General features: G+C 46.3%; 6 protein-coding genes and 11 long non-coding RNA genes across 174 annotated transcripts in view; 7 read left to right on the plus strand and 10 right to left on the minus strand.

Moving 5' to 3' along the window:
• Positions 1–20,390: 20,390 nt before the first annotated feature.
• LOC127932502 (uncharacterized) lies at positions 20,391–21,391 on the plus strand. Its single transcript, XR_008145666.1, has 2 exons — positions 20,391–21,040; positions 21,104–21,391. It is a non-coding gene; the product is annotated as an uncharacterized LOC127932502 (long non-coding RNA).
• On the minus strand, positions 21,314–28,743 carry dnajb1b (DnaJ heat shock protein family (Hsp40) member B1b). Of its 3 annotated transcripts, none has more exons than XR_008145559.1 (5): positions 28,132–28,743; positions 24,458–24,792; positions 24,061–24,330; positions 22,010–23,806; positions 21,314–21,927 (listed from the first exon to the last, which is right to left on the minus strand). XR_008145559.1 is itself a non-coding variant. In XM_052528249.1 (4 exons), the coding sequence occupies exons 1-4, from the start codon at positions 28,349–28,351 to the stop codon at positions 23,570–23,572; spliced, it is 1,062 nt and encodes a 353-aa protein (XP_052384209.1). In that variant the 5' UTR covers positions 28,352–28,743; the 3' UTR covers positions 21,314–23,569. The 3 variants fall into 3 exon arrangements, 1 of the variants encoding a protein (XP_052384209.1); XR_008145558.1 differs by having other exon boundaries at positions 21,314–21,968; XM_052528249.1 differs by having other exon boundaries at positions 21,314–23,806.
• LOC127932484 (uncharacterized) lies at positions 21,934–23,475 on the plus strand. Of its 50 annotated transcripts, none has more exons than XM_052528317.1 (7): positions 21,934–22,083; positions 22,192–22,407; positions 22,462–22,623; positions 22,678–22,839; positions 22,894–23,001; positions 23,056–23,217; positions 23,272–23,389. In XM_052528317.1, the coding sequence occupies exons 1-7, from the start codon at positions 22,072–22,074 to the stop codon at positions 23,350–23,352; spliced, it is 903 nt and encodes a 300-aa protein (XP_052384277.1). In that variant the 5' UTR covers positions 21,934–22,071; the 3' UTR covers positions 23,353–23,389. The 50 variants fall into 50 exon arrangements, with proteins under 50 accessions (XP_052384277.1, XP_052384289.1, XP_052384276.1 ...); XM_052528329.1 differs by having other exon boundaries at positions 23,110–23,217; positions 23,272–23,387; XM_052528316.1 differs by having other exon boundaries at positions 23,056–23,163; positions 23,218–23,360.
• A 684-nt stretch (positions 28,744–29,427) lies between the features above and the next one.
• On the plus strand, positions 29,428–69,229 carry LOC118377042 (very-long-chain enoyl-CoA reductase). Of its 2 annotated transcripts, XM_052528260.1 has the most exons (12): positions 29,428–29,585; positions 42,397–42,447; positions 47,589–47,640; positions 49,040–49,084; positions 50,705–50,808; positions 62,312–62,427; positions 62,671–62,776; positions 63,604–63,676; positions 67,408–67,454; positions 67,562–67,619; positions 67,739–67,827; positions 68,588–69,229. In XM_052528260.1, the coding sequence occupies exons 1-12, from the start codon at positions 29,571–29,573 to the stop codon at positions 68,759–68,761; spliced, it is 930 nt and encodes a 309-aa protein (XP_052384220.1). In that variant the 5' UTR covers positions 29,428–29,570; the 3' UTR covers positions 68,762–69,229. The 2 variants fall into 2 exon arrangements, with proteins under 2 accessions (XP_052384220.1, XP_052384219.1); XM_052528259.1 differs by lacking the exon at positions 29,428–29,585 and having other exon boundaries at positions 42,124–42,447.
• LOC127932491 (uncharacterized) lies at positions 29,592–33,481 on the minus strand. Of its 9 annotated transcripts, none has more exons than XR_008145625.1 (4): positions 33,127–33,481; positions 32,759–32,910; positions 32,461–32,612; positions 29,592–32,240 (listed from the first exon to the last, which is right to left on the minus strand). It is a non-coding gene; the product is annotated as an uncharacterized LOC127932491 (long non-coding RNA). The 9 variants fall into 9 exon arrangements; XR_008145624.1 differs by having other exon boundaries at positions 32,759–32,986; XR_008145621.1 differs by having other exon boundaries at positions 32,759–32,986; positions 33,057–33,481.
• Positions 36,166–41,748, minus strand: LOC118390762 (uncharacterized). 7 transcript variants are annotated; one of them, XM_052528365.1, is made up of 8 exons: positions 40,382–41,748; positions 39,428–39,498; positions 39,164–39,340; positions 39,012–39,073; positions 38,840–38,929; positions 38,469–38,752; positions 37,518–38,389; positions 36,166–37,422 (listed from the first exon to the last, which is right to left on the minus strand). In XM_052528365.1, the coding sequence occupies exons 1-6, from the start codon at positions 40,537–40,539 to the stop codon at positions 38,660–38,662; spliced, it is 651 nt and encodes a 216-aa protein (XP_052384325.1). In that variant the 5' UTR covers positions 40,540–41,748; the 3' UTR covers positions 36,166–37,422; positions 37,518–38,389; positions 38,469–38,659. The 7 variants fall into 7 exon arrangements, 5 of the variants coding, with proteins under 5 accessions (XP_052384325.1, XP_052384327.1, XP_052384326.1 ...); XM_052528367.1 differs by having other exon boundaries at positions 37,518–38,255; positions 38,354–38,752; XM_052528366.1 differs by having other exon boundaries at positions 37,518–37,633; positions 37,703–38,752.
• Positions 43,335–47,582, plus strand: LOC127932489 (uncharacterized). 3 transcript variants are annotated; one of them, XR_008145614.1, is made up of 3 exons: positions 43,335–43,368; positions 44,862–44,933; positions 45,044–47,582. It is a non-coding gene; the product is annotated as an uncharacterized LOC127932489 (long non-coding RNA). The 3 variants fall into 3 exon arrangements; XR_008145612.1 differs by lacking the exon at positions 43,335–43,368 and adding an exon at positions 44,564–44,618; XR_008145613.1 differs by lacking the exon at positions 43,335–43,368 and adding an exon at positions 44,633–44,678.
• On the minus strand, positions 44,636–45,844 carry LOC127932495 (uncharacterized). The gene is made up of 3 exons (XR_008145634.1): positions 45,696–45,844; positions 44,814–45,200; positions 44,636–44,685 (listed from the first exon to the last, which is right to left on the minus strand). It is a non-coding gene; the product is annotated as an uncharacterized LOC127932495 (long non-coding RNA).
• LOC127932496 (uncharacterized) lies at positions 47,810–48,921 on the minus strand. Of its 10 annotated transcripts, XR_008145643.1 has the most exons (5): positions 48,844–48,921; positions 48,550–48,801; positions 48,447–48,509; positions 47,988–48,197; positions 47,810–47,955 (listed from the first exon to the last, which is right to left on the minus strand). It is a non-coding gene; the product is annotated as an uncharacterized LOC127932496 (long non-coding RNA). The 10 variants fall into 10 exon arrangements; XR_008145637.1 differs by having other exon boundaries at positions 48,550–48,917; XR_008145638.1 differs by having other exon boundaries at positions 48,634–48,915.
• Positions 69,230–72,191: 2,962 nt separating the features above from the next.
• Positions 72,192–74,963, minus strand: LOC127932507 (uncharacterized). 2 transcript variants are annotated; one of them, XR_008145683.1, is made up of 3 exons: positions 74,698–74,963; positions 73,144–73,211; positions 72,192–72,310 (listed from the first exon to the last, which is right to left on the minus strand). It is a non-coding gene; the product is annotated as an uncharacterized LOC127932507 (long non-coding RNA). The 2 variants fall into 2 exon arrangements; XR_008145682.1 differs by having other exon boundaries at positions 72,215–72,344.
• Positions 74,964–76,646: 1,683 nt separating this feature from the next.
• LOC127932506 (uncharacterized) lies at positions 76,647–79,045 on the minus strand. 13 transcript variants are annotated; one of them, XR_008145678.1, is made up of 5 exons: positions 78,890–79,045; positions 77,664–78,751; positions 77,268–77,432; positions 76,740–77,201; positions 76,647–76,706 (listed from the first exon to the last, which is right to left on the minus strand). It is a non-coding gene; the product is annotated as an uncharacterized LOC127932506 (long non-coding RNA). The 13 variants fall into 13 exon arrangements; XR_008145679.1 differs by having other exon boundaries at positions 76,667–77,201; positions 77,268–77,399; positions 77,664–77,729; positions 77,862–78,751; XR_008145680.1 differs by having other exon boundaries at positions 76,667–77,201; positions 77,664–77,729; positions 77,862–78,751.
• A 6-nt stretch (positions 79,046–79,051) lies between these two features.
• ndufb7 (NADH:ubiquinone oxidoreductase subunit B7) lies at positions 79,052–81,765 on the minus strand. Its single transcript, XM_052528374.1, has 2 exons — positions 81,494–81,765; positions 79,052–79,224 (listed from the first exon to the last, which is right to left on the minus strand). Exons 1-2 carry the CDS (start codon positions 81,603–81,605, stop codon positions 79,052–79,054), a joined length of 285 nt encoding a protein of 94 aa, XP_052384334.1. The 5' UTR covers positions 81,606–81,765.
• A 9,260-nt stretch (positions 81,766–91,025) lies between these two features.
• Positions 91,026–134,540, minus strand: zgc:136908 (Transitional endoplasmic reticulum ATPase). Of its 2 annotated transcripts, XM_052528376.1 has the most exons (19): positions 134,135–134,536; positions 132,759–132,870; positions 126,108–126,280; positions 125,079–125,221; positions 123,862–123,992; positions 123,299–123,430; positions 121,373–121,475; positions 120,897–121,030; positions 119,156–119,291; positions 118,905–119,017; positions 116,858–117,022; positions 116,370–116,492; positions 114,610–114,688; positions 114,384–114,517; positions 111,691–111,869; positions 96,552–96,681; positions 94,870–95,028; positions 94,167–94,318; positions 91,026–94,009 (listed from the first exon to the last, which is right to left on the minus strand). In XM_052528376.1, exons 1-19 carry the CDS (start codon positions 134,155–134,157, stop codon positions 93,922–93,924), a joined length of 2,409 nt encoding a protein of 802 aa, XP_052384336.1. In that variant the 5' UTR covers positions 134,158–134,536; the 3' UTR covers positions 91,026–93,921. The 2 variants fall into 2 exon arrangements, with proteins under 2 accessions (XP_052384336.1, XP_052384337.1); XM_052528377.1 differs by lacking the exons at positions 91,026–94,009; positions 94,167–94,318; positions 94,870–95,028; positions 96,552–96,681 and adding an exon at positions 98,178–98,241 and having other exon boundaries at positions 134,135–134,540.
• Positions 96,533–107,834, plus strand: LOC127932509 (uncharacterized). 7 transcript variants are annotated; one of them, XR_008145687.1, is made up of 3 exons: positions 96,533–96,679; positions 105,244–105,274; positions 107,768–107,834. It is a non-coding gene; the product is annotated as an uncharacterized LOC127932509 (long non-coding RNA). The 7 variants fall into 7 exon arrangements; XR_008145686.1 differs by lacking the exon at positions 107,768–107,834 and adding an exon at positions 107,595–107,661; XR_008145685.1 differs by lacking the exon at positions 107,768–107,834 and adding an exon at positions 107,336–107,402.
• On the plus strand, positions 97,889–101,728 carry LOC127932508 (uncharacterized). The gene is made up of 4 exons (XR_008145684.1): positions 97,889–98,094; positions 101,189–101,302; positions 101,334–101,426; positions 101,682–101,728. It is a non-coding gene; the product is annotated as an uncharacterized LOC127932508 (long non-coding RNA).
• A 3,054-nt stretch (positions 134,541–137,594) lies between the features above and the next one.
• On the minus strand, positions 137,595–140,351 carry LOC127932510 (uncharacterized). Of its 50 annotated transcripts, none has more exons than XR_008145693.1 (5): positions 138,904–140,350; positions 138,576–138,862; positions 138,039–138,523; positions 137,873–137,996; positions 137,595–137,799 (listed from the first exon to the last, which is right to left on the minus strand). It is a non-coding gene; the product is annotated as an uncharacterized LOC127932510 (long non-coding RNA). The 50 variants fall into 50 exon arrangements; XR_008145696.1 differs by having other exon boundaries at positions 137,595–137,824; XR_008145695.1 differs by having other exon boundaries at positions 137,849–137,996.
• Positions 140,352–140,382: 31 nt separating this feature from the next.
• The window catches only part of LOC127932511 (uncharacterized), a 2,506-nt gene continuing 1,003 nt past the window's right edge, over positions 140,383–141,885 (plus strand). For 10 of the 12 annotated variants that reach the window (XR_008145751.1, XR_008145742.1, XR_008145753.1 and 7 more), the window contains exon 1: positions 140,383–141,602. This is a non-coding gene — a long non-coding RNA (uncharacterized LOC127932511). Of the gene's footprint in view, positions 141,603–141,664; positions 141,722–141,885 lie in introns of all 12 variants that reach the window. The other 2 variants (XR_008145745.1, XR_008145750.1) reach the window with 2 other exon arrangements.

Raw genomic sequence — 141,885 nt, forward strand, 5'->3', positions numbered from 1 at the left:
GTACATTATGAGGTGTCTACAGTAGTAGACTATGTAGCAGAGTGTTTAATGGTGCAGTACATTATGAGGTGTCTACAGTAGTAGACTATGTAGCAGAGTGTTTAATGGTGCAGTACATTATGAGGTGTCTACAGTAGTAGACTATGTAGCAGAGTGTTTAATGGTGCAGTACATTATGAGGTGTCTACAGTAGTAGACTATGTAGCAGAGTGTTTAATGGTGCAGTACATTATGAGTTGTCTACAGTAGTAGACTATGTAGCAGAGTGTTTAATGATGCAGTACATTATGAGGTGTCTACAGTAGTAGACTATGTAGCAGAGTGTTTAATGGTGCAGTACATTATGAGGTGTCTACAGTAGTAGACTATGTAGCAGAGTGTTTAATGGTGCAGTACATTATGAGGTGTCTACAGTAGTAGACTATGTAGCAGAGTGTTTAATGGTGCAGTACATTATGAGGTGTCTACAGTAGTAGACTATGTAGCAGAGTGTTTAATGGTGCAGTACATTATGAGGTGTCTACAGTAGTAGACTATGTAGCAGAGTGTTTAATGGTGCAGTACATTATGAGGTGTCTACAGTAGTAGACTATGTAGCAGAGTGTTTAATGGTGCAGTACATTATGAGTTGTCTACAGTAGTAGACTATGTAGCAGAGTGTTTAATGATGCAGTACATTATGAGGTGTCTACAGTAGTAGACTATGTAGCAGAGTGTTTAATGGTGCAGTACATTATGAGGTGTCTACAGTAGTAGACTATGTAGCAGAGTGTTTAATGGTGCAGTACATTATGAGGTGTCTACAGTAGTAGACTATGTAGCAGAGTGTTTAATGGTGCAGTACATTATGAGGTGTCTACAGTAGTAGACTATGTAGCAGAGTGTTAATGATGCAGTACATTATGAGTTGTCTACAGTAGTAGACTATGTAGCAGAGTGTTTAATGGTGCAGTACATTATGAGGTGTCTACAGTAGTAGACTATGTAGCAGAGTGAGGCTTCGTAGGCGGGCACATCGCTCTCCGCTCCCGAGTATACTACTCGCCAATGTCCAGTCCCTTGACAAAAAGGTAGACGAAATTCGAGTTATCAGAGTCGGTACAGCCACCTGGTTTCTTCACGTATCGCGCCGACAGAAACAAGCATCTGTCTGGTAAGAGGAAGGGCGGGGGTGTATGCCTTATGATTAAAGACTCATGGTGTAATCATAACAACATACAGGAACTCAAGTCCTTCTGTACACCTGACCTAGAATTTCTTACAATCAAATGCCGACCGCATTATCTACCAAAAGAATTCACAGCCGTGTATATCCTCCCCAAGCAGATACCTCGACGGCCCTGAAAGAACTTCACTGGACTTTATGTAAACTGGAAACCATAAATCATGAGGCTGCATTTGTTGTAGCTGGGGATTTTAACAAAGCTAATCTGAAAACAAGGCTCGCTAAATTTTATCAGCATATCAAATGCGCAACTCGAGCTGGCAGCATTCTGGATCATTGCTACTCTAACTTCTGCGACACATACAAAGCCCTCCCCCCACCCTCCTGTTGGCAAATCTGACCATAACTCCATTGTTGTTGCTCCCAGCCTATAGACAGAAACTAAAACAGGAAACGACCGTGCTCAGGTCTGTTCAACGCTGGTCCGACCAATTGGATTCCACGCTTCAAGATTGCTTCGATCATGTGGACTGGGATATAACCTAAGACAACAACATTGATGTATGCACTGACTCGGTGAGTGATTTTCTTAGTAATTGCATCGGTGACGTTGTACCCATTGTGACTATTAAAACCTTCCCTAACCAGAAACTGTGGATTGATGGCAGCATTAGGGAAACACTGAAAGTCTTTGCTAGGTAAAGCCCCACCTTATCTCAGCTCACTGGTCACCATAGCAGCAGTGGCACTGTGTTTGAGGACAAAACAGTGCCACTGACACGGCCTGCTACCAAAACCTGTGGGCTCTCCTTCACCGTGGCCAACGTGAGTAAAACATTTAAACGTGTTAACCCTCGCAAGGCTGCCGGCCCAGACGGCATCCATAGACGTGTCCTCAGAGCGCAGACCAGGTGGCTGGTGTGTTTACGGACATATTCAAGAGTGAACTTACCGTCTGTAACTTTGAGATGGACTTCAGTATAGGTGTCCTTCAATAATCTCTTCACTCCACACCAGTATTTCCCAGAGTCTGACTTCTCCAGTTTAGTTATGGTCACAGTGAAAACTCCATTTATTGTGTTCAGGATGGAGAATCTGTCTTTTTTTTTGTAATTTTGCTTACCATCGCTCTGAATGAGAATATCATTCTTGGAGCAGCTTTCCTTACAGAAATATTTGTCATTGTCCTCTGCCCATGAATAAGAACAGGTGATTTTGATTTGTCCTCTTACGACCCCCGTCACATTAATGCCAGCTGACTGCACAACACACAGAGCTGCAAACAGAAACACACAGTACAGTCAAAACTGATGACCTGTGATATATCATTTATTCACTTCACTATGGTAGGGGGCACTATTTTCACTTCCGGATGAAAAACGTGCCCAAAGTAAACTGCCTGATACTCAGGCCCAGAAGCTAGTATATGCATCCAGGAAGTGGGATTTTTTTATGTTTGCAGTTTTCTATTGAATGCCATTACAGTATCAAATTGCACTTCCTATGGCTTCCACTAGATGTCAACAGTCTTTAGAAATAGTTTCAGGCTTGTATTCTGATAAATGGGGAGTAAGACCACTCTGAATGAGAGGACCCTACAGTGTCCCAGAGGTTTTTCATGCACAAGACCGAGAGCGCGCCTTTCTTGTTTACCTTTTATATTGAAGAAGCTATTGTCCGGTTGAAATATTATTGATTATTTAGGCTAAACACACCCTGAGGATTGATTATAAACATCGTTTGACATGTTTCTATGAACTTTATGGATGCTATTTGGATTTTTTGTTTGCCTGTTGTGACTGCGTTTGAGCCTGTGGATTAAGGAACAAAATGCGCATACAAAACTGAGGTTTTTGGACATAAACAGGGACTTTATCGAACAAAACAAACATTTATTGAGTAAATGGGAGTCTTGTGAGTGCAACCATATGAAGATCATCAAAGGTAAGTGATTAATTGTATCGCTATTTCTGACTTGTGTAACTCCTCTACTTGGCTGGTAACTGTTTGTAATGATTTGTCTGCTGGGCGCAGTTCTCAGATAATCGCATAGTACGCTTTCGCCGTAAAGCCTTTTTGAAATCTGACACCGTGGTTGGATTAACAAGAACTTAATCTTTAAACCGATGTATAACACTTGTATGTTTTAGGAATTTTCATAATGAGTATTTCTGTTTTTGTATAGCCGTGGGAGGTAGGGGTGCTGAGGGTGATGCAGCACCCCTGATTAATATATTTTTAATAGTGAACTAGGCCTTTAATGCTCCTGTATGATCTCACAAAAAGGTTAACCAGCAACCCCAACCCAAAACATCTTCCCAAGGCCATGCGGTTAAGGATTAGGTATCGTTTCAGTGAGGTTTAGGGTTATGGTTATGGATAGTTTAAATTAGGTTAAGGGTTCATTTCAGTGAGGTTAAGGGTTAGGGCTAGTTTCAATGAAGTTAAGGGTTAGGGGTAGTTTCAATGAGGTTAAGGGTTAGGGGTAGTTTCAATGAGGTTAAAGGGTTAGGGATAGTTTCAATGAAGTTAAGGGTTAGGGGTAGTTTCAATGAGGTTAAGGGTTAGGGGTAGTTTCAATGAGGTTAAAGGGTTAGGGGTAGTTTCAATGAGGTTAAGGGTTAGGGATAGTTTCAATGAGGTTAAGGGTTAGGGGTAGTTTCAATGAAGTTAAGGGTTAGGGGTAGTTTCAATGAGGTTAAGGGTTAGGGGTAGTTTCAATGAGGTTAAGGGTTAGGGGTAGTTTCAATGAGGTTAAAGGGTTAGGGGTAGTTTCAATGAGGTTAAAGGGTTAGGGGTAGTTTCAATGAGGTTAAGGGTTAGGGATAGTTTCAATGAAGTTAAGGGTTAGGGGTAGTTTCAATGAGGTTAAAGGGTTAGGGGTAGTTTCAATGAGGTTAAGGGTTAGGGGTAGTTTCAATGAGGTTAAGGGTTAGGGGTAGTTTCAATGAGGTTAAGGGTTAGGGGTAGTTTCAATGAGGTTAAAGGGTTAGGGGTAGTTTCAATGAGGTTAACGGTTAGGGGTAGTTCCAATGAGGTTAAGGGTTAGGGGTAGTTTCAATGAAGTTAAGGTTTAGGGATAGTTTCAATGAAGTTAAGGTTTAGGGGTAGTTTCAATGAAGTTAAGGTTTAGGGGTAGTTTCAATGAGGTTAAGGGTTAGGGGTAGTTTCAATGAAGTTAAGGTTTAGGGGTAGTTTCAATGAAGTTAAGGTTTAGGGGTAGTTTCAATGAGGTTAACGGTTAGGGGTAGTTTCAATGAAGTTAAGGTTTAGGGATAGTTTCAATGAGGTTAACGGTTAGGGGTAGTTTCAATTAAGTTAAGGTTTAGGGATAGTTTCAATGAGGTTAAAGGGTTAGGGGTAGTTTCAATTAAGTTAAGGTTTAGGGGTAGTTTCAATGAGGTTAAAGGGTTAGGGGTAGTTTCAATGAGGTTAAAGGGTTAGGGGTAGTTTCAATGAGGTTAAAGGGTTAGGGATAGTTTCAATGAAGTTAAGGGTTAGGGATAGTTTCAATGAGGTTAAGGGTTAGGGATAGTTTCAATGAAGTTAAGGGTTAGGGGTAGTTTCAATGAGGTTAAAGGGTTAGGGATAGTTTCAATGAAGTTAAGGGTTAGGGGTAGTTTCAATGAGGTTAAGGGTTAGGGGTAGTTTCAATGAGGTTAAAGGGTTAGGGGTAGTTTCAATGAGGTTAAGGGTTAGGGATAGTTTCAATGAGGTTAAGGGTTAGGGGTAGTTTCAATGAAGTTAAGGGTTAGGGGTAGTTTCAATGAGGTTAAGGGTTAGGGGTAGTTTCAATGAGGTTAAGGGTTAGGGGTAGTTTCAATGAGGTTAAAGGGTTAGGGGTAGTTTCAATGAGGTTAAAGGGTTAGGGGTAGTTTCAATGAGGTTAAGGGTTAGGGATAGTTTCAATGAAGTTAAGGGTTAGGGGTAGTTTCAATGAGGTTAAAGGGTTAGGGGTAGTTTCAATGAGGTTAAGGGTTAGGGGTAGTTTCAATGAGGTTAAGGGTTAGGGGTAGTTTCAATGAGGTTAAGGGTTAGGGGTAGTTTCAATGAGGTTAAAGGGTTAGGGGTAGTTTCAATGAGGTTAACGGTTAGGGGTAGTTTCAATGAGGTTAAGGGTTAGGGGTAGTTTCAATGAAGTTAAGGTTTAGGGATAGTTTCAATGAAGTTAAGGTTTAGGGGTAGTTTCAATGAAGTTAAGGTTTAGGGGTAGTTTCAATGAGGTTAAGGGTTAGGGGTAGTTTCAATGAAGTTAAGGTTTAGGGGTAGTTTCAATGAAGTTAAGGTTTAGGGATAGTTTCAATGAGGTTAACGGTTAGGGGTAGTTTCAATTAAGTTAAGGTTTAGGGATAGTTTCAATGAAGTTAAGGTTTAGGGGTAGTTTCAATGAAGTTAAGGTTTAGGGGTAGTTTCAATGAGGTTAAGGGTTAGGGGTAGTTTCAATGAGGTTAAAGGGTTAGGGGTAGTTTCAATTAAGTTAAGGTTTAGGGATAGTTTCAATTAAGTTAAGGTTTAGGGATAGTTTCAATGAAGTTAAGGTTTAGGGGTAGTTTCAATGAGGTTAAGGTTTAGGGATAGTTTCAATGAGGTTAAGGGTTAGGGGTAGTTTCAATGAGGTTAAAGGGTTAGGGGTAGTTTCAATGAGGTTAAAGGGTTAGGGGTAGTTTCAATTAAGTTAAGGTTTAGGGATAGTTTCAATTAAGTTAAGGTTTAGGGATAGTTTCAATGAAGTTAAGGTTTAGGGGTAGTTTCAATGAGGTTAAGGTTTAGGGGTAGTTTCAATGAGGTTAAAGGGTTAGGGGTAGTTTCAATTAAGTTAAGGTTTAGGGATAGTTTCAATGAGGTTAAGGTTTAGGGGTAGTTTCAATGAGGTTAAGACAACACAAGGGTTGAATCAGCTTGAAAATATATGGCAAGACTTGAGAATGACTGCTAGCAATGATCAATGACCAACTTGTCAGAACTTGAAGAATATTTCCAATTATAATGTGCAAATAATTATAACATGTAGTTACCCAGGAGTGTGAATACCTTTTAAATTAGATATTTCTATATTTGATTTTCGATAGAAGTGACAAAAAAAATCTAAAAACATGTCTTCACTTTGTTGTTAAGAGGACATGTAACATGTTATGTAGATGGGTGAGCTTTTTTTCATTCAAGCCATTTTGATTTCAGTCTGTAACACAACAAAATGTGGATAAAGTCAAGGGGTATGCCTGCTTTCTGAAGGCAATATAGCTACGTGCACAGACACAATGCACACAAAACGAAATATTTCCTTCAAGCTAGCTAACCAGTGTGGCTAGTATTGGCATTATAATTAATTCACATGGGATTAGCTAAACTGTGTTCGAATATGCATACTGTATACTACATACTTAATGAGTATATGCTACATACTATATACTATTAGTTCATTTTAGTATACTGTAAACTAACGGAATCCTTTCAGGTGAGCGGGCAATGCCTGTCTTCCGGAAGTTGATACTGTTTGCTATGCAACCTCTTGCCAGCTTGTTAGCATAACTAATTACTAGCTAGACATTTTACGAAGGGTGTGTTCGTAAATTCAATCTGGAGTTCGCTCTGGGCGTTTGTAAATTCAGAGCGTTGGCAGATTTACTGTTTGTAAATTCAGAGCGTTGTCAGATTGACTGTTTGTAAATTCAGAGCGTTGTCAGATTGACTGTTTGTAAATTCAGAGCGTTGTCAGATTGACTGTTTGTAAATTCAGAGCGTTGTCAGATTGACTGTTTGTAAATTCAGAGCGTTGTCAGATTGACTGTTTGTAAATTCAGAGCGTTGTCAGATTGACTGTTTGTAAATTCAGAGCGTTGTCAGATTGACTGTTTGTAAATTCAGAGCGTTTAGCAGATTGACTGTTTGTAAATTCAGAGCGTTGTCAGATTGACTGTTTGTAAATTCAGAGCGTTTAGCGGGCACACTGGACACTGGTCGAGGATTAGGGTTGATGCGAGCGTTCTGACTTCACAACTGCAGTCAAGCACCCAAGCTAACAGGCTAACATTGGCTAGCTACTTCCACACATCACTCTGACCGTATTACTCGCCCTAGCAGAGCTCGTTAGGCTGTTTTCATATTTTCGTTGGTGACTGTAACTGTGCTACTTTAATTGCACTTTTTTTCCCCAACGTTTACTGACACCTGCCATGTTGAGTGTTTGTAAATTCACCAGTTATTCTGCGCTCTGGCACTCAGACGAGACTGCTCTGAAATCAGAGTAGATATTTAGGAACGCACCAAATTAACAATGTACATTGAGAATGCACAATGACTATATAGCACTTAGCTAAGCTAAGAATGCCTTGAATAATCAAGTCAATAAACGCTGGCTAGTTAGTTAGATAGCATATAGTTAATATACTGCCTGGCAAGTTAAATGTATTAGTAGCCAACTAACATTAGGTAGCTAGCTAACATACCGGTACATACTGCTGTAATGATATGCTATGAGGTTCGTAAGGATAGCGTAGCTAACAAATTATCAGCCAAAATAACATGTAACTTATTTGAAAAGTTGTTACTTTATTACATTTCTTAACATTTGTCATTTTAGTTAAAGGAATTCATTTGTATCCACTCTCGTCACACTTGGGCTGCATACTTTCCGCCATTTTCTTCATATCCGAAAGGGTGGTGAAGCCACGCCCATTTCCTGAAGAATTGTATTATGGGCCCAAAAAGTACAGAAATAGTGTCCATTGCGTATATACTTCGTATTTTGGTGAATGTAGCACGACATACGGGAACTTTTGGCATACTACCTATATTCATACTGTAATGACCTGACTAGATCATAAATGAACAATTGTCCAGACAGAGGCTTGAGTTTGCGAATTGACGGTTTATTAAACCAACTTTACACAGGCTACTGTTTGGGCCGTAGCACACGCCAAATAGATGACAGATAACCCACAAGCCAATCGTGACCTTCTCTTGTGAAGCCCAGACGTAAGAGAGAGAGAACAAAGGCTGAACCTGGTCTTAACTTCCAATGCTCCACCCCCCTGCCCAACCCCCCTCCACGCCACTCCGCCAACCACCAGGATGCCCGGCATCAGAACATTCCAGGCATTCCCGTGATTGGCAGATAGCAGGTTGATTGACAGGTCGGACCCCGCGAACACCGGGTACTGGTCAGTACAACACAACCACCTCCTAGCCTAACACATAACACACAGCTGTCTGTGCGGGTCGCTACAATACTATGACCAATAAGCATAGTACATACTCAATTTACATCACAAATAGTATGGTTAGTGAGGTTGGTATGAGTATTACCTTAGTATCCTTATGCACTATATGATCCAGACTGTAGTATAGAAACTGATACAGACATACAAACAGACAGACAGAACTCACCTGAGAGGAGACAGCAAGAGATAACATGGATTATCTTCATTCTGGACAGTTACTCCTCAATTACTATACTGTTAAAGTTACTTTACTACCACAGTTACTATACTGTTAAAGTTACTTTACTACCACAGTTACTATACTGTTAAAGTTACTTTACTACCACAGTTACTATACTGTTAAAGTTACTTTACTACCACAGTTACTTTACTGTTGAAGTTACTTTACTACCACAGTTACTTTACTGTTAAAGTTACTTTACTATACTACCAGCTAGTTCATGTCCACAACAGCTTGTCTGTCAGCTATGCATCTATTTGACAGCAGGGTGTTTCTGAAATGCTCTTTCTTCCCCGACTCCTCTCTCTCTTCTTCTCTCTCTCTTCCTTTCTCTCCCTCTCTCTTCTTCTCTCTCTCTCTTCTTTTCTCTCACTCTCTCTTCTTCTCTCTCTCTCTCTCTCTCTCTCTCTCTCTCTCTCTCTCTCTCTCTCTCTCTCTCTTCTTCTCTCTCTCTCTCTCTCTCTCTCTCTCTCTCTCTCTCTCTCTCTCTCTCTCTCTCTCTCTCTCTCTCTCTCTCTCTCTCTCTCTCTCTCTCTCTGTCTCTCTCTCTGTCTCTCTCTCTCTCTCTCTCTCTCTCTCTATCTCTCTCTCTCTCTTTCTCTCAATGTCAGAGATATGATGGAGGTAGTAATGATTGTTGTGAAGAGGGGTGGGCATTCGCCTACACATCCTGTTGATTTCCATGTAGTGACCTCAGTGTCTGCAGGTCTTTATGTGCTGCAGAGTGAAACTGGTTCAAACCGGCTGGAGGTTAGACTTCTAAACCACCAGAGAACTCAGCTATCTGTGGTGACTAAGTGTTAAAACTGTCAACTTCTCTGTTCTAAAGTTACCATGTTTATTTCAGCAGAGAAGGAACACATTGTTGAGATGATGACAATATAAAGTATCCATCAATATATTTTATGACATTTAATTGGTCCAAATACAGTCTTTGTAAATGATCAACTCTACAGATGAGTTTCTGAACAGAAGAAACATCCCTCCTCTTCAACCCAACTCCCCCTTAATGAATGACGTCATCACTCAACAGACAAGCTACTGAGATCTCAGTAAACCAACAGAACGACCTCCACAGCGCCCCCTACAGAATTTTATCAGTACTGAGGAATAAATCTACTATAATCTCCACCACCAGTCGTCTCTCTATTGATCCTGGGGGACGAGGTTATAGGCCTGCTAGAGATTGACCCTGTGAAACACACAATAGACTGTATATTATAACTCTGTGAGTGTGTGTGTGTGTGTGTGTGTGTGTGTGTGTGTGTGTGTGTGTGTGTGTGTGTGTGTGTGTGTGTGTGTGTGTGTGTGTGTGTGTGTGTGTGTGTGTGTGTGTGTGTGTGTGTGTGTGTGTGTGTGAGATATTGAAGGCATCTCACCTAGAGCTTTGCTGCTTTGCCAGCGTCTGTAGAATATGAGGGGGATGACAGCGTCTTTTTACATCAGTAATTTTTCAATACTCTTTCCACCCCTGGTGTTTGGTTAGTGATTGATTAGTGATTGATTAGTCCAGTCTGACTGGCTGAAAACAGAACTCATCTGAGAGGATGCAGCAGGTGACAACATGGAGGATCATGTTCTGACTCCCATGGAATCTACTCCCAAGACGAACTCCAAGACTCACACCATAGCACACTTCCTGCAATACTACAAATAATCAGATCAATTTAACTACAAAAATACACCTACTGTAAACCCCAAAGTACACTAACTGTAAACTCTAGAATACACCAACTGTAACCTCTAAAGTACACCAACTGTAAACTCTAAAGTACACCTACTGTAAACCCCAAAGTACACCAACTGTAAACTCTAAAGTACACCTACTGTAAACCCCAAAGTACACAAACTGTAAACTCTAAAGTACACCAACTGTAAACTCTAAAATACACCAACTGTAACCTCTAAAGTACACCAACTGTAAACTCCAAAGTACACCTACTGTAAACCCCAAAGTACACCAACTGTAAACTCTAAAGTACACCAACTGTAAACTCTAAAATACACTAACTGTAACCTCTAAAGTACACCAACTGTAAACTCTAAAGTACACCTACTGTAAACCCCAAAGTACAACAACTGTAAACTCTAAAGTACACCTACTGTAAACCCCAAAGTACACAAACTGTAAACTCTAAAGTACACCGACTGTAAACCCCAAAGTACACCAACTGTAAACTCTAAAGTACACCTACTGTAAACCCCAAAGTACACCAACTGTAAACTCTAAAATACACCAACTGTAACCTCTAAAGTACACCAACTGTAAACTCTAAAGTACACCAACTGTAAACTCTAAAGTACACCTACTGTAAACTCTAGTACACATACTGTAAACTCTAAAGTACACCAACTGTAAACTCTAAAGTACACCAACTGTAAACTCTAGTACACATACTGTAAACTCTAAAGTACACCTACTGTAAACTCTAAAGTACACCTACTGTAAACTCCGAAGTACACAAACTGTAAACCGGCTGCAACACACAGACACCGGCTGCAACACATAGACACAGGCTGCAACACAGACACAGGCTGCAACACAGACACAGGCTGCAACACATAGACACAGGCTGCAACACACAGACACAGGCTGCAACACACAGACACAGGCTGCAACACATAGACACAGGCTGCAACACATAGACACAGGCCGCAACACATAGACACAGGCTGCAACACATAGACACAGGCTGCAACACATAGACACAGGCTGCAACACATAGACACAGGCTGCAACACATAGACACAGGCTGCAACACATAGACACAGGCTGCAACACATAGACACAGGCTGCAACACATAGACATAGGCTGCAACACAGACACAGGCTGCAACACAGACACAGGCTGCAACACACAGACACAGGCTGCAACACATAGACACAGGCTGCAACACAGACACAGGCTGCAACACATAGACACAGGCTGCAACACACAGACACAGGCTGCAACACATAGACACAGGCTGCAACACACAGACACAGGCTGCAACACACAGACACAGGCTGCAACACACAGACACAGGCTGCAACACATAGACACAGGCTGCAACACATAGACACAGGCTGCAACACATAGACACAGGCTGCAACACATAGACACAGGCTGCAACACATAGACACAGGCTGCAACACAGACACAGGCTGCAACACATAGACACAGGCTGCAACACAGACACAGGCTGCAACACAGACACAGGCTGCAACACATAGACACAGGCTGCAACACACAGACACAGGCTGCAACACATAGACACAGGCTGCAACACAGACACAGGCTGCAACACAGACACAGGCTGCAACACATAGACACAGGCTGCAACACACAGACACAGGCTGCAACACACAGACACAGGCTGCAACACATAGACACAGGCTGCAACACATAGACACAGGCCGCAACACATAGACACAGGCCGCAACACATAGACACAGGCTGCAACACATAGACACAGGCTGCAACACATAGACACAGGCTGCAACACATAGACACAGGCTGCAACACAGACACAGGCTGCAACACATAGACACAGGCTGCAACACATAGACACAGGCTGCAACACATAGACACAGGCTGCAACACAGACACAGGCTGCAACACAGACACAGGCTGCAACACAGACACAGGCTGCAACACATAGACACAGGCTGCAACACAGACACAGGCTGCAACCCATAGACACAGGCTGCAACACATAGACACAGGCTGCAACACACAGACACAGGCTGCAACACACAGACACAGGCTGCAACACACAGACACAGGCTGCAACACAGACACAGGCTGCAACACATAGACACAGGCTGCAACACATAGACACAGGCTGCAACACATAGACACAGGCTGCAACACAGACACAGGCTGCAACACAGACACAGGCTGCAACACAGACACAGGCTGCAACACATAGACACAGGCTGCAACACAGACACAGGCTGCAACCCATAGACACAGGCTGCAACACATAGACACAGGCTGCAACACACAGACACAGGCTGCAACACACAGACACAGGCTGCAACACACAGACACAGGCTGCAACACATAGACACAGGCTGCAACACATAGACACAGGCTGCAACACATAGACACAGGCTGCAACACATAGACACAGGCTGCAACACAGACACAGGCTGCAACACATAGACACAGGCTGCAACACATAGACACAGGCTGCAACACAGACACAGGCTGCAACACATAGACACAGGCTGCAACACACAGACACAGGCTGCAACACACAGACACAGGCTGCAACACACAGACACAGGCTGCAACACACAGATACAGGCTGCAACACATAGACACAGGCTGCAACACATAGACACAGGCTGCAACACATAGACACAGGCTGCAACACAGACACAGGCTGCAACACATAGACACAGGCTGCAACACACAGACACAGGCTGCAACACACAGACACAGGCTGCAACACATAGACACAGGCTGCAACACACAGACACAGGCTGCAACACACAGACACAGGCTGCAACACATAGACACAGGCTGCAACACACAGGCTGCAACACATAGACACAGGCTGCAACACACAGGCTGCAACACATAGACACAGGCTGCAACACACAGACACAGGCTGCAACACACAGATACAGGCTGCAACACATAGACACAGGCTGCAACACATAGACACTGGCTGCAACACACAGACACAGGCTGCAACACATAGACACAGGCTGCAACACATAGACACAGGCCGCAACACATAGACACAGGCTGCAACACATAGACACAGGCTGCAACACACAGACACAGGCTGCAACACACAGATACAGGCTGCAACACATAGACACAGGCTGCAACACATAGACACAGGCTGCAACACACAGACACAGGCTGCAACACATAGACACAGGCAGCGAAGAGGCCCCAGCGCGTCTCCAGCCAGGAGACGTCTTCATACCAGATCACACTGTCATAACACCTTCATTACATCTACAGAGACAAACAGGGATCCGTTTATCTAGAAGGAAACATACTTTATTTACCTAGGAAAGTTATACATGTAGAAAATACATTCTGTTTATAGAACACTGTTCACAAATATAATACATTCTGTGTATAGAACACTGTTCACAAATATAATACATTCTGTTTATAGAACACTGTTCACAAATATAATACATTCTGTGTATAGAACACTGTTCACAAATATAATACATTCTGTGTATAGAACACTGTTCACAAATATAATACATTCTGTGTATAGAACACTGTTCACAAATATAATACATTCTGTTTATAGAACACTGTTCACAAATATAATACATTCTGTTTATAGAACACTGTTCACAAATATAATACATTCTGTGTATAGAACACTGTTCACAAATATAATACATTCTGTTTATAGAACACTGTTCACAAATATAATACATTCTGTTTATAGAACACTGTTCACAAATATAATACATTCTGTTTATAGAACACTGTTCACAAATATAATACATTCTGTGTATAGAACACTGTTCACAAATATAATACATTCTGTGTATAGAACACTGTTCACAAATATAATACATTCTGTTTATAGAACACTGTTCACAAATATAATACATTCTGTGTATAGAACACTGTTCACAAATATAATACATTCTGTTTATAGAACACTGTTCACAAATATAATACATTCTGTTTATAGAACACTGTTCACAAATATAATACATTCTGTGTATAGAACACTGTTCACAAATATAATACATTCTGTGTATAGAACACTGTTCACAAATATAATACATTCTGTGTATAGAACACTGTTCACAAATATAATACATTCTGTGTATAGAACACTGTTCACAAATATAATACATTCTGTGTATAGAACACTGTTCACAAATATAATACATTCTGTTTATAGAACACTGTTCACAAATATAATGCATTCTGTGTATAGAACACTGTTCACAAATATAATACATTCTGTTTATAGAACACTGTTCACAAATATAATACATTCTGTTTATAGAACACTGTTCAGAAATATAATACATTCTGTTTATAGAACACTGTTCACAAATATAATACATTCTGTTTATAGAACACTGTTCACAAATATAATACATTCTGTTTATAGAACACTGTTCACAAATATAATACATTCTGTGTATAGAACACTGTTCACAAATATAATACATTCTGTTTATAGAACACTGTTCACAAATATAATGCATTCTGTGTATAGAACACTGTTCACAAATATAATACATTCTGTTTATAGAACACTGTTCACAAATATAATACATTCTGTTTATAGAACACTGTTCAGAAATATAATACATTCTGTTTATAGAACACTGTTCACAAATATAATACATTCTGTTTATAGAACACTGTTCACAAATATAATACATTCTGTTTATAGAACACTGTTCAGAAATATAATACATTCTGTTTATAGAACACTGTTCACAAATATAATACATTCTGTTTATAGAACACTGTTCACAAATATAATACATTCTGTTTATAGAACACTGTTCACAAATATAATACATTCTGTTTATAGAACACTGTTCACAAATATAATACATTCTGTTTATAGAACACTGTTCACAAATATAATACATTCTGTTTATAGAACACTGTTCACAAATATAATACATTCTGTTTATAGAACACTGTTCACAAATATAATACATTCTGTGTATAGAACACTGTTCACAAATATAATACATTCTGTGTATAGAACACTGTTCACAAATATAATACATTCTGTTTATAGAACACTGTTCACAAATATAATACATTCTGTGTATAGAACACTGTTCACAAATATAATACATTCTGTTTATAGAACACTGTTCACAAATATAATACATTCTGTTTATAGAACACTGTTCACAAATATAATACATTCTGTTTATAGAACACTGTTCACAAATATAATACATTCTGTTTATAGAACACTGTTCACAAATATAATACATTCATGACAAATGTATAGAAAACTACGTCTGGTTGTAGTTTTAGAAGATTCTGTCCAGGGTCAACGTTTTTCTTAAAAGTATTCCTTGAATATAAAACTACATGATTTAAACATGAAAGTAGTTCCTGTTGTGAAGGAGAAATAATGGTCCCTATATGGAGGTGAGGGATCTTCCATTTACAGTTGTTTTCAGATTGCTAAACGACAGTGGACACAACTGGAGGCACATGTGCAGAACTCTAACTACAGTCTGCACAGCAGCAGTTCATGTGGACCAAACTCTAGTTTGTTTTTCATTGCTTGAACACAGTTTTCAAAACTCTACACACTTATCCCATGACTTTAACCACAACCTGCACAACACTGTGGATTTACAGCACTTTGTTCAAATGCTAACACACTGCTGTCAAAACTGTGAACCACACATTCAAAACGGAATAGATTTCAGCCTTGTGCCTTTCAAACACTGCTGATTGCAATTTCAGCTGAAAGGCTAAGCAGGTGTCTTGTTTTAGACTTGTTAGTGAACACACACATATATTACAGTATATATAGGTAGAGCTCAGAAAGACTCATTTTGGAAATGGAACAAGGGAGATGGGTTCGTGGAGGGAGAAGGGTGGCAGGGAGAGGGTGGATGCGTGGAGGAAGACAAAGAAGACAAAGAGCTGTTATTTCAGATGAAATAAGGGCTACACTTATAGACCATGTCGTGAACCATGGTCTCATTGAGAGAGGCAGGGTTGAGGGTGCAACCCAATCTGCAAAGATCCACAGTGGCATCTGTAATGCAAATTTTCCATCATGCAAACAGGTGAGAGTTACATCCTTACAGTAAATGAAAACATTACAGGAATCTATTTTGTATTGCAATTATAGAATATCTACACAGATATATATTACAGTAAGTTTGACTGTAAAATATATTTTTACAACAGGACCCAAAGGCTGCCCCCAACAGGGGGAAGAGGAAACATATTTTCAGATGCGCAGGAAAATGCTATTGTTGACATGGTTGTTGTCAACAATGCAATAAAACTGCGGGAGATTCAAGATAGAGTGCTGGCTGATAATGATATATTTGAAAATGTTAATTCTGTCAGCACAACAGCTATTGCTCGAGTCCTAAAGAAACACCAAGTTACAATGAAACAGTTATACACTGTACCGTTCGAGAGAAACAGTGAACGGGTAAAAGAGCAAAGATACCAATATGTCCAGGTAAGACGTCTGAGGTTACGTACACAGCTATACAAAATATTTACAGTAAAAAAAAACAACACTAGCATTTCTACAGTAAAACTGTGCACTTACTGTTTTTCAGAGAGTAATGGAGGTGGAAGCACTGGAAAGACCACATTCATTTGTATTTATCGATGAAGCTGGATTTAACCTTGCCAAAACACGGCGCAGAGGAAGGAATGTTATAGGTCAAAGGGCCACTGTGGAGGTTCCAGGCCAAAGGGGGGGAAATATCACCATGTGTGCTGCAATGGCCAATGATGGTTTGCTTCTCAACACACCACTCATTGGCCCATACAACACAGAAAGGCTTTCCTAGAACAGCTCTATGCTCAGCTAGTGCCAGCAGAACAGGAGGAGCCAGTAAGAAACCCACAAGTTTTTGTCATAGTTTGCGATAATGTTGCTTTTCACCACTCTGCAGCTGTCACAGATTGGTCTGCAGCACATCACAGATTTATGTATGGTTTTGTACCTGCCTGCATATTCACCCTTCCTCAATCCAATAGAGGAGTTTTTCTGACTGCATATTCACCCTTCCTCAATCCAATAGAGGAGTTTTTCTGACTGCATATTCACCCTTCCTCAACCCAATAGAGGAGTTTTTCTGACTGCATATTCACCCTTCCTCAACCCAATAGAGGAGTTTTTCTGACTGCATATTCACCCTTCCTCAACCCAATAGAGGAGTTTTTCTGACTGCATATTCACCCTTCCTCAACCCAATAGAGGAGTTTTTCTGACTGCATATTCACCCTTCCTCAACCCAAGAGGAGTTTTTCTGCCTGCATATTCACCCTTCCTCAACCCAATAGAGGAGTTTCTCTGACTGCATATTCACCCTTCCTCAACCCAATAGAGGAGTTTTTCCTGCATATTCACCCTTCCTCAACCCAATAGAGGAGTTTTCTGACTGCATATTCACCCTTCCTCAACCCAATAGAGGAGTTTTTCTGACTGCATATTCACCCTTCCTCAACCCAATAGAGGAGTTTCTCTGCCTGCATATTCACCCTTCCTCAACCCAATAGAGGAGTTTCTCTGACTGCATATTCACCCTTCCTCAACCCAATAGAGGAGTTTTTCTGCCTGCATATTCACCCTTCCTCAACCCAATAGAGGAGTTTTTCTGCCTGCATATTCACCCTTCCTCAACCCAATAGAGGAGTTTCTCTGACTGCATATTCACCCTTCCTCAACCCAATAGAGGAGTTTCTCTGACTGCATATTCACCCTTCCTCAACCCAATAGAGGAGTTTTTCTGCCTGCATATTCACCCTTCCTCAACCCAATAGAGGAGTTTTTCTGACTGCATATTCACCCTTCCTCAACCCAATAGAGGAGTTTTTCTGCCTGCATATTCACCCTTCCTCAACCCAATAGAGGAGTTTTTCTCTGCATATTCACCCTTCCTCAACCCAATAGAGGATGCCTGCATATTCACCCTTCCTCAACCCAATAGGAGTTTTTCTGACTGCATATTCACCCTTCCTCAACCCAATAGAGGAGTTTTTCTGCCTGCATATTCACCCTTCCTCAACCCAATAGGAGTTTTTCTGACTGCATATTCACCCTTCCTCAACCCAATAGAGGAGTTTTTCTGCCTGCATATTCACCCTTATTCAACCCAATAGAGGAGTTTTTCTGACTGCATATTCACCCTTCCTCAACCCAATAGAGGAGTTTTTCTGACTGCATATTCACCCTTCCTCAACCCAATAGAGGAGTTTTTCTGACTGCATATTCACCCTTCCTCAACCCAATAGAGGAGTTTTTCTGACTGCATATTCACCCTTCCTCAACCCAATAGAGGAGTTTTTCTGCCTGCATATTCACCCTTCCTCAACCCAATAGAGGAGTTTTTCTGACTGCATATTCACCCTTCCTCAACCCAATAGAGGAGTTTTTCTGACTGCATATTCACCCTTCCTCAACCCAATAGAGGAGTTTTTCTGACTGCATATTCACCCTTCCTCAACCCAATAGAGGAGTTTTTCTGACTGCATATTCACCCTTCCTCAACCCAATAGAGGAGTTTTTCTGACTGCATATTCACCCTTCCTCAACCCAATAGAGGAGTTTTTCTGACTGCATATTCACCCTTCCTCAACCCAATAGAGGAGTTTTTCTGACTGCATATTCACCCTTCCTCAATCCAATAGAGGAGTTTTTCTGACTGCATATTCACCCTTCCTCAATCCAATAGAGGAGTTTCTCTGCCTGCATATTCACCCTTCCTCAATCCAATAGAGGAGTTTTTCTGCCTGCATATTCACCCTTCCTCAATCCAATAGAGGAGTTTTTCTGACTGCATATTCACCCTTCCTCAATCCAATAGAGGAGTTTTTCTGACTGCATATTCACCCTTCCTCAACCCAATAGAGGAGTTTTTCTGACTGCATATTCACCCTTCCTCAACCCAATAGAGGAGTTTTTCTGACTGCATATTCACCCTTCCTCAACCCAATAGAGGAGTTTTTCTGCCTGCATATTCACCCTTCCTCAACCCAATAGAGGAGTTTCTCTGCCTGCATATTCACCCTTCCTCAACCCAATAGAGGAGTTTTTCTGACTGCATATTCACCCTTCCTCAACCCAATAGAGGAGTTTTTCTGCCTGCATATTCACCCTTCCTCAACCCAATAGAGGAGTTTTTCTGCCTGCATATTCACCCTTCCTCAACCCAATAGAGGAGTTTTTCTGCCTGCATATTCACCCTTCCTCAACCCAATAGAGGAGTTTTTCTGCCTGCATATTCACCCTTCCTCAACCCAATAGGAGTTTTTCTGACTGCATATTCACCCTTCCTCAACCCAATAGAGGAGTTTTTCTGCCTGCATATTCACCCTTCCTCAACCCAATAGAGGAGTTTTTCTGACTGCATATTCACCCTTCCTCAACCCAATAGAGGAGCATATTCACCCTTCCTCAACCCAATAGAGGAGTTTTTCTGACTGCATATTCACCCTTCCTCAACCCAATAGAGGAGTTTTTCTGACTGCATATTCACCCTTCCTCAACCCAATAGAGGAGTTTTTCTGACTGCATATTCACCCTTCCTCAACCCAATAGAGGAGTTTTTCTGACTGCATATTCACCCTTCCTCAACCCAATAGAGGAGTTTTTCTGCCTGCATATTCACCCTTCCTCAACCCAATAGAGGAGTTTTTCTGACTGCATATTCACCCTTCCTCAACCCAATAGAGGAGTTTTTCTGACTGCATATTCACCCTTCCTCAACCCAATAGAGGAGTTTTCTGACTGCATATTCACCCTTCCTCAACCCAATAGAGGAGTTTTTCTGACTGCATATTCACCCTTCCTCAACCCATAGAGGAGTTTTTCTGACTGCATATTCACCCTTCCTCAACCCAATAGAGGAGTTTTTCTGACTGCATATTCACCCTTCCTCAACCCAATAGAGGAGTTTTTCTGACTGCATATTCACCCTTCCTCAACCCAATAGAGGAGTTTTCTGACTGCATATTCACCCTTCCTCAACCCAATAGAGGAGTTTTTCTGCATATTCACCCTTCCTCAACTAGAGGAGCATATTCACCCTTCCTCCCTTCCTCAACCCAATAGAGGAGTTTTTCTGACTGCATATTCACCCTTCCTCAACCCAATAGAGGAGTTTCTCTCTGCCTGGAGGTGGAAAGTGTTTGGTCTCCACCCACATGACCAAATGTGTCTTTTGGAAGCCATGCGTGCCGGATGTGAGGACACGAGTCCAGAGGACTCCCAGGGATGGATAAGGCACTCCAGAAGGTTCTTCCCCAGGTGCATGGCAAGAGAAAACATTAGATGTGATGTTGAAGAAAACCTGTGGCCTGATGCTAGAGAGAGGCAGGATTAGCCCCTCAATTATTTGTTTGAATTACAGTATGTACTTTTAGTTTCTACCTTTTTTTGTCTCATTACTGTAATTCCGTAAATTACTACAGACTATTGAAGCAAACTGCTAATTTTCATTTACCTTAAAGAATTGTTCTAAAAAATGTCATAAATCATGTGAAAGAATGTCACTCTTTTCTTTGAAGGAAATATTACTTTGTATGAAGTCACTGAAATTGTTCAAACTATAAAGATGAAAAGTTAGTATTTTCTGTATTGGTGTTTGACGCTAGTGTTTTTACTCTCAGTGTGTTCTGAGTGACAGTGTGTGTTATCTCAGTGAGGGTTGTGCATAGTGTTTGGCTGCACTGAGCATGTTTTGAGTTGTGTTGCTTGGAATGAGTTTTGCAGGTGATGTTAACTGTTTAGCTCAGGTGACTGTTGGTAGTGCAGACTGTAGTTAGAGTTTTGCAGGTGATGTGAACTGTTTAGCTCAGGTGACTGTTGGTAGTGCAGACTGTAGTTAGAGTTTTGCAGGTGATGTGAACTGTTTAGCTCAGGTGACTGTTGGTAGTGCAGACTGTAGTTAGAGTTTTGCACATGTGACTCCAGTTGTGCCCACTGTCGTTTAGCAATCGAAAAAAAACTGTAAATGCATAAATAATTACAAAGCCAAAGTTGATATTCTTTTGCTCAATTAAACAGCTTTATATGAGTTCCTGAACAGTTCTCACTTACTGCATCAACAACAGGTGGCAACGATACATGTTGGGTATAATACTGAGTAAAGAGGAATGCTATGGGTTGAACATGAAAGCCTATATCTCCCATGGTTACTGTGCTAACATCCTATCTCATGATAGTACCCAACAGTTACACCATACATAGCCCAGATCCTAGAATAGATACATGAAAACAACCCATGATACCTAAACCCCTAGAATAGATACATGAAAACAACCCATGATACCTAAACCCCTAGAATAGATACATGAAAACAACCCATGATACCTAAACCCCTAGAATAGATACATGAAAACAACCCATGATACCTAAACCCCTAGAATAGATACATGAAAACAACCCATGATACCTAAACCCCTAGAATAGATACATGAAAACAACCCATGATACCTAAACCCCTAGAATAGATACATGAAAACAACCCATGATACCTAAACCCCTAGAATAGATACATGAAAACAACCCATGATACCTAAACCCCTAGAATAGATACATGAAAACAACCCATGATACCTAAACCCCTAGAATAGATACATGAAAACAACCCATGATACCTAAACCCCTAGAATAGATACATGAAAACAACCCATGATACCTAAACCCCTAGAATAGACACATGAAAACAACCCATGATACCTAAACCCCTAGAATAGATACATGAAAACAACCCATGATACCTAAACCCCTAGAATAGATACATGGCAGCAGAGGTCCAGAGTGACAGTTTCCTCAGTTCACTAGTGGTTCTGAAGTGGACTCACGAGGTCCAGAGTGACAGTTTCCTCAGTTCACTAGTGGTTCTGAAGTGGACTCACGAGGTCCAGAGTGACAGTTTCCTCAGTTCACTAGTGGTTCTGAAGTGGACTCACGAGGCCCAGAGTGACAGTTTCCTCAGTTCACTAGTGGTTCTGAAGTGGACTCACGAGGTCCAGAGTGACAGTTTCCTCAGTTCACTAGTGGTTCTGAAGTGGACTCACGAGGCCCAGAGTAACAGTTTCCTCAGTTCACTAGTGGTTCTGAAGTGGACTCACGAGGTCCAGAGTGACAGTTTCCTCAGTTCACTAGTGGTTCTGAAGTGGACTCACAAGGCCCAGAGTGACAGTTTCCTCAGTTCACTAGTGGTTCTGAAGTGGACTCACGAGGTCCAGAGTGACAGTTTCCTCAGTTCACTAGTGGTTCTGAAGTGGACTCACGAGGCCCAGAGTAACAGTTTCCTCAGTTCACTAGTGGTTCTGAAGTGGACTCACGAGGTCCAGAGTGACAGTTTCCTCAGTTCACTAGTGGTTCTGAAGTGGACTCACAAGGCCCAGAGTGACAGTTTCCTCAGTTCACTAGTGGTTCTGAAGTGGACTCACGAGGTCCAGAGTGACAGTTTCCTCAGTTCACTAGTGGTTCTGAAGTGGACTCACGAGGCCCAGAGTAACAGTTTCCTCAGTTCACTAGTGGTTCTGAAGTGGACTCACGAGGTCCAGAGTGACAGTTTCCTCAGTTCACTAGTGGTTCTGAAGTGGACTCACAAGGTCCAGAGTGACAGTTTCCTCAGTTCACTAGTGGTTCTGAAGTGGACTCACGAGGCCCAGAGTGACAGTTTCCTCAGTTCACTAGTGGTTCTGAAGTGGACTCACAAGGTCCAGAGTGACAGTTTCCTCAGTTCACTAGTGGTTCTGAAGTGGACTCACAAGGTCCAGAGTGACAGTTTCCTCAGTTCACTAGTGGTTCTGAAGTGGACTCACAAGGTCCAGAGTGACAGTTTCCTCAGTTCACTAGTGGTTCTGAAGTGGACTCACGAGGTCCAGAGTGACAGTTTCCTCAGTTCACTAGTGGTTCTGAAGTGGACTCACAAGGTCCAGAGTGACAGTTTCCTCAGTTCACTAGTGGTTCTGAAGTGGACTCACGAGGCCCAGAGTGACAGTTTCCTCAGTTCACTAGTGGTTCTGAAGTGGACTCACAAGGCCCAGAGTGACAGTTTCCTCAACTAAAGGTCAAGAGACACCGTAAGGAGAGTTGGCCGTGCGCAGTAGGTCACCTGATGGGTGTCGACGAACGATGGCGATTCAACACAGAATCGTCTGGAAAGGAACAGAAAATGGCGGTGATAAACGTTCTTTGGTCGATAGGGAGGACAGCCACATGTTGCCTTTCACTGTTCGTCTGCTCCGTCCGTTTTGTCCTGAAGACGTTCATAGTTTATAGCCATCAGGACGAGGGTGGAAGCACCTGTGCGATGGTCTCCTTGGCACTCTGACTCAGTCTCTCCGGAAACGCCACCTCGTACTCCACCAGCAGGTCACCGCGGCGATCGGGCCGCTTGGGCAGAGGAAGCCCCTCCCCTGTGATGCGTCGTTTCATCCCCGGACGCACCACGTCCCCTGTTGTCACGGTTACTGTCCTGCCGTCCAACGTGGGGGCGATGACCGTGCAGCCGCACAGCGCCTGAAGAGGGGAGGGGGGGAGAGAGAGAGAGAGAGAGCGAGCGAAGAGGCGGAGAGAGAGAGAAGAGGGTGAGAGAGAGAGAAGAGGGGGAGAGAGATGTTACACTTCATCACTCTAGTCTACATACAAACAGTTGTCTGTAGGTTCAAGAAGTCATTCTAAATGCTATCAATTTGTTTAGCGAGCACTTGGAGAGGATTGTGTAAAAACAAAGTATATTTAGTTTAGTTAAAGTTCAGATGACTCTGCCTTACCTCTCTGAGGGAGACCTTGGCGGGGTAAACGATGTCAGAGCCGTCTCGCCGGAACACCGGGTGTGGCTTATCCTTGACCACGAACACCACGTCTGCCGGGATGTTAGTCGGCGTCTCGTCCCCCTCTTTAGGGAAGGTGACCTTCGTCCCCTCCTTCCATCCCTTCTTTATCTCCACCTCCAGGATCTTGTCCTCCATCCGGAGGGTCCGTCTGTCTGCGTTCAGCCGCTTGTGGGATATCTTCATTCTCTTAGTGCAGCCTGAGAGCACCTTTACAAAAGACCACGATGGAAACGAGGCTTTATGGTGTTATCCTACACAACTTTTTAAATTGTATGATGTGCTGTGTGTATATGGATACCTTGAATGGTCAAATAACATAAGTCAACCAACCAACCTCCTCTAAGGTCACCCTGAGGTCGTGGAGCACGGGTGGGTCCTGGTGCTTCTCAACCATCTGCCCCCCCATCCCCCCTCCCCCCATCCCTGTGCTGAAGGAACGGGGGAACCCCCCCATGCCACCGCCCCCCATCCCAAAACGGGCGAAGGGATCATCAGTGTCCATGTTGTCCCCGTCTGGGCCCCCGCCGTTTCGGGTGAAGAACTGGTCGAAGGGGCTCCGGCCCCCGAAGAACTCGGCGAAGATGGCGTGGGGGTCGCCTTGGAAGGAGTAGCTGAAACTAGGGCCCCCGGGAACACCCCCTCCTCCTGGGGGGCCTCCTCCTTTCAACCCTGGAGAGGAGAGGGAGGGAGCGAGGGAGGCAGGAAGGGAGGGGGGGAGCAGGAGGGGAGAAAGAGAGGGAGAGTTAAACATTTGTGGCTCTGGTCCAGACTTCTTTCAATATATGTTGTGTAAACATTTCCTATGTGCAGTGGCACCCATGGCTGTGGAAACAATGAGTCCGTGTGGAGGGCTTGATGGGAGGAACGCTCTGTGTGTAGGGCTTGATGGGAGGAACGCTCTGTGTGTAGGGCTTGATGGGAGGAACGCTCTGTGTGTAGGGCTTGATGGGAGGAACGCTCTGTGTGTAGGGCTTGATGGGAGGAACGCTCTGTGTGTAGGGCTTGATGGGAGGAACGCTCTGTGTGTAGGGCTTGATGGGAGGAACGCTCTGTGTGTAGGGCTTGATGGGAGGAACGCTCTGTGTGTAGGGCTTGATGGGAGGAACGCTCTGTGTGTAGGGCTAGATGGGAGGAACGCTCTGTGTGTAGGGCTTGATGGGAGGAACGCTCTGTGTGTAGGGCTTGATGGGAGGAACGCTCTGTGTGTAGGGCTAGATGGGAGGAACGCTCTGTGTGTAGGGCTTGATGGGAGGAACGCTCTGTGTGTAGGGCTAGATGGGAGGAACGCTCTGTGTGTAGGGCTTGATGGGAGGAACGCTCTGTGTGTAGGGCTTGATGGGAGGAACGCTCTGTGTGTAGGGCTAGATGGGAGGAACGCTCTGTGTGTAGGGCTAGATGGGAGGAACGCTCTGTGTGTAGGGCTAGATGGGAGGAACGCTCTGTGTGTAGGGCTAGATGGGAGGAACGCTCTGTGTGTAGGGCTAGATGGGAGGAACGCTCTGTGTGTAGAGATAGATGGGAGGAACGCTCTGTGTGTAGAGATAGAAGGGAGGAACGCACTGTGTGTAGAGATAGAAAGGAGGAACGCACTGTGTGTAGAGAAAGAAGGGAGGAACACTGTGTGTAGAGATAGAAGGGAGGAACACTGTGTGTGTAGAGATAGAAGGGAGGAACACTGTGTGTGTAGAGATAGAAGGGAGGAACACTGTGTGTGTAGAGATAGAAGGGAGGAACACTGTGTGTGTAGAGATAGAAGGGAGGAACACTGTGTGTGTAGAGATAGAAGGGAGGAACACTGTGTGTGTAGAGATAGAAGGGAGGAACACTGTGTGTGTAGAGATAGAAGGGAGGAACACTGTGTGTAGAGATAGAAGGGAGGAACACTGTGTGTAGAGATAGAAGGGAGGAACACTGTGTGTGTAGAGATAGAAGGGAGGAACACTGTGTGTGTAGAGATAGAAGGGAGGAACACTGTGTGTGTAGAGATAGAAGGGAGGAACACTGTGTGTGTAGAGATAGAAGGGAGGAACACTGTGTGTGTAGAGATAGAAGGGAGGAACACTGTGTGTAGAGATAGAAGGGAGGAACACTGTGTGTAGAGATAGAAGGGAGGAACACTGTGTGTAGAGATAGAAGGGAGGAACACTGTGTGTAGAGATAGAAGGGAGGAACACTGTGTGTAGAGATAGAAGGGAGGAACACTGTGTGTAGAGATAGAAGGGAGGAACACTGTGTGTAGAGATAGAAGGGAGGAACACTGTGTGTAGAGATAGAAGGGAGGAACACTGTGTGTAGAGATAGAAGGGAGGAACACTGTGTGTGTAGAGATAGAAGGGAGGAACACTGTGTGTGTAGAGATAGAAGGGAGGAACACTGTGTGTGTAGAGATAGAAGGGAGGAACACTGTGTGTGTAGAGATAGAAGGGAGGAACACTGTGTGTGTAGAGATAGAAGGGAGGAACACTGTGTGTAGAGATAGAAGGGAGGAACACTGTGTGTGTAGAGATAGAAGGGAGGAACACTGTGTGTAGAGATAGAAGGGAGGAACACTGTGTGTAGAGATAGAAGGGAGGAACACTGTGTGTAGAGATAGAAGGGAGGAACACTGTGTGTAGAGATAGAAGGGAGGAACACTGTGTGTAGAGATAGAAGGGAGGAACACTGTGTGTAGAGATAGAAGGGAGGAACACTGTGTGTAGAGATAGAAGGGAGGAACACTATGTGTAGAGATAGAAGGGAGGAACACTGTGTGTAGAGATAGAAGGGAGGAACACTCTGTGTAGAGATAGAAGGGAGGCTGCCTCATAATAATGGCCAGAACAGAGCATCAGACACCTGGAAACAATGTGTCTGATGTATTTGATACCATCCTGCTCCAGTCATAACCATGAGCCCATCCTCCCCAATTAAGGTGCCACCAACCTCCTGTGGTCTACAGTGTCTGTTGCTATTCACGGAATGATGCAGCTTGACCCTTGAGTTATCTAGACTGGTCTTTGAAGACCACTGATAAGAACACAGCAGCACCGTTGTAACCGGGTGTAACAGTATAATTTTAGTCCATCCCCTCGCCCCTACCGGGCTCGAACCAGGGACCCTCTGCACACATCAACAACAGTCACCACAAAGCATCGTTACCCATCGCTCCACAAAAGCCGCGCAGAGCAAGGAACCACTACTTCAAGGTCTCAGAGCAAGTGACGTCACCGATCGCAACGCTATTAGCGCGCACCACCGCTAACTAGCTAGCCATTTCACATACTAAGGAGTACACAGCCACACTGTCGTTTGAGAAACTTGCTGACAGGCTAGCGCCAAACTGGCAAAGTCAAAGTCTCCGCCCCGCTGTGACGTCAGCGCCCGAACCTTCCAGTAGTGGGCGCGCACCTCTCCCTCGCCGCTCCACTCTTGGCGAGCAGTGTTATTATTACAGTGTTATTGTATCTATCAGTTTGTTTTCCCCTTCTCCATTCTTATGACTGTGCTGCAAGGGATTCTTGTTGGAACTCGCGAATCCCTTGCAGCTCAATCTGGAGAATGGAGGAAAACTGATAGATGCGATAAACCTGCTTGGTCTTGCTCTTGCTCGTTATAAAATATAGCTCACAAGGCTAAGAAATGTAGGCTTATAAACTGTTGCTCACACAAGCCGAGAAGGGAAGGCTTATGAGCTATTGCTTGGTTTGTTAGAAGCATATAGCGTTTGTTTTGGGAACTTCTGTGGCCCAAAGCGTTAGAACACTAGAAATACAACGATTTCAGCACTACTGAAGAATAGTAGATTATCAGAGGAAAAGAGGCAGGTTCTTGAGACAGATCTTGAAATGCCTTTTAGCCGTAAAACTCATCCATATATCCAGCGACAATGATTCAGCTTTACATCTTTATAATCGCAGCTTTGAAATCGTTTCCGATAGGCCTACCTAACTAAAGTACTTCGGAAAACAACGTGTATTTATTCATCACTATTAACAATAACATGTTGTGTCTGGTCAATAGAATACGTACCTTCTTCGCCGAATCGGTCGTAAATGTCCTTTTTCTTTGGGTCGCTCAGAACGTCATAAGCTTCAGCTATTTCTTTAAACTTGTCCTCGGCTTTGGGAGACTTGTTTTTATCCGGGTGGTAACGCAGAGCCTGCTTGCGATAAGCCTTCTTGATCTCGTCCTCCGTCGCCCCTTTCTGTATGCCCAGAACATTATAGTAGTCTTTACCCATTTTGACCATGTAGCTGTCGGTGTGTTAATTCCGAATAGCTGCGAGAAATAGTTTAAAGTTCCCTTGCTTGAGCCGGTGCTGACTGCCAATCAAATTCGCACAAGGTAGACGGGTAGTTCTCTTTAAATGCGCTGGTCCGGTTGCAGGTTGAAGCCTAACCTGAACTGTACACTTACTGTTGAAGAACGCTACCGTTCTGTCAGCTCCGCTTGGGACCCATTCTAGTTTATACCCGCGCAGAAAGTTCGAGAATGTTCTAGCAGCATCAGGAAGAGTCTGAACGCAGTTCAACTCCTGTCGGACGAAAGTTCCTGGGACCGATCACGCCGAACAGAGCGTCACTGAGTTCGACAGTTCGACAGGACACGCCTCTGTAGTCGAGCCGAAACTCAACCCATTATTTTTTATTTCTACTTTGCACATTCTTCCACTGCAAATCTACCATTCCAGTGTTTTACTTGCTATATTGTATTTACTTTGCCACCATGGCCTTGTTTTTGCTCACATCGTATATAGACTTGTTTATACTCCCTGGATGTATCAAACGATTCGTGTTAGTGAACAGAATGTTTCACAATGTGTCTGCAAACTGCGCAGAGGAAAACCTATCTGGATCCCCGGAACAAAACTGATTCCCTCATAATGTGGTTTGTCTGTCGCGTTTGTTGGAACTATAGGTGTAGTCCTCGCTACGCTTCAGGTTTATAGGTACTATGCGTTAGGTTATCTATTTAAATAATTACGTTATTTCAACTTTTACTAGCCTCTTCTTGGTCAAATGCCCACAGAGGTCCAGGCCTGTCCTTGGCAAACAGCCTTGCTGCTTTTGAAAACCATCGCTGACACATTATGCCCAATATAACAGTCAGTAATCTACGAAGTAAAATTGCTGATCTGTAAAGTCAGTATGTAGCTTGCCCTGGTGTTGATAACGTAAGATTTACTAACATAATCACCCGCTAATACAATTTATCCCGCATCTCCCATTTGTCCAAACGAATCACTCCATTTTTGAATCTACTCCCCCATTGGCTACAGTACGGGAAGTACGGCATATCTACTTAGCTTTCCGACCCATTGATTGGACGTGATATTAAATAGGTAACCATTGGACTTCCCAATCATTGGACCAATTGGGTACCTGAAAGCCATCACTGCTTCCTCTTGCTCTGATTGGAAGGCACGACCCGTCGCTCACCTTGGATGAGAGCGAGCACAAACTGCCAAGATGAAGCATTACGAGGTAAGATAGTATCCGCTGTAACTCGAAACCTTTAATCGGGATTCTGTACATTATATTTCTAGCTGTTTCATTACCGGTGTTGTAAGATTGTCAGTTCGTTTCCCGACGGTCAGATTTAGGATGGTAGGAAACGCTGGAGAACAGAGACGAGCTCACTCGGATGTCAAAGCCTCCAGCCCGGGTGGTGTGCTTTGCTTGTGGACTCTCTGGTCGAACTTGTAGTCTACTTGCCTGCAATTCACATATCATGGATATAGCCTATCACTTCTACTTTCACAATAAACAGCAAACCAACCAAACAGATCGGTTACTAGTTTATATATCTATATCTCCGTCGTTGTTTTCTCACAATGCATAAACGAGGCTGTGCCGCTGGTGGATTGGAACGCTGAAGAGTTCTTATCTCGGCATTGTTGCTTCATTGCGGGGCAGCGAGATTATCTATCATTGCAGGTGAACAGTCAAGTGCGCAACAAATCTAACCTTGTGGGGAGTGTCGTGTCGTACAATAATGTAGCCTCTTGGGTAGAAGTGTTGACCGTTACACTACTTTACTGTATGAACATAAGAGGCCACTGCGTCTCATATCAGACTGACTTGACAGTCTGATCTGCATATAGGAGAGTAAAGTGATGACACAACCAGGCCTAGCTTAAATCTAAACTCCTATTGCACATAGCCTCGTCGACTTAGGTTTTTCTATCACAAATACGAGACAAAGTTATAAACAGTGAGCAAGAAAGGCTGCATGTAAAGATGTATATTTAATCATATCACAGCCCACTGGTTACTGTGTTAAATTCATAGCAAACAGGCAATAATGGTAGTTACTATGTCCTCTGAAACACAGAACCACCTTCACTCTCATGGCTGTGTAGGCAGACAGACCCATAGACATTTACCTCTACATGTGTTGTCCTTGTGGCTCTCTCAGACCCAATACACACAGATCTAGGAGCAGATTAACCCCCACTAAACCTAACCTTAGCCATTTGGGGGTAATCGCATACAACCTGATTTTATATCAGTGTCTAGAGGGGAGTTAATCCTCCTACAGTCAGATTTTAAAACCGCTTTCTAGACTGCAGGCCAGCTAGCTACAGCAGGTGCTGTCATGGCTACCAGGACTGAAGCTACAGCATGTGTGCCGACCAAACCCAATGGACAGGATGTGAAGGAGCCAGTTTGGGGAGTTGTGTAGAGTTAGAAGTGCCCCGACCAGTGGGTTCCCGCCCCGACCAGTGGGTTCCCGCCCCTCCCCATGTCTCCTCCTCCTCGTACAAGATATTTGAACTCGATCCAATACTTTGAGAGTTTGCCCTCTAGCCTATCTAGAGTTGTAGATGGGTTAACGTTTGCAGCTATTGGACTATTCCATTGGTCTGTGTTAAAGCCAGGAAAGCTCAGTCAAGCAAATGATGCATTTGAAATAGTACTTCAACCCAGGTCTGTCTGATGCCTCTCTGCACTGGGAGGTTTTCATTCCAAGAACGTTTTCTCTTTCTAATGTAGTAATTGAGGGACAGAACAGCTATAGAGGAGCTGGGACCCGCTCGCCTGCTACAATGTAACCTAGTGTTCTGCCGGAAAGGTCCAGAACTCTTGAAGACCGTAGTAAAGCTGACATACCAGCAGGCTACAGTAATATCTAGATTAGTCTGCAGGAAGCCCAATATAGACATGTTATTGCACTGGTAAGAGGTGCATTTGACTATAGAATAAATGTTGGGCCCGTATCAATGCGTTATTGGCCATCAGGGAAGGATTGCTAACAATCAACCAGATCACTGTCTGCATTACTGTCTGCATTACTGTCTGCATTACTGTCTGCATTACTGTCTGCATTACTGTCTGCATTACTGTCTGCATTACTGTCTGCATTCATCTTGAATCCAAATGATCTCCAATGAATACATTCATCACAACACAAAATCACTGCTGATGTAGTTATAACACATATCCACAAGGTGGAGCCAAAGCACTGTAATAGTAAATATAGACCAAGGCATGACACCTGCTGCCTCGCTGCACTGACAACAACACACATTGGGTGAAGATGAACACTCAATCCACCATACCACAGATCTAGGATCAGATTACCATACGCACAATGCTAATATTAACCATTCGGGTGGTAGAATATACCTGACTGTAGATCAGTTGCTAGTCCACTACATCATCATCAGGTCTGTCTATAGAGAACGTTGTGCTAAGCTCACAGTGCATTTCTGTGCTTAAACAACCAGTAAATAACATTAATCATTAACACTGACCTGTGTGTCGGTGAGAAGAACGGTGTGGAGATGCCAGGAGCCAGAGTCCAGTAGACTGGAGATACACTGTCTGTCAACCTGTAGAGAGGGAGGGGACCTATTAGTGCACTATAATGAACTGGAGTGTTCTACGAATCCCTCTGTTTCTGTCAACCTGTAGAGAGGGAGGGGACCTATTAGTGCACTATAATGAACTGGAGTGTTCTACGAATCCCTCTGTTTCTGTCAACCTGTAGAGAGGGAGGGGACCTATTAGTGCACTATAATGAACTGGAGTGTTCTACGAATCCCTCTGTTTCTGTCAACCTGTAGAGAGGGAGGGGACCTATTAGTGCACTATAATGAACTGGAGTGTTCTACGAATCCCTCTGTTTCTGTCAACCTGTAGAGAGGGAGGGGACCTATTAGTGCACTATAATGAACTGGAGTGTTCTATGAATCCCTCTGTTTCTGTCAACCTGTAGAGAGGGAGGGAACCTATTAGTGCACTATAATGAACTGGAGTGAATCCCTCTGTTTCTGTCAACCTGTAGAGAGGGAGGGGACCTATTAGTGCACTATAATGAACTGGAGTGTTCACGACTCCCTCTGTTTCTGTCAACCTGTAGAGAGGGAGGGGACCTATTAGTGCACTATAATGAACTGGAGTGTTCTACGAATCCCTCTGTTTCTGTCAACCTGTAGAGAGGGAGGGGACCTATTAGTGCACTATAATGAACTGGAGTGTTCTACGAATCCCTCTGTTTCTGTCAACCTGTAGAGAGGGAGGGAACCTATTAGTGCACTATAATGAACTGGAGTGTTCTACGACTCCCTCTGTTTCTGTCAACCTGTAGAGAGGGAGGGGACCTATTAGTGCACTATAATGAACTGGAGTGTTCTACGAATCCCTCTGTCAACCTGTAGAGAGGGAGGGAACCTATTAGTGCACTATAATGAACTGGAGTGTTCTACGAATCCCTCTGTTTCTGTCAACCTGTAGAGAGGGAGGGGACCTATTAGTGCACTATAATGAACTGGAGTGTTCTACGAATCCCTCTGTTTCTGTCAACCTGTAGAGAGGGAGGGAACCTATTAGTGCACTATAATGAACTGGAGTGTTCTACGAATCCCTCTGTTTCTGTCAACCTGTAGAGAGGGAGGGGACCTATTAGTGCACTATAATGAACTGGAGTGTTCTACGAATCCCTCTGTCAACCTGTAGAGAGGGAGGGAACCTATTAGTGCACTATAATGAACTGGAGTGTTCTACGAATCCCTCTGTCAACCTGTAGAGAGGGAGGGGACCTATTAGTGCACTATAATGAACTGGAGTGTTCTACGAATCCCTCTGTTTCTGTCAACCTGTAGAGAGGGAGGGGACCTATTAGTGCACTATAATGAACTGGAGTGTTCTACGAATCCCTCTGTACCCCATCCCTACCATAACACTACCCTAACACTACCATAACACTACCCCAGCCCTACCATAACACTACCCTAAAACTACCCTAACACTACCCCAGCCCTACCATAACACTACCCCAGCCCTACCATAACACTACCCCAGCCCTACCCTAACACTACCATAACACTACCCCAGCCCTACCATAACACTACCCCAGCCCTACCATAACACTACCCCACCCCACTACCATAACACTACCCCAGCCCTACCCTAACACTACCCCAGCCCTACCATAACACTACCCCAGCCCTACCATAACACTACCCCAGCCCTACCATAACACTACCATAACACTACCCCAGCCCTACCCTAACACTACCCCAGCCCTACCCTAACACTACCTACCCCAGCCCTACCATAACACTACCCCAGCCCTACCATAACACTACCCCAGCCCTACCATAACACTACCCCAGCCCTACCATAACACTACCCCAGCCCTACCATAACACTACCCTAACACTACCCCAGCCCTACCATAACACTACCATAACACTACCCCAGCCCTACCATAACACTACCCCAGCCCTACCATAACACTACCCCCAGCCCTACCATAACACTACCCTAACACTACCCCAGCCCTACCATAACACTACCCCAGCCCTACCATAACACTACCCCAGCCCTACCATAACACTACCCTAACACTACCCCAGCCCTACCATAACACTACCCCAGCCCTACCATAACACTACCATAACACTACCCCAGCCCTACCCTAACACTACCCCAGCCCTACCATAACACTACCATAACACTACCCCAGCCCTACCATAACACTACCCCAGCCCTACCATAACACTACCCCAGCCCTACCATAACACTACCCCAGCCCTACCATAACACTACCCCAGCCCTACCCTAACACTACCCCAGCCCTACCACAACACTACCATAACACTACCCCAGCCCTACCATAACACTACCCCAGCCCTACCATAACACTACCCCAGCCCTACCATAACACTACCCCAGCCCTACCATAACACTACCCCAGCCCTACCATAACACTACCCCAGCCCTACCATAACACTACCATAACACTACCCCAGCCCTACCATAACACTACCATAACACTACCCCAGCCCTACCATAACACTACCCTAACACTACCCCAGCCCTACCATAACACTACCCTAACACTACCCCAGCCCTACCATAACACTACCATAACACTACCCCAGCCCTACCATAACACTACCATAACACTACCCCAGCCCTACCATAACACTACCATAACACTACCCCAGCCCTACCATAACACTACCCCAGCCCTACCATAACACTACCCCAGCCCTACCATAACACTACCCTAACACTACCCCAGCCCTACCATAACACTACCCCAGCCCTACCATAACACTACCCCAGCCCTACCATAACACTACCCTAACACTACCCCAGCCCTACCATAACACTACCCCAGCCCTACCATAACACTACCATAACACTACCCCAGCCCTACCCTAACACTACCCCAGCCCTACCATAACACTACCATAACACTACCCCAGCCCTACCATAACACTACCCCAGCCCTACCATAACACTACCCCAGCCCTACCATAACACTACCCCAGCCCTACCATAACACTACCCCAGCCCTACCCTAACACTACCCCAGCCCTACCACAACACTACCATAACACTACCCCAGCCCTACCATAACACTACCCCAGCCCTACCATAACACTACCCCAGCCCTACCATAACACTACCCCAGCCCTACCATAACACTACCCCAGCCCTACCATAACACTACCCCAGCCCTACCATAACACTACCATAACACTACCCCAGCCCTACCATAACACTACCATAACACTACCCCAGCCCTACCATAACACTACCCTAACACTACCCCAGCCCTACCATAACACTACCATAACACTACCCCAGCCCTACCATAACACTACCATAACACTACCCCAGCCCTACCATAACACTACCATAACACTACCCCAGCTATGACAGTTGTCTGTCCAGTACTGCTTTAGACCCCCAGCACAAGGAAAGACTGTTATCCCAGGGGGTCTTTATATAGACTGGGGTAGATGGAATGGGGGGGTTTAAATAGCTAGAGAAATCCTAGCCATGCCTGGCTTGGTGTGTGTGGACTACAGTCATGGAAAAGCGCAAACTCAGATTTTTCACTTTAAAATGTATATCAAACAAAAAGCATTGATATAAAACCATACAACTCTACAGGGCCTTGCAACAGTATTCACCCCTTGGCGTTTTCCTGTTTTGTTGCCTTACAACCTGTAATTTAAATGGATTTTTATTTGGATTTCATGTAATGGAAATACACAAATTAGTCCAAATTGGTGAAGTGACATTTAAAAAATTACTTGTTTAAAAAAAAAATCAAAAATGTAAAAGTGGTGTATTCACCCCCTTTGCTATGAAGCCTCTAAATAAGACCTGGGGCCTGTTGCACAAAACTAGGATAAGGGATTAAGCCAGGATATCTTGGTGATCCTGGCTCAATTGATCCGTAATCCGGTTGCACTAAAGATGGATAGGGGGCAGGAGGATATGTTATGGTATAAATTACCATGGAGATTTATTCTGTGGAGCTAGCCTGCTCCAGACCAGGCTAAATTCCAGGATCTATTTAATCTCATCCCTAATGTCAGTCAGCAGTCACCACAAATGGAAACCAATAGTTATTTCACTGCTCACTATACATTGTTATCACATAACTAGACCCACTGTCATTATTTAAACGTTTGTGATCATTAATTTAAATGATTTTGGATAAAAATGATTTTTAGATGTTGCTATCATTAGATAATTTACAGTTTCCCATAGACTATATATAAAATGATAGAATATTAGGGCCACAGAGGAAAAAAAAGACAAGTCATAATATTGTAACCAGTTGTTTTAAAGGAGGACAGTTGTTAAAATGACAGATGCGGGGCATTTCGTGAAATTGTACTTCAGTATGGTTTCATAAACAAAGACATGCTGATGTGCCAGAATATTAAGTATCACATTGTCATAAGTATCAAAACTGTAAAAACAATATGTAGCTTTTCTGCAGAAAGAACCAGCCTCATAAATGTATGACTTTATCCTTTTTCTTCAGTGTGGCCCTAGTACTCTGTCATATAAACAAATACACATTCCATATGAATATAAAAACACAATGTGTAACATTATGTTCCTTTATTGAATAAGGACAAAACAAAGCAGGTAAACCATCAGCTCCTTTCGAAACTGAAGTCACAGTGACTCTACAAGATGGAAAGCACAGAATCCAAGCATATTATACAAAATGATACATACACATTCAAAGGTCTGTATATAACACACCCTGCATGTCTGCACACTAAAATAAATGCAGGACAAATCCATACACATCAACTGAACAGACAAATGAATGGATGCAGTAGCCTCCCTGCAGCCTTGTATTACACACAGTATACCGCACAAACATCATAAGAGGCCAAATTCGTAAAAAAAACGAACCCAAAAAAACCCAAATTCCTCTGCCACCGCAGGACATATTTAACCAAAATTGAAAGCACACATACTAACTAAAATAATTCAACACATATTGGTCCCTCAGCAGCCGACCACTGTCGTCATCAGGGAAGATTGCCGGATTGTCCCAGTCCATGGCTGGTGGCACTCTGGGGGCCCTCTCCTTCCTCAGGCAGGCCACATTGTGGAGGACAGCACAAGCCACAGTAATATCACATGCCCTAACAGGGCTGACCCTTAATTTGTGAAGGCAGTGAAAGCGTGCCTTCAGGAGGCCAAAGGTCATTTCAACTCTGGCCCTGGTCCTGGCATGGGCATGGTTGTAGGCCTGCTGTGTTCCTGGGGGTCTGTGAAAGGTGTCAGGAGAAAAGGCTGGCAGCCATACCCCCTGTCTCCCAGCAACACACCAGAGAATTCACCTGTCAACACAAAATCTCATCATTACTACCTCATAAACACAGTGATATTCTTGACACAGCCATGATGGTTATAAATAGGGGTTGTGTGGCTTATGTGATAGGCACTTATAGATTTCAGAGGCCCGAAAGATTCTGGAGTCATGGACTGAGCCAGGCCATTTTGCCACAACATTGCTGATCACACAGTCAGCATTGCAGACCATCTGAAATCATAAGATGAGGAATATTACACCAATCAATGCACATCACTGGCAATGCAGAGTGTTGTCAATGGACAATATCAAAAAGTTATGTTCACCTGAACATTAATGCTGTGAAAGGATTTCCTATTCACAAAATCGGCCTCATGGGCACCTGAGGGGGCTTTTATCCTTATGTGTGTGCAGTCCACTGCACCAATGACATTGGGGAAACCTGTCACACAAAGTAATGAGTATCCTACTATGTGTTAACAGTTGTCCTGTAATTTGTAGATCCTCTTACCTGCAATCCTATAGAACTCCTCTTTGATGTCACAGTCTTCTGTGGCCAGGGAAGGAGATGAAGACATCTGCTAATGCTTTGATAGCCAGACACACACTCCTTATTGTGCGGCAAATTGTGGCCTTGTTCAGCTGTTCTGCATCCCCCACTGAGTACAGGAAGGCTCCACTAGCAAAAAAGCGCAAGGCCACACAAACCATTTGCTCCACACTCAGTGCATGGCTCCGTGCAGTGCGGTGCTTAATCCTGGGACCCAGTAGTCTGCATAGATACCTGATGCCATCTGCAGAAAACCTGTATCTTTCATATAGATGGTCGTCAGGGAAGGCCAGTGGGTCCAACCGGTCCCTGAAGACCCTTTCTCGCCTGAAGGCTCTCCTCAGCACAAGTGCTTCTTCATCCACCACATCTCGCACGAATGGGCATGCCATTGTCAGAGCAGAAAGGAACACACAATTTTGGGCCTTCATATAGGCTAGTGGCCACACCTGGTGCTGGGGGGGTGGGCAAAAGAGGGCGATGCCTTATAACGATGACTTGGTTGTACTGATTGCTGGGAAAATAAAAAAAAACTTAGAAAGATGCCACCGTCCTGTGTGCTCACAATAAGAGCTCATATGTCATGGCTCACTTGACTTTACGAGAATATACCTCATTTTTATTTTGAGCTGTGTCATCTTCTTGGAGCTGGGGGAGGAAATACAAATAATGATTAATACATTTGTGTTACAGTTAGCATACAGTGTACATTGAAGGCATATCTCACCTCCCTCTCAAGTTTTTTTATTTCAAGGTCCAGTTTCCTAATTGTCCTCTTTTTTATTTCGGACTCCAGTGCAAGATTTTCCATCTTTTTCTTCTTGTACTGAATGTCTATGTCTGCCAGTTCTATTTGGCGCCGGAGGTGGTTGCCATACAACTTTCTGATAGCTTGTAAGCTCTGTGAACACAATACAATTAGCGCAGCTGGAATTTGGCAGGATGTGGTGTCCTTTTATTAATATGCACTATGTTGCCAGGCTGGTTTTCCCACTGTATAGCATCTGGGTCCTGTAAAAGAAATTAGATTTTTTGATTTTGATGAGGACTCCTCACCATTGTAGAGTAAATAGTACTTTCACAGTCTTACCATGATACCTCATGCCTTCTGGAATCCAGAGAGATGGTCTCCTCCTCATCATCATCGTCTCCATCATGTGCTGTTGCTGCTGCACTGGGGCCTTCACCCTATCACATTTAATCGGATTCATATTGAAGCTAGTAGACAAGACATGCCAGGCCTACAGTATGCCTTTGATGGAGTACTCACTGGATCAGCATCGTCTGGTGCTTGTGCTGGTGGCTCTAACAGGAACACAGTGCTGCCAGACACTGCAAGGCAATAGGTAAACCAAAGTCAGACAGTCCAAATTGATTCAATATGAATGTGGTTGTATCCCATGTAGAGATGGAAGGACATACCTTGAATGAAGCGGGTGGCATCTTGGGAGGAACCTATGCTCGTCTCTTTCCCCCCAGGGATCCCCTCTAAGACTGGCCTGCCTTTATTTAGCTCCAAGGCCATGTCCTCTGCTGGGGTAAGGTCAGCCTTTGGTGACCCACCACCCGTGCCTTGTCTGTGGGTATTCTTTTTCACTGCTAAAACAGTACAGACAATGTGTGAGCAGGCACCTTCTGGGTACAATATATGCTTGTGCTTTGTTAAATATTAGTCAGGGACCATACCATTCTGCAGAATGTTCTTGTATTTGATTTTGACCTGCTGCCATGTCCGTTTTGGCCCGTTCATGTTTAATCTACACACACACACACACACACACACACATTTAATGGAGTCACACTGCAAAATATTACTTGGTATTTTTGTCTTGTTTTCAGTAAAAATATTTTTAAAAAAAAACTTAAATAAAGATGTATTTTCTTGATTTGCTAAATGACCTAGCAAAATAAGTATAGTTTAGACAAAAAATAGAAACTTTAAGTAAATGTGTGCTTAAAACAAGCAAATAAAAAATCTGTCAATATAATAAAAATTCTCTTGAAATAAGTTTACTTTTTCCATAAACACTTAATTTTAGAAAAGTTCTCGTTTCACTGGCAGATTTTTTTGCTTATTTTCCTAGGTAATTTTGCTCAAGAAAATATTCAAGATGTTTTTTAGATATTTTTTTTTACTGAAAACAAGACAAAAATACTAAGTAAGAAAGACATTTTTGCAGTGCAGTGAGCAACCGACCTTGGGTCCTTTGAAAGGCGCTATATAAATTAAAGTGATTATTATTATAGCTCATCTATTTATTCAATTACATTTTATTTATATAGCACTTTTCACAATTGTTTCATTCTGTCAAAGCAGCTTTACATTAATGAAAGCAGGAGAAACACAAAAAAAACGGTGGACAACATAAGAAGCAGAGTACAACGGCTAAGATTAAACCGTACTGAGCGTAGTAACGTTAAATAATAATGTAAGGCTTTAATAATAATTTATCATAGCTTTATACAGTGTGATGGACTTACTTTACACAATTTCACTCATATCTGCAGTGCATTTCAATTAAAAATTTAACCGTTTCATAATTACAGTACAACTGCGTTTTTGGAGATGTGAATTAAATATTTGAATTGTAATTGTGATGTTTCAGCGGAGCGGTGAGTGTGTAATTGTGCACTACTTACGCATTCAGGCGGTCTGCAATACTTTGCCACGCTTTTTCTCTTTGCTTTATCACTGTGGCGGTGTTGCCTTTCTTCTTAATTATATCTTTTACCTCATCGTATGCCTCCATGAGGATTTGTGCTTCCGACGGGGAAAAGTACGCGGCTCTAGTTGCCATGGTAAATCAGTTAATCTGTGATCTGTGGCGGGGTCTATTTGAGTGAGCCGTGAGCGAGCACCTATCCAGGATTGGTTTCACCCGGCTTAATGAATCCGTGTCTGCTCATCCTGGCTTGGTCTTTGTGCAACCAATTAAGCCTGGACGCACATGTTTTGGCTTCATTGAGCTCAGCTTAGTCATTTATCCCGGATGTCTTAATTCTACTTTTGTGCAACAGGCCCCTGGTGCAACTAATTACCTTCAGAAGTCACATAATTAATTAATCAAGTCTACCTGTGTGCAGTCTAAGTGTCACATGATCTCAGTGTGTGTGTGTGTGTTCTGAAAGGCCCCAGATTCTGCAACGCCACTAAGGAACGGCACCATCAAGACCAGGGTTCTCTCCAAACAGGTCAGGGACAAAGTTGTTTAGAAGTACAGATCAGGGTTGGGGTATAAAAAAAAAAAATATCCAAAACTTTGAACATCCCCACAGAGCACCATTTAAAATCCATTATTTAAAAAAATGAAAGAATATGGCACCACAACAAACCTGCCGAGAGAGGGCCGCCCACCAACACTCACGGACCAGGCAAGTAGGGCATTAACCAGAGAGGCAACAAAGAGACCAAAGATAACCGTGAAGGAGCTGTAAAACTCCACAGCTGAGATTGTAGTGTCTGTCCGTAGGACCACTTTAAGCTGTACACCCCACAGAGAGGGGCTTCAGGGAAGAGTGGCCAGAAGAAAATAAGGAAACACATTTGACGTTCCCCAAAAATCATGTGGGAGACTCCCCAAACGTATGGAAGAAGGTCCTCTGGTCAGATGAAACTAAAATGGAGCTTTTTGGCCATCAAGGAAAACGTCTGGCGCAAACCCACCACCTCTCGTCACTCTGAGAACACACACTTCCACAAGGCTCTGGATGCACAAGGACTACTTTGACTAATTTACACAGTAAATAAAATAAGTATTTGCTGGAAAAACTGTACATATGCAAAGTTTGGTAACAGAATTGGAGTACAATTTCTCTCAGTTGTAAACACTGTATCTGCACAGTTCTTCTGACATTTGTAAAAATGTTCCTTTGTGCATCGTGTTCTACGGTTTGTTATCTTTGAGATCAATGGTTTTTGTTTGGATGTGAGGGTTAAGGGTATAGGGTGACGCTACCGGACATTATTGGAGGGGTTGAACGGAGGAGAAATCCCCTAACTAAGCCATGAGGGGGTGGGGAGGGGAGGGAGGGAGGGTGTGGCGGGAGTGGAAGTGATGAGGGCAGGGAGAGGGTTGCTTACGCAGAGCTTTTTATTTAGCTGTGGGGGGGGACTGACGACACATACTTCCTTCTAGACTGGGGAGGGGGGTGCTCGGGTATCTTAGTGTGGGGGGGGTCAAAATCAACTCAACACAGGAATGCATCAACTTTTCTTACTGTTCTATAAACTTTGCTCCCTGCTGTACATGACTTCACAGGGGAGCAGGGCTGTGTGGGGTTAAATGAAGCAACCAGCGTGCCAGGGAAGAAGGAATGAGGGGGGTGACAGAATGATAGAAAGGAGGGAGGGAGGGATGGGAGGGAAAACGACAGAGCGAACGAGGGGGAGAGAGATTTATTTCCACAGCTGAAACCAGGCGCCCCCGTTCTCCTCTCTCTGTTCAAACTGAGGGACTTCAGAAAAGGTTTTTTTTTTTTCAGACAAAGGGATTAAATAGAGAGGCTAGTGGTGGAGGAGTGTGGATATGGATACCGTAGTACTAGAGGGGGCTACCCACAAAAAGACTGGTCCGGGGAGTGTCCCAGGGGTGCCAGCACCCCCCGTTAAACGGCCCAAAGCTAAGAAGGCTAAGAAAGCTGTGGTTTTCTTTGAGGTGGAGATTCTGGATGCCAAGACCAAGGACAAACTCTGCTTCCTGGACAAGGTAAGACATCTTCACAAATACTGTGTGTGTGTGGAGATGGGGGGGGCACACGTCTGTGTCTGTGTGTGTACGTCTATCTGTGTGTGTCTCTGTGTTTAATAGTGCAACAGGTGCAGGCTAGATAGGACTATTAGTCTAATGTAGGACGTTCCACTGTACTCAGGTCAGAAATGCTGTCTGTCTGAGCCCAGTCAGTCTGTATAGTGCTGTCTGTCTGTCTGAGCCCAGTCAGTCTGTATAGTGCTCTGTCTGTTTGAGCCCAGTCAGTCTGTATAGTGCTCTGTCTGTCTGAGCCCAGTCAGTCTGTATAGTGCTCTCTGTCTGTCTGAGCCCAGTCAGTCTGAATAGTGCTGTCTGTCTGTCTGAGCCCAGTCAGTCTGAATAGTGCTGTCTGTCTGTCTGAGCCCAGTCAGTCTGTATAGTGCTCTCTGTCTGTCTGAGCCCAGTCAGTCTGTATAGTGCTCTCTGTCTGTCTGAGCCCAGTCAGTCTGTATAGTGCTCTCTGTCTGTCTCTGAGCCCAGTCAGTCTGTATAGTGCTGTCTGTCTGTCTGAGCCCAGTCAGTCTGTATAGTGCTGTCTGTCTGTCTGAGCCCAGTCAGTCTGTATAGTGCTGTCTGTCTGTCTGTGCCCAGTCAGTCTGTATAGTGCTCCGTCTGTCTGAGCCCAGGTGCAGTCTGTATAGTGCTTAAGCCTGTCTGTCTGAGCAAGTCAGTCTGTATAGTGCTCTCTGTCTGTCAGTCAGTCTGTATAGTGCTGTCTGTCTGTCTGAGCCCAGTCAGTCTGTATAGTGCTGTCTGTCTGTCTGAGCCCAGTCAGCTAGGTTTATCAGTGGTGTTATAGCCCAGTGGTCTGTGACAGTGTGTAACTGTCTGTCTAGAGCCCAGTTATCATGGTGTTATAGACTGATGGTTAAATGACAGGTGTAACCCAGTCAGTCTTATCAGTGGTGTTATAGTCTGTGGAGCCCAGTGTCTGTGTAACACTCTGCTAGGTTTATCAGCCCAGTGTCTGTATAGACTGATGGGTAAATGTCAGTCTGTAACTCTCTAGCTAGGTTTATCTGTGTTATAGTCTGTATGGTTAAATGACAGGTGTCAGCCCAGTCAGTCTGTATAGTGCTCTCTGTCGGTTTGTCAGGAGCCCAGTCAGTCTGTATAGTGCTCTCTGCAGGTTTGTTGAGCCCAGTCAGTCTGTATAGTGCTGTGTCTGTTAAATGACAGTCTGTAACTCTCTAGTAGGTTTATCATGGTGTTATAGTCTGTATAGTTAATGACAGGTGTAACATCTGAGCCCAGGTCTTATAGTGTTATAGTCTGTCTGGCCCATGACAGGTGTAACAGTGCTAGGTTTATCTGGTGTTATAGTCTGATGGTTGTCTGTCTGTCTAACAGTCTAGCTAGGTTTATCATGTGTTATGTCTGATGGTTAAATGACAGTCTGTAACATCTAGCTAGGTTTGTCATGGTGTTATAGTCTGATGGGTAAATGTCAGGTGTAGCCCAGTCAGGTCTTATCAGTGTTATAGTCTGTCTGTCTGTAAGCCTAGTCAGGTATAGTGCTCTGGTGTCTGTAACATGACAGTCTGTAAGTGCTCTCTGTTTATCTGAGTGTTATAGTCTGTATGGTGCTCTAGGTTTATCTGTATGTCTGATGGTTAAATGACAGGTGTAACAGTGCTAGCTAGGTTTATCATGGTGCACATAGTGTCTGTATATGGTTAAATGACAGGTGAAACAGTCTAGCTAGGTTTATCATGGTGTCTATAGTCTGATGGTTAAGTGCTGTCTGTGTAACATCCAGTCAGTATGTTATAGTCTGGTGTTATCAGTCTGTATAGTGCTTCTGTCTGTCTGAGCCCTAGCTCAGGTTTATCATGGTGTTATAGACTGATGGTTAAATGACAGTGTAACTGTCTAGCTAGGTTTATCATAGTGGTGTTATAGTCTGATGGTTAAATGATAGGTGTAACTGTCTGCTAGGTTTATCATGCTGTCTGTAGTCTGAGCCCAGTTAGTCTGTATAGTGTGTAACTGTCTGAGCCCAGGTTTATATGGTGTTATGACTGTCTGTCTGAGCCCAGTCATGGTATGTATACAGGTCTGTGAGTTAAATAGTGTGTAACATCTAGCTAGGTTTATCATGGTGTTATAGACTGATGGTTAAATGACAGGTGTAACTGTCTGTCTAGCTAGGTTTATCATGGTGTTATAGACTGATGGTTAAATGACAGGTGTAACCTGAAGTAGTTATCAGGTGTTATAGACTACAGGGTAACCCATAGGTTTATCATGGTGTTATAGACTGATGGTTAAATGACAGTGTAAACTATAGGTTTATATGGTTATAGTCTGAGGTTAAATGTAACATCTAGCTAGGTTTATCATGGTGTTATAGACTGATGGGTAAATGACAGGTGTAACACCTAGCTAGGTTTATCATGGTGTTATAGACTGATGGTTAAATGACAGGTGTAACACCTAGCTAGGTTTATCATGGTGTTATAGACTGATGGTTAAATGACAGGTGTAACATCTAGCTAGGTTTATCATGGTGTTATAGACTGATGGTTAAATGACAGGTGTAACATCTAGCTAGGTTTATCATGGTGTTATAGACTGATGGTTAAATGACAGGTGTAACACCTAGCTAGGTTTATCATGGTGTTATAGACTGATGGTTAAATGACAGGTGTAACATCTAGCTAGGTTTATCATGGTGTTATAGACTGATGGTTAAATGACAGGTGTAACATCTAGCTAGGTTTATCATGGTGTTATAGACTGATGGTTAAATGACAGGTGTAACACCTAGCTAGGTTTATCATGGTGTTATAGACTGATGGTTAAATGACAGGTGTAACATCTAGCTAGGTTTATCATGGTGTTATAGACTGATGGTTAAATGACAGGTGTAACATCTAGCTAGGTTTATCATGGTGTTATAGACTGATGGTTAAATGACAGGTGTAACATCTAGCTAGGTTTATCATGGTGTTATAGACTGATGGTTAAATGACAGGTGTAACATCTAGCTAGGTTTATCATGGTGTTATAGACTGATGGTTAAATGACAGGTGTAACATCTAGCTAGGTTTATCATGGTGTTATAGACTGATGGTTAAATGACAGGTGTAACATCTAGCTAGGTTTATCATGGTGTTATAGACTGATGGTTAAATGACAGGTGTAACATCTAGCTAGGTTTATCATGGTGTTATAGACTGATGGTTAAATGACAGGTGTAACACCTAGCTAGGTTTATCATGGTGTTATAGACTGATGGTTAAATGACAGGTGTAACATCTAGCTAGGTTTATCATGGTGTTATAGACTGATGGTTAAATGACAGGTGTAACATCTAGCTAGGTTTATCATGGTGTTATAGACTGATGGTTAAATGACAGGTGTAACATCTAGCTAGGTTTATCATGGTGTTATAGACTGATGGTTAAATGACAGGTGTAACATCTAGCTAGGTTTATCATGGTGTTATAGACTGATGGTTAAATGACAGGTGTAACATCTAGCTAGGTTTATCATGGTGTTATAGACTGATGGTTAAATGACAGGTGTAACATCTAGCTAGGTTTATCATGGTGTTATAGACTGATGGTTAAATGACAGGTGTAACATCTAGCTAGGTTTATCATGGTGTTATAGACTGATGGTTAAATGACAGGTGTAACATCTAGCTAGGTTTATCATGGTGTTATAGACTGATGGTTAAATGACAGGTGTAACATCTAGCTAGGTTTATCATGGTGTTATAGACTGATGGTTAAATGACAGGTGTAACACCTAGCTAGGTTTATCATGGTGTTATAGGTTTAATAGCACTGTATTAGGTTCTGTATGGTGTTAGTGTGACATTAGTAGGGCATACAGGAGCTGCAAGGTATCAGGTCACGTCCTCGCAGGATTACCACTGCTCTGAGACCTGTTCTCAGCTTAACACAGTTTCCATGGCCACGTCATCCCCCACTTTAGACTGCGGCACCCTGGAAAATCGAGATTCCTGAAGTAGGGCTTTGATGTGGGAGTGAGTATTTGATTTGGTTATTAGAATTTTATATTGGTGGAGTTGAATAGAGTTATTCTAATCTGATGTTGTCTAGTAAATTATCTCTAATGTCTGGCGTGAAGTCATAAAGAGACTAGAATGTCTGGGAGAAACCTGTGATGTCACAAGTAGACTATAATCTCTTGAAGACCTCACATCTGTGATGTCATAAAGATGAAATAATGTCTGGAGAATACTTGATACTGTGATTTTATAAAGAGTAGAATCTCTGGGAAAGACCTCTGATGTCATGAAGACACTAGAATATCTTGGAGACCTGCAATGTCATAAATAGAATCTCTGTGATGTCATGAGAGAGTAGAATATCTGGGGAAGACCTGTGATGTCATAAGTAGACTAGAATGTCTGGAGAGGAACTCTGTGATGTCATAAAGAGAATAGAATGTCTGAGGGAAGACCTCTGATGTCACAGACAAAGACAGTAGTAGTAGAATGTCTGGTGAATGTTGTCAGGATGTCAAAAAGAATGGAGCAGCCTCGTGGGAAGTCCAGTGTTTAGGACCTTTCAGTTTGACTGTTGTGACCCACCTTCAATACAGTCTTTGTACAAACACCTAGACCTTATCAACTAGCCAGTAAGGACTGTCCGTTGTTCCTCTGCCCGGCGATTAGTATTGGCTATAGTGGCCCATGGCTGGGCAGAACCATCCAGTCCCTGCTGACTGGAGTTAGGGGGGTATGTGAGGGCTAAGCCCCCAGGATGAAGCAGTCTGGCTGGGGGAACAGGGTTCAGCGCAAGCCTTTCAACCTCCAGACTTGGCATCAATCTGGGAGTGGCCGCTGTTAAATGGTTGTGTGTGCGTCTTTTGTCAGTTTGTCTTTGTGGGATTGTTGTTGCGGTGTGGCTTTGACTGTGTGTGTGTGTGTGTGTTTTGGTGCTGTATGTGTCTGTTATATTTATGCCGTGTGTGTGTGTGTGGTGATAATGCCAGCTGTTTGATACTCAGTACCCAGGGGGTGTGGCCAGAGCGAGAGCTAAATTTACTGGTAATCACATGAAAGGGCAATGAGGAGGAGGAGGGGGGAGGGGTGTATCCCACTCATCTCTCTTGATTTGCAGGTTGAGCCAAATGCCACTATTGGGGAGATCAAGTCTATGTTCCACAAAAGCCGTGAGTACAACATTACACAGCAGCACACAGCAGCACACAGCAGCACACAGCAGCACACAGCAGCACACAGCAGCACACAGCAGCACATTCCACTGCAATTAAATTCACTTCAATATACAGTATTTCAAATAGATAAAGCTAAAGAGTTTACCCCCTGTCTGGTCCCCCCTGTCTGGTCTCTCCCCCTACCTGTCTGGTCTCTCCCCCTACCTGTCTGGTCTCTCCCCCTACCTGTCTGGTCTCTCCCCCTACCTGTCTGGTCTCTCCCTCTACCTGTCTGGTCTCTCCCTCTACCTGTCTGGTCTCTCCCCCTACCTGTCTGGTACCTGTCTGGTCTCTCCCTCTACCTGTCTGGTCTCTCCCCCTACCTGTCTGGTCTCTCCCCCTACCTGTCTGGTCTCTCCCTCTACCTGTCTGGTCTCTCCCCCTACCTGTCTGGTCTCTCCCCCTACCTGTCTGGTCTCTCCCCCTACCTGTCTGGTCTCTCCCTCTACCTGTCTGGTCTCTCCCTCTACCTGTCTGGTCTCTCCCCCTACCTGTCTGGTCTCTCCCCCTACCTGTCTGGTCTCTCCCCTACCTGTCTGGTCTCTCCCTCTACCTGTCTGGTCTCTCCCTACCTGTCTGGTCTCTCCCCTACCTGTCTGGTCTCTCCCCTACCTGTCTGGTCTCTCCCCTACCTGTCTGGTCTCTCCCCTACCTGTCTGGTCTCTCCCTCTACCTGTCTGGTCTCTCCCTCTACCTGTCTGGTCTGGTCTCTCCTCTACCTGTCTGGTCTCTCCCTCTACCTGTCTGGTCTCTCCCTCTACCTGTCTGGTCTCTCCCCCTACCTGTCTGGTCTCTCCCTCTACCTGTCTGGTCTCTCCCTCTACCTGTCTGGTCTCTCCCTCTACCTGTCTGGTCTCTCCCTACCTGTCTGGTCTCTCCCCCTACCTGTCTGGTCTCTCCCCCTACCTGTCTGGTCTCTCCCCCTACCTGTCTGGTCTCTCCCCCTACCTGTCTGGTCTCTCCCTCTACCTGTCTGGTCTCTCCCTCTACCTGTCTGGTCTCTCCCTCTACCTGTCTGGTCTCTCCCTCTACCTGTCTGGTCTCTCCCTCTACCTGTCTGGTCTCTCCCTCTACCTGTCTGGTCTCTCCCTCTACCTGTCTGGTCTCTCCCTCTACCTGTCTGGTCTCTCCCCCTACCTGTCTGGTCTCTCCCCCTACCTGTCTGGTCTCTCCCTCTACCTGTCTGGTCTCTCCCTCTACCTGTCTGGTCTCTCCCCCTACCTGTCTGGTCTCTCCCCTACCTGTCTGGTCTCTCCCCTACCTGTCTGGTCTCTCCGGCTACCTGTCTGGTCTCTCCCGCTACCTGTCTGGTCTCTCCCTCTACCTGTCTGGTCTCTCCCCCTACCTGTCTCAGATCCTCAATGGTACGCAGCCAGACAGTCCATCCGTCTCGACCCAAGTAAGTCTAACTCCAAACCAGTCTTCTGCTGTTCAGTCTGTATGAAGACTGTATCTATAGTATAGTAGTGATGGTAGCAGGCTGGTACAGGACAGTGTTGATATCTATAGTATAGTAGTGATGGTAGCAGGCTGGTACAAGACAGTGTTGATATCTATAGTATAGTAGTGATGGTAGCAGGCTGGTACAGGACAGTGTTGATATCTATAGTATAGTAGTGATGATAGCAGGCTGGTACAGGACAGTGTTGATATCTATAGTATAGTAGTGATGGTAGCAGGCTGGTACAGGACAGTGTTGATATCTATAGTAGTGACAGTGTAGTGATATCTACAGTGTATATAGTAGTGATGGTAGCAGGCTGGTACAGGACAGTGTTGATATCTATAGTAGTGATGGTAGCAGGCTGGTACAGGACAGTGTTGATATCTATAGTAGTGATGGTAGCAGGCTGGTACAGGACAGTGTTGATATCTATAGATATAGTGTTGATATCTATAGTAGTGATGGTAGCAGGCTGGTACAGGACAGTGTTGATATCTATAGTAGTGATGGTAGCAGGCTGCTACAGGACAGTGTTGATATCTATAGTAGTGATGGTAGCAGGCTGGTACAGGACAGTGTTGATATCTATAGTATAGTAGTGATGGTAGCAGGCTGGTACAGGACAGTGTTGATATCTATAGTAGTGATGGTAGCAGGCTGGTACAGGACAGTGTTGATATCTATAGTAGTGATGGTAGCAGGCTGGTACAGGACAGTGTTGATATCTATAGTATAGTAGTGATGGTAGCAGGCTGGTACAGGACAGTGTTGATATCTATAGTATAGTAGTGATGGTAGCAGGCTGGTACAGGACAGTGTTGATATCTATAGTAGTGATGGTAGCAGGCTGGTACAGGACAGTGTTGATATCTATAGTAGTGATGGTAGCAGGCTGGTACAGGACAGTGTTGATATCTATAGTAGTGATGGTAGCAGGCTGGTACAGGACAGTGTTGATATCTATAGTATAGTAGTGATGGTAGCAGGCTGGTACAGGACAGTGTTGATATCTATAGTAGTGATGGTAGCAGGCTGGTACAGGACAGTGTTGATATCTATAGTAGTGATGGTAGCAGGCTGGTACAGGACAGTGTTGATATCTATAGTAGTGATGGTAGCAGGCTGGTACAGGACAGTGTTGATATCTATAGTAGTGATGGTAGCAGGCTGGTACAGGACAGTGTTGATATCTATAGTATAGTAGTGATGGTAGCAGGCTGGTACAGGACAGTGTTGATATCTATAGTAGTGATGGTAGCAGGCAGGACAGTGTTGATATCTATAGTAGTGATGGTAGCATGGTAGCAGGCTGGTACAGGAGTAGTGGTTGCATATCTATAGTAGTGATGGTAGCAGGCTGGTACAGGACAGTGTTGATATCTATAGTATAGTAGTGATGGTAGCAGGCTGGTACAGGACAGTGTTGATATCTATAGTAGTGATGGTAGCAGGCTGGTACAGGACAGTGTTGATATCTATAGTAGTGATGGTAGCAGGCTGCTAGAGGGTAAGGACTGATCATGCAACTTGTTTGTGGGGCTGTTATTAATCAGTATTCTCTTCTCTCTCTATCAGAGGGTAAGTCTCTAAAGGATGAGGATGTCCTGCAGCATCTTCCTGTGGGAACCACGGCAACCTTCTACTTCCGAGACCTGGGAGCTCAAATCAGCTGGGTGACCGTGAGTACACACAGGCACACACATACCACCCACATACCACACATACATACCACACACACAGGCACACGCCTACCACACATACATACCACACACACAGGCACACGCATACCACACACACATACCACACACACACACACACACACGTGTGCACACTAACTTGTGTATATTAGTTTCCTCCTGACCTTGGTGGCTATTAGTTTTTGTTGAGAATCACTATTAAAGTCTCTGTCACATTAACTGAGGGAGGGAGGGGCGTGGGGGAGGGAGGGGCGTGGGGGAGGAAGGGGTGACTGTCGGTTAGGCAGGAACAGGTGTGGAAAACAGAGCGATACATTTATCCTCCCTGCCCGGCTGGCTGACTGGCTGGCTGACTGACTGGCTGACTGGCTGGACATCTGTTAGTCCAACACGTAAACACCAGTGTTCCACTAGGAGGAGGAGGAGAGCTGGGCAGACTAGACACCAGTGTTCCACTAGGAGGAGAGCTGGGCAGACTAGACACCAGTGTTCCACTAGGAGGAGGAGGAGAGCTGGGCAGACTAGACACCAGTGTTCCACTAGGAGGAGAGCTGGGCAGACTAGACACCAGTGTTCCACTAGGAGGAGGAGAGCTGGGCAGACTAGACACCAGTGTTCCACTAGGAGGAGAGCTGGGCAGACTAAACACCAGTGTTCCACTAGGAGGAGAGCTGGGCAGACTAGACACCAGTGTTCCACTAGGAGGAGAGCTGGGCAGACTAGACACCAGTGTTCCACTAGGAGGAGAGCTGGGCAGACTAAACACCAGTGTTCCACTAGGAGGAGAGCTGGGCAGACTAGACACCAGTGTTCCACTAGGAGGAGGAGAGCTGGGCAGACTAGACACCAGTGTTCCACTAGGAGGAGGAGAGCTGGGCAGACTAGACACCAGTGTTCCACTAGGAGGAGGAGAGCTGGGCAGACTAGACACCAGTGTTCCACTAGGAGGAGAGCTGGGCAGACTAAACACCAGTGTTCCACTAGGAGGAGGAGAGCTGGGCAGACTAGACACCAGTGTTCCACTAGGAGGAGAGCTGGGCAGACTAAACACCAGTGTTCCACTAGGAGGAGGAGGAGAGCTGGGCAGACTAAACACCAGTGTTCCACTAGGAGGAGGAGAGCTGGGCAGACTAGACACCAGTGTTCCACTAGGAGGAGAGCTGGGCAGACTAAACACCAGTGTTCCACTAGGAGGAGGAGAGCTGGGCAGACTAGACACCAGTGTTCCACTAGGAGGAGGAGGAGAGCTGGGCAGACTAAACACCAGTGTTCCACTAGGAGGAGGAGGAGAGCTGGGCAGACTAGACACCAGTGTTCCACTAGGAGGAGGAGAGCTGGGCAGACTAGACACCAGTGTTCCACTAGGAGGAGAGCTGGGCAGACTAAACACCAGTGTTCCACTAGGAGGAGGAGAGCTGGGCAGACTAGACACCAGTGTTCCACTAGGAGGAGTGTTCCACTAGGGAGGAGAGCTGGGCAGACTAGACACCAGTGTTCCACTAGGAGGAGAGCTGGGCAGACTAGACACCAGTGTTCCACTAGGAGGAGGAGAGCTGGGCAGACTAAACACCAGTGTTCCACTAGGAGGAGGAGAGCTGGGCAGACTAGACACCAGTGTTCCACTAGGAGGAGGAGAGCTGGGCAGACTAGACACCAGTGTTCCACTAGGAGGAGAGCTGGGCAGGAGGAGGAGAGCTGGGCAGACTAGACACCAGTGTTCCACTAGGAGGAGGAGAGCTGGGCAGACTAGACACCAGTGTTCCACTAGGAGGAGGAGAGCTGGGCAGACTAGACACCAGTGTTCCACTAGGAGGAGAGCTGGGCAGACTAGACACCAGTGTTCCACTAGGAGGAGGAGGAGAGCTGGGCAGACTAGACACCAGTGTTCCACTAGGAGGAGAGCTGGGCAGACTAGACACCAGTGTTCCACTAGGAGGAGGAGGAGAGCTGGGCAGACTAGACACCAGTGTTCCACTAGGAGGAGGAGGAGAGCTGGGCAGACTAAACACCAGTGTTCCACTAGGAGGAGGAGGAGAGCTGGGCAGACTAGACACCAGTGTTCCACTAGGAGGAGGAGGAGAGCTGGGCAGACTAAACACCAGTGTTCCACTAGGAGGAGAGATGGGCAGACTAGACACCAGTGTTCCACTAGGAGGAGGAGAGCTGGGCAGACTAGACACCAGTGTTCCACTAGGAGGAGAGCTGGGCAGACTAAACACCAGTGTTCCACTAGGAGGAGGAGAGCTGGGCAGACTAGACACCAGTGTTCCACTAGGAGGAGAGCTGGGCAGACTAGACACCAGTGTTCCACTAGGAGGAGGAGAGCTGGGCAGACTAGACACCAGTGTTCCACTAGGAGGAGAGCTGGGCAGACTAGACACCAGTGTTCCACTAGGAGGAGGAGGAGCTGGGCAGACTAGACACCAGTGTTCCACTAGGAGGAGGAGAGCTGGGCAGACTAGACACCAGTGTTCCACTAGGAGGAGAGCTGGGCAGACTAGACACCAGTGTTCCACTAGGAGGAGAGCTGGGCAGACTAGACACCAGTGAGGAGGAGAGCTGGGCAGACTAAACACCAGTGTTCCACTAGGAGGAGAGCTGGGCAGACTAAACACCAGTGTTCCACTAGGAGGAGAGCTGGGCAGACTAAACACCAGTGTTCCACTAGGAGGAGAGCTGGGCAGACTAAACACCAGTGTTCCACTAGGAGGAGAGCTGGGCAGACTAGACACCAGTGTTCCACTAGGAGGAGGAGAGCTGGGCAGACTAAACACCAGTGTTCCACTAGGAGGAGGAGAGCTGGGCAGACTAAACACCAGTGTTCCACTAGGAGGAGGAGAGCTGGGCAGACTAAACACCAGTGTTCCACTAGGAGGAGGAGGAGAGCTGGGCAGACTAGACACCAGTGTTCCACTAGGAGGAGAGCTGGGCAGACTAAACACCAGTGTTCCACTAGGAGGAGGAGAGCTGGGCAGACTAAACACCAGTGTTCCACTAGGAGGAGAGCTGGGCAGACTAAACACCAGTGTTCCACTAGGAGGAGGAGAGCTGGGCAGACTAAACACCAGTGTTCCACTAGGAGGAGGAGAGCTGGGCAGACTAGACACCAGTGTTCCACTAGGAGGAGAGCTGGGCAGACTAAACACCAGTGTTCCACTAGGAGGAGGAGGAGAAACACCAGTGTTCCACTAGCAGAGCTGGGCAGACTAAACACCAGTGTTCCACTAGGAGGAGGAGGAGAGCTGGGCAGACTAGACACCAGTGTTCCACTAGGAGGAGGAGAGCTGGGCAGACTAGACACCAGTGTTCCACTAGGAGGAGAGCTGGGCAGACTAGACACCAGTGTTCCACTAGGAGGAGAGCTGGGCAGACTAAACACCAGTGTTCCACTAGGAGGAGGAGAGCTGGGCAGACTAGACACCAGTGTTCCACTAGGAGGAGAGCTGGGCAGACTAGACACCAGTGTTCCACTAGGAGGAGAGCTGGGCAGACTAAACACCAGTGTTCCACTAGGAGGAGGAGAGCTGGGCAGACTAGACACCAGTGTTCCACTAGGAGGAGAGCTGGGCAGACTAAACACCAGTGTTCCACTAGGAGGAGGAGGAGAGCTGGGCAGACTAGACACCAGTGTTCCACTAGGAGGAGGAGGAGAGCTGGGCAGACTAGACACCAGTGTTCCACTAGGAGGAGAGCTGGGCAGACTAGACACCAGTGTTCCACTAGGAGGAGAGCTGGGCAGACTAGACACCAGTGTTCCACTAGGAGGAGAGCTGGGCAGACTAGACACCAGTGTTCCACTAGGAGGAGAGCTGGGCAGACTAGACACCAGTGTTCCACTAGGAGGAGGAGGAGAGCTGGGCAGACTAAACACCAGTGTTCCACTAGGAGGAGAGCTGGGCAGACTAGACACCAGTGTTCCACTAGGAGGAGGAGAGCTGGGCAGACTAGACACCAGTGTTCCACTAGGAGGAGGAGAGCTGGGCAGACTAGACACCAGTGTTCCACGAGGAGGAGGAGGAGAGCTGGGCAGACTAAACACCAGTGTTCCACTAGGAGGAGGAGAGCTGGGCAGACTAGACACCAGTGTTCCACTAGGAGGAGAGCTGGGCAGACTAAACACCAGTGTTCCACTAGGAGGAGAGCTGGGCAGACTAGACACCAGTGTTCCACTAGGAGGAGAGCTGGGCAGGACACCAGTGTTCCACTAGGAGGAGAGCTGGGCAGACTAGACACCAGTGTTCCACTAGGAGGAGGAGAGCTGGGCAGACTAAACACCAGTGTTCCACTAGGAGGAGGAGAGCTGGGCAGACTAGACACCAGTGTTCCACTAGGAGGAGGAGGAGAGCTGGGCAGACTAAACACCAGTGTTCCACTAGGAGGAGAGCTGGGCAGACTAGACACCAGTGTTCCACTAGGAGGAGGAGGAGAGCTGGGCAGACTAAACACCAGTGTTCCACTAGGAGGAGGAGAGCTGGGCAGACTAGACACCAGTGTTCCACTAGGAGGAGGAGGAGAGCTGGGCAGACTAAACACCAGTGTTCCACTAGGAGGAGGAGGAGAGCTGGGCAGACTAGACACCAGTGTTCCACTAGGAGGAGGAGGAGAGCTGGGCAGACTAAACACCAGTGTTCCACTAGGAGGAGGAGGAGAGCTGGGCAGACTAAACACCAGTGTTCCACTAGGAGGAGAGCTGGGCAGACTAGACACCAGTGTTCCACTAGGAGGAGGAGGAGAGCTGGGCAGACTAGACACCAGTGTTCCACTAGGAGGAGAGCTGGGCAGACTAGACACCAGTGTTCCACTAGGAGGGAGAGCTGGGCAGACTAAACACCAGTGTTCCACTAGTGTTCCACTAGGAGGAGGAGAGCTGGGCAGACTAAACACCAGTGTTCCACTAGGAGGAGGAGAGCTGGGCAGACTAGACACCAGTGTTCCACTAGGAGGAGGAGAGCTGGGCAGACTAGACACCAGTGTTCCACTAGGAGGAGGAGAGCTGGGCAGACTAGACACCAGTGTTCCACAGCTGGGCAGACTAGACACCAGTGTTCCACTAGGAGGAGAGCTGGGCAGACTAAACACCAGTGTTCCACTAGGAGGAGAGCTGGGCAGACTAGACACCAGTGTTCCACTAGGAGGAGGAGAGCTGGGCAGACTAGACACCAGTGTTCCACTAGGAGGAGGAGAGCTGGGCAGACTAAACACCAGTGTTCCACTAGGAGGAGGAGAGCTGGGCAGACTAAACACCAGTGTTCCACTAGGAGGAGGAGAGCTGGGCAGACTAGACACCAGTGTTCCACTAGGAGGAGGAGAGCTGGGCAGACTAGACACCAGTGTTCCACTAGGAGGAGGAGAGCTGGGCAGACTAAACACCAGTGTTCCACTAGGAGGAGGAGAGCTGGGCAGACTAAACACCAGTGTTCCACTAGGAGGAGGAGAGCTGGGCAGACTAGACACCAGTGTTCCACTAGGAGGAGGAGAGCTGGGCAGACTAGACACCAGTGTTCCACTAGGAGGAGAGCTGGGCAGACTAAACACCAGTGTTCCACTAGGAGGAGAGCTGGGCAGACTAAACACCAGTGTTCCACTAGGAGGAGGAGAGCTGGGCAGACTAGACACCAGTGTTCCACTAGGAGGAGAGCTGGGCAGACTAGACACCAGTGTTCCACTAGGAGGAGGAGAGCTGGGCAGACTAAACACCAGTGTTCCACTAGGAGGAGAGCTGGGCAGACTAGACACCAGTGTTCCACTAGGAGGAGGAGAGCTGGGCAGACTAGACACCAGTGTTCCACTAGGAGGAGAGCTGGGCAGACTAAACACCAGTGTTCCACTAGGAGGAGGAGAGCTGGGCAGACTAGACACCAGTGAGGAGGAGAGCTGGGCAGACTAAACACCAGTGTTCCACTAGGAGGAGGAGGAGAGCTGGGCAGACTAGACACCAGTGTTCCACTAGGAGGAGAGCTGGGCAGACTAGACACCAGTGTTCCACTAGGAGGAGAGCTGGGCAGACTAGACACCAGTGTTCCACTAGGAGGAGAGCTGGGCAGACTAGACACCAGTGTTCCACTAGGAGGAGAGCTGGGCAGACTAAACACCAGTGTTCCACTAGGAGGAGAGCTGGGCAGACTAAACACCAGGAGGAGAGCTGGGCAGACTAGACACCAGTGTTCCACTAGGAGGAGGAGAGCTGGGCAGACTAGACACCAGTGTTCCACTAGGAGGAGAGCTGGGCAGACTAGACACCAGTGTTCCACTAGGAGGAGAGCTGGGCAGACTAGACACCAGTGTTCCACTAGGAGGAGGAGAGCTGGGCAGACTAGACACCAGTGTTCCACTAGGAGGAGGAGGACACCAGTGCTGAGGAGAGCTGGGCAGACTAGACACCAGTGTTCCACTAGGAGGAGGAGGAGAGCTGGGCAGACTAGACACCAGTGTTCCACTAGGAGGAGAGCTGGGCAGACTAGACACCAGTGTTCCACTAGGAGGAGAGCTGGGCAGACTAGACACCAGTGTTCCACTAGGAGGAGGAGAGCTGGGCAGACTAGACACCAGTGTTCCCAGCTGGGCAGACTAGACACCAGGAGGAGGAGAGCTGAGCAGACTAGACACCAGTGTTCCACTAGGAGGAGGAGGAGAGCTGGGCAGACTAGACACCAGTGTTCCACTAGGAGGAGAGCTGGGCAGACTAAACACCAGTGTTCCACTAGGAGGAGAGCTGGGCAGACTAAACACCAGTGTTCCACTAGCTGGGCAGGACACCAGTGTTCCACTAGGAGGAGAGCTGGGCAGACTAAACACCAGTGTTCCACTAGGAGGAGGAGAGCTGGGCAGACTAGACACCAGTGTTCCACTAGGAGGAGGAGAGCTGGGCAGACTAAACACCAGTGTTCCACTAGGAGGAGGAGAGCTGGGCAGACTAGACACCAGTGTTCCACTAGGAGGAGGAGAGCTGGGCAGACTAAACACCAGTGTTCCACTAGGAGGAGGAGAGCTGGGCAGACTAGACACCAGTGTTCCACTAGGAGGAGGAGAGCTGGGCAGACTAAACACCAGTGTTCCACTAGGAGGAGGAGAGCTGGGCAGACTAGACACCAGTGTTCCACTAGGAGGAGAGCTGGGCAGACTAGACACCAGTGTTCCACTAGGAGGAGGAGAGCTGGGCAGACTAGACACCAGTGTTCCACTAGGAGGAGGAGAGCTGGGCAGACTAGACACCAGTGTTCCACTAGGAGGAGGAGGAGAGCTGGGCAGACTAGACACCAGTGTTCCACTAGGAGGAGGAGAGCTGGGCAGACTAGACACCAGTGTTCCACTAGGAGGAGAGCTGGGCAGACTAGACACCAGTGTTCCACTAGGAGGAGGAGAGCTGGGCAGAAACACCAGTGTTCCACTAGGAGGAGGAGGAGAGCTGGGCAGACTAGACACCAGTGTTCCACTAGGAGGAGAGCTGGGCAGACTAAACACCAGTGTTCCACTAGGAGGAGGAGGAGAGCTGGGCAGACTAGACACCAGTGTTCCACTAGGAGGAGGAGAGCTGGGCAGACTAGACACCAGTGTTCCACTAGGAGGAGAGCTGGGCAGACTAGACACCAGTGAGGAGGAGAGCTGGGCAGACTAGACACCAGTGTTCCACTAGGAGGAGGAGAGCTGGGCAGACTAGACACCAGTGTTCCACTAGGAGGAGAGCTGGGAGACTAGACACCAGTGAGGAGGAGAGCTGGGCAGACTAGACACCAGTGTTCCCAGCTGGGCAGACTAGACACCAGTGAGGAGGAGAGCTGGGCAGACTAGACACCAGTGTTCCACTAGGAGGAGGAGAGCTGGGCAGACTAAACACCAGTGTTCCACTAGGAGGAGAGAGCTGGGCAGACTAGACACCAGTGTTCCACTAGGAGAGAGCTGGGCAGACTAGACACCAGTGTTCCACTAGGAGGAGGAGAGCTGGGCAGACTAGACACCAGTGTTCCACTAGGAGGAGGAGAGCTGGGCAGACTAGACACCAGTGTTCCACTAGGAGGAGGAGAGCTGGGCAGACTAGACACCAGTGTTCCACTAGGAGGAGGAGAGCTGGGCAGACTAAACACCAGTGTTCCACTAGGAGGAGGAGAGCTAGACTAGACACCAGTGTTCCACTAGGAGGAGAGCTGGGACACCAGTGACTAGGAGGAGGAGAGACACCAGTGTTCCACTAGGAGGAGGAGAGCTGGGCAGACTAGACACCAGTGTTCCACTAGGAGGAGGAGGAGAGCTGGGCAGACTAAACACCAGTGTTCCACTAGGAGGAGGAGAGCTGGGCAGACTAGACACCAGTGTTCCACTAGGAGGAGGAGAGCTGGGCAGACTAGACACCAGTGTTCCACTAGGAGGAGGAGAGCTGGGCAGACTAGACACCAGTGTTCCACTAGGAGGAGGAGAGCTGGGCAGACTAGACACCAGTGTTCCACTAGGAGGAGGAGAGCTGGGCAGACTAGACACCAGTGTTCCACTAGGAGGAGGAGAGCTGGGCAGACTAGACACCAGTGTTCCACTAGGAGGAGGAGGAGAGCTGGGCAGACTAGACACCAGTGTTCCACTAGGAGGAGAGCTGGGCAGACTAGACACCAGTGTTCCACTAGGAGGAGGAGAGCTGGGCAGACTAGACACCAGTGTTCCACTAGGAGGAGGAGGAGGAGGAGAGCTGGGCAGACTAGACACCAGTGTTCCACTAGGAGGAGGAGAGCTGGGCAGACTAGACACCAGTGTTCCACTAGGAGGAGGAGAGCTGGGCAGACTAGACACCAGTGTTCCAGGAGGAGGAGGAGCTGGGCAGACTAGACACCAGTGTTCCACTAGGAGGAGGAGAGCTGGGCAGACTAGACACCAGTGTTCCAGGAGGAGGAGGAGAGCTGGGCAGACTAGACACCAGTGTTCCACTAGGAGGAGGAGAGCTGGGCAGACTAGACACCAGTGTTCCACTAGGAGGAGGAGAGCTGGGCAGACTAGACACCAGTGTTCCACTAGGAGGAGAGCTGGGCAGACTAGACACCAGTGTTCCACTAGGAGGAGGAGAGCTGGGCAGACTAGACACCAGTGTTCCACTAGGAGGAGGAGAGCTGGGCAGACTAGACACCAGTGTTCCACTAGGAGGAGAGCTGGGCAGACTAGACACCAGTGTTCCACTAGGAGGAGGAGAGCTGGGCAGACTAGACACCAGTGTTCCACTAGGAGGAGGAGAGCTGGGCAGACTAGACACCAGTGTTCCACTAGGAGGAGAGCTGGGCAGACTAGACACCAGTGTTCCACTAGGAGGAGGAGAGCTGGGCAGACTAAACACCAGTGTTCCACTAGGAGGAGGAGGAGAGCTGGGCAGACTAGACACCAGTGTTCCACTAGGAGGAGAGCTGGGCAGACTAGACACCAGTGTTCCACTAGGAGGAGGAGAGCTGGGCAGACTAGACACCAGTGTTCCACTAGGAGGAGAGCTGGGCAGACTAGACACCAGTGTTCCACTAGGAGGAGGAGAGCTGGGCAGACTAGACACCAGTGTTCCACTAGGAGGAGAGCTGGGCAGACTAGACACCAGTGTTCCACTAGGAGGAGGAGGAGAGCTGGGCAGACTAGACACCAGTGTTCCACTAGGAGGAGAGCTGGGCAGACTAGACACCAGTGTTCCACTAGGAGGAGGAGAGCTGGGCAGACTAGACACCAGTGTTCCACTAGGAGGAGGAGGAGAGCTGGGCAGACTAGACACCAGTGTTCCACTGGGCAGACTAAACACCAGGAGGAGGAGAGCTGGGCAGACTAGACACCAGTGTTCCACTAGGAGGAGAGCTGGGCAGACTAGACACCAGTGTTCCACTAGGAGGAGGAGAGCTGGGCAGACTAGACACCAGTGTTCCACTAGGAGGAGAGCTGGGCAGACTAGACACCAGTGTTCCACTAGGAGGAGAGCTGGGCAGACTAGACACCAGTGTTCCACTAGGAGGAGGAGGAGAGCTGGGCAGACTAGACACCAGTGTTCCACTAGGAGGAGAGCTGGGCAGACTAAACACCAGTGTTCCACTAGGAGGAGAGCTGGGCAGACTAGAGGGAGGGAGAAAAGTTGAGTTATGTTTTGTAAGTTATTCATGATGACCGTAGCAACAGTTTTTAAAATGGCTTTGTCCTTTGCTGCTCAGACAAGAGTTGATGAATGATCTGGAGCTCTGACACAACAGGGTTGATGAATGATCTGGAGCTCTGACACAACAGGGTTGATGAATGATCTGGAGCTCTGACACAACAGGGTTGATGAATGATCTGGAGCTCTGACACAACAGGGTTGATGAATGATCTGGAGCTCTGACACCACAGGGTTGATGAATGATCTGGAGCTCTGACACAACAGGGTTGATGAATGATCTGGAGCTCTGACACAACAGGGTTGATGAATGATCTGGAGCTCTGACACCACAGGGGGTTGACAACAGGAATGATCTGGAGCTCTGACACAACAGGGTTGATGAATGATCTGGAGCTCTGACACAACAGGGTTGATGAATGATCTGGAGCTCTGACACAACAGGGTTGATGAATGAATGGAGCTCTGACACAACAGGGTTGATGAATGATCTGGAGCTCTGACACAACAGGGTTGATGAATGATCCGGAGCTCTGACACAACAGGGTTGATGAATGATCTGGAGCTCTGACACCACAGGGTTGATGAATGATCTGGAGCTCTGACACCACAGGGTTGATGAATGATCTGGAGCTCTGACACAACAGGGTTGATGAATGATCTGGAGTTCTCAGGGTTGATGAATGATCTGGAGCTCACACAACAGGGTTGATGAATGATCTGGAGCTCTGACACAACAGGGTTGATGAATGATCTGGAGCTCTGACACAACAGGGTTGATGAATGATCTGGAGCTCTGACACCACAGGGTTGATGAATGATCTGGAGCTCTGACACCACAGGGTTGATGAATGATCTGGAGCTCTGACACAACAGGGTTGATGAATGATCTGGAGCTCTGACACAACAGGGTTGATGAATGATCTGGAGCTCTGACACAACAGGGTTGATGAATGATCTGGAGCTCTGACACCACAGGGTTGATGAATGATCTGGAGCTCTGACACAACAGGGTTGATGAATGATCTGGAGCTCTGACACAACAGGGTTGATGAATGATCTGGAGCTCTGACACCACAGGGTTGATGAATGATCTGGAGCTCTGACACAACAGGGTTGATGAATGATCTGGAGCTCTGACACAACAGGGTTGATGAATGATCTGGAGCTCTGACACAACAGGGTTGATGAATGATCTGGAGCTCTGACACAACAGGGTTTATGAATGATCTGGAGCTCTGACACAACAGGGTTGATGAATGATCTGGAGCTCTGACACAACAGGGTTTATGAATGATCCAGACCTGGACTATATTATGCTGAACAAAAAATATAAATGCAACAATAAGGAAATCAGTCAATTGAAATAGGTCTCTGATTGTCTCTCAGGTGTTTCTGACAGAGTATGGTGGTCCTCTTCTCCTCTACCTAATGTTCTACTTCCGTGTTCCCTTCATCTACGCCCCCAAATATGACTTCACCACCAGCAAGCACTGGGTCGTACAGTGAGTCTCTCTCTCTCTCTCTCTCACACACACACAGGGTCGTGCAGACGACTGTAGTCAGACGACTGTATATCTGAGTGGAACTACAATGAGCCGCTTGTTAGATGTGAATCATATTTGTCTGCTAGTTGAACTCTTGTTCATCAAACTACGAATGGCAGGAATAAGGAGAACCATTGTCTTTGGTTTCTATGGTGAGTATCCTGGTGCATGTTGGGTAATGTAGTTTGTGTGTGATCCCAGTCTAGCCTGTATGTGTCACTCCTTCCATTACCTGAAGAGACTCCTGGAGACCCTGTTTGTCCATCGCTTCTCCCACGGGACCATGCCGTTACGCAACATCTTCAAGGTGACACACACACTGACGCATGCACACATACACTGACGGCACACACGCATTCATAACACACACACACATTCATAACACACACACTGACGGCACACACACACGCATTCATAACACACACACACACACACACTGACGGTACACACACATGCATTCATTGCACACACACGCATTCATAACACACACACACACACACACTGACTCATGCACACACATACTGACTCACACACACATTCATAACACACACACACACACACACTGACTCATGCACACACATACTGACACACACACGCATTCATAACACACACACACACACTGACGGTACACACACACGCATTCATAACACACACACGCATTCATAACACACACACACACACACACTGACTCATGCACACACATACTGACACACACACACATTCATAACACACACACAGATGGTACACACACACACCCTGACGCACACACTCACTCACTCATTCTCTCTCTGACACACACCACAGCCTTAGTTGCCCTCTTACCTCATCGTGATGGTGTATCACCTTACACATACCTCATCTAGGGAAACCTAGCCTGTCTCTTCCACCCAGGGTGACCTTTGAACCTGCTGAGAGATTCTGGGGTCATTTGACACTGTGGTCCGCATCCTAATTGGCTCCCTATTTCCTATGTAATGCACTACTTTTGATCAGGGCCCATATGACTCTGGTCAAAAGTTGTGCACTATATAGTGGATAGGGTAATGGGCCCTGGTTAAAAGGTAGTACAGTATATAGGGAATTCGGGATGAAGCCTGTGTGTGATAAAGTGTGTTCTGTGTTCCTGTGTTCCAGAACTGCACCTACTACTGGGGCTTTGCTGCCTGGATGGCCTACTATATTAACCACCCTCTATATACACCACCTAGTGAGTACGCTACTATATTAACCACCACCTAGTGAGTACGCTACTATATTAACCACCCTCTATATACACCACCTAGTGAGTACGCTACTATATTAACCACCACCTAGTGAGTACGCTACTATATTAACCACCCTCTATATACACCACCTAGTGAGTACGCTACTATATTAACCACCCTCTATATACACCACCTAGTGAGTACGCTACTATATTAACCACCACCTAGTGAGTACGCTACTATATTAACCACCCTCTATATACACCACCTAGTGAGTACGCTACTATATTATATATACTATATTACCACCACCTAGTGAGTACGCTACTATATTAACCACCCTCTATATACACCACCTAGTGAGTACGCTACTATATTAACCACCCTGCTATATACACCACCTAGTGAGTACGCTACTATATTACCACCACCACCTAGTGAGTATGCTCTATATAACCACCACCTAGTGAGTACGCTACTATATTAACCAAATGCTATATACACCACCTAGTGAGTACGCTACTATATTAACCACCACCTATATACTATATTAACCACCACCTAGTGAGTACGCTACTATATTAACCACCCGCTACTATATTAACCACCCGCTATATACACCACCTAGTGAGTACACTACTATATTAACCACCACCTAGTGAGTACGCTACTATATTAACCACCACCTAGTGAGTACGCTACTATATTAACCACCCTCTATATACACCACCTAGTGAGTACGCTACTATATTAACCACCCTCTATATACACCACCTAGTGAGTACGCTACTATATTAACCACCCTCTATATACACCACCTAGTGAGTATGCTACTATATTAACCACCCGCTATATACACCACCAAGTGAGTACGCTACTATATTAACCACCACCTAGTGAGTACGCTACTATATTAACCACCCGCTATATACACCACCTAGTGAGTACGCTACTATATTAACCACCACCTAGTGAGTACGCTACTATATTAACCACCACCTAGTGAGTACGCTACTATATTAACCACTATATACACCACCTAGTGAGTACGCTACTATATTAACCACCACCTAGTGACGCTACTATATTAACCCTCTATATACACCACCTGGTGAGTACGCTACTATATTAACCACCCGCTATATACACCACCTAGTGAGTACGCTACTATATTAACCACCACCTAGTGAGTACGCTACTATATTAACCACCACCTAGTGAGTACGCTACTATATTAACCACCCGCTATATACACCACCTAGTGAGTACGCTACTATATTAACCACCCGCTATATACACCACCTAGTGAGTACGCTACTATATTAACCACCACCTAGTGAGTACGCTACTATATTAACCACCACCTAGTGAGTACGCTACTATATTAACCACCTGCTATATACACCACCTAGTGAGTACGCTACTATATTAACCACCACCTAGTGAGTACACTACTACAGTGCCTTGCGAAAGTATTCGGCCCCCTTGAACTTTGCGACCTTTTGCCACATTTCAGGCTTCAAACATAAAGATATAAAACTGTATTTTTTTGTGAAGAATCAACAACAAGTGGGACACAATCATGAAGTGGAACGACATTTATTGGATATTTCAAACTTTTTTTAACAAATCAAAAACTGAAAAATTGGGTGTGCAAAATTATTCAGCCCCCTTAAGTTAATACTTTGTAGCGCCACCTTTTGCTGCGATTACAGCTGTAAGTCGCTTGGGGTATGTCTCTATCAGTTTTGCACATCGAGAGACTGACATTTTTTTCCCATTCCTCCTTGCAAAACAGCTCGAGCTCAGTGAGGTTGGATGGAGAGCATTTGTGAACAGCAGTTTTCGGTTCTTTCCACAGATTCTCGATTGGATTCAGGTCTGGACTTTGACTTGGCCATTCTAACACCTGGATATGTTTATTTTTGAACCATTCCATTGTAGATTTTGCTTTATGTTTTGGATCATTGTCTTATTGGAAGACAAATCTCCGTCCCAGTCTCAGGTCTTTTGCAGACTCCATCAGGTTTTCTTCCAGAATGGTCCTGTATTTGGCTCCACCCATCTTCCCATCAATTTTAACCATATTCCATGTCCCTGCTGAAGAAAAGCAGGCCCAAACCATGATGCTGCCACCACCATGTTTGACAGTGGGGATGGTGTGTTCAGCGGGATGAGCTGTGTTGCTTTTACGCCAAACATAACGTTTTGCATTGTTGCCAAAAAGTTCAATTTTGGTTTCATCTGACCAGAGCACCTTCTTCCACATGTTTGGTGTGTCTCCCAGGTGGCTTGTGGCAAACTTTAAACAACACTTTTTATGGATATCTTTAAAAAAGAAATGGCTTTCTTCTTGCCACTCTTCCATAAAGGCCAGATTTGTGCAATATACGACTGATTGTTGTCCTATGTACAGTGTGTCCCACCTCAGCTGTAGATCTCTGCAGTTCATCCAGAGTGATCATGGGCCTCTTGGCTGCATCTCTGATCAGTCTTCTCCTTGTATGAGCTGAAAGTTTAGAGGGACGGCCAGGTCTTGGTAGATTTGCAGTGGTCTGATACTCCTTCCATTTCAATATTATCGCTTGCACAGTGCTCCTTGGGATGTTTAAAGCTTGGGAAATCTTTTTGTATCCAAATCCGGCTTTAAACTTCTTCACAACAGTATCTTGGACCTGCCTGGTGTGTTCCTTGTTCTTCATGATGCTCTCTGCGCTTTTAACGGACCTCTGAGACTATCACAGTGCAGGTGCATTTATACGGAGACTTGATTACACACAGGTGGATTGTATTTATCATCATTAGTCATTTAGGTCAACATTGGATCATTCAGAGATCCTCACTGAACTTCTGGAGAGAGTTTGCTGCACTGAAAGTAAAGGGGCTGAATAATTTTGCACGCCCAATTTTTCAGTTTTTGATTTGTTAAAAAGTTTGAAATATCCAATAAATGTCGTTCCACTTCATGATTGTGTCCCACTTGTTGTTGATTCTTCACAAAAAAATACAGTTTTATATTTTTATGTTTGAAGCCTGAAATGTGGCAAAAGGTCGCAAAGTTCAAGGGGGCCGAATACTTTCGCAAGGCACTGTATATTAACCACCCTCTATATATACCACCTAGTGAGTACGTTACTATATTAACCACCACCTAGTGAGTATGCTACTATATTAACCACCCCCTAGTGAGTACGCTACTATATTAACCACCCCCTAGTGAGTACGCTACTATATTAACCACCCCCTAGTGAGTACGCTACTATATTAACCACCCCCTAGTGAGTACGCTACTATATTAACCACCACCTAGTGAGTACGCTACTATATTAACCACCCTCTATATACACCACCCCCTAGTGAGTACGCTACTATATTAACCACCACCGAGTGAGTATGCTCCTATATTAACCACCCCCTAGTGAGTACGCTACTAGATTTACCACCCTCTATATACACCACCTAGTGAGTACGCTACTATATTAACCACCCTCTATATACACCACCCCCTAGTGAGTACGCTACTATATTAACCGCCCTCTACTACATACCACCTAGTGAGTACGCTACTATATTAACCACCACCTAGTGAGTACGCTACTATATTAACCAACCTCTATATACACCATCCCCTAGTGAGTATGCTACTATATTAACCACCACCTAGTGAGTACGCTACTATATGAACCACCCCCTAGTGAGTACGCTACTATATTAACCACCCTTGTCTTTTCAGCAATCTATGGTGAGCAGCAGGTCAGGATTGCCCTCATCATCTTTCTGGTAAGACTCTACTGTTCTATGATCTACTATAATGTACTCATCCTGTATACTATAGTAATAGAACGATATCATAGTAAATGGTTATTTAGTAGATGCTATCTTCTCAGTTCTGTCAGGTTGGTAACTTCTCCATCCATATCGCCCTGCGGAACCTCCGCCCACCAGGTACACACTCCTATTGAATACATTAGAACACATCAATCAGTTCAACATGCACTGTTTTCTCTGTGTGCTACAAAACAGTAGCCCACAATAATCTCTCTCCCTCTGTCTGTCTCCATCAGGATCTAAGACCAGGAAGATCCCCTACCCCACTAAGAACCCCTTCACCTGGATCTTCCTGCTGGTCTCCTGTCCCAACTACACCTATGAGGTGAGTCTTATTTTACCTTTATTTAACCAGGCATGTCAATTAAGAACATTCTTATTTTCAATGACGGCCTAGGAACAGTTAACTGCCTGTTCAGGGGCAGAACTACAGATTTGTACCTTGTCAGCTTGGGGTTTGAACTTGCAACCTTCCGGTTACTAGTCCAACGCTCTAACCACTAGGCTAGTTCAGGCACAGATCTAGGATCAGCTTCCTCCACCAATCTTAACCATTAGTGTGGAAAATGCAAAGATCAACGTCTAGGGGATCTAGGATCAGCTTCCCTCCACCAATCTTAACCATTAGTTGGAAAATGCAAACGTCTGGGCGACATCACCCTGTATTTAGTCCAGGCACAGATCTAGGATCAGCTTCCCCTCCACCAATCTTAACCATTAGTGTGGAAAATGCAAAGGTCAACGTCTCGGGGCGACATCACCCTGTATTTAGTCCAGGCTGATGCTGCTCTCTGCTGGTTAGGAGGAACAGTGTGAATTATGTCTCTCACTGTAGTAGTTAGGCTCATGGCCACCTAGTGGCAGAAGTTGGCAGTGAAATTTTAGTGTATAGGAAACAGGTTTGGATACCTGGTCAGTTATATAACTAAATGTATTCCACATTTAACCCAACCCCTCTGAATCAGAGGTGCAGGGGGCTGCCTTATTCAACATCCACATTATGGTGTGTGTGTGTGTGCGTGTGTGTGTGTGCGTGTGCGTGTGTGTGTGTGTGTGTGTGTAACACCATCTCTCCTCTCCTGTAGCTGGGCTCGTGGTTCGGCTTCACCTTGATGACCCAGTGTCTGCCGGTGGCTTTCTTCACGGCGGTGGGCTTCATCCAGATGACGGTGTGGGCCAAGGGGAAGCACCGCAGCTACCTGAAAGAGTTCCGGGACTACCCTCCCCTTCGCTCGCCCATCCTCCCCTTCGTCCTCTAGAGAAGAATGGAGACCCACCCAAACCTACACTACACTGGACTGACCTGGAATGAGAACCCTGCCCCCTTGGACTACCCCCCCCCCCCCCTCCAATTAATAACACTTACCCCCCCCAAAACATTTTGAGGAGGCTGTCTTATACTATGCTTTCCCACACAGAAGTTTCTGCCTAACAACGCTCCTCAACCCACGTGATTGGCTATTGTTATTTTTCTTATCTGAGTGTTTAATAACCTGACTGACAGTCTGGCATGTCTCAAATGGTACAATACTACAGGGCCCTCGGGTCAAAAGTAGTGCACTACATAGGGGCTAGGGAGCCATTTGGGATGTGACCAGTATCTAACAAGGTGTAGGTCTATCTGCTCTGGGTTACTTTAGTTGTTTTTTTACTCATGTGAAGAAGTATAACAATACCAAAGTCTTTGATCAGAAATGGGGAAATAAACCATGAGCTTTTGGTCGTTATGTTGGAGCTTTCATTAGAAGACAGTTTAAAAACCATCTATGATCTGATGATATAGACTGTTACTACACTGGAGATGAGGGGCCATATGATACATCTCTAAGGCTGCGTTTACACAGGCAGACCAATTGTGATCCCACCCCACAAATTGGTCTATTGACCAATCTCAGATCTGATTGCGCAAATGAGTGAGAAATCAGAATTGGGCTGCCTGTCTAAACCCAGCCTGTGATAAGGACGGAATGCAAAACTAAATTGATTCTATTCAATCAGTTGGATCTAGATGGTAGCAGAGCTACTGTCAGTAGAGGGAAAGATGTCATCCTGAATGACCAGACAAAGTGCACATGTCCATATGATCTAGGATCAGCTCCCCTCTTCTCATTATGAAATAAAAGGCTAACCTGATCCTAGATCAGTAGTTCTGCTCAGTCCTGGACTAGCTTTTCACCCCGTTGAACGTAGCACAGGCAGGACGAGTGATAAAGAAACAAACTGATCTTGATTCACTCAGATCAGCATTAACTGATGACAGCTGATGTCTGGGTGGAGTCAGAGGTGGAACTACGTTAGAGCGGTCAGATCCCCAAGCAGCTCTGTGTGATGAGACCGGTTAACACCATCACGGACACGGACATTGGATAAGACAAAAATCCCATTCAGCTGTTAAAGTTCAAACACTTGAATTAGACTGGAAGGCAGAAATCCCCCATTCAAATGAAAACATACATTATCTGAACATCATTTGACAGAGTCATTATTCCTGACCCTGATAGAAGTTCAAAACAGAGCGTAGGCTCTAACGCAGCACAGAGAGGCTGCTATTGACAAACCCCTTATCTGATTCGTCAGCTCCTACTGCAGTTACACCTCCAACACCGTGGAAACATCAGCTATGTGGATCCGGCCAACGCTGGTTGACCCGCGACCTGATTCAATCCAGGCCTAAATGTTTGGCCAGGATTCAGTTAGACCGCAGAGGTTGTCGACAATGCCGCTTTTTAAAGGCAAATGTCCGATAGAACATGTTCACCGTGAATGAGATCTCTACTACAAACACGGGAACATCGCCTTTTAAAAGCTGCATTGTCGACAACCCCACTGTCAGATAGCTGGCTCAGACCCTGCTCTGATACACACCCCTCCTACTACCTGGGGTGTATTCATCAACCCCACTGTCAGATAGCTGGCTCAGACCCTGCTCTGATACACACCCCTCCTACTACCTGGGGTGTATTCATCAACCCCACTGTCAGATAGCTGGCTCAGACCCTGCTCTGATACACACCCCTCCTACTACCTGGGGTGTATTCAACAACCCCACTGTCAGATAGCTGGCTCAGACCCTGCTCTGATACACACCCCTCCTACTACCTGGGGTGTATTCATCAACCCCACTGTCAGATAGCTGGCTCAGACCCTGCTCTGATACACACCCCTCCTACTACCTGGGGTGTATTCATCAACCCCACTGTCAGATAGCTGGCTCAGACCCTGCTCTGATACACACCCCTCCTACTACCTGGGGTGTATTCATCAACCCCACTGTCAGATAGCTGGCTCAGACCCTGCTCTGATACACACCCCTCCTACTACCTGGGGTGTATTCAACAACCCCACTGTCAGATAGCTGGCTCAGACCCTGCTCTGATACACACCCCTCCTACTACCTGGGGTGTATTCACAAAAACAACCCCACTGTCAGATAGCTGGCTCAGACCCTGCTCTGATACACACAAACCCTCCTACATACCTGGGGTGTATGTCATCAACCCCACTGTCAGATAGCTGGCTCAGACCCTGCTTCCTGATACACACCCCTCCTACTACCTGGGGTGTATTCAACAACCCCACTGTCAGATAGCTGGCTCAGTGTGTCCTGACTGATACACACCCCTCCTACATTTTACCTGGAAAGCCACATGTATTCAACAACCCCACTGTCAGATAGCTGGCTCAGACCCTGCTCTGATACACACCCCTCCTACGACCTGGGGTGTATTCAACAAAAACAAGCATTTCTATTGGACAGATTGGGGTGGGTCCCTCCACGTTGGTTTCTGCTCGACCCTTTTAACAAGATTGACCAGGAAACAAACAAAGAGGCCTGGGTGATCCCTCAGGGTTACTGTAGGCCTGAGTCATGGAGCTCATTTTATTGTGAGAGCAGCAGGTATGTACACAGAGGGGTTAGAGGTCATGATGACTATAGGTTAATGATGATACCCCACCATAGGCTGCCTGGGCTTCCTCCACCCTCTTCTTCCTCATCTGGTTAATGTAGGCCTGCATTGATCCCCCTCTAGGTTATTCCTTCATGATCCGCACCACGTAGCTGATCCCACACACACAGAGATTGAGAAGAGGGGCGTTAAAGTGGATGTGATGGGGGAGGACCTCAGATGGCAGAACTGACTACTACAAGTCTGACAACTCTATTCACCTGTGTCCCCATCAGACAAATGCATTGACCTCTCTGATAACAATACTACATGCCATTTTGTACTGTAATGGAAAGCCACATGACCACTGTCAAGTCAACTTCCTGTTCCCCACCTAAGCTGTGTAGGCCCACTCACCTCCTCCAGGACAGCAGAGCAGAAGAAATGCCAGCCCGCACAGACTCAAGAGATTAGGCCTGACTTCACCCTATAGGTTATATGTTTGCACTCATATAGATTGAGTCAAGGCCGTTTAATGTTAATGTAGGCCTGCATTGAACCCCAACCTATAACTTAGGCCTCATTGATCCCCACCTATAGGTTACTGTAGGCCTGCATGATCCCTACCTATAGGTTACTGTAGGCCTGCATTGATTTTACTGTAGGCCTGCATTGATCCCTACCTATAGGTTACTGTAGGCCTGCATTGATCCCTACCTATAGGTTACTGTAGGCCTGCATTGATCCCTACCTATAGGTTACTGTAGGCCTGCATTGATCCCTACCTATAGGTTACTGTAGGCCTGCATTGATCCCCACCTATAGGTTACTGTAGGCCTGCATTGATCCCCACCTATAGGTTACTGTAGGCCTGCATTGATCCCCACCTATAGGTTACTGTAGGCCTGCATTGATCCCCACCTATAGGTTACTGTAGGCCTGCATTGATCCCCACCTATAGGTTACTGTAGGCCTGCATTGATCCCCACCTATAGGTTAATAGGTTACTGTAGGCCTGCATTGATCCCCACCTATAGGTTACTGTAGGCCTGCATTGAACCCCACCTATAGGTTACTGTAGGCCTGCATTGAGGTTACTGTAGGCCTGCACCTATAGGTTACTGTAGGCCTGCATTGATCCCCACCTATAGGTTACTGTAGGCCTGCATTGATCCCCACCTATAGGTTACTGTAGGCCTGCATTGATCCCCACCTATAGGTTACTGTAGGCCTGCATTGAACCCCACCTATAGGTTACTGTAGGCCTGCATTGATCCCACCTATAGGTTACTGTAGGCCTGCATTGAACCCCACCTATAGGTTACTGTAGGCCTGCATTGATCCCCACCTATAGGTTACTGTAGGCCTGCATTGATCCCACCTATAGGTTACTATAGGTTACTGTAGGCCTGCATTGATCCCCACCAGGTTTGTAGGCCTGCCCACCTATAGGTTACTGTAGGCCTGCATTGATCCCCACCTATAGGTTACTGTAGGCCTGCATTGATCCCCACCTATAGGTTATGTAGGCCTGCATTGATCCCCACCTATAGGTTACTGTAGGCCTGCATTGATCCCACCTATAGGTTACTGTAGGTTACTGTAGGCCTGCATTGATCCCCACCTATAGGTTACTGTAGGCCTGCATTGACCTATAGGTTACTGTAGGCCTGCATTGATCCCCACCTATAGGTTACTGTAGGCCTGCATTGATCCCCTACCTATAGGTTACTGTAGGCCTGCATTGAACCCACCTATAGGTTACTGTAGGCCTGCATTGATCCCTACCTATAGGTTACTGTAGGCCTGCATTGATCCCCACCTATAGGTTACTGTAGGCCTGCATTGATCCCCACCTATAGGTTACTGTAGGCCTGCATTGATCCCCACCTATAGGTTACTGTAGGCCTGCATTGATCCCCACCTATAGGTTACTGTAGGCCTGCATTGATCCCCACCCTGTAGGCCTGCATTGATTAGGTTACTGTAGGCCTGCCCCACCTATAGGTTACTGTAGGCCTGCATTGATCCCCACCTATAGGTTACTGTAGGCCCATTGATCCCCACCTTAGGTTACTGTAGGCCTGCATTGATCCCTACCTATAGGTTACTGTAGGCCTGCATTGATCCCCACCTATAGGTTACTGTAGGCCTGCATTGATCCCCACCTATAGGTTACTGTAGGCCTGCATTGATCCCCACCTATAGGTTACTGTAGGCCCATTGCAGGTTTGAGGCCTGCATTGATCCCCACCTATAGGTTACTGTAGGCCTGCATTGTTACTGTAGGCCCCCCACCTATAGGTTACTGTAGGGCTGCATTGATCCCCACCTATAGGTTACTGTAGGCCTGCATTGATCCCCACCTATAGGTTACTGTAGGCCTGCATTGATCCCCACCTATAGGTTACTGTAGGCCTGCATTGATCCCCACCTATAGGTTACTGTAGGCCTGCATTGATCCCCACCTATAGGTTACTGTAGGCCTGCATTGATCCCCACCTATAGGTTACTGTAGGCCTGCATTGATCCCCACCTATAGGTTACTGTAGGCCTGCATTGATCCCCACCTATAGGTTACTGTAGGCCTGCATTGATCCCCACCTATAGGTTACTGTAGGCCTGCATTGATCCCCACCTATAGGTTACTGTAGGCCTGCATTGATCCCCACCTATAGGTTACTGTAGGCCTGCATTGATCCCCACCTATAGGTTACTGTAGGCCCATTGCACCTATAGGTTACTGTAGGCCCCCACCTATAGGTTACTGTAGGCCTGCATTGATCCCCACCTATAGGTTACTGTAGGCCTGCATTGATCCCCACCTATAGGTTACTGTAGGCCTGCATTGATCCCCACCTATAGGTTACTGTAGGCCTGCATTGATCCCCACCTATAGGTTACTGTAGGCCTGCATTGATCCCCACCTATAGGTTACTGTAGGCCTGCATTGATCCCCACCTATAGGTTACTGTAGGCCTGCATTGATCCCCACCTATAGGTTACTGTAGGCCTGCATTGATCCCCACCTATAGGTTACTGTAGGCCTGCATTGATCCCCACCTATAGGTTACTGTAGGCCTGCATTGATCCCCACCTATAGGTTACTGTAGGCCTGCATTGAACCCCACCTATAGGTTACTGTAGGCCTGCATTGAACCCCACCTATAGGTTACTGTAGGCCTGCATTGATCCCCACCTATAGGTTACTGTAGGCCTGCATTGAACCCCAACTATAGGTTACTGTAGGCCTGCATTGACTGTAGGCCCCCACCTATAGGTTACTGTAGGCCTGCATTGAACCCCACCTATAGGTTACTGTAGGCCTGCATTGAACCCCACCTATAGGTTACTGTAGGCCTGCATTGATCCCCACCTATAGGTTACTGTAGGCCTGCATTGATCCCCACCTATAGGTTACTGTAGGCCTGCATTGAACCCCACCTATAGGTTACTGTAGGCCTGCATTGAACCCCACCTATAGGTTACTGTAGGCCTGCATTGAACCCCACCTATAGGTTACTGTAGGCCTGCATTGAACCCCACCTATAGGTTACTGTAGGCCTGCATTGATCCCCACCTATAGGTTACTGTAGGCCCTGCATTGTTACTGTAGGCCCCCACCTATAGGTTACTGTAGGCCTGCATTGATCCCCACCTATAGGTTACTGTAGGCCTGCATTGAACCCCAACTATAGGTTACTGTAGGCCTGCATTGAACCACACCTATAGGTTACTGTAGGCCTGCATTGACTATAGGTTACCCCATTGAACCTATAGGTTACTGTAGGCCTGCATTGAACCCCACCTATAGGTTACTGTAGGCCTGCATTGAACCCCAACTATAGGTTACCTGCATTGAAATCAGGTTACTGTAGGCCTGCATTTTCAGGTTACTGCCTGCAAAATAGGTTACTGTAGGCCTGCATTGACCCTCTATAGGTTACTGTAGGCCTGCATCCCCACCTATAGGTTACTGTAGGCCTGCATTGAACAGGTTACTGCCAACCTATAGGTTACTGTAGGCCTGCATTGAAACTGATGGTTACAGGCCCTGATCCCCACCTATAGGTTACTGTAGGCCTGCTCCCCAAAGGTTACTGAGGCCTGCATTGTCCCAACCTATAGGTTACTGTAGGCCTGCATTGAAACTAGGTTACTGTAGGTACAGACCCCTACCTATGGTTACTGTAGGCCTAAAACTGTTATGGTAGGCCTGCATTGATCCCTACCTATAGGTTACTGTAGGCCTGCTGTCCTAAAAGGTTACTGTAGGCCTGCTGATGGTTACTGTAGGCCATTGATCCCCACCTATAGGTTACTGTAGGCCTGCATTGAAAACTATAGGTTACTGTAGGCCTGCATTACAACCTATAGGTTACTGTAGGCCTAAAACTGTTACTGTAGGGTACAACCTATAGGTTACTGTAGGCCTGCAACCCTGATGGTACACCTATAGGTTACTGTAGGCCTAAAATTGAACCCCACCTATAGGTTATGTAGGCCTGCATTGAAAATGTTACTAGGGATTTCCCCACCTATAGGTTACTGTAGGCCTGCATTGATAGGTTACTGTAGGCCTGGAACATTATGCCTGGCTAAAAATAGGTTACTGTAGGCCTATTGCACCTATAGGTTACTGTAGGCCTATTGAAACTGATGGCATTACAGCCTATTGGTTACTGCCTGCTGAAAACTGATGTAGGTACATTGATCCCTACCTTGGTTACTGTAGGCCTCTAAAACTGATGGTACAGGCCCTACTTAGGTTACTGTCATTAAAACTGATGGTACATTGATCCCCACCTTGGTTACTAGGTCTAAAACTGATGGTTACTGTAGGCCTATTGAACCCTACTATAGGTTACTGTCTAAAACTATGTTACTGTTACTGTAGGTACAACCCTATTGGTTACTAGGCCTCTAAAACTAGGTTACTGTACATTGAACCACACCCTATTGGTTACTAGGCCTCTAAAACTGATGGTTACAGGCCCATTACTTAGGTTACTGTCTAAAACTGATGGCCTGCATTGCCTATTGGTTACTAGGTCTAAAACTGATGGCCTACATTGCCTATAGGTTACTCATAGGTCTAAAACTGTAGGATTGGTACACCTATTGGTTACTGTCTAAAACTGATGGTACAGCCTATTGGTTACTGTCTAAAACTGATGGTACAGCCTATTGGTTACTGTCTAAAACTGATGGTACAGCCTATTGGTTACTGTCTAAAACTGATGGTACAGGCCTATTGGTTACTGTCTAAAACTGATGGTACAACCTATTGGTTACTGTCTAAAACTGATGGTACAGCCTATTGGTTACTGTCTAAAACTGATGGTACAACCTATTGGTTACTGTCTAAAACTGATGGTACAGCCTATTGGTTACTGTCTAAAACTGATGGTACAGCCTATTGGTTACTGTCTAAAACTGATGGTACAACCTATTGGTTACTGTCTAAAACTGATGGTACAGCCTATTGGTTACTGTCTAAAACTGATGGTACAGCCTATTGGTTACTGTCTAAAACTGATGGTACAGCCTATTGGTTACTGTCTAAAACTGATGGTACAACCTATTGGTTACTGTCTAAAACTGATGGTACAGCCTATTGGTGAAAATGTTCTGGGATTTTCTCTATTGGTAGGCCACTCTGATAGGAGAACATTATGCCAAATAGCTTATTGGCTAAAACTGATGGTACCGCCTATTGGTTACTGTCTAAAACTGATGGTACAGCCTATTGGTTACTGTCTAAAACTGATGGTACAGCCTATTGGTTACTGTCTAAAACTGATGGTACCGCCTATTGGTTACTGTCTAAAACTGATGGTACAGCCTATTGGTTACTGTCTAAAACTGATGGTACAACCTATTGGTTACTGTCTAAAACTGATGGTACAACCTATTGGTTACTGTCTAAAACTGATGGTACAGCCTATTGGTTACTGTCTAAAACTGATGGTACAGCCTATTGGTTACTGTCTAAAACTGATGGTACAGCCTATTGGTTACTGTCTAAAACTGATGGTACAGCCTATTGGTTACTGTCTAAAACTGATGGTACAGCCTATTGGTTACTGTCTAAAACTGATGGTACAGCCTATTGGTTACTGTCTAAAACTGATGGTACAGCCTATTGGTTACTGTCTAAAACTGATGGTACCGCCTATTGGTTACTGTCTAAAACTGATGGTACCGCCTATTGGTTACTGTCTAAAACTGATGGTACAGCCTATTGGTTACTGTCTAAAACTGATGGTACAACCTATTGGTTACTGTCTAAAACTGATGGTACAGCCTATTGGCTACTGTCTAAAACTGATGGTACAGCCTATTGGTTACTGTCTAAAACTGATGGTACCGCCTATTGGTTACTGTCTAAAACTGATGGTACCGCCTATTGGTTACTGTCTGAAACTGATGGTACAACCTATTGGTTACTGTCTAAAACTGATGGTACAACCTATTGGCTACTGTCTAAAACTGATGGTACAGCCTATTGGTTACTGTCTAAAACTGATGGTACAGCCTCAGTGTTCACTGTAAACAGGAAGTTGCACAGAAAGTTCAAGTTTCTGCTCACAAGACCTGACTTGCTCAGTGGACATGACCCCAATGGGATTTAAACAGGGAACATTGGACATGACCCCAGTGGGATTTAAACAGGGAACATTGGACATGACCCCAATGGGATTTAAACAGGGAACATTGGACATGACCCCAGTGGGATTTAAACAGGGAACATTGGACATGACCCCAGTGGGATTTAAACAGGGAACATTGGACATGACCCCAGTGGGATTTAAACAGGGAACATTGGACATGACCCCAGTGGGATTTAAACAGGGAACATTGGACATGACCCCAGTGGGATTTAAACAGGGAACATTGGACATGACCCCAATGGGATTTAAACAGGGATCATTGGACATGACCCCAGTGGGATTTAAACAGGGAACATTGGACATGACCCCAGTGGGAAACAAACTCCATGTGTTGCTAAACCTCGACGTACACCTAGAACCAGGCAGATACCTACTCCTAGAACCAGGCAGAAACCTACTCCTAGAACCAGGCAAAAACCTACTCCTAGAACCAGGCAGATACCTACTCCTAGAACCAGGCAGATACCTACTCCTAGAACCAGGCAGATACCTACTCCTAGAACCAGGCAGATACCTACTCCTAGAACCAGGCAGATACCTACTCCTAGAACCAGGCAGATACCTACTCCTAGAACCAGGCAGATACCTACTCCTAGAACCAGGCAGATACCTACTCCTAGAACCAGGCAGATACCTACTCCTAGAACCAGGCAGATACCTACTCCTAGAACCAGGCAGATACCTACTCCTAGAACCAGGCAGACACCTACACCTAGAACCAGGCAGATACCTACACCTAGAACCAGGCAGATACCTACACCTAGAACCAGGCAGATACCTACACCTAGAACCAGGCAGACACCTACACCCAGGCAGACACCTACACCTAGAACCAGGCAGATACCTACTCCTAGAACCAGGCAGATACCTACTCCTAGAACCAGGCAGATACCTACTCCTAGAACCAGGCAGATACCTACTCCTAGAACCAGGCAGATACCTACTCCTAGAACCAGGCAGATACCTACTCCTAGAACCAGGCAGATACTTACTCCTGGTGCTCGCAGTAGTCCCAGTCGTGTCTCTCGTGTTTACAGGCCAGGAAGTTGGGCCAGTTGTCCCTCTTACACTTCATGAGCTTGATGAGGTGGTGGGCGCAGTAGTCCCTCTGGAGTACAGGGACCTGGGCCAGGTTCATCTGGGCCTGGGAGGCCACCATCTCTACCAGGGGGACAACATGTTACACCAGGGGTTAATGGGGGAGGCCACCATCTCTACCAGGGGGACAACATGTTACACCAGGGGTTAATGGGGGAGGCCACCATCTCTACCAGGGGGACAAGATAACATGTTACACCATCTCTACCAGGGGGACAAGATAACATGTTACACCATCTCTACCAGAGGGACAAGATAACATGTTACACCATCTCTACCAGGGGGACAAGATAACATGTTACACCAGGGGTTAATGGGGGAGGCCACCATCTCTACCAGGGGGACAAGATAACATGTTACACCAGGGGTTAATGGGGGAGGCCACCATCTCTACCAGGGGGACAACATGTTACACCAGGGGTTAATGGGGGAGGCCACCATCTCTACCAGGGGGACAACATGTTACACCAGGGGTTAATGGGGAGGCCACCATCTCTACCAGGGGGGGACAACATGTTACACCAGGGGTTAATGGGGAGGACACCATCTCTACCAGGGGGACAACATGTTACACCAGGGGTTAATGGGGAGGCCACCATCTCTACCAGGGGGACAAGATGTTACACCAGGGGTTAATGGGGGAGGACACCATCTCTACCAGGGGGACAACATGTTACACCAGGGGTTAATGGGGGAGGCCACCATCTCTACCAGGGGGACAACATGTTACACCAGGGGTTAATGGGGGAGGCCACCATCTCTACCAGGGGGACAACATGTTACACCAGGGGTTAATGGGGGAGGCCACCATCTCTACCAGGGGGAACATGTTACACCAGGGGTTAATGGGAGAGGACACCATCTCTACCAGGGGGACAAGATAACATGTTACACCATCTCTACCAGGGGGAACATGTTACACCAGGGGTTAATGGGGGAGGACACCATCTCTACCAGGGGGACAACATGTTACACCAGGGGTTAATGGGGGAGGACACCATCTCTACCAGGGGGAACATGTTACACCAGGGGTTAATGGGAGAGGACACCATCTCTACCAGGGGGACAAGATAACATGTTACACCATCTCTACCAGGGGGAACATGTTACACCAGGGGTTAATGGGAGAGGCCACCATCTCTACCAGGGGGACAAGATAACATGTTACACCATCTCTACCAGGGGGACAACATGTTACACCAGGGGTTAATGGGGGAGGCCACCATCTCTACCAGGGGGACAACATGTTACACCAGGGGTTAATGGGAGAGGACACCATCTCTACCAGGGGGACAACATGTTACACCAGGGGTTAATGGGAGAGGACACCATCTCTACCAGGGGGACAAGATAACATGTTACACCATCTCTACCAGGGGGACAACATGTTACACCAGGGGTTAATGGGGAGGACACCATCTCTACCAGGGGGACAACATGTTACACCAGGGGTTAATGGGGGAGGCCACCATCTCTACCAGGGGGACAACATGTTACCAGGGGTTAATGGGGGAGGCCACCATCTCTACCAGGGGGACAACATGTTACACCAGGGGTTAATGGGGAGGCCACCATCTCTACCAGGGGGACAACATGTTACACCAGGGGTTAATGGGGGAGGCCACCATCTCTACCAGGGGGACAACATGTTACACCAGGGGTTAATGGGGGAGGCCACCATCTCTACCAGGGGGACAACATGTTACACCAGGGGTTAATGGGGGAGGCCACCATCTCTACCACGGGGACAACATGTTACACCAGGGGTTAATGGGGGAGGCCACCATCTCTACCAGGGGGACAACATGTTACACCAGGGGTTAATGGGGGAGGACACCATCTCTACCAGGGGGAACATGTTACACCAGGGGTTAATGGGAGAGGACACCATCTCTACCAGGGGGACAAGATGCATTATATGTATGCAAGGAACGGTTGTACTGTTGGCAAGCAACTACCCTTTCACAGAGTAAGGAAAGGGGACGAGGAGAGGAAGACATTAGATTATTGAGATGCAGCCGGGATGTATGACTGAATTTGACAGGACGGGGAATATCTGTTCACAACCATTTTGCTGTCTGAAATGACAGTTTTATTCATTAAAATATAAACACTTTACACGAATGGAAAGGGGGCGAAATACTCTATTTATATTTAATAGGGAACATATCATGCTAGCCAAATGTGGGTAACGTTAGCAAGCCACTACTAGTTGCAGTTAGCTTGCTAGCGGACGTTACTTTCCATGGACATGAGTCCACCAGCAGACACTTTGCAAGCATACTCCTGTACGATCACACGATCAGACCAAAACAGTCTCAACAATACACACCTCTCTCTTTCCTCTCGTCGAAGCCGAATTCGGGGTCAAAGCCAAACGGTTTCGCAGGGTCAGGCTCGGTCTCCGTCTCGGTGATATACCGCCGCGCGAGGTGAGCTCCCATGGTGCTAACGGTATTTTTTCACAATGAAAATAAAATTATCGGTGTTTCCTACGACTCTGGGAGAGAACTAATTCAAGATTGACAGAATAAATTTGCCATTCGGTCACCTCCACAAGACCCAACGAGCTACTTCCTTTCTGCAACGGAAATAAACAAGTCGAGCCGTACTAGAGTGAAACACCTCCCCGGTCACAGCACCATGCGTGACATTGGTTCCACTAAGCGCTCTTCTTCCTCTTCTTCGATGGCGGTTGGCATCTATACTCACACGAATCCTCTCAGTATCCTTCCTCTTCAACCCATCTGCCTCAGCTGTGGTGTATTTTCATATATGCCAAGGGATGTCAGGCTTCCCTAAATATTTGACCCAAAAATGTTCAACAATTATTAAATAATTTCTCTCTGTGTTTTCATAATTTCCATTCAATTCTTAAGTGGCTGAGTCTCACCGGAGAAATCATCAGAGCGAGGGAAACAGTGCCCCTCTGTCTCAGTATGTGTAGTCCATGTATCTGATGCTGTTTGGACTAAACGAGTATGACATGTTGCCGCCGTAGCAGTTGATTGATTGATGCCAAGAAGCGTTTTGCCTCCCTTGATATATTTTTTTTTAATAGAAACTGTGTGTTGTCCTAGCGCAGCAAAACGCCCCCCAAGGGAGGCCAGTTTGGATTTGGTTTCACACCTATCAAATCACATCCAAAGCAAAACATTTTATTTTAAATTTGCTAAATCTGCCCTTTCCTAAAGCCATGGATGGAGATGGGGATTTGGACTTGTGGTTTTGACTTAATTCTCTGTACAGGCCAATGACTATGATGGCGACACTTATCTAACCATAAATGCATATATTGTGCCACTGGGCTGATATGATTGTTGCCCATGCGAGGAAGTCAAGCTAGCAAGCATTTTAGCTAGGTAGCCTATGAAAACAAAAACTAAAATCATACAGTATGACAGAGCCATAGACAGTTTTTCCAAGATGAAAGAGAGGAGGATGGCATTGGTGTTCAACTAATTATTTATTTTTTTACTTGCATGCACACGCACACAGACCGAAATCAGTTCCATGGACAGCCACATGGGCAGCGGGGGGGGCAGGGTAGCCTAGTGGTTAGAGCGTTGGACTAGTAACCAGAAGGTTGCAAGTTCAAATCCCTGAGCTACAAATCTGTCGTTCTGCCCCCGAACAGGCAGTTAACCCACTGTTCCTAGGCTGTCATTGAAATTAAGAATTTGTTCTTAACTGACTTGCCTAGTTAAATAAAGGTAAAATAAAAATTTAGCAATATTGATTGAACTAAATTGTTTTGGTATCTTTAAGTTTGTTTCACTGTATTATAGCCTTGTTGATTTGATGACGTTTCAATGTTTAAGTTGAAATGGTGCTGGAATAGCAGAGGCAGTGCTGCTGTTGTCTTTGTGTTGACTTGAGGTAACTTCATGGTTCTAACTCAGTAGTTGTTCAGTAAACAGTAGAAAACATTAACTTGCTGGACCGTGCTGTATGTCATGTAACTGTTTTGTTACATGCAATATTTTCTCTGTGGAATTCCCTCGGACAGATGTTCAAATGTATCAAACGAATGTGTAGTTTCATTTATTTTCTGCCACTGTGTGACTGTTCCTCCACTGTGTGTCAACCTGCCTCTCTCACCAGACATGTCTGATCCCCAGCCTCATGGGCACCTCTACAATTAACACATACCACTACATTCCCCAATGCTACACATGTCTGATCCCCAGCCTCATGGGCTCCTCTACAATTAATACATACCACTACATTCCCCAATGCTACACATGTCTGATCCCCAGCCTCATGGACTCCCCTACAATTAATACACACCACTACATTCCCCAATGCTACACATGTCTGATCCCCAGCCTCATGGACTCCCCTACAATTAACACATACCACTACATTCCCCAATGCTACACATGTCTGATCTCCAGCCTCATGGGCACCTCTACAATTAATACATACCACTACATTCCCCAATGCTACACATGTCTGATCCCCAGCCTCATGGGCACCTCTACAATTAACACATACCACTACATTCCCCAATGCTACACATGTCTGATCCCCAGCCTCATGGGCACCTCTACAATTAATACATACCACTACATTCCCCAATGCTACACATGTCTGATCCCCAGCCTCATGGGCACCTCTACAATTAATACATACCACTACATTCCCCAATGCTACACATGTCTGATCCCCAGCCTCATGGGCACCTCTACAATTAACACATACCACTACATTCCCCAATGCTACACATGTCTGATCCCCAGCCTCATGGGCACCTCTACAATTAACACATACCACTACATTCCCCAATGCTACACATGTCTGATCCCCAGCCTCATGGGCACCTCTACAATTAATACATACCACTACATTCCCCAATGCTACACATGTCTGATCTCCAGCCTCATGGGCACCTCTACAATTAATACATACCACTACATTCCCCAATGCTACACATGTCTGATCCCCAGCCTCATGGGCACCTCTACAATTAATACATACCACTACATTCCCCAATGCTACACATGTCTGATCCCCAGCCTCATGGGCACCTCTACAATTAATACATACCACTACATTCCCCAATGCTACACATGTCTGATCCCCAGCCTCATGGGCACCTCTACAATTAATACATACCACTACATTCCCCAATGCTACACATGTCTGATCCCCAGCCTCATGGGCACCTCTACAATTAACACATACCACTACATTCCCCAATGCTACACATTTCTTTGTCTCAAGCCCTTCTGCACACTTCACACACCTAGGAATCTCCCTCCTACACACATCTGCCACGTGCTCATAAGCTTGACACCTGTAACAACGTAATGGATTAGGCACAACATCTCGTACAGGATAACTTGTATATGCTGATATCACATTGTCGGGCAATGACTCAACATGAAAACTCAAAAGGACAGACTATGACTCGACATGAAAACTCAAAAGGACAGACTATGACTCCTCTGTCACGCCACTCTTTCTGCGTGGCACCAAACGACGAGCATCACAAGCCCCGGGAATCTTCCCCTTTTGTTTTGTCCACTTTCATATTTAGCGCGACCCCAGTAATCACTCCTTTCAATGGTGTACTTTTCTTTAGAGCAAACCATTCACATCTCTTGTCCCCATTTGTGTAACTCGGAGCACCTGTTCCCTCTGATCAGCAGAAACACAAACAATTTCACTCCTACCATCACAGACTCATCTTTACCCTGACCATCATTATATCACTCCTACCATCACAGACTCATCTTTACCCTGACCATCATTATATCACTCCTACCATCACAGACTCATCTTTACCCTGACCATCATTATATGACTCCTACCATCACAGACTCATCTTTACCCTGACCATCATTATATCACTCCTACCATCACAGACTCATCTTTACCCTGACCATCATTATATCACTCCTACCATCACAGACTCATCTTTACCCTGACCATCATTATATCACTCCTACCATCACAGACTCATCTTTACCCTGACCATCATTATATCACTCCTACCATCACAGACTCATCTTTACCCTGACCATCATTATATCACTCCTACCATCACAGACTCATCTTTACCCTGACCATCATTATATCACTCCTACCATCACAGACTCATCTTTACCCTGACCATCATTATATCACTCCTACCATCACAGACTCATCTTTACCCTGACCATCATTATATCACTCCTACCATCACAGACTCATCTTTACCCTGACCATCATTATATCACCATCATTACTCATCTTTACCCTGACCATCATTATCCTACCATCACAGACCATCATTATATCACTCCTACCATCCCTGACCATCATTATATCATCCTACCATCACAGACTCATCTTTACCCTGACCATCATTATATCACTCCTACCATCAGACAGACCCTGACCATCATTATATCTTACCATCACAGACTCATCTTTACCCTGACCATCATTATATCACTCCTACCCATCTTTACCCTTCATTATATCACTCCTACCATCACAGACTCATCTTTACCCTGACCATCATTATATCACTCCTACCATCACAGACTCATCTTTACCCTGACCATCATTATATCACTCCTACCATCACAGACTCATCTTTACCCTGACCATCATTATATCACTCCTACCATCACAGACTCATCTTTACCCTGACCATCATTATATCACTCCTACCATCACAGACTCATCTTTACCCTGACCATCATTATATCACTCCTACCATCACAGACTCATCTTTACCCTGACCATCATTATATCACTCCTACCATCACAGACTCATCTTTACCCTGACCATCATTATATCACTCCTACCATCACAGACTCATCTTTACCCTGACCATCATTATATCACTCCCCAGACTCATCTTTAGACTCATCTTTACCCTGACCATCATTATATCACTCCTACCATCACAGACTCATCTTTACCCTGACCATCATTATATCACTCCTACCATCACAGACTCATCAGACATCATCTTACCATCACAGACTCATCTTTACCCTGACCATCATTATATCATCCTACCATCACAGACTCATCTTTACCCTGACCATCATTATATCACTCCTACCATCACAGACTCATCTTTACCCTGACCATCATTATATCACTCCTACCATCACAGACTCATCTTTACCCTGACCATCATTATATCATACCATTCATCTTTACCCTGACCATCATTATATCACTCCTACCATCACAGACCCTGACCATCATTATTACTACCATCACAGACTCATCATGACCATCATTATATCACTCCTACCATCACAGACTCATCTTTACCCTGACCATCATTATATCACTCCTACCATCACAGACTCATCTTTACCCTGATCACAGACTCATCATTATATCACTCCTACCATCACAGACTCATCTTTACCCTGACCATCTTTATCACAGACTCATCTACCATCATTATATTCCTACCATCACAGACTCATCTTTATCCTGACCATCATTATATCACTCCTACCATCACAGACTCATCTTTACCCTGACCATCATTATATCTTACCATACCATCTTTATCCTGACCATCATTATATCACTCCTACCATCACAGACTCATCTTTACCCTGACCATCATTATATCACTCCTACCATCACAGACTCATCTTTACCCTGACCATCATTATATCACTCCTACCATCACAGACTCATCTTTACCCTGACCATCATTATATCTTCACAGACTCATCTTTATCCTGACCATCATTATATCACTCCTACCATCACAGACTCATCTTTACCCTGACCATCATTATATCACTCCTACCATCACAGACCATCACAGACTCACATCTTTACCCTGACCATCATTATATCACTCCTACCATCACAGACTCATCTTTACCCTGACCATCATTATATCACTCCTACCATCACAGACTCATCTTTACCCTGACCATCATTATATCACTCCTACCATCACAGACTCATCTTTACCCTGACCACTCATTATATCACTCCTACCATCACAGACTCATCTTTACCCTGACCATCATTATATCACTCCTACCATCACAGACTCATCTTTACCCTGACCATCATTATATCACTCCTACCATCACAGACTCATCTTTACCCTGACCATCATTATATCACTCCTACCATCACAGACTCATCTTTACCCTGACCATCATTATATCACTCCTACCATCACAGACTCATCACCCTGACATCATTATATCATCTACCATCACAGACTCATCTTTACCCTGACCATCATTATATCACTCCTACCATCACAGACTCATCTTTACCCTGACCATCATTATATCACTCCTACCATCACAGACTCATCTTTACCCTGACCATCATTATATCACTCCTACCATCACAGACTCATCTTTACCCTGACCATCATTATATCACTCCTACCATCACTCATCTTTACCCTGACCATCTCACTCATCTTTACCCTGACCATCATTATATCACTCCTACCATCACTCACCCTGACCATCACAGACTCATCTTTACCCTGACCATCATTATATCACTCCTACCATCACAGACTCATCTTTACCCTGACCATCATTATATCACTCCTACCATCACAGACTCATCTTTACCCATCTCCTACCATCATCCTCTCATTTACCCTGACCATCATTATATCACTCCTACCATCACAGACTCATCTTTACCCTGACCATCATTATATCACTCCTACCATCACAGACCATCACCCTGACCTCTACCATTATCCCTGACCATCATTATATCACTCCTACCATCACAGACTCATCTTTACCCTGATCCAGACTCATCTTTATATCACTCACTCCTACCATCACAGACTCATCTTTACCCTGACCATCATTATATCACTCCTACCATCACAGACTCATCTTTACCCTGACCATCATTATATCACTCCTACCATCACAGACTCATCTTTACCCTGACCATCATTATATCACTCCTACCATCACAGACTCATCTTTTGACCATCATTATATTCCTACCATCACAGACTCATCTTTTCCCTCCCCTGACCATCATTATCACTCCTACCATCACAGACTCATCTTTACCCTGACCATCATTATATCACTCCTACCATCACAGACTCATCTTTACCCTGACCATCATTATATCTTCACCTCCTACCATCACAGACTCATCTTTACCCTGACCATCACAGACTCATCTTTACCCTGACCATCATTATATCACTCCTACCATCACAGACTCATCTTTACCCTGACCATCATTATATCACTCCTACCATCACAGACTCATCTTTACCCTGACCATCATTATATCACTCCTACCATCACAGACTCATCTTTACCCTGACCATCATTATATCACTCCTACCATCACAGACTCATCTTTACCCTGACCATCATTATATCACTCCTACCATCACAGACTCATCTTTACCCTGACCATCTTTCACTCCTCACCCTACCATCACAGACTCATCTTTACCCTGACCATCATTATATCACTCCTACCATCACAGACTCATCTTTACCCTGACCATCATTATATCACTCCTACCATCACAGACTCATCTTTACCCTGACCATCATTATATCACTCCTACCATCACAGACTCATCTTTACCCTGACCATCATTATATCACTCCTACCATCACAGACTCATCTTTACCCTGACCATCATTATATCACTCCTACCATCACAGACTCATCTTTACCCACCCATCTTTATGACCATCATTATATCACTCCTACCATCACAGACTCATCTTTACCCTGACCATCATTATATCACTCCTACCATCACAGACTCATCTTTACCCTGACCATCATTATATCACTCCTACCATCACAGACTCATCTTTACCCTGACCATCATTATATCACTCCTACCATCACAGACTCATCTTTACCCTGACCATCATTATATCACTCCTACCATCACAGACTCATCTTTACCCTGACCATCATTATATCACTCCTACCATCACCTCATCTTTACCCTGACTCACCATCATTATATCACTCCTACCATCACAGACTCATCTTTACCCTACCATCATTATATCACTCCTACCATCACAGACTCATCTTTACCCTGACCATCATTATATCACTCCTACCATCACAGACTCATCTTTACCCTGACCATCATTATATCCTACCATCACAGACTCATCTTTACCCTGACCATCATTATATCACTCCTACCATCACAGACTCATCTTTACCCTGACCATCATTATATTCCTACCATCACAGACTCATCTTTACCCTGACCATCATTATATCACTCCTACCATCACAGACTCATCTTTACCCTGACCATCATTATATCCACCATCACAGACTCATCTTTACCCTGACCATCATTATATCACTCCTACCATCACAGACTCATCTTTACCCTGACCATCATTATATCACTCCTACCATCACAGACTCATCTTTACCCTGACCATCATTATATCACTCCTACCATCACAGACTCATCTTTACCCTGACCATCATTATATCACCCTACCATCACAGACTCATCTTTACCCTGACCATCCTCCTACCATCACAGACTCATCTTTACCCCCATCATTATATCCTCCACCATCACAGACTCATCTTTACCCTGACCATCATTATATCCTCCTACCATCACCCATCTTCCACCTCCCTCACCCTCTTCCACCTCCCTCACCATCATTCTTCCACCTACCATCACAGACTCATCTTTACCCACCATCCTACCATCACAGAACTCATCTTTCACCATCATTATATCACTCACCCTCATCTTCCACCCCCTTCCACCTCCATCACCCTCTTCCCACCATCATTATATCTTTCTACCTCACAGACACCATCTTTACCAATTCTTTTTGACCATCATTTATCTTCCTCTCCCTCTTCCACCTCACCCTCACCCCTTCCACCTCCCTCACCCTCTTCCACCTCCCTCCCTCTTCCACCTACCTCACCCTCTTCCACCCTGACCTCATTATATCCACCCCCTCACCCTCTTCCACCTCCTCACCCTCTTCCACCATTCCCTTTCCACCCCCTCACCCTCTTCCACCTCCCTCACCCTCTTCCACCCTGACCTCACCCTCTTCCACCTCCTCACCCCTTCCACCCCTCACACCTCCCTCACCCTCTTCTTCACACCTCCCTTACCCCTTCACCCTACCTCACCCTCTTTACCCTCACCCTCTTCCACCTCCTCACCCTCTTCCACCCCCTCACCCTCTTTCTTCACCCTCTTCCATCCTCCCTCACCCTCTTCCACCTCCCTCACCTCATCTTCCACCTCCTCACCCTCTTCCACCTCCCTCACCCTCCCCTCACCCTCTTCCACCTCCCTCACCCTCTTCCACCTCCTCACCCTCTTCCACCTCCTCACCCTCTTCCACCTCCCTCACCCTCTTCCACCTCCCCCTACCATCACCTCTTCCACCTTCCCCTCTTCCACCTCCCTCACCCTCTTCCACCTCCTCACCCTCTTCCACCTCCCTCACCCTCTTCCACCCCCTCACCCTCTTCCACCCCCTCACCCTCTTCCACCCCCCTCTTCCACCCCTCACCCTCTTCCACCCCCTCACCCTCTTCCACCCCCTCACCCTCTTCCACCCCTCACCCTCTTCCACCCCCTCACCTCTTCCACCCCTCACCCTCTTCCACCTCCCTCACCCTCTTCCACCCCCTCACCCTCTTCCACCTCCCTCACCCTCTTCCACCTCCCTCACCCTCTTCCACCCCCTCTTCCACCCCCTCACCCTCTTCCACCTCCCTCACCCTCTTCCACCCCCTCACCCTCTTCCACCTCCTCGGCCTCTCTCTTTCCCTCCTTTCCTCTTCCGTATTCCAATTGAGGGATACTATTATGTGACAGTAGTTTTATTAGTAAAACACAAACAAACAAGGAAAACAGTCAGTTTATTACATTTCAGATGTGAATCAGCATTCCTTCCATGATGACCAGCTCAAACACCATAAGAACAACAATCCTCATTCACAGTTATATTCATTGCACTTTGACCATCCTGATTTTACAAATGATTCCTCCAAGAAAAAACAAACATACTCTAATTTCCTCAAATACAGCAGTTATTATAATGTACCAGTTATTATGATGTATCAGCTATTATAATGCACCAGTTATTATGATGTATCAGTTATTATGATGTATCAGTTATTATGATGTACCAGTTATTATAATGCACCAGTTATTATGATGTATCAGTTACTATGATGTATCAGCTATTATAATGCACCAGCTATTATAATGCACCAGTTATTATGATGTATCAGTTATTATGATGTACCAGTTATTATGATGTACCAGTTATTATGATGTATCAGTTATTATAATGTACCAGTTATTATGATGTACCAGTTATTATAATGCACCAGTTATTATGATGTATCAGTTATTATAATGCACCAGTTATTATAATGCACCAGTTATTATGATGTATCAGTTATTATAATGCACCAGTTATTATAATGCACCAGTTATTATGATGTATCAGTTATTATAATGCACCAGTTATTATAATGTATCAGTTATTATGATGTACCAGTTATTATAATGCACCAGTTATTATGATGTATCAGTTATTATAATGCACCAGTTATTATGATGTACCAGTTATTATGATGTATCAGTTATTATAATGCACCAGTTATTATGATGTATCAGTTATTATGATGTACCAGTTATTATGAAGTATCAGTTATTATGATGTACCAGTTATTATGATGTATCAGTTATTATAATGTATCAGTTATTATAATGCACCAGTTATTATGATGTACCAGTTATTATGATGTATCAGCTATTATAATGCACCAGTTATTATGATGTATCAGTTATTATAATGCACCAGTTATTATGATGTATCAGTTATTATAATGCACCAGTTATTATGATGTATCAGTTATTATAATGCACCAGTTATTATAATGCACCAGTTATTATGATGTATCAGTTATTATAATGCACCAGTTATTATAATGTATCAGTTATTATGATGTACCAGTTATTATAATGCACCAGTTATTATGATGTATCAGTTATTATAATGCACCAGTTATTATGATGTACCAGTTATTATGATGTATCAGTTATTATAATGCACCAGTTATTATGATGTATCAGTTATTATGATGTACCAGTTATTATGAAGTATCAGTTATTATGATGTATCAGTTATTATGATGTACCAGTTATTATGATGTATCAGTTATTATAATGTATCAGTTATTATAATGCACCAGTTATTATGATGTACCAGTTATTATGATGTATCAGCTATTATAATGCACCAGTTATTATGATGTATCAGTTATTATAATGCACCAGTTATTATGATGTATCAGTTATTATAATGCACCAGTTATTATGATGTATCAGTTATTATAATGCACCAGTTATTATGATGTACCAGTTATTATGATGTATCAGTTATTATGATGTATCAGTTATTATGATGTATCAGTTATTATGATGTATCAGTTATTATAATGCACCAGTTATTATGATGTATCAGCTATTATAATGTATCAGTTATTATGATGTACCAGTTATTATGATGTACCAGTTATTATAATGCACCAGTTATTATGATGTATCAGTTATTATGATGTATCAGTTATTATAATGCACCAGTTATTATGATGTATCAGCTATTATAATGCACCAGTTATTATAATGTATCAGTTATTATGATGTACCAGTTATTATGATGTACCAGTTATTATGATGTATCAGTTATTATGATGTATCAGTTATTATAATGCACCAGTTATTATGATGTATCAGTTATTATGATGTATCAGTTATTATAATGTATCAGTTATTATGATGTATCAATTATTATAATGCACCAGTTATTATGATGTACCAGTTATTATGATGTACCAGTTATTATGATGTATCAGTTATTATAATGTATCAGTTATTATGATGTATCAGTTATTATAATGTATCAGTTATTATGATGTATCAGTTATTATAATGCACCAGTTATTATGATGTATCAGTTATTATAATGCACCAGTTATTATGATGTATCAGTTATTATAATGCACCAGTTATTATGATGTACCAGTTATTATGATGTACCAGTTATTTTGATGTACCAGTTATTATGATGTATCAGTTATTATGTATCAGTTATTATGTATCAGTTATTATGATGTATCAGTTATTATGATGTATGAGTTATTATGATGTACCAGTTATTATAATGTATCAGTTATTATGATGTATCAGTTATTATGATGTACCGGTTATTATGTACCAGTTATTATAATGTACCAGTTATTATGATGTATCAGTTATTATGATGTACCAGTTATTATGATGTACCGGTTATTATGATGTACCAGTTATTATGATGTATGAGTTATTATGATGTATCAGTTATTATGTATCAGTTATTATGATGTATCAGTTATTATGATGTATGAGTTATTATGATGTACCAGTTATTATAATGTATCAGTTATTATGATGTACCAGTTATTATGATGTATGAGTTATTATGATGTATCAGTTATTATGTATCAGTTATTATGATGTATCAGTTATTATGATGTATCAGTTATTATGATGTACCAGTTATTATAATGCACCAGTTATTATGATGTATCAGTTGTTATGAGAAACATCTAAGACACCGATAAGCTGAGAAGCACAAACGTTATCTGCTGTTGAAAGTTATTCTGTCCGTATTTGATTCCCACAACAGTCTAATTGATCCAGAGTTCCACATCATATGCAGGCAGGTGTGGTAGAGGTGATAGTCTTCTCACTGGTAGAGGTCGTCCTCTACCTCGTCTCTGAACTGCCCCCCTGCCCCCGACCCTTGACCTCCGGACTGAGAGCCAGAGGGGAACCTGAGGAGAGAGAGAGGTCAGTGTACGAGAAGTGTGTGTGTGTGTGTGTGTGTGTGTGTGTGTGTGTGTGTGTGTGTGTGTGTGTGTGTGTGTGTGTGTGTGTGTGTGTGTGTGTGTGTGTGTGTGTGTGTGTGTGTGTGTGTGTGTGTGTACATACCTGAAGTTCCCAAAGCCTCTGCTCTGCTGTAGTGTCTGGGCGAACATCTCATACTTCCTGATATCGTTGTCGCTGACGGAGCGCCGGGCGAACCTCATGGCCTCTTCAAAGTGATCCTTCCTGATCTCTGGAACAGGGTCACAGTCCTCATCCTGGACAGAGGAGGAGAGGGGAGAGTGGGGGGCAGAAAGAGAGGGAGAGTGATGGGGCAGAAAGAGAGAGAGAGAGAGGGGGAGGGGCAGAAAGAGAGAGAGGGGCAGAAAGAGAGAGAGGGGGAAGGGGAGACAGAGAGAGCGAGGGCAGGAGAGCGTTTGGGTGGGTGTAAAGTTACATAATATTGGTGTATTGGTTGGGTGTGTGTGTGTGCGCTTTGTGTATACAAGGTTTAATGTGTGAGGTAGACAGTGTGTGAAACACAGTGTGTGATGTACTGTATGTGAGATGCAGTGTTGGTTGTGTAACAGCTGGGGGATCTGTCTGTCCGTCCGTCCGTCCGTCCGTCAGTCAGTCAGTCAGATATATGGTATTGCAGTGTTAATGGTGTAACGTCCGTCCGTCTGTCTGTCTGTCTGTCTGTCTGTCTGTCTGTCTGTCTGTCTGTCAATCTGATCATCGCTATAGTGTGTGTGAGCTGCAGTGTTGGTGGTGTAACAGCAGACTGTCTGTCCGTCCGTCCGTCCGTCGGTCCGTCCGTCCATCTCACCATGGCGGTGCCTGGGTGGGTCTGTCTCTGGCGCTCTGCTTTGATCTCAGCCTCTATGGCCTCTCTGATGGCCAGCTTACAGGCCCTCTGGCAGATCTCTGTCAGGTCTGCCCCACTAAAACCCTGGGTGATACCAGACAGGTAGGCCAGGTCTACATCCTGGTGTTGGCGTTGTGAGAGGAGAGGGGTGGGGGAGAGGAGAGGGGAGGGAGGAGAGAGAGGAGAGGGGATAGGAGACGGGAGGAGAGGGGGAGAGAGAGAGGAAGAAAGGGGAGAGAGGAGAGGGGGGAGACAATAGTTCATTATTATTATCATCATCATTATTATCGTGTGCCTGTGTGTCTGTGTGCCTGTGTGCCTGTGTGTCTGTGTGCCTGTGTGCCTGTGTGCCTGTGTGCCTGTGTGCCTGTGTGTCTGTGTGTCTGTGTGCCTGTGTGCCTGTGTGTCTGTGTGCCTGTGTGTCTGTGTGTCTACCCTGTCTTTCTTGGAGTATTAAATAATGTTTGTTGGTTAGGAAGGGTTCTATGGCATGGACCTAGGAAGAAAGGAATGTATGTGGAGATAAGAGAGGACAGGGAGAGCTCCTCCAGGGTTATGGTGTCTGGGGGAGCCTGGAACGGTCAGTTGAGGGGTTATAAACTGTGGTTAGACTCATGTGAAATCCCTGTTGGTGTGTATGTGTGTGCGTAGTTTAGGATGATATAAGAAGGAATGGATTTGTGAAAACTTTAGAGCTCTTGCAAATAAATTGGGACCTGATCAATTGTGAGCTGGGAATTCTGTCTGTTTTATTTAAGACCAGAACTTTACAACCTCTGGGTATCAGACAGAATTTATGAACACGGATTAAATAATTACTTGACAGTGTCGATGCCTTTGTGTGTCTTTGTGTGTCTGTGTCTATGTCTGTCTATGTGTCTTGTGTGTGTCTATGTGTGTCTATGTGTCTGTGTCTATGTGTCTATGTGTGTGTGTCTATGTGTGTGTATGTCTTTGTGTGTGTCTGTGTCTGTGAGTGTATGTCTATGTGTGTGTGTGTGTCTATGTGTGTCTGTATGTGTGTCTGTGTCTATGTCTGTCTATGTGTCTTGTGTGTGTCTATGTGTGTGTATGTCTTTGTGTGTGTCTGTGTCTGTGAGTGTGTGTCTATGTGTGTGTGTGTGTCTATGTGTGTGTGTGTGTCTTGTGTGTGTGTGTGTGTCTATGTGTGTGTATGTCTTTGTGTGTGTCTGTGTGTGTGTCTATGTGTGTCTGTATGTGTGTATCTGTGTCTATGTCTGTCTATGTGTCTGTGTGTGTGTATGTGTGTGTGTGTGTGTGTGTGTCTGTGTCTGTGTCTGTCTATGTGTGTGTGTGTGTCTATGTGTGTGTGTGTCTTGTGTGTGTGTGTGTGTGTGTGTGTGTGTGTGTGTGTGTGTGTGTGTGTGTGTGTGTGTGTGTCCATGTGTGTGTATGTGTGTCTATGTGTGTGTGTGTGTGTGTGTGTGTGTGTGTGTGTGTGTGTGTGTGTGTGTGTGTGTGTGTGTGTGTGTGTGTGTGTGTGTGTCTGTGTGTGTGTGTGTCTCTGTCTGTGTGTGTCTGTGTGTCTATGTGTGTGCGCGTGTCTCTGTCTGTGAGTGTCTATGTGTGTCTGTGTGTGTGTGTGTGTGTGCTAGTCCATGTGTGAGTGTGTGTGTACTGACTCTGGCGATGGGGGACTTGCGTAGGTTTGCGTTGAGGATGGCGGTACGGGAGGCTGTGTCTGGTAGAGGGATGTAGATGAGCTGATCCAGCCTCCCTGGACGGAGGATAGCAGAGTCTATTATATCAGGTCTGGAGGGGTACAGAGTCTATTATATCAGGTCTGGAGGGGGGAGGATAACAGAGTCTATTATATCAGGTCTGGAGGGGGGAGGATAACAGAGTCTATTATATCAGGTCTGGAGGATAACAGAGTCTATTATATCAGGTCTGGAGGGGGGAGGATAGCAGAGTCTATTATATCAGGTCTGGAGGGGGGAGGATAACAGAGTCTATTATATCAGGTCTGGAGGGGGGAGGATAGCAGAGTCTATTATATCAGGTCTGGAGGGGGGAGGATAGCAGAGTCTATTATATCAGGTCTGGAGGGGGGAGGATAGCAGAGTCTATTATATCAGGTCTGGAGGGGAGGATAGCAGAGTCTATTATATCAGGTCTGGGGGGAGGATAACAGAGTCTATTATATCAGGTCTGGAGGGGGGAGGATAACAGAGTCTATTATATCAGGTCTGGAGGGGGGAGGATAACAGAGTCTATTATATCAGGTCTGGAGGGGGGAGGATAGCAGAGTCTATTATATCAGGTCTGGAGGGGGGAGGATAGCAGAGTCTATTATATCAGGTCTGGAGGATAACAGAGTCTATTATATCAGGTCTGGAGGATAACAGAGTCTATTATATCAGGTCTGGAGTCTATTATATCAGGGGAGGATAGCAGAGTCTATTATATCAGGTCTGGAGGGGGAGGATAGCAGAGTCTATTATATCAGGTCTGGAGGGGGGAGGATAGCAGAGTCTATTATATCAGGTCTGGAGGGGGGAGGATAACAGAGTCTATTATATCAGGTCTGGAGGGGGGAGGATAACAGAGTCTATTATATCAGGTCTGGAGAGAACAGAGTCTATTATATCAGGTCTGGAGGATAACAGGTCTATTATATCAGGTCTGGAGGGAGAACAGAGTCTATTATATCAGGTCTGGGGGGAGGATAGCAGAGTCTATTATATCAGGTCTGGAGGATAACAGAGTCTATTATATCAGGTCTGGAGGGGGGAGGATAACAGAGTCTATTATATCAGGTCTGGAGGGGGGAGGATAGCAGAGTCTATTATATCAGGTCTGGAGGGGGGAGGATAGCAGAGTCTATTATATCAGGTCTGGAGGGGGGAGGATAACAGAGTCTATTATATCAGGTCTGGAGGGGAGGATAGCAGAGTCTATTATATCAGGTCTGGAGGGGAGGATAACAGAGTCTATTATATCAGGTCTGGAGGGGGAGGATAACAGAGTCTATTATATCAGGTCTGGAGGGGGGAGGATAACAGAGTCTATTATATCAGGTCTGGAGGGGGGAGGATAGCAGAGTCTATTATATCAGGTCTGGAGGGGGGAGGATAACAGAGTCTATTATATCAGGTCTGGAGGGGGGAGGATAGCAGAGTCTATTATATCAGGTCTGGAGGATAACAGAGTCTATTATATCAGGTCTGGAGGATAACAGAGTCTATTATATCAGGTCTGGAGGGGGGAGGATAGCAGAGTCTATTATATCAGGTCTGGAGGGGGGAGGATAACAGAGTCTATTATATCAGGTCTGGAGGGGGGAGGATAGCAGAGTCTATTATATCAGGTCTGTAGGGGGGAGGATAGCAGAGTCTATTATATCAGGTCTGGAGGGGGGAGGATAGCAGAGTCTATTATATCAGGTCTGGAGGGGGGAGGATAGCAGAGTCTATTATATCAGGTCTGGAGGGGGGAGGATAACAGAGTCTATTATATCAGGTCTGGAGGGGGGAGGATAACAGAGTCTATTATATCAGGTCTGGAGGATAACAGAGTCTATTATATCAGGTCTGGAGGATAACAGAGTCTATTATATCAGGTCTGGAGGGGGGAGGATAACAGAGTCTATTATATCAGGTCTGGAGGGGGGAGGATAACAGAGTCTATTATATCAGGTCTGGAGGGGGAGGATAGCAGAGTCTATTATATCAGGTCTGGAGGGGGGAGGATAGCAGAGTCTATTATATCAGGTCTGGGGGGAGGATAACAGAGTCTATTATATCAGGTCTGGGGGGAGGATAACAGAGTCTATTATATCAGGTCTGGAGGGGGGAGGATAACAGAGTCTATTATATCAGGTCTGAGAGGGAGGATAACAGAGTCTATTATATCAGGTCTGGAGGGGGGAGGATAACAGAGTCTATTATATCAGGTCTGGAGGGGGAGGATAACAGAGTCTCAGGTCTATATTATATCAGGTCTGGAGGATAACAGAGTCTATTATATCAGGTCTGGAGGATAACAGAGTCTATTATATCAGGTCTGGAGGATAGCAGAGTCTATTATATCAGGTCTGGAGGGGGAGGATAACAGAGTCTATTATATCAGGTCTGGAGGGGGGAGGATAGCAGAGTCTATTATATCAGGTCTGGAGGGGAGGATAACAGAGTCTATTATATCAGGTCTGGGGGAGGATAACAGAGTCTATTATATCAGGTCTGGAGGAGGATAACAGAGTCTATTATATCAGGTCTGGAGGGGGAGGATAACAGAGTCTATTATATCAGGTCTGGAGGGGGGAGGATAGCAGAGTCTATTATATCAGGTCTGGAGGGGGGAGGATAACAGAGTCTATTATATCAGGTCTGGAGGGGAGGATAACAGAGTCTATTATATCAGGTCTGGAGGGGGAGGGCAGAGTCTATTATATCAGGTCTGGAGGGGGAGGATAGCAGAGTCTATTATATCAGGTCTGGAGGGGAGGATAACAGAGTCTATTATATCAGGTCTGGAGGGGGGAGGATAACAGAGTCTATTATATCAGGTCTGGAGGGGGGAGGATAACAGAGTCTATTATATCAGGTCTGGAGGGGGGAGGATAACAGAGTCTATTATATCAGGTCTGAGGGGAGGATAACAGAGTCTATTATATCAGGTCTGGAGGGGGGAGGATAACAGAGTCTATTATATCAGGTCTGGAGGGGGGAGGATAGCAGAGTCTATTATATCAGGTCTGGAGGGGGGAGGATAACAGAGTCTATTATATCAGGTCTGGAGGGGGGAGGATAACAGAGTCTATTATATCAGGTCTGGAGGGGGAGGATAACAGAGTCTATTATATCAGGTCTGGGGGGAGGATAACAGAGTCTATTATATCAGGTCTGGAGGGGAGGATAGCAGAGTCTATTATATCAGGTCTGGAGGGGAGGATAACAGAGTCTATTATATCAGGTCTGGAGGGGGAGGATAACAGAGTCTATTATATCAGGTCTGGAGGGGGAGGATAACAGAGTCTATTATATCAGGTCTGGAGGGGAGGATAACAGAGTCTATTATATCAGGTCTGGAGGATAACAGAGTCTATTATATCAGGTCTGGAGGGGGGAGGATAACAGAGTCTATTATATCAGGTCTGGAGGGGGGAGGATAGCAGAGTCTATTATATCAGGTCTGGAGGGGGGAGGATAACAGAGTCTATTATATCAGGTCTGGAGGGGGGAGGATAACAGAGTCTATTATATCAGGTCTGGAGGGGGGAGGATAGCAGAGTCTATTATATCAGGTCTGGAGGGGGGAGGATAGCAGAGTCTATTATATCAGGTCTGGAGGGGGGAGGATAGCAGAGTCTATTATATCAGGTCTGGAGGGGGGAGGATAACAGAGTCTATTATATCAGGTCTGGAGGGGGGAGGATAACAGAGTCTATTATATCAGGTCTGGAGGGGGAGGATAACAGAGTCTATTATATCAGGTCTGGAGGGGAGGATAGCAGAGTCTATTATATCAGGTCTGCAGAGTCTATTATATCAGGTCTGGAGGATAACAGAGTCTATTATATCAGGTCTGGAGGGGGGAGGATAACAGAGTCTATTATATCAGGTCTGGAGGGGGGAGGATAACAGAGTCTATTATATCAGGTCTGGAGGGAGGATAGCAGAGTCTATTATATCAGGTCTGGAGGGGAGGATAACAGAGTCTATTATATCAGGTCTGGAGGGGGAGGATAACAGAGTCTATTATATCAGGTCTGGAGGGGGGAGGATAACAGAGTCTATTATATCAGGTCTGGAGGATAACAGAGTCTATTATATCAGGTCTGGAGGGGGAGGATAACAGAGTCTATTATATCAGGTCTGGAGGGGGGAGGATAGCAGAGTCTATTATATCAGGTGTCTGGAGGGGAGGATAACAGAGTCTATTATATCAGGTCTGGAGGGGAGGATAACAGAGTCTATTATATCAGGTCTGGAGGGGGAGGATAACAGAGTCTATTATATCAGGTCTGGAGGGGGGAGGATAGCAGAGTCTATTATATCAGGTCTGGAGGGGGGAGGATAACAGAGTCTATTATATCAGGTCTGGAGGGGGGAGGATAGCAGAGTCTATTATATCAGGTCTGGAGGGGGGAGGATAGCAGAGTCTATTATATCAGGTCTGGAGGGGGAGGGAGAGTCTATTATATCAGGTCTGGAGGGGGAGGAAGCAGAGTCTATTATATCAGGTCTGGAGGGGGAGGATAACAGAGTCTATTATATCAGGTCTGGAGGGGGGAGGATAACAGAGTCTATTATATCAGGTCTGGAGAGGGGAGGATAACAGAGTCTATTATATCAGGTCTGGAGGGGGGAGGATAGCAGAGTCTATTATATCAGGTCTGGAGGGGGGAGGATAGCAGAGTCTATTATATCAGGTCTGGAGGATAACAGAGTCTATTATATCAGGTCTGGAGGATAACAGAGTCTATTATATCAGGTCTGGAGGATAACAGAGTCTATTATATCAGGTCTGGAGGATAGCAGAGTCTATTATATCAGGTCTGGAGGGGGGAGGATAGCAGAGTCTATTATATCAGGTCTGGAGAGGGGAGGATAGCAGAGTCTATTATATCAGGTCTGGAGGGGGGAGGATAACAGAGTCTATTATATCAGGTCTGGAGGGGGGAGGATAACAGAGTCTATTATATCAGGTCTGGAGGAGAACAGAGTCTATTATATCAGGTCTGGAGGGGGGAGGATAACAGAGTCTATTATATCAGGTCTGGAGGGGGAGGGCAGAGTCTATTATATCAGGTCTGGAGGATAACAGAGTCTATTATATCAGGTCTGGAGGGGGGAGGATAACAGAGTCTATTATATCAGGTCTGGAGGGGGGAGGATAGCAGAGTCTATTATATCAGGTCTGGAGGGGGGAGGATAGCAGAGTCTATTATATCAGGTCTGGAGGGGGGAGGATAACAGAGTCTATTATATCAGGTCTGGAGGGGGGAGGATAACAGAGTCTATTATATCAGGTCTGGAGGGGAGGATAACAGAGTCTATTATATCAGGTCTGGAGGGGGGAGGATAACAGAGTCTATTATATCAGGTCTGGAGGGGGAGGATAACAGAGTCTATTATATCAGGTCTGGAGGGGGGAGGATAGCAGAGTCTATTATATCAGGTCTGGAGGGGGGAGGATAACAGAGTCTATTATATCAGGTCTGGAGGGGGGAGGATAACAGAGTCTATTATATCAGGTCTAACAGAGTCTATTATATCAGGTCTGGGGGAGGATAACAGAGTCTATTATATCAGGTCTGGAGGGGGGAGGATAACAGAGTCTATTATATCAGGTCTGGAGGGGGGAGGATAACAGAGTCTATTATATCAGGTCTGGAGGGGGAGGATACAGAGTCTATTATATCAGGTCTGGAGGGGAGGATAACAGAGTCTATTATATCAGGTCTGGAGGGGGGAGGATAGCAGAGTCTATTATATCAGGTCTGGAGGGGGGAGGATAACAGAGTCTATTATATCAGGTCTGGAGGGGGGAGGATAACAGAGTCTATTATATCAGGTCTGGAGGGGGAGGATAACAGAGTCTATTATATCAGGTCTGGAGGGGGAGGATAACAGAGTCTATTATATCAGGTCTGGAGGGGGAGGATAGCAGAGTCTATTATATCAGGTCTGGAGGGGGAGGATAACAGAGTCTATTATATCAGGTCTGGAGGGGAGGATAGCAGAGTCTATTATATCAGGTCTGGAGGGGGGAGGATAACAGAGTCTATTATATCAGGTCTGGAGGGGGAGGATAACAGAGTCTATTATATCAGGTCTGGAGGGGAGGATACAGAGTCTATTATATCAGGTCTGGAGGGGGGAGGATAACAGAGTCTATTATATCAGGTCTGGAGGGGGGAGGATAACAGAGTCTATTATATCAGGTCTGGAGGGGGGAGGATAACAGAGTCTATTATATCAGGTCTGGAGGGGGGAGGATACCAGAGTCTATTATATCAGGTCTGGAGGGGGAGGATAACAGAGTCTATTATATCAGGTCTGGAGGGGGAGGATAACAGAGTCTATTATATCAGGTCTGGAGGATAACAGAGTCTATTATATCAGGTCTGGAGGATAACAGAGTCTATTATATCAGGTCTGGAGGGGGATAGCAGAGATATCAGGTCACAGAGTCTATTATATCAGGTCTGGAGGGGGGAGGATAACAGAGTCTATTATATCAGGTCTGGAGGGGGGAGGATAACAGAGTCTATTATATCAGGTCTGGAGGGGGGAGGTCTATTATATCAGGTCTGGAGGGGGAGAACAGAGTCTATTATATCAGGTCTGGAGGGGGAGGATAACAGAGTCTATTATATCAGGTCTGGAGGGGAGGATAGCAGAGTCTATTATATCAGGTCTGGAGGGATAACAGAGTCTATTATATCAGGTCTGGAGGGGAGGATAACAGAGTCTATTATATCAGGTCTGGAGGGGGGAGGATAGCAGAGTCTATTATATCAGGTCTGGAGGGGGGAGGATAGCAGAGTCTATTATATCAGGTCTGGAGGGGGAGGATAACAGAGTCTATTATATCAGGTCTGGAGGGGAGGATAACAGAGTCTATTATATCAGGTCTGGAGGGGGGAGGATAACAGAGTCTATTATATCAGGTCTGGAGGGGGGAGGATAACAGAGTCTATTATATCAGGTCTGGAGGGGGGAGGATAACAGAGTCTATTATATCAGGTCTGGAGGGGGGAGGATAACAGAGTCTATTATATCAGGTCTGGAGGGGGGAGGATAACAGAGTCTATTATATCAGGTCTGGAGGGGGAGGATAGCAGAGTCTATTATATCAGGTCTGGAGGGGGAGGATAACAGAGTCTATTATATCAGGTCTGGAGGGGGGAGGATAACAGAGTCTATTATATCAGGTCTGGAGGGGAGGATACAGAGTCTATTATATCAGGTCTGGAGGGGGGAGGATAGCAGAGTCTATTATATCAGGTCTGGAGGGGGGAGGATAACAGAGTCTATTATATCAGGTCTGGAGGGGAGGATAGCAGAGTCTATTATATCAGGTCTGGAGGGGGGAGGATAACAGAGTCTATTATATCAGGTCTGGAGGGGGGAGGATAGCAGAGTCTATTATATCAGGTCTGGAGGGGGAGGATAACAGAGTCTATTATATCAGGTCTGGGGGGAGGATAACAGAGTCTATTATATCAGGTCTGGAGGGGGAGGATAACAGAGTCTATTATATCAGGTCTGGAGGGGGGAGGATAACAGAGTCTATTATATCAGGTCTGGAGGGGAGGATAACAGAGTCTATTATATCAGGTCTGGAGGGGGAGGATAACAGAGTCTATTATATCAGGTCTGGAGGGGGGAGGATAACAGAGTCTATTATATCAGGTCTGGAGGGGGGAGGATAGCAGAGTCTATTATATCAGGTCTGGAGGGGGAGGATAGCAGAGTCTATTATATCAGGTCTGGAGGGGGGAGGATAACAGAGTCTATTATATCAGGTCTGGAGGGGAGGATAACAGAGTCTATTATATCAGGTCTGGAGGGGGAGGATAACAGAGTCTATTATATCAGGTCTGGAGGGGGGAGGATAACAGAGTCTATTATATCAGGTCTGGAGGGGAGGATAAGCAGAGTCTATTATATCAGGTCTGGAGGGGGAGGATAACAGAGTCTATTATATCAGGGGAGGATAACAGAGTCTATTATATCAGGTCTAACAGAGTCTATTATATCAGGGGAGGATAGCAGAGTCTATTATATCAGGTCTGGAGGGGGAGGATAGCAGAGTCTATTATATCAGGTCTGGAGGGGAGGATAACAGTCTATTATATCAGGTCTGGAGGGGGGAGGATAACAGAGTCTATTATATCAGGTCTGGAGGGGGGAGGATAACAGAGTCTATTATATCAGGTCTGGAGGGGGGAGGATAACAGAGTCTATTATATCAGGTCTGGAGGGGGGAGGATAACAGAGTCTATTATATCAGGTCTGGAGGGGGGAGGATAGCAGAGTCTATTATATCAGGTCTGGAGGGGGGAGGATAACAGAGTCTATTATATCAGGTCTGGAGGATAACAGAGTCTATTATATCAGGTCTGGAGGATAACAGAGTCTATTATATCAGGTCTGGAGGATAACAGAGTCTATTATATCAGGTCTGGAGGATAGCAGAGTCTATTATATCAGGTCTGGAGGGGGGAGGATAGCAGAGTCTATTATATCAGGTCTGGAGGGGGAGGATAGCAGAGTCTATTATATCAGGTCTGGAGGGGGGAGGATAACAGAGTCTATTATATCAGGTCTGGAGGGGGGAGGATAACAGAGTCTATTATATCAGGTCTGGAGGAGAACAGAGTCTATTATATCAGGTCTGGAGGGGGAGGATAACAGAGTCTATTATATCAGGTCTGGAGGGGGGAGGATAGCAGAGTCTATTATATCAGGTCTGGAGGATAACAGAGTCTATTATATCAGGTCTGGAGGGGGGAGGATAACAGAGTCTATTATATCAGGTCTGGAGGGGGGATAGCAGAGTCTATTATATCAGGTCTGGAGGGGGGAGGATAGCAGAGTCTATTATATCAGGTCTGGAGGGGGGAGGATAACAGAGTCTATTATATCAGGTCTGGAGGGGGGAGGATAACAGAGTCTATTATATCAGGTCTGGAGGGGGAGGATAACAGAGTCTATTATATCAGGTCTGGAGGGGGGAGGATAACAGAGTCTATTATATCAGGTCTGGAGGATAACAGAGTCTATTATATCAGGTCTGGAGAGGGGAGGATAACAGAGTCTATTATATCAGGTCTGGAAGGGGGAGGATAACAGAGTCTATTATATCAGGTCTGGAGGATAACAGAGTCTATTATATCAGGTCTGGAGGGGAGGATAACAGAGTCTATTATATCAGGTCTGGAGGGAGGATAACAGAGTCTATTATATCAGGTCTGGGAGGGGGAGGATAGCAGAGTCTATTATATCAGGTCTGGAGGGGGGAGGATAGCAGAGTCTATTATATCAGGTCTGGAGGGGGGAGGATAGCAGAGTCTATTATATCAGGTCTGGAGGGGAGGATAAGCAGAGTCTATTATATCAGGTCTGGAGGGGAGGATAGCAGAGTCTATTATATCAGGTCTGGAGGGGGAGGATAACAGAGTCTATTATATCAGGTCTGGAGGGGGGAGGATAACAGAGTCTATTATATCAGGTCTGGAGGGGGGAGGATAACAGAGTCTATTATATCAGGTCTGGAGGGGGGAGGATAACAGAGTCTATTATATCAGGTCTGGAGGGGGGAGGATAGCAGAGTCTATTATATCAGGTCTGGAGGGGGGAGGATAACAGAGTCTATTATATCAGGTCTGGAGGGGGGAGGATAACAGAGTCTATTATATCAGGTCTGGAGGGGGGAGGATAGCAGAGTCTATTATATCAGGTCTGGAGGGGGGAGGATAGCAGAGTCTATTATATCAGGTCTGGAGGGGGGAGGATAACAGAGTCTATTATATCAGGTCTGGAGGGGGGAGGATAACAGAGTCTATTATATCAGGTCTGGAGGATAACAGAGTCTATTATATCAGGTCTGGAGGGGGAGGATAACAGAGTCTATTATATCAGGTCTGGAGGGGGAGGATAACAGAGTCTATTATATCAGGTCTGGAGGGGAGGATAGCAGAGTCTATTATATCAGGTCTGGAGGATAACAGAGTCTATTATATCAGGTCTGGAGGGGGAGGATAACAGAGTCTATTATATCAGGTCTGGAGGGGGAGGATAACAGAGTCTATTATATCAGAGTCTATTATATCAGGTCTGGAGGAGGATAACAGAGTCTATTATATCAGGTCTGGAGGGGAGGATAACAGAGTCTATTATATCAGGTCTGGAGGGGAGGATATGCAGAGTCTATTATATCAGGTCTGGAGGGGAGGAAGCAGAGTCTATTATATCAGGTCTGGAGGGGGGAGGATAACAGAGTCTATTATATCAGGTCTGGAGGGGGGAGGATAACAGAGTCTATTATATCAGGTCTGGAGGGGGGAGGATAACAGAGTCTATTATATCAGGTCTGGAGGGGGGAGGATAACAGAGTCTATTATATCAGGTCTGGAGGGGGAGGATAACAGAGTCTATTATATCAGGTCTGGAGGATAACAGAGTCTATTATATCAGGTCTGGAGGATAACAGAGTCTATTATATCAGGTCTGGAGGGGGGAGGATAACAGAGTCTATTATATCAGGTCTGGAGGGGGGAGGATAACAGAGTCTATTATATCAGGTCTGGAGGGGGGAGGATAACAGAGTCTATTATATCAGGTCTGGAGGGGGGAGGATAACAGAGTCTATTATATCAGGTCTGGAGGGGGGAGGATAGCAGAGTCTATTATATCAGGTCTGGAGGGGAGGATAACAGAGTCTATTATATCAGGTCTGGAGGGGGGAGGATAGCAGAGTCTATTATATCAGGTCTGGAGGGGGGAGGATAGCAGAGTCTATTATATCAGGTCTGGAGGGGAACAGAGTCTATTATATCAGGTCTGGAGGGGGGAGGATAACAGAGTCTATTATATCAGGTCTGGAGGGGGGAGGATAACAGAGTCTATTATATCAGGTCTGGAGGGGGGAGGATAACAGAGTCTATTATATCAGGTCTGGAGGGGGGAGGATAACAGAGTCTATTATATCAGGTCTGGAGGGGGGAGGATAGCAGAGTCTATTATATCAGGTCTGGAGGGGGGAGGATAGCAGAGTCTATTATATCAGGTCTGGAGGGGGGATAACAGAGTCTATTATATCAGGTCTGGAGGATAACAGAGTCTATTATATCAGGTCTGGAGGATAACAGAGTCTATTATATCAGGTCTGGAGGGGGGAGGATAGCAGAGTCTATTATATCAGGTCTGGAGGGGGGAGGATAGCAGAGTCTATTATATCAGGTCTGGAGGGGAGGATAGCAGAGTCTATTATATCAGGTCTGGAGGGGGGAGGATAACAGAGTCTATTATATCAGGTCTGGAGGGGGGAGGATAACAGAGTCTATTATATCAGGTCTGGAGGAGAACAGAGTCTATTATATCAGGTCTGGAGGGGGGAGGATAACAGAGTCTATTATATCAGGTCTGGAGGGGGGAGGATAGCAGAGTCTATTATATCAGGTCTGGAGGGGGGAGGATAACAGAGTCTATTATATCAGGTCTGGAGGGAGGATAACAGAGTCTATTATATCAGGTCTGGAGGGGGGAGGATAGCAGAGTCTATTATATCAGGTCTGGAGGGGGGAGGATAACAGAGTCTATTATATCAGGTCTGGAGGGGAGGATAACAGAGTCTATTATATCAGGTCTGGAGGGGAGGATAGCAGAGTCTATTATATCAGGTCTGGAGGGGGGAGGATAACAGAGTCTATTATATCAGGTCTGGAGGGGGGAGGATAACAGAGTCTATTATATCAGGTCTGGAGGATAACAGAGTCTATTATATCAGGTCTGGAGGGGAGGATAACAGAGTCTATTATATCAGGTCTGGAGGGGGGAGGATAACAGAGTCTATTATATCAGGTCTGGAGGGGGGAGGATAACAGAGTCTATTATATCAGGTCTGGAGGGGGGAGGATAGCAGAGTCTATTATATCAGGTCTGGAGGGGGGAGGATAACAGAGTCTATTATATCAGGTCTGGAGGGGGGAGGATAACAGAGTCTATTATATCAGGTCTGGAGGGGGGAGGATAGCAGAGTCTATTATATCAGGTCTGGAGGGGGGAGGATAGCAGAGTCTATTATATCAGGTCTGGAGGGGAGGATAGCAGAGTCTATTATATCAGGTCTGGAGGGGGGAGGATAACAGAGTCTATTATATCAGGTCTGGAGGGGGAGGATAACAGAGTCTATTATATCAGGTCTGGAGGGGGAGGATAACAGAGTCTATTATATCAGGTCTGGAGGGGGGAGGATAGCAGAGTCTATTATATCAGGTCTGGAGGGGGGAGGATAGCAGAGTCTATTATATCAGGTCTGGAGGGGGGAGGATAACAGAGTCTATTATATCAGGTCTGGAGGGGGAGGATAACAGCAGAGTCTATTATATCAGGTCTGGAGGGGGAGGATAACAGAGTCTATTATATCAGGTCTGGAGGGGGAGGATAACAGAGTCTATTATATCAGGTCTGGAGGGGGAGGATAACAGAGTCTATTATATCAGGTCTGAGGGGGAGGATAACAGAGTCTATTATATCAGGTCTGGAGGGGGAGGATAACAGAGTCTATTATATCAGGTCTGGAGGGGGAGGATAAGCAGAGTCTATTATATCAGGTCTGGAGGGGAGGACAGAGTCTATTATATCAGGTCTGGAGGGGGAGGATAGCAGAGTCTATTATATCAGGTCTGGAGGGGGAGGATAGCAGAGTCTATTATATCAGGTCTGGAGGGGAGGATAGCAGAGTCTATTATATCAGGTCTGGAGGGGGAGGATAACAGAGTCTATTATATCAGGTCTGGAGGGGGAGGATAACAGAGTCTATTATATCAGGTCTGGAGGGGAGGATAACAGAGTCTATTATATCAGGTCTGGGGGAGGATAACAGAGTCTATTATATCAGGTCTGGAGGGGGGAGGATAACAGAGTCTATTATATCAGGTCTGGAGGGGGGAGGATAGCAGAGTCTATTATATCAGGTCTGGAGGAGGATAACAGAGTCTATTATATCAGGTCTGGAGGGGAGGATAACAGAGTCTATTATATCAGGTCTGGAGGGGAGGATAACAGAGTCTATTATATCAGGTCTGGAGGGGAGAACAGAGTCTATTATATCAGGTCTGGAGGGGAGGAGAGTCTATTATATCAGGTCTGGAGGGGGAGGATAACAGAGTCTATTATATCAGGTCTGGAGGGGGGAGGATAACAGAGTCTATTATATCAGGTCTGGAGGATAACAGAGTCTATTATATCAGGTCTGGAGGAGGATAACAGAGTCTATTATATCAGGTCTGGAGGGGGGAGGATAACAGAGTCTATTATATCAGGTCTGGAGGAGAACAGAGTCTATTATATCAGGTCTGGAGGGGGGAGGATAACAGAGTCTATTATATCAGGTCTGGAGGATAACAGAGTCTATTATATCAGGTCTGGAGGAGAACAGAGTCTATTATATCAGGTCTGGAGGGGGGAGGATAACAGAGTCTATTATATCAGGTCTGGAGGATAACAGAGTCTATTATATCAGGTCTGGAGGGGGGAGGATAACAGAGTCTATTATATCAGGTCTGGAGGATAACAGAGTCTATTATATCAGGTCTGGAGGATAACAGAGTCTATTATATCAGGTCTGGAGGGGGGAGGATAACAGAGTATTATATCAGGTCTGGACCTGGGGGAGGATAACAGAGTCTATTATATCAGGTCTGGAGGGAGGATAACAGAGTCTATTATATCAGGTCTGGAGGGGAGGATAACAGAGTCTATTATATCAGGTCTGGAGGAGGATAACAGAGTCTATTATATCAGGTCTGGATAATAACAGAGTCTATTATATCAGGTCTGGAGGGGGAGGATAACAGAGTCTATTATATCAGGTCTGGAGGGGGAGGATAACAGAGTCTATTATAACCTGTCAGCTCCTAGGATAAAGGTCTATTATATCAGGTCTGGAGGAGGATAACAGAGTCTATTATATCAGGTCTGGAGGGGAATAAAGAGTCTATTATATCAGGTCTGGAGGGGAGGATAACAGAGTCTATTATATCAGGTCTGGAGGGGAGGATAACAGAGTCTATTATATCAGGTCTGGAGGGGGAGGATAACAGAGTCTATAATAAAGACCCCCTCCCCTATTATATCAGGTCTGGAGGGGAGGATAAAGAGTCTATTATATCAGGTCTGGAGGGGAGGATAACAGACCCCCTATTATATCAGGTCTGGTAGCTCCTATAATAAAGAGTCTATTATATCAGGTCTGGAGGGGAGGATAAAGAGTCTATTACCTGTTGGTCTCCTATAATAAAGAGTCTATTATATCCTGTTTGGTAGCTCCTATATAAAGAGTCTATTATACAGGTCTGGTAGCTCCTATAACAGAGTCTATTATATCAGGTCTGGAGCTCCTATAATAACAGTAGTCTATTATATCAGGTCTGGAGGGGAGGATAAAGAGTCTATTATATCAGGTCTGGAGGGGGAGGATACCTGTTGGTAGCTCTATTAAATATCAGGTCTGGAGGGGAGGATAAAGACCCACCCATCCCCCTACCTGTTGGTAGCTCCTATAATAAAGACCCCCACCCCCCCAACTGTTGGTAGCTCCTATAATAAAGACCCCCACCACCCCCTCTACCTGTTGGTAGCTCCTATAATAAAGAACCCACCCCCACCACCCCTCTAACTGTTGGTAGCTCCTATAATAAAGATCCCACCCCCACCACCCCTCTACCTGTTGGTAGCTCCTATAATAAAGACCCCACCCCCCTACCTGTTGGTAGCTCCTATAATAAAGAACCCACCCCCACCACCCCTCTACCTGTTGGTAGCTCCTACAATAAAGTAATATATAATAAAGAACCCCCCCACCCCTCTACCTGTTGGTAGCTCCTACATCCTTCTACCTGTTGGTAGCTCCTATAATAAAGACCCCCCCCCCCCCACCCCTCTAACTGTTGGTAGCTCCTATAATAAAGACCCCCACCCCCTCCCCCTCTACCTGTTGGTAGCTCCTATAATAAAGACCCCCTCCCTCCCCCCTCTACCTGTTGGTAGCTCCCATAATAAAGACCCCCCCCCCTCCCCCCTCTACCTGTTGGTAGCTCCTATAATAAAGACGTTCTTCTTGTTGGACATTCCGTCCATCTCCGTGAGGATCTGGTTGATGACCCTGTCGGCCGCGCCCCCTGCGTCCCCGGCTCCGCCCCCTCTGGACTTGGCAATGGAGTCCAGCTCGTCAAAGAACAGGATACAGGGGGCCGCCTGTCTGGCCTGGGGTTAGAGGTCAGAGGTCAGGGAATAGGAGGTTAGGAAAGAACAGGATGCAGGATGCCACCTGTCTGGCAGGAGGTCAGATGATAGAGGCCAGAGGTCAGGAATGTATTTGTCTAGAAGATCTATGTCACTATTATGTCAGTCTACATAATCGTCGATGATGTCCTTGATGTTGGTTTCTGTCTCTCCAAACCACATGGATATGTCACTGCTATGTCAGGCTATGTCACTGCTATATCAGGCTATGTCACTGCTACGTCAGGCTATGTCACTGCTATGTCACTGCTACGTCAGGCTGTCACTGCTATGTCACTGCTATGTCAGGCTGTCACTGCTATGTCACTGCTATGTCAGGCTATGTTACTGCTATGTCATTGCTACGTCAGGCTATGTCACTGCTATGTCAGGCTATGTCACTGCTATGTCAGGCTATGTCAGGCTATGTCACTGCTATGTCAGGCTATGTCACTGCTACGTCAAGCTATGTCACTGCTATGTCAGGCTATGTCACTGCTATGTCACTGCTATGTCAGGCTATGCCACTGCTATGTCACTGCTATATCAGGCTATGTCACTGCCATGTCAGGCTATGTCACTGCTGTCAGGCTATGTCACTGCTATGTCAGGCTATGTCACTGCTACGTCAAGCTATGTCACTGCTATGTCACTGCCATGGCACTGCTACGTCAAGCTATGTCACTGCTATGTCACTGCTATGTCAGGCTATGTCACTGCTATGTCAGGCTATGTCACTGCTATGTCACTGCTATGTCACTGCTATGTCACTGCTACGTCAGGCTATGTTAGGCAACAACATCTCCTCCCCGCTGATCCTCAACACGGGGGCCCCACAAGGGTGCGTTCTGAGCCCTCTCCTGTACTCCCTGTTCACCCACGACTGCGTGGCCACGCACGCCTCCAACTCAATCATCAAGTTTGCGGACGACACAACAGTGGTAGGCTTGATTACCAACAACGACGAGACGGCCTACAGGGAGGAGGTGAGGGCCCTCGGAGTGTGGTGTCAGGAAAATAACCTCAAACTCAACGTCAACAAAACTAAGGAGATGATTGTGGACTTCAGGAAACAGCAGAGGGAACTCCCCCCTATCCACATCGATGGAACAGTAGTGGAGAGGGTAGCAAGTTTTAAGTTCCTCGGCATACACATCACAGACAAACTGAATTGGTCCACTCACACTGACAGCGTCGTGAAGAAGGCGCAGCAGCGCCTCTTCAACCTCAGGAGGCTGAAGTAATTCGGCTTGTCACCAAAAGCACTCACAAACTTCTACAGATGCACAATCGAGAGCATCCTGGCGGGCTGTATCACCGCCTGGTACGGCAACTGCTCCGCCCTCAACCGTAAGGCTCTCCAGAGGGTAGTGAGGTCTGCACAACGCATCACCGGGGGCAAACTACCTGCTCTCCAGGACACCTACACCACCCGATGTTACAGGAAGGCCATAAAGATCATCAAGGACATCAACCACCCGAACCACTGCCTGTTCACCCCGCTATCATCCAGAAGGCGAGGTCAGTACAGGTGCATCAAAGCTGGGACCGAGAGACTGAAAAACAGCTTCTATCTCAAGGCCATCAGACTGTTAAACAGCCACCACTAACATTGAGTGGCTGCTGCCAACACACTGTCATTGACACTGACCCAACTCCAGCCACTTTAATAATGGGATTGATGGGAAATTATGTAAATATATCACTAGCCACTTTAAACAATGCTACCTTATATAATGTTACTTACCCTACATTATTCATCTCATATGCATACGTATATACTGTACTCTACATCATCGACTGCATCCTTATGTAATACATGTATCACTAGCCACTTTAACTATGCCACTTTGTTTACTTTGTCTACATACTCATCTCATATGTATATACTGTACTCGATACCATCTACTGTATGCTGCTCTGTACCATCACTCATTCATATATCCTTATGTACATATTCTTTATCCCCTTACACTGTGTATAAGACAGTAGTTTTGGAATTGTTAGTTAGATTACTTGTTGGTTATCACTGCATTGTCGGAACTAGAAGCACAAGCATTTCGCTACACTCGCATTAACATCTGCTAACCATGTGTATGTGACAAATAACATTTTATTTTATTTGATTTGATTTGCTATGTCAGGCTATGTCACTGCTATGTCACTGCTATGCCACTGCTATGTCAGGCTATGTCACTGCTATGTCAGGCTATGTCACTGCTACGTCAGGCTATGTCACTGCTACGTCTGGCTATGTCACTGCTATGTCAGGCTATGTCACTGCTATGTCAGGCTATGTCACAGCTATGTCAGGCTATGTCACTGCTATGTCACTGCTATGTCAGGCTATGTCACTGCTATGTCACTGCTATGTCAGGCTATGTCACTGCTACGTCAGGCTATGCCACTGCTATGTCACTGCTATGTCAGGCTATGTCACTGCTATGTCACTGCTATGTCAGGCTATGTCACTGCTATGTCACTGCTATGTGGTACCTTGTCGAAGACGTCCCTGACATTAGCCTCTGACTCGCCGAACCACATGGTGAGCAGCTCAGGTCCCTTGATGGAGATGAAGTTGGCCTGGCACTCATTAGCAATCGCCTTGGCTAGCAGGGTCTTTCCACAGCCTGGGAAGAGAGAGAGACAGGGTGTGTGTGTGTGTGTGTGTGTGTGTGTGTGTGTGTGTGTGTGTGTGTGTGTACTGCATGTGTGCTCTGACCTGGGGGTCCATAGAATAACACTCCTCGTGACGGGGTCATACCGAACTTCAGGAACTTATCTGGGTACTCCACGGGGTACTGGGAGAGAGGGGGGAGGGAGGGAGGGAGGGAGGAGAGGGGGGAGGAGAGAGAAGGAGGGAGGGAGGGGAGGAGAGGGGGGAGGGAGGAGGGAGGGGGAGGGAGGGGAGGGAGGAGGGAGGGAGGGAGGGAGGGAGAGGGAGGATAGGGAGGAGAGGGAGGGAGGGAGGGGGATAGGGGGAGGGGAGGGAGGGAGGGGGGGAGGGAGGGAGGGAGGAGAGGAGGGAGGGAGGGAGGATAGGGAGGGAGGGAGAGGGGGGGAGGGAGGGAGGGAGGGGGAGGAGAGGGAGGGAGGAGAGGGGGAGGGAGGGAGGAAGGGGGGGGAGAGAGAGGGAGGGAGGGAGGGAGGGAGGGAGGGGGGAGGGGGAGGAGGGAGGGAGGGAGGGAGGGAGGGAGGGGGAGGGGAGGGAGGAGGAGGGGGGACGAGAGGGAGGAAGGGGGGAGGAGAGAGAGGGAGGGAGGGAGAGGGAGGGAGGGAGGGAGGGAGGGAGAGAGGGGGGAGGAAAGGGAGGGAGGGAGGGAGGGTCAAGAAAAGCACTTAGACAAAACTGACCAATAGAGACCTTCATTCTATTCCACACCCACAACACCTAGGCCTATGTGGCTGGTATTTGGCCTCTGACCACAATATCAGCCATGTCCTGTTGAATCAGAACTGCTGTTTTCAGCCACTAGTCTTTACTGTCTTTACTCAGCTGTTAAGGCTATAGAGGTGTGTGTGTGTGTTACCTGTTGAGATACAGGTGTGTGTGTGTGTTACCCGTTGAGATACAGGTGTGTGTGTGTGTGTTACCCGTTGAGATACGTGTGTGTGTGTGTGTGTGTGTGTGTGTGTGTGTGTGTGTGTGTGTGTGTGTGTGTGTGTGTGTGTGTGTGTGTGTGTTACCTGTTGAGATACAGGTGTGTGTGTGTGTGTGTGTTACCTGTTGAGATACAGGTGTGTGTGTGTGTGTGTGTTACCTGTTGAGATACAGGTGTGTGTGTTACCTGTTGAGATACAGGTGTGTGTGTGTGTTACCTGTTGAGATACAGGTGTGTGTGTGTGTTACCTGTTGAGATACAGGTGTGTGTGTGTGTTACCTGTTGAGATACAGTGTGTGTGTGTGTTACCTGTTGAGATACAGGTGTGTGTGTGTTACCTGTTGAGATAAAGGTGTGTGTGTGTGTCTTACCTGTTGAGATACAGGTGTGTGTGTGTTACCTGTTGAGATACAGGTGTGTGTGTGTTACCTGTTGAGATACAGGTGTGTGTGTGTTACCTGTTGAGATACATGTGTGTGTGTGTGTGTGTGTGTTACCTGTTGAGATACAGGTGTGTGTGTGTGTTACCTGTTGAGATACAGGTGTGTGTGTGTTACCTGTTGAGTTACAGGTGTGTGTGTGTTACCTGTTGAGTTACAGGTGTGTGTGTGTTACCTGTTGAGATACAGGTGTGTGTGTGTTACCTGTTGAGATACAGGTGTGTGTGTGTTACCTGTTGAGATACAGGTGTGTGTGTGTGTTACCTGTTGAGATACAGGTGTGTGTGTGTTACCTGTTGAGATACAGGTGTGTGTGTGTTACCTGTTGAGATACAGGTGTGTGTGTGTGTTAACTGTTGAGATACAGGTGTGTGTGTGTTACCTGTTGAGATAAAGGTGTGTGTGTGTTACCTGTTGAGATACAGGTGTGTGTGTGTTACCTGTACTAGTTCCTGCAGTTCTCTCTTGACCTCTCCCAGTCCTCCTATATCCTCCCAGTTAACATTAGGAACCTCCACTACTGTCTCCCTCAGAGCTGACGGGTTACTCTGCCCCAACGCCCACTGGAGGGAGGGAGGGAGGGAGGGGGAGGGGGGGATGAAGGGAGGGAGGGAGAGACGGAGGGAGGAGAGGGGGGAGGAAGGAGAGGGGAGAGGAGGAGGGAGGGAGGGAGGGAGGGAGGGTGGGAGGAGGGAGGGAGGGAGGGGAGGGAGGGAGGGAGGAAGGAAGGAAGGAAGGAGGAAGGAAGGAAGGAAGGAAGGAAGGAAGGAAGGAAGGAAGGAAGGAAGGAAGGAAGGAAGGAAGGAAGGAAGGAAGGAAGGAAGGAAGGACGGAGGGGAGAGGGAGAGGGAGAGGGAGATGGACAATGAGGTGAGCAGGTCTATATTGTGTGTGTGGTTGAGTGTGGGTCTGTGCTGCTGCCACTAACCCTGAAGTCATCGTTGGTAACTGCCAGTGAGTTGAGCAGTTCAGCATCAATGGTGTCGTCCTCCAGGTCAATCAGGGTCATCTTCTTCCTGATGGCCTGCAGAGCCGCCTCAGAACACAGAGCTGCCAGGTCTGAACCCACATGGCCATGCGCATCCATGGAAACCTACCAGGAAGCACAGTACAATGAGTAGAACTTTATTGGCCCAACTTCACTGGCACAAAACATTCCCCAGTCATGGCACCCTATTCCCTACATAGTGCACTACTTTAGACCAGAGCCCTATTCCCTATATAGTGCACTACTTTAGACTAGAGCCCTATTCCCTATATAGTGCACTACTTTAGACCAGAGCCCTAATTCCCTATATAGTGCACTACTTTAGACCAGAGCCCTATTCCCTATATAGTGAACTACTTTAGACCAGAGCCCTATTCCCTACTACTTTAGACCAGCTATTCCCTATATAGTACTACTTTAGACCAGAGCCCTATTCCCTATATAGTGAACTACTTTTGACCAGAGCCCTATTCCCTATATAGTGAACTACTTTAGACCAGAGCCCTATTCCCTATATAGTGAACTACTTTAGACCAGAGCCCTATTCCCTATATAGTGAACTTTCAGAGCCCTATTCCCTATATAGTGCACTACCCAGAGCCCACCATCTCTCCCCTCTCCTCCCCCTCCCAATCTCTCACCCTCTCCGACCCACCATCTCTCCCCTCTCCTCTCCTCCTCCTCATCTCTCCTCTCTCCTCCATCTCTCCCCTCCTCCTCCATCTCTCATCTCTCTCCTCTCTCCTCCTCTCATCTCTCCCTCCTCTCATCTCCCTCTCATCTCTCCTCTCTCCTCCATCTCTCCCCTCCTCCTCCTCATCTCTCCTCCTCCATCTCTCCCCCTCTCCTCCTCATCTCTCCCTCTCCTCCCCTCTCTCCTCATCTCTCCTCCTCTCTCATCCCTCTCTCTCCTCTCTCCTCCATCTCTCCCCTCTCCTCTCATCTCTCCTCCATCTCTCCCCTCTCCTCCTCTCTCTCCTCTCTCTCCCTCTCCTCCTCATCTCTCCTCTTCTCCTCCTCTCCTCCTCATCTCCTCCCTCTCCTCCTCATCTCTCCTCCATCTCTCCCCTCTCCTCCATCTCTCCATCTCTCCCCTCTCCTCCTCCTCCATCTCTCCCCCTCTCCTCTCTCATCTCTCCTCCATCTCTCCCCTCTCCTCTCTCTCTCCCTCCATCTCTCCCCTCTCCTCCTCATCTCTCCTCCATCTCTCCCCTCTCCTCCTCATCTCTCCTCCATCTCTCCCCTCTCCTCCTCATCTCTCCTCCATCTCTCCCCTCTCCTCCTCATCTCTCCTCCATCTCTCCCCCTCCTCCTCCTCATCTCTCCTCCATCTCTCCCCTCTCCTCCTCATCTCTCCTCCATCTCTCCCCTCTCCTCCTCATCTCTCCTCTCTCCTCCCTCTCCTCCTCATCTCTCCTCTCCTCATCTCTCCTCCATCTCTCCCCTCTCTCCTCATCTCCCTCTCCCTCCCTCTCCCCTCCTCTCCTCCTCCAGCCCCCCTCCTCTCCCACCCTCTCCAGGTCCCCTCCACCCCCCTCCACCCCTCCCCTCTCCCACCCTCTCCAGGTCCTCTCCTCCCCCTCCACCCCCCCCTCCCTCTCCTCACCCTCTCCAGGTCCTCTCCTCCCCCTCCACCCCTCCCCTCTCCTCACCCTCTCCAGGTCCTCTCCTCCCTCCTCCACCCCTCCCTCTCCTCACCCCTCCAGGTCCTCTCCTCCCCCTCCACCCCTCCTCCCCTCTCCTCCCCCTCCACCCCTCCCCTCTCCTCACCAGGTCCTCTCCTCCCCCTCCCCCCTCCCCTCCCTCACCCTCTCCAGGTCCTCTCCTCCCCCCTCCACCCCTCCCCTCTCCTCACCCTCTCCAGGTCCTCTCCTCCCCCCTCCCCCCCTCCCCTCACCCTCACCAGGTCCTCTCCTCCCCCCCTCCACCCCTCCCCTCACCCTCTCCAGGTCCTCTCCTCCCCCCTCCACCCCTCCCCTCTCCTCACCCTCTCCAGGTCCACGTCGTCAGATAGCTTCATGTTCTTGGTGTGAATCTGCAGTATCTCCAGTCTACCAGTGGAGTCTGGGATGCCAATGTCGATCTCTCTGTCAAACCTGCCTGAGTTACACAGACACAGGTGTTAACTAACTAGTGAGTGAGTGAGTGAGTGAGTGAGTGAGTGAGTGAGTGAGTGAGTGAGTGAGTGAGTGAGTGAGTGAGTGAGTGAGTGAGTGAGTGTGTGTGTGTGTCTCTAACCGAAGCGTCTCAGGGCAGGGTCGATGCTGTTGGGTCTGTTGGTGGCTGCCATGACGATAACGTGAGTTCTCTGCTTCAGTCCATCCATCAGGGTGAGGAGCTGTGATACGATACGCCTCTCCACCTCCCCATGGGTCTGACCACACACAAACACAAAGTTATCACACACACAATCATGTATGCAAGCACGCACAGTTGTCACACACACAAACACACAGTAGTGGAAAGTACTTCAGTAAAAATATTTTAAAGTACTACTTCAGTACTTTACTTTACTATTTTTTTTCTCCAACTTTTACTTCACTACATTCCTAAAGAAAAGTATGTACTTTTTAAGACATACATTTCCCCTGACACCCAAAAGTACACTTTACGTTTTGAATGCCTAGCAAGACAGGAAAATGGTCCAATTCACACACTTATCAAGAGAACATCCCTGTTCATCCCTACTGCCTCTGATCTGGTGGACTCACTAAACAGAGAACATCCCTACTGCCTCTGATCTGGTGGACTCACTAAACAGAGAACATTCCTACTGCCTCTGATCTGGTGGACTCACTAAACAGAGAACATCCCTACTGCCTCTGATCTGGTGGACTCACTAAACAGAGAACATCCCTACTGCCTCTGATCTGGTGGACTCACTAAACAGAGAACATTCCTGGTCATCCCTACTGCCTCTGATCTGGTGGACTCACTAAACAGAGAACATCCCTGTTCATCCCTACTGACTCTGATCTGGTGGACTCACGAAACAGAGAACATCCCTGATTATCCCTACTGCCTCTGATCTGGTGGACTCACTAAACAGAGAACATCCCTGGTCATCCCTACTGCCTCTGATCTGGTGGACTCACTAAACAGAGAACATCCCTGTTCATCCCTACTGCCTCTGATCTGGTGGACTCACTAAACAGAGAACATCCCTGATTATCCCTACTGCCTCTGATCTGGTGGACTCACTAAACAGAGAACATCCCTGATCATCCCTACTGCCTCTGATCTGGTGGACTCACTAAACAGAGAACATCCCTGATCATCCCTACTGCCTCTGATCTGGTGGACTCACTAAACAGAGAACATCCCTGATCATCCCTACTGCCTCTGATCTGGTGGACTCACTAAACAGAGAACATCCCTGTTCATCCCTACTGCCTCTGATCTGGTGGACTCACTAAACAGAGAACACATCCCTACTGCCTCTGATCTGGTGGACTCACTAAACACATGCTTGGTTATTAAATGATGTCTGAATGTTGGAGCGTGACCCTGGCTCTCCGTAAATAAATAAAAACAAGAAAATCATGGCGTCTGGAATGGTTTTATACTTTTACTTTTGATACTTAAGTACATTTTAGCAATTACTTTTACTTTTGATAATTAAGTATATTTAAAACATATTTAAAAACATGTAAAAAAAATACTTTTACTGATCTAGTATTTTACTGGGTGACTCACTTTTACTTGAGTCATTTTCTGTTAAGGCATCTTTACTTTTACTCAAGTAGGACAGTTGAATACATTTTCCACCACTGCATTAGATCAGACACAGTTATAACACACACACACACACACACACACACACACACACACACACACACACACACACACACACACACACACACACACACACACACACACACACGCTTTTCTTTCTCCCCACTTGTATTCAATCTTTCCCTCCCTCCTCACATTCTCTCTCTTAGGAGCGATAGAATCCAATCTTTCCCTCCCTCCTAACCTTCTCTCTCTTAGGCGCGATAGAATCCAGTTCATCTATGAAGATAATGGCGGGAGAGTTTTTCTCTGCCTCCTCGAAGGCTTTCCTCAGGTTGCTCTCTGACTCCCCGGCCATCTTACTCATGATCTCAGGACCTGGGGACACAATACAGCGTAACACACAGGAGACAGAATAGACAGAATGAAGATAATCCCCCGAACCAAAATGTCTTTTCCCTCCAACCTAACTGGAGAGGGAGTTAGAATACGCTATGACCTATGAATAGGTGTATGGGGATGGATTGGGGTAAACTGGGGGGACTGGAATGTCCGTAACACACAGGAAGTACATGACCGGATGCCCCTCATCGCTGAATCAGAAGAAGGCTCCAGTATTGTTAGGTTGGGGGTTAGATGGGTTAGAGGTTCGAGGTCAGGAGTTAGAGGTAAAGGGTTAGAGGGTTTAGGAGGTCAGGGGTTAGAGGTCAGAGGTCTCACCATTGATGAGGAAGAAGAATGCTCCAGTCTCGTTGGCGACGGCCCGGGCGACCAGTGTCTTCCCTGTACCTGGAGGTCCATACAGCAGAATACCCCTGGGAGGCTAGGGAGGAGAGGAGAGGAGAGGAGGGGAGAGGAGAGGAGAGGAGAGGAGAGGAGAGGAGAGGGGAGGGGAGGGGGGGAGGGGAGAGGGGGAGGAGAGGAGAGGGGGAGGAGAGGAGAGGGAGAGGAGGGGAGAGGAGAGGGGAGGGGGAGGGAGAGGAGGAGAGGAGAGGAGAGGGAGAGGAGAGGAGAGGGAGGGGAGGGGAGGGGAGGGGAGGGGAGGGGAGAGGGAGGAGAGGAGAGGAGAGGAGAGGGAGGGGAGGGGAGGGGAGGGAGGAGGGAGGGGAGAGGAGAGGAGAGGAGAGGAGAGGGAGGAGGCTGAATGAATCAATCAATTTTTTAAAAATCCTTTACTTAACTAGGCAAGTCAGTTAAGAACAAATTCTTATTTTAAAATGACATCCTACCCCAGGGGCGGGGCCAAACCCTCCCCTAACCCGGACGGCGCTGGGGGCTGGGCCAAACCCTCCCCTAACCCGACGGCGCTGGGCCAAACCCTCCCCTAACCCGGACGGGCTGGGGAGAGGGGAGACGGGCGCTGGGCCAAGACCCTCCCCTGAGGAGGCTGAATGAACCCAATCAATTTTTTAAAAATCCTTTACTTAACTAGGCAAGTCAGTTAAGAACAAACCCTCCCCTCTTACCCTTTAACCCGGAAATGACCTCCCCTACCCCGGCGCTGGGCCAAACCCTCCCTAACCCGGACCCTAACCCTGACCCGGGCGCTGGGCCAAACCCTCCCCTAACCCGGACGGCGCTGGGGCCAACCCGACGGCGCTGGGCCAAACCCTCCCCTAACCCGACGGCGCTGGGCCAAACCCTCCCCTAACTGGCCAAACTCGCGCTGGGCCAAACCCTCCCCTAACCCGGACAGCGCTGGGCCAAACCCTCCCCTAACCCGACGGCGCTGGGCCAAACCCTCCCTGGGCCAAACCCTCCCCTGACCCGGACGGCGCTGGGCCAAACCCTCCCCTAACCCGGACGGCGCTGGGCCAAACCCTCCCCTGACCCCGACGGCGCTGGGCCAAACCCTCCCCTAACCCGACGGCGCTGGGCCAAACCCTCCCCTAACCCGGCCAAACCTCCCGGCGCTGGGCCAAACCCTCCCAAACCCTCGGCCCTAACCTGGGCCAAACCCTCCCTGACCCTGGGCGCTGGGCCAAACCCTCCCTAACCCGGCGCTGGGCCAAACCTCCCCTGACCCCGGCGCTGGGCCAAACCCTCCCCTGACCCGGACGGCGCTGGGCCAAACCCGACGGCGCTGGGCCAAACCTCCCCTGACCCGACGGCGCCAAACCCTCCCCTGACCCGACGGCGCTGGGCCAAACCCCCTCCCCTAACCCGGACGGCGCTGGGCCAAACCCTCCCTAACCCGGACGGCGCTGGGCCCCTCCCCTAACCCGGACGGCGCTGGGCCAAACCCTCCCCTAACCCAAACCCTCCCCTAACCCGGACGGCGCTGGGCCAAACCCTCCCCTGACCCGACGGCGCTGGGCCAAACCCTCCCCTGACCCGACGGCGCTGGGCCAAACTCTCCCCTAACCAGACGGCGCTGGGCCAAACCCTCCCCTAACCCGGACGGCGCTGGGCCAAACCCTCCCCTAACCCGACGGCGCTGGGCCAAATGCGCGCCGCCCTATGGGACTCCATATCACGGCCGGTTGTAAAACAGCCCGGGATCGAACCTGGGTCTATAGTGACGCCTCTAGCACTGAGATGCAGTGCCTTAGACCGCTGCGCCACTCGGGAGCTTTGAAATGGGATGGGTGGATGGACGGACAGAACAGACAGATAGAGGTATAAATAGAGGGATGGATATATCACCTTGACTCCTATAGCCTTGAATAGTCCAGGATGTCTGAGGGGAAGCTCCACCATTTCTTTGATTTGAGCTAACTGTTTACGACAACCTCCAATGTCATCATAGCCTACGTCAGTCAGACTCTCCTCCTCGTCCTATCAGGGGCAGGGGAAAGACAATATGAGACCCTCACAGGGAGAACATTCTGTCAATCATTCAGACTTTCCTCCTCGACCCATCAGGGGCAAGGGAAGACAATATGAGACCCTCACAGGTACAACATGCCGTCAATCATTCAGTCAGACATTCAGCTTGGGAAATGTTAACAACATTTTAGAGCAGGGTTGTCAAACTCAATTCCTGTAAACCGTGTGTCTGTGGCAGTCGGTTCTCTCTCCTCCCTTGTGCTTGATCCCTTGTGCTTGTAATGAATTAGTTAGGAACTCTCCTCACCTGGGTGTCTAGGTCTTAAAAGAAGACACCAAAACCAGCCGACACTGGGCCCTCCATGGAATGAGTTGGACTCCCCTGTTGTAGAGTTTGTTTTGGCCCAATTCAATAAAAAAGTGTGATTTTACAAAGAGACCTCTCTGTTGATTGGCTGTCCCTCGCAGTGGATGACGGTATCCGGGGAGACAATGCAGTGGGGGGCGGGGTCTGTCTCCACCACCTTGAACTCCACAGCCCGCATGCCCCCTCGCACCAGGAAGATGTCGCCTAGCAACACAACAATGATGACAGCTACTCAACAACTAACAACTAAACAGCTACTTACAAATAGTGAACTGCTAGTTGAATTACAGTGTTGTAATTCATTATCAGCTGTAGGACTACTAGTCTTGTTGCCAGTTTATAGAAGGTCAGAAAATGTTAGAAAAAGTTAGAACCACTTAATGGAATATCAGAAGTTATATAATAAGTTATACATTATATAAACAATTCATAGACAAAGGTTATGAGTACCTCTGTGTAAGGGCCAGTAGAGTCGGTCTACCCTTTTGTACAACAGTTACGAGTACCTCTGTGTAAGGGCCAGTAGGGTCGCTCTACCTTTTTGTACAACAGTTACGAGTACCTCTGTGTAAGGGCCAGTAGGGTCGGTCTACCTATTTGTACAACAGTTACGAGTACTTCTGTGTAAGGGCCAGTAGGGTCGGTCTACCTTTTTGTACAACAGTTACGAGTACCTCTGTGTAAGGGCCAGTAGGGTCGGTCTACCTATTTGTACAACAGTCATGAGTACCTCTGTGTAAGGGCCAGTAGGGTCGGTCTACCTTTTTGTACAACAGTTACGAGTACCTCTGTGTAAGGGCCAGTAGGGTCGGTCTACCTTTTTATACAACAGTTATGAGTACCTTTGTGTAAGGGCCAGTAGGGTTGGTCTACCTTTTTGTACAACAGTTATGAGTATCTTTGTGTAAGCGCCAGTAGGGTCTCTCTACCTTTTTGTACAACAGTTATGAGTACCTCTGTGTAAGCGCCAGTAGGGTTGGTCTACCTTTTTGTACAACAGTCATGAGTACCTTTGTGTAAGCGCCAGTAGGGTCTCTCTACCTTTTTGTACAACAGTTATGAGTACCTCTGTGTAAGCGCCAGTAGGGTTGGTCTACCTTTTTGTACAACAGTCATGAGTACCTTTGTGTAAGCGCCAGTAGGGTCTCTCTACCTTTTTGTACAACAGTTATGAGTACCTCTGTGTAAGGGCCAGTAGGGTTGGTCTACCTTTTTGTACAACAGTTATGAGTACCTTTGTGTAAGCGCCAGTAGGGTTGGTCTACCTTTTTGTACAACAGTTATGAGTACCTTTGTGTACAGGCCGATATGCTTCCAAGAAATAGGGTTTCAGGAAGACGTCGAACAGGTTTCCCGTTAACCCTTCGATGGTGTCATCTATCGGCAGGACATGGATACGCACGCCGTACTTCACATCTGGGCATGCATGGACACTAGACACACACACACACAGACACACACACACACAGACACAGACACACACAGACACACACACACACACACAGAATCTTCATTGAAAGTGCTTTTTAGGCCAAAAATAGACTCAATTTGTGACTGACTAAAATGTAAATATAATCCGGTTCAGAGTAATCAGACATTTTACTCTTTAGTCATTTAGCAGATGCTCTTATCCAGAGTGACTAACAGGAGGAATCAGGGTTAAGTGCCTTGCTCAAAGGCACATCAGCATTCAATGTGATTTTTTTTAGACAGACTTTTCACCTAGTCGTCTCGGGGATTCGGACCAGCGACCTGTTGGTTAAAAGCCAATGGCTCTTAACTGCTAGGCTTCCTACCTGCATCCATATAGAGTCAGCACACAGGCATTTGCCAAATTTCCCAGAAATCCTGGTTAGAACATTCCTGGAATCCTCCGACCAGGATGTCTGGAAAGCCTGGGAAACTTACCGGAATTGTATATCTCTAATCAGAAGTCTACCCAATGACATCACACAGGTGATCAGTACAGTAGTCTACTCGATGACATCACACAGGTGATCAGTACAGTAGCCTACCTGATGACATCACACAGGTGATCAGTACAGTAGTCTACCCAATGACATCACACAGGTGATCAGTACAGTAGTCTACCCAATGACATCACACAGGTGATCAGTACAGTAGTCTACTCGATGACATCACACAGGTGATCAGTACAGTAGCCTACCTGATGACATCACACAGGTGATCAGTACAGTAGCCTACCTGATGACATCACACAGGTGATCAGTACAGTAGCCTTCCTGATGACATCACACAGGTGATCAGTACAGTAGCCTACCTGATGACATCACACAGGTGATCAGTACAGTAGCCTACCTGATGACATCACCGAGGCGTACCCTCAGGTTGTTGCGTGTGATGCGGTTCATGCGGACGCGTTCGTCTGGACAGGTGTCGTCTGTCAACACGATACACACCGTCTCACGCCGCTTCCTCCCCCGCAGGACCACCGTGTCGCCACGGAACAACTGCAGCTCCTCTGTCTTCGCCTGGGATACACAGGAAGTAATACACACGCTGGAGACTGGAGACACAGGAAGTAATACACACGCTGGAGACTGGAGACACAGGAAGTAATACACACGCTGGAGACTGGAGACACAGGAAGTAATACACACGCTGGAGACTGGAGACACAGGAAGTAATACACACGCTGGAGACTGGAGACACAGGAAGTAATACACACGCTGGAGACTGGAAGTAATACACACGCTGGAGACACAGGAAGTAATACACACGCTGGAGACTGGAGACACAGGAAGTAATACACACGCTGGAGACTGGAGACACAGGAAGTAATACACACGCTGGAGACTGGAAGTAATACACACGCTGGAGACACAGGAAGTAATACACACGCTGGAGACTGGAGGTACAGGAAGTAATACACACGCTGGAGACACAGGAAGTAATACACACGCTGGAGACTGGAGACACAGGAAGTAATACACACGCTGGTGACTGGACACACAGTGCCTTGACTTATTCCACACTTTATTGTGTTGCAGCCTGAATTCAAAATGGATTAAATAGCGTTTTTTTCTCACCCATCCACACACATTACCCCATTATGACAAAAAAAAAGTGTGGTGTTTGCAAAAGTAATGAAAATGAAGTATAAAAATATGAAAATTTCTGAAGTATTCACACCCCTGAGTCAATACTTTGTAGAAGCACCTTTGGCAGCGATTACAGCTGTGAGTGTTTCTGGGTAAATCTCTAAGAGCGATTACAGCTGTGAGTGTTTCTGGGTAAATCTCTAAGAGCGATTACAGCTGTGAGTGTTTCTGGGTAAATCTCTAAGAGCGATTACAGCTGTGAGTGTTTCTGGGTAAATCTCTAAGAGCGATTACAGCTGTGAGTGTTTCTGGGTAAATCTCTAAGAGCGATTACAGCTGTGAGTGTTTCTGGGTAAATCTCTAAGAGCGATTACAGCTGTGAGTGTTTCTGGGTAAATCTCTAAGAGCGATTACAGCTGTGAGGGTTTTTTGGGTAAATCTCTAAGAGTGATTACAGCTGTGAGTGTTTCTGGGTAAATCTCTAAGAGCGATTACAGCTGTGAGTTTTTTTGGGGTAAATCTCTAAGAGCGATTACAGCTGTGAGGGTTTCTGGGTAAATCTCTAAGAGCGATTACAGCTGTGAGGGTTTCTGGGTTAATCCACACCTGGATTGTGCCACATTTGCACATGATTCTTTTCTAAATTCTTCAAGCTCCGTCAAATTGGTTGTTGTTCATTGCTATACAACCATTTTCACATCTTGCCATATATTTTCAATGTGATTTAAATCAAAATTGTAACTCTGCCACTCTTGGTGAGCAACTCCAGTGTTGATTTGGTCTTGTGTTTTAGGTTATTGTCCTGCTGAAAGGTGAATTAATATCCCAGTGTCTGGTGGAAAACAGACTGAACCAGGTTTTCCTCTAGGATGTTGCCTGTGCTTTGCTCCATTCCGTTGATTTTTTATCCTGAAAAATTCCCCAGTCTTTAATGATTACAAGCATACCCATAACATGATGCAGTCACCACTATGCTTGAACATATGGAGAGTGGTACTCAGTGATGTGTTGTGTAGCATAACACTTTGTATTCAGGACAAAAAGTGAATTGCTTTGCCACATATTTTGCAGTATTACTTCACTGCTTTGTTGCAAACAGGATGCATGTTTTGGAATCTTTTTATTCTGTGCAGACTAACTAAAATGTTGTCTATCCATCCTCAGTTTTCTCCCATCACAGCCATTAAACTCTGTAACTGTTTTAAAGTCACCATTGGTGAAAAACCCTGAGCGGTTTCCTTCCTCTCCGGCAACTGAGTTGGGAAGGACGCCTGTATCTTTGTAGTGACTGGCTGTATTGATACACTATCCGAAGTGTAATTAATAACTTCACCATGTTGAAAGGGACTTTCAATGTTGGCTTTTTGAAATGCTTACCCATCTACCAACGTGTGCTCTTCTTTGCAAGGCATTGGAAAACCTTTCTGGTCTTTGTGGTTGAATCTGTGTTTGAAATTCACTGCTCGACTGTGGGACCTTACAGATAATAGCATGTGTGGGGTGAGGTAGTCATTCAAAAATAGGCTTGCCGTAACAAAGGGGTTGAACACTTATTGACTCAAGATATTTCATCTTTCATTTTGAATGAATTAGTAAACATTTAGAAAAACGATTCCACTTTGACAGGATGGGGTATTGTGTGTAGTCCAGTGACCCCCCCCCAAAAAATATGTCATACATTTTAAATTATGGTAACACACAGACACACCTGAGACTGGTAACACACACACCTGAGACTGGCAACACACACACACCTGAGACTGGTAATACACACACCTGAGACTGGCAACACACACACCTGAGACTGGCAACACACACACCTGAGACTGGTAATACACACAACTGAAACTGGTAACACACACACCTGAGACTGGTAACACACACACCTGAGACTGGTAACACACACAACTGAAACTGGTAATACACACACCTGAGACTGGTAACACACACACCTGAGACTGGTAACACACACACCTGAGACTGGTAACACACACAACTGAAACTGGTAACACACACACCTGAGACTGGTAACACATACAGCTGAAACTGGCAACGAGTTTAGCTAGCCAGCTATTTGTCGTCCTTAACGTAGGAGACACTGCTAGCTAGCTAACAGCTAACAGCTAGCCAGCTATTTGTCGTCCTAACGTAGGAGACACTGCTAGCTAGCTGACAGCTAACAGCTAGCCAGCTATTTGTCGTCCTTAACGTAGGAGACACTGCTAGCTAGCTAACAGCTAACAGCTACCCAGCTATTTGTCGTCCTTAACGTAGGAGACACTGCTAGCTAGCTAACAGCTAACAGCTAGCCAACGTCTACCGAATATAACTTCTGCACTCAACAACCCGGTCGCATTCCGCTTCGCTCCACAGGTAGTATCACATTTTCATTTCATTTCATTACAGCACAACGGTTTGATTTGCTTGATCGTAGCTAGCTACATAGCTAGCTACATAGCCGTCTTTGTATCAAAGATAATTGTGTAGTCTAGAGCGATTTTCTAGGTTAGCTAGCCAGCTATTGTCGTTCTTTAACGCAACGTAACGTAATCAACACTGCTAGCTAGCCAGCTAGCCCCGAATAGTAGCACTGTAGAAACTATTACACTCAACGGAACGACTTGATTAGTGTAGTGTCAACAACGCAGCTACTGCCAGCTAGCATACTTCAGCAGTACTGTATCATTTTAATCATTTTAGTCAATAAGATTCTTGCTACGTAAGCTTAACTTTCTGAACATTCGAGACGTGTAGTCCACTTGTCATTCCAATCTCCTTGCATTAGCGTAGCCTCTTCTGTAGCCTGTCAACTATGTGTCTGTCTATCCCTGTTCTCTCCTCTCTGCACAGACCACACAAACGCTCCACACCGCGTGGCCGCGGCCACCCTAATCTGGTGGTCCCAGCGCGTACGACCCACGTGGAGTTCCAGGTCTCCGGTAGCCTCTGGAACTGCCGATCTGCGGCCAACAAGGCAGAGTTCATCTCAGCCTATGCCTCCCTCCAGTCCCTCGACTTCTTGGCACTGACGGAAACATGGATCACCACAGATAACACTGCTACTCCTACTGCTCTCTCCTCGTCCGCCCACGTGTTCTCGCACACCCCGAGAGCTTCTGGTCAGCGGGGTGGTGGCACCGGGATCCTCATCTCTCCCAAGTGGTCTTTCTCTCTTTCTCCCCTTACCCATCTGTCTATCGCCTCCTTTGAATTCCATGCTGTCACAGTTACCAGCCCTTTCAAGCTTAACATCCTTATCATTTATCGCCCTCCAGGTTCCCTTGGAGAGTTCATCAATGAGCTTGATGCCTTGATAAGCTCCTTTCCTGAGGACGGCTCACCTCTCACAGTTCTGGGCGACTTTAACCTCCCCACGTCTACCTTTGACTCATTCCTCTCTGCCTCCTTCTTTCCACTCCTCTCCTCTTTTGACCTCACCCTCTCACCTTCCCCCTACTCACAAGGCAGGCAATACACTTGACCTCATCTTTACTAGATGCTGTTCTTCCACTAACCTCATTGCAACTCCCCTCCAAGTCTCCGACCACTACCTTGTATCCTTTTCCCTCTCGCTCTCATCCAACACTTCCCACACTGCCCCTACTCGGATGGTATCGCGCCGTCCCAACCTTCGCTCTCTCTCCCCCGCTACTCATCATCTCTTCCCTCTGCTCAAACCTTCTCCAACCTATCTCCTGATTCTGCCTCCTCAACCCTCCTCTCCTCCCTTTCTGCATCCTTTGACTCTCTATGTCCCCTATCCTCCAGGCCGGCTCGGTCCTCCCCTCCCGCTCCGTGGCTCGACGACTCATTGCGAGCTCACAGAACAGGGCTCCGGGCAGCCGAGCGGAAATGGAGGAAAACTCGCCTCCCTGCGGACCTGGCATCCTTTCACTCCCTCCTCTCTACATTTTCCTCCTCTGTCTCTGCTGCTAAAGCCACTTTCTACCATTCTAAATTCCAAGCATCTGCCTCTAACCCTAGGAAGCTCTTTGCCACCTTCTCCTCCCTCCTGAATCCTCCTCCCCCCCCTCCTCCCTCTCTGCAGATGACTTCGTCAACCATTTTGAAAAGAAGGTCGACGACATCCGATCCTCGTTTGCTAAGTCAAACGACACCGCTGGTTCTGCTCACACTGCCCTACCCTGTGCTCTGACCTCTTTCTCCCCTCTCTCTCCAGATGAAATCTCGCGTCTTGTGACGGCCGGCCGCCCTACAACCTGCCCGCTTGACCCTATCTATCCCCTCCTCTCTTTTCCAGACCATTTCCGGAGACCTTCTCCCTTACCTCACCTCGCTCATCAACTCATCCCTGACTGCTGGCTACGTCCCTTCCGTCTTCAAGAGAGCGAGAGTTGCACCCCTTCTGAAAAAACCTACACTCGATCCCTCCGATGTCAACAACTACAGACCAGTATCCCTTCTTTCTTTTCTCTCCAAAACTCTTGAGCGTGCCGTCCTTGGCCAGCTCTACCGCTATCTCTCTCAGAATGACCTTCTTGATCCAAATCAGTCAGGTTTCAAGACTAGTCATTCAACTGAGACTGCTCTTCTCTGTATCACGGAGGCGCTCCGCACTGCTAAAGCTAACTCTCTCTCCTCTGCTCTCATCCTTCTAGACCTATCGGCTGCCTTCGATACTGTGAACCATCAGATCCTCCTCTCCACCCTCTCCGAGTTGGGCATCTCCGGCGCGGCCCACGCTTGATTGCGTCCTACCTGACAGGTCGCTCCTACCAGGTGGCGTGGCGAGAATCTGTCTCCTCACCACGCGCTCTCACCACTGGTGTCCCCCAGGGCTCTGTTCTAGGCCCTCTCTTATTCTCGCTATACACCAAGTCACTTGGCTCTGTCATAACCTCACATGGTCTCTCCTATCATTGCTATGCAGACGACACACAATTAATCTTCTCCTTTCCCCCTTCTGATGACCAGGTGGCGAATCGCATCTCTGCATGTCTGGCAGACATATCAGTGTGGATGACGGATCACCACCTCAAGCTGAACCTCAGCAAGACGGAGCTCCTCTTCCTCCCGGGGAAGGACTGCCCGTTCCATGATCTCGCCATCACGGTTGACAACTCCATTGTGTCCTCCTCCCAGAGCGCTAAGAACCTTGGCGTGATCCTGGACAACACCCTGTCGTTCTCAACTAACATCAAGGCGGTGTCCCGTTCCTGTAGGTTCATGCTCTACAACATCCGCAGAGTACGACCCTGCCTCACACAGGAAGCGGCGCAGGTCCTAATCCAGGCACTTGTCATCTCCCGTCTTGATTACTGCAACTCGCTGTTGGCTGGGCTCCCTGCCTGTGCCATTAAACCCCTACAACTCATCCAGAACGCCGCAGCCCGTCTGGTGTTCAACCTTCCCAAGTTCTCTCACGTCACCCCGCTCCTCCGCTCGCTCCACTGGCTTCCATTTGAAGCTCGCATCCGCTACAAGACCATGGTGCTTGCCTACGGAGCTGTGAGGGGAACGGCACCTCAGTACCTCCAGGCTCTGATCAGGCCCTACACCCAAACAAGGGCACTGCGTTCATCCACCTCTGGCCTGCTCGCCTCCCTACCACTGAGGAAGTACAGTTCCCGCTCAGCCCAGTCAAAACTGTTCGCTGCTCTGGCCCCCAATGGTGGAACAAACTCCCTCACGACGCCAGGACAGCGGAGTCAATCACCACCTTCCGGAGACACCTGAAACCCCACCTCTTCAAGGAATACCTAGGATAGGGTAAGTAATCCTTCTCACCCCCTAAAAAGATTTAGATGCACTATTGTAAAGTGGCTGTTCCACTGGATGTCATAAGGTGTATGCACCAATTTGTAAGTCGCTCTGGATAAGAGCGTCTGCTAAATGACTTAAGTGTAAATGTAAATGTAAACACACACAACTGAAACTGGTAACACACCTGTGAGAGGCTGACGATGCTGTTGTCTTCATTGTGGGCTTCATCCACCACCAGTCTATTGGGTCTGTGTTTCTGCTTCAGGATAGCAGTGGAGAAATCCTCCCCCTTAGGACTACAACACACATACAGTTACACACACACACACACACACACACACACACACACACACACACACACACACACACACACACACACACACACACACACACACACACACACACACACACACACACACACACACACACAGAGAGAGAGAATCACACACCCACACACACACACACTTGCCCCACATAGCTCCTGTTTCTCCATGTGACGATGATCTGAATTTAGCCCAGTCTACAGCTCTGTTTACAAAGAGTAGAGGACAGACCTGTCCTGGCCTCATCTCAGCCCTTATTGCTTCATGGATGTAATAAGACCAAGAGCAGAATGGAAACGTGGGTCATAGTCATTAGTGCACAACTTAGCAAAACATTTTGAAATGAAAAACAAATGTGAGTGTTTCTTATTGGTCAAGTTCAGGTAGTGCCAGTCCGTTTGATACCTAATGAATGTTACCCTGGTGATTTAGTACTCTGTTACCCTGGTGATTTAGTTAAGCTAGTTACAACACTGTTATAGTACTCTGTTACCCTGGTGATTTAGTTAAGCTAGTTACAACACTGTTATAGTACTCTGTCACCCTGGTGATTTAGTTAAGCTAGTTACAACACTGTTATAGTACTCTGTTACCCTGGTGATTTAGTTAAGCTAGTTACAACATTGTTATAGTACTCTGTTACCCTTGTGATTTAGTTAAGCTAGTTACAACACTGTTATAGTACTCTGTTACCCTGGTGATTTAGTTAAGCTAGTTATAACACTGTTATAGTACTCTGTTACCCTGGTGATTTAGTTAAGCTAGTTACAACACTGTTATAGTACTCTGTTACCCTTGTGATTTAGTTAAGCTAGTTACAACACTGTTATAGTACTCTGTTACCCTGGTGATTTAGTTAAGCTAGTTATAACACTGTTATAGTACTCTGTTACCCTGGTGATTTAGTTAAGCTAGTTACAACACTGTTATAGTACTCTGTTACCCTGGTGATTTAGTTAAGCTAGTTATAACACTGTTATAGTACTCTGTTACCCTGGTGATTTAGTTAAGCTAGTTACAACACTGTTATAGTACTCTGTTACCCTTGTGATTTAGTTAAGCTAGTTATAACACTGTTATAGTACTCTGTTACCATTGTGATTTAGTTAAGCTAGTTACAACACTGTTATAGTACTCTGTTACCCTGGTGATTTAGTTAAGCTAGTTATAACACTGTTATAGTACTCTGTTACCCTTGTGATTTAGTTAAGCTAGTTACAACAGTTGTATTACTCACTCTGTTCCTCCAGGGGCAGGCATGGCTGGGTATGGAGAGTTCCTGTGTAACAGAACCCGCTCCTAGATCCTTTATGGGTCAGAGTACCCTCCCTGGTTCTGTGGTTGGATGTCTGGGTCTAGTCCTGGGTCTGGGTGTTGGGTTTGGGTCAGAGTCCTGAGCCTAGTTAAAGAGCCCTGGGTCCTAGGTGTTGGGTCCTGGATGTCTGGGTCTAGTCCTGGGTCTGGGTGTTGGGTTTGGGTCAGAGTCCTGAGCCTAGTTAAAGAGCCCTGGGTCCTAGGTGTTGGGTCCTGAATGTCTGGGTCAAGTTCTGAGTCTCTAGTTCTGGTCTCTCCTGGATATCTCTGAGGTAGAGCTCAGTAGTTTGGTCTTCTCTCTCTGCAGACAGTGTTCTCTGTGGCTGGGGGTCAGGTCTGTCTAGGGAAAGTCCCTCTCTCTGCCTCCTTCCCCCTTGTTGAGCGTCTCTCCTCCCTCCCTCCCCGTCCCACCTCGACCCCCACCCTTCACATACTCTGGAAGGTGGCCCAGTGCGGAACAGATATCATACCATATGCCCCCACCCTCCTCTCCTCCCGGCCAGACACTCCCCATTACTCCATAACACACACACACACACACACACACACACACACACACACACACACACACACACACACACACACACACACACACACACACACACACACACACACAACCATACCAATACCATGTTCTGATATTGGCAGTAGACAGTTTAGTACCATGTTGTGATATTGGTATTGGACAGGTTAGTACCATGTTCTGATATTGGTAATGGACAGTTTAGTGCCATGTTCTGATATTGGTAATGGACAGTTTAGTGCCATGTTCTGATATTGGTAATGGACAGTTTAGTGCCATGTTCTGATATTGGTAATGGACAGTTTAGTGCCATGTTCTGATATTGGTAATGGACAGTTTAGTGCCATGTTCTGATATTGGTAATGGACAGGTTAGTGCCATGTTATGATATTGGTAATGGACAGTTTAGTACCATGTTCTGATATTGGTAATGGACAGGTTAGTGCCATGTTCTGATATTGGTAATGGACAGGTTAGTGCCATGTTCTGATATTGGTAATGAACAGGTTAGTACCATGTTGTGATATTGGTAATGGACAGGTTAGTACCATGTTCTGATATTGGTAATGAACAGGTTAGTACCATGTTGTGATATTGGTAATGGACAGGTTAGTACCATGTTCTGATATTGGTAATGGACAGGTTAGTACCATGTTCTGACATTGGTAATAGACAGGTTAGTACCAAGTTGTGATATTGGTAATAGACAGGTTAGTACCATGTTCTGATATTGGTAATAGACAGGTTAGTACCATGTTCTGATATTAGTAATGGACAGTACCATGTTCTGATATTGGTAATGGACAGGTTAGTACCATGTTCTGATATTGGTAATGGACAGGTTAGTGCTATGTTCTGATATTAGTAATGGACAGTACCATGTTCTGATATTAGTAATGGACAGGTTAGTACCATGTTCTGATATTGGTAATAGACAGGTTAGTACCATGTTCTGATATTGGTAATAGACAGGTTAGTACCAAGTTCTGATATTGGTAATAGACAGGTTAGTACCATGTTCTGATATTGGTAATGGACAGGTTAGTACCATGTGGTTAGTACCATGTTCTGATATTGGTAATGGACAGGTTAGTACCATGTTCTGATATTGGTAATAGACAGTACCATGTTCTGATATTGGTAATGGACAGTACCATGTTCTGATATTGGTAATGGACAGGTTAGTACCATGTTCTGATATTGGTAATAGACCGTTTAGTACCATGTTCTGATATTGGTAATGGACAGGTTAGTACCATGTGGTTAGTACCATGTTCTGATATTGGTTAATGGACGGTACCATGTTCTGATATTGGTAATAGACAGGTTAGTACCACGTTCTGACATTGGTAATAGACAGGTTAGTACCATGTTCTGACATTGGTAATAGACAGGTTAGTACCATGTTCTGACATTGGTAATAGACAGGTTAGTACCATGTTCTGATATTGGTAATAGACGGGTTAGTACCATGTTCTGATATTGGTAATGGACAGTACCATGTTCTGATATTGGTAATGGACAGGTTAGTACCATGTTCTGATATTGGTAATGGACAGTATAGTGCCATGTTCTGATATTGGTAATGGACAGGTTAGTACCATGTTCTGATATTGGTAATGGCAGGACCATGTTGTGACATTGGTAATGGACAGGTAAGTACCATGTTCTGACATAGGTAATAGACAGGTTAGTACCATGTTCTGATATTGGTAATGGACAGTACCATGTTCTGATATTGGTAATGGACAGGTTAGTACCATGTTCTGATATTGGTAATGGACAGTATAGTGCCATGTTCTGATATTGGTAATGGACAGGTTAGTACCATGTTCTGATATTGGTAATGGCAGGACCATGTTGTGACATTGGTAATGGACAGGTAAGTACCATGTTCTGACATAGGTAATAGACAGGTTAGTACCATGTTCTGATATTGGTAATGGACAGTTTGAGATGTGCGACCGGCAGCAGAGTCAAGATATTCACACAGCGGTACAGAGTCACACACAGCGGTACAGAGTCACACACAGCGGTACAGAGTCACACAGCGGTACAGAGTCACACACAGCGGTACAGAGTCACACACAGCGGTACAGAGTCACACAGCGGTACAGAGTCACACACAGCGGTACAGAGTCACACACAGCGGTACAGAGTCACACAACGGTACAGAGTCACACACAGCGGTACAGAGTCACACAGCGGTACAGAGTCACACACAGCGGTACAGAGTCACACACAGCGGTAGAGTCACACACAGCGGTACAGAGTCACACACAGCGGTACAGAGTCACACACAGCGGTACAGAGTCACACACAGCGGTACAGAGTCACACACAGCGGTACAGAGTCACACACAGCGGTACAGAGTCACACACAGCGGTACAGAGTCACACACAGCGGTACAGAGTCACACACAGCGGTACAGAGTCACACACAGCGATACAGAGTCACACACAGCGGTACAGAGTCACACACAGCGGTACAGAGTCACACACAGCGGTACAGAGTCACACAGAGGTACAGAGTCACACAGCGGTACAGAGTCACACACAGCGGTACAGAGTCACACACAGCGGTACAGAGTCACACACAGCGGTACAGAGTCACACAGAGGTACAGAGTCACACAGATGAACAGAGTCACACAGCGGTACAGAGTCACACAGCGGTAAAGAGTCACACAGCGGTACAGAGTCACACAGCGGTACAGAGTCACACAGCGGTACAGAGTCCCACACAGAGCTACAGAGTCACACAAATGAACAGAGTCACACAGCGGTACAGAGTCACACAGCGGTACAGAGTCCCACACAGAGCTACAGAGTCACACAAATGAACAGAGTCACACAGCGGTACAGAGTCACACAGCGGTACAGCTGTAGCTAACTGGAATGTTTTTTATTACTTTTATTCCAAAAGCATCTCATTGTTTACAATAGAAAACATAAAACGAGCAACCAGGGTATTTGACTTTACAGACAGAATAGTACTCGCAGAATGGTGTGGAGACCCGCTAGGACAGTCAGAACAGAGACCTGCAAGGACAGTCAGAACAGAGACCTGCAAGGACAGTCAGAACAGAGACCTGCTAGACAGTCAGAACAGAGACCTGCTAGACAGTCAGAACAGAGACCTGCTAGGACAGTCAGAACAGAGACCTGCTAGACAGTCAGAACAGAGACCTGCTAGGACAGTCAGAACAGAGACCTGCTAGGACAGTCAGAACAGAGACCTGCTAGGACAGTCAGAACAGAGACCTGCATAGGACAGTCTGACACAGTAACAGACAGAACAGAGACCTGCTAGGACAGTCAGAACAGAGACCTGCTAGGACAGTCAGAACAGAGACCTGCTAGGACAGTCAGAACAGAGACCTAATAGGACAGTCTGACACAGTAACAGACAGAACAGAGACCTAATAGGACAGTCTGACACAGTGACAGTCAGAACAGAGACCTAATAGGACAGTCTGACACAGTGACAGTCAGAACAGAGACCTAATAGGACAGTCTGACACAGTGACAGACAGAACAGAGACCTAATAGGACAGTCTGACACAGTGACAGACAGAACAGAGACCTAATAGGACAGTCTGACACAGTGACAGACAGAACAGAGACCTAATAGGACAGTCTGACACAGTGACAGACAGAACAGAGACCTAATAGGACAGTCTGACACAGTGACAGACAGAACAGAGACCTAATAGGACAGTCTGACACAGTGACAGACAGAACAGAGACCTAATAGGACAGTCTGACACAGTGACAGACAGAACAGAGACCTAATAGGACAGTCTGACACAGTGACAGTCTGACACAGAACAGAACAGAGACCTAATAGGACAGTCTGACACAGTGACAGACAGAACAGAGACCTAATAGGACAGTCTGACACAGTGACAGACAGAACAGAGACCTAATAGGACAGTCTGACACAGTGACAGACAGAACAGAGACCTAATAGGACAGTCTGACACAGTGACAGACAGAACAGAGACCTAATAGGACAGTCTGACACAGTGACAGACAGAACAGAGACCTAATAGGACAGTCTGACACAGTGACAGACAGAACAGAGACCTAATAGGACAGTCTGACACAGTGACAGACAGAACAGAGACCTAATAGGACAGTCTGACACAGTAACAGACAGAACAGAGACCTAATAGGACAGTCTGACACAGTGACAGACAGAACAGAGACCTAATAGGACAGTCTGACACAGTGACAGACAGAACAGAGACCTAATAGGACAGTCTGACACAGTGACAGACAGAACAGAGACCTAATAGGACAGTCTGACACAGTGACAGACAGAACAGAGACCTAATAGGACAGTCTGACACAGTGACAACTGATGACAATTTACAACAAATAACTCAATGGGAACAATTGACACAGTGTGAGATGAAAGCCCACAACTGCCAAACTCATCCAATGAGAGCCCAGAACTGCAAAACGTATCCAATCACAACACAGCTGTGAAACACGGAGACGTGACCTCAGTCCTGTAGTAAATGCTGGTGGTGAGTGATTGATTAGTTTGACAGGTGTAATACCCTGTGCTGAAATGCATTACATTCGCTTCAATGGGCTTTACATTTACTTCAATGTGTGTTTACATTTAATTTATATTATTTACATATACACTGAGTGTACAAAACATTATGAACACCTGTTCTTTCAATGACATTTATTTTACCTTTATTTAACTAGGCAAGTCAGTTAAGAACAAACTGCCTTGTTCAGGGGCAGAAGGACAGATTTAGACCTTGTCAGCTCAGGGATTCAATCTTGCAACCTTTTGGTTACTAGTCCAACTCTCTAACCACTAGGCTCCGTGCTGCCCCTGGACTGACCAGGTGAAAGCTATGATCCCTTATTGACGTCTCTTGTTAAGTCCATTTCAATCAGTGTATTGATTGCAATTGATTGCAAAGTCCCTCTTTGCCATGCAAATGAACTGAATCCCCCCCAAAAAACATTTCCACTGCATTTCTTCCCTGCCACAAAAGGACCAGCTGACATCATGTCAGTGTTTCTCTCGTTAACACAGGTGTGAGTGTTGACGAGGACACGGCTGGAGATCACTCTGTCATGCTGATTGAGTTCGCATAACAGACTGGAAGCTTCAAAAGGAGGGTGGTGCTTGGAATCATTGTTCTTCCTCTGTCAAACATGGTTACCTGCAAGGAAACAGCCTTCACAGGCAAGGATATTGCTGCCAGTAAGATTGCACCTAAATCAACCATTTATAGGATCATCAAGAGCTTCAAGGAGAGCGATTCAATTGTTGTGAAGAAGGCTTCAGGGCGCCCAAGAAAGTCCAGCAAGCGCCAGGACCGTCTCCTAAAGTTGATTCAGCTGCGGGATCTGGGCACCACCAGTACAGAGCTTGCTCAGGAATGGCAGCAGGCATGTGTGAGTGCATCTGCACGCACAGTGAGGCAAAGACTTTTGGAGGATGGCCTGGGGGTATGGTAGTGGGTATGGTAGTGGGTATGGTAATGGGTATGGTAATGGGTATGGTAGTGGGTATGGCAGTGGGTAGTGGGTATGGTAATGGGTATGGTAGGGGGTATGGTAGTGGGTATGGTAGTGGGTAGTGGGTATGGTAGGGGTAGTGGGTATGGTAGGGGTATGGTTGTGGGTATGGTGTGGGTATGGTAGTGGGTATGGTAGTGGGTATGTTAGGGGGTATGGTAGTGGGTATGGTAGTGGGTATGGTAGGGGGTATGGTAGGGGGTATGGTAGTGGGTAGTGGGTATGGTAGTGGGTATGGTAGTGGGTATGGTAGGGGTATGGTAGTGGGTAGTGGGTATGGTAGTGGGTATGGTAGGGGGTATGGTAGGGGGTATGGTAGTGGGTATGGTAGTGGGTATGGTAGGGGGTATGGTAGTGGGTATGGTAGTGGGTATGGTAGGGGGTATGGTAGGGGGTATGGTAGTGGGTATGGTAGTGGGTATGGTAGTGGGTAATGGTAGTGGGTAGTGGGTATGTTAGTGGGTATGGTAGTGGGTATGGTAGTGGGTATGGTAGTGGGTATGGTAGTGGGTATGGTAGGGGTATGGTAGGGGGTATGGTAGTGGGTATGGTAGTGGGTAGTGGGTATGGTAGTGGGTATGGTAGTGGGTATGGTAGTGGGTATCGTAGGGGGTAGTGGGTATGGTAGTGGGTATGGAAGTGGGTATGGTAGTGGGTATCGTAGGGGGTAGTGGGTATGGTAGTGGGTATGGTAGGGGTATGGTAGTGGGTATGGTAGTGGGTATGGTAGTGGGTATGGTAGTGGGTATGGTAGGGGGTATGGTAGGGGGTATGGTAGTGGGTATGGTAGTGGGTATGGTAGTGGGTATGGTAGTGGGTATGGTAGTAGGTGACGGGTGCACCGTTGTGTCAAGAACTGCAACGCTGCTGGGTTTTTCACGCTCAACAGTTTCCCGTGTGTATCAAGAATATTTAACCACCCAAAGGACATCCAGCCGACTTGAAACAACTGTGGAAAGAATTGGAGTCAACATGGGCCAGCATCCCTGTGGAACGCTTTCAACACCTTGTAGATTCTATACCCTGACACATTGAGGCTGTTCTGAGGGGGAAAGGGTGTAAGTCAATATTAGGAAGGTGTTCTTAATGTTTTGTCCACTCATTGTATTTCATTCAGTTTACGACGTTGACTCCTATTTTCTCCCCAGTTCTCTGGTGATTTAGTCATCACATTTCTCCTGTTATTTTCCCAGACCTGTCAGGAATATGTTCGACCAGCTGAAGTGAGGGTAGAGGCTGGGCTGGGTATATCCTGTCAGGAACAGGTTAGACCAGCTGAATTGAGGGTAGAGGCTGGATATATCCTGTCAGGAATAGGTTCGAACAGCTGAATTGAGGGTAGCGGCTGGGCAGGGCTGGATATATCCTGTCAGGAATAGGTTCGAACAGCTGAATTGAGGGTAGAGGCTGGGCAGGGTATATCCTGTCAGGAATAGGTTCGACCAGCTTAAGTGAGGGTAGAGGCTGGGCAGGGTATATCCTGTCAGTAATAGGTTAGACCAGCTGAATTGAGGGTAGAGGCTGGGCTGGGTATATCCTGTCAGGAATAGGTTCGACCAGCTGAATTGAGGGTAGCGGCTGGGCAAGGCTGGATATATCC

This window comes from Oncorhynchus keta, chromosome 10, assembly GCF_023373465.1.
Source record: "Oncorhynchus keta strain PuntledgeMale-10-30-2019 chromosome 10, Oket_V2, whole genome shotgun sequence".
Lineage (NCBI taxonomy): Eukaryota > Metazoa > Chordata > Actinopteri > Salmoniformes > Salmonidae > Oncorhynchus > Oncorhynchus keta.

Bases quoted from the DNA above. Each gene is read 5' to 3' on its own strand.
- zgc:136908 (XM_052528376.1), bottom strand. From the start codon at position 134,157: ATGCCTGCCCCTGGAGGAACAGA. The intron at 123,993-125,078 runs GTACTCATAACT...TTGTGTTGCTAG, and splicing joins ATATCGGCCTGTACACAAAG to GCGACATCTTCCTGGTGCGA. The intron at 121,031-121,372 runs GTGAGACCTCTG...TTGTGTCCCCAG, and splicing joins ATTCTTCTTCCTCATCAATG to GTCCTGAGATCATGAGTAAG.
- dnajb1b (XM_052528249.1), bottom strand. From the start codon at position 28,351: ATGGTCAAAATGGGTAAAGACTACTATAATGTTCTGGGCATACAGAAA. The intron at 24,331-24,457 runs GTTGGTTGGTTG...TCTTTTGTAAAG, and splicing joins TCAGGGTGACCTTAGAGGAG to GTGCTCTCAGGCTGCACTAA. The intron at 23,807-24,060 runs GTAAGGCAGAGT...TCCCCTCTTCAG, and splicing joins CCAAGGTCTCCCTCAGAGAG to GCGCTGTGCGGCTGCACGGT.
- LOC118377042 (XM_052528259.1), top strand. From the start codon at position 42,268: ATGGATACCGTAGTACTAGAGGGGGCTACCCACAAAAAGACTGGTCCG. The intron at 47,641-49,039 runs GTGAGTACAACA...TACCTGTCTCAG, and splicing joins GTCTATGTTCCACAAAAGCC to ATCCTCAATGGTACGCAGCC. The intron at 62,777-63,603 runs GTGACACACACA...CCTGTGTTCCAG, and splicing joins CGTTACGCAACATCTTCAAG to AACTGCACCTACTACTGGGG.
- LOC118390762 (XM_052528365.1), bottom strand. From the start codon at position 40,539: ATGGCAACTAGAGCCGCGTACTTTTCCCCGTCGGAAGCACAAATCCTC. The intron at 39,499-40,381 runs GTAAGTAGTGCA...GTGTGTGTGTAG, and splicing joins ATTGCAGACCGCCTGAATGC to ATTAAACATGAACGGGCCAA. The intron at 38,930-39,011 runs GTGAGTACTCCA...TAAATGTGATAG, and splicing joins CACCAGACGATGCTGATCCA to GGTGAAGGCCCCAGTGCAGC.
- LOC127932484 (XM_052528312.1), top strand. The intron at 22,624-22,677 runs GTCCAGAGTGAC...TGGACTCACAAG, and splicing joins TTCTGAAGTGGACTCACGAG to GCCCAGAGTGACAGTTTCCT. The intron at 22,894-22,947 runs GTCCAGAGTGAC...TGGACTCACGAG, and splicing joins TTCTGAAGTGGACTCACAAG to GCCCAGAGTGACAGTTTCCT.
- ndufb7 (XM_052528374.1), bottom strand. From the start codon at position 81,605: ATGGGAGCTCACCTCGCGCGGCGGTATATCACCGAGACGGAGACCGAG. The intron at 79,225-81,493 runs GTGTGTATTGTT...TCCCCCTGGTAG, and splicing joins CGACGAGAGGAAAGAGAGAG to AGATGGTGGCCTCCCAGGCC.